Source organism: Oryctolagus cuniculus, chromosome 4, assembly GCF_051225735.1.
Source record: "Oryctolagus cuniculus isolate XC-2025 breed Fujian yellow rabbit chromosome 4, ASM5122573v1, whole genome shotgun sequence".
Classification (NCBI taxonomy): Eukaryota; Metazoa; Chordata; class Mammalia; order Lagomorpha; family Leporidae; genus Oryctolagus; species Oryctolagus cuniculus.
In genome coordinates this window covers 92,168,673-92,311,059 of record NC_142870.1, presented here as the reverse complement: position 1 = coordinate 92,311,059, position 142,387 = coordinate 92,168,673, and the positions used below count along the sequence as shown (strand labels likewise).

General features: G+C 48.8%; 2 protein-coding genes and 1 long non-coding RNA gene across 7 annotated transcripts; 2 read left to right on the top strand and 1 right to left on the bottom strand.

The window, feature by feature from the left end:
* Positions 1–3,717: 3,717 nt before the first annotated feature.
* RTP1 (receptor transporter protein 1) lies at positions 3,718–6,523 on the top strand. Its single transcript, XM_002716498.5, has 2 exons — positions 3,718–3,989; positions 5,991–6,523. Exons 1-2 carry the CDS (start codon positions 3,718–3,720, stop codon positions 6,508–6,510), a joined length of 792 nt encoding a protein of 263 aa, XP_002716544.4. The 3' UTR covers positions 6,511–6,523.
* A 16,844-nt stretch (positions 6,524–23,367) lies between these two features.
* On the bottom strand, positions 23,368–97,093 carry MASP1 (MBL associated serine protease 1). 4 transcript variants are annotated; one of them, XM_070073181.2, is made up of 16 exons: positions 96,743–96,878; positions 90,679–90,910; positions 67,132–67,309; positions 65,428–65,559; positions 62,204–62,400; positions 56,247–56,394; positions 55,154–55,272; positions 54,219–54,297; positions 48,040–48,177; positions 46,546–46,620; positions 34,523–34,660; positions 31,265–31,378; positions 30,063–30,248; positions 28,241–28,308; positions 26,289–26,388; positions 23,368–25,912 (listed from the first exon to the last, which is right to left on the bottom strand). In XM_070073181.2, the coding sequence occupies exons 1-16, from the start codon at positions 96,745–96,747 to the stop codon at positions 25,722–25,724; spliced, it is 2,100 nt and encodes a 699-aa protein (XP_069929282.2). In that variant the 5' UTR covers positions 96,748–96,878; the 3' UTR covers positions 23,368–25,721. The 4 variants fall into 4 exon arrangements, with proteins under 4 accessions (XP_069929282.2, XP_008264860.4, XP_008264859.3 ...); XM_008266638.5 differs by lacking the exon at positions 96,743–96,878 and having other exon boundaries at positions 90,679–90,921; XM_008266637.5 differs by lacking the exons at positions 23,368–25,912; positions 26,289–26,388; positions 28,241–28,308; ... (1 more) ...; positions 31,265–31,378; positions 34,523–34,660 and adding an exon at positions 39,915–42,309.
* Positions 96,925–125,991, top strand: LOC138849495 (uncharacterized). Of its 2 annotated transcripts, XR_016232524.1 has the most exons (3): positions 96,971–97,115; positions 99,041–99,170; positions 100,902–101,456. It is a non-coding gene; the product is annotated as an uncharacterized LOC138849495 (long non-coding RNA). The 2 variants fall into 2 exon arrangements; XR_016232523.1 differs by lacking the exons at positions 99,041–99,170; positions 100,902–101,456 and adding an exon at positions 125,193–125,991 and having other exon boundaries at positions 96,925–97,115.
* The last annotated feature ends 16,396 nt before the right edge of the window (positions 125,992–142,387 follow it).

The window sequence follows — 142,387 nt, the reverse complement described above, 5'->3', positions numbered from 1 at the left end:
TTTCTTTCTTTCTTTCTTTTAGAAGAGGGACATAGAAGTTCTAATCAGTTTGAGAGATGTTCCAGGATAGATTCTTTCACAAGGGAGCCCCCAGGGTATCTGGCTTGCCCTGGACCAGCCCTGGATTCTCACTCGGCAGGCCCAGGCACAGCTCCTGCTGGTGGCAGACCTAGGTGTCGCCCATGTGCTGCTGGCTTTGCCAGCATGCAGAAAACACAATAGTTATGGGGACATGGCAAGTCATCCAGATTTCAAAGGAAAGCCTGGGAGGCCAGGCTGAGTGGTGCTACAGAGCTGGAGGTCCTGAGTGAAGCGACACACAGCTAGTGAAGCTGTGAAAGTGGAGCTGCAGAGGAAACCCCCAGTAGGAGAGGAGAGGGACCAGTGACATAAAACACTAGGCAAGGAAAACTACCAGCAGTGTGACAGCTAGCCTGGGAAAGTTGAAGGCATCAGTGTGCAGCCTCAGAAAGCTGCCGTGGGTGCAAAGACCAGCAGGGCAATGGAGATATGAAGGATTCCACCTAGATTACATCTTGAGAAACATGAGCTGTGAGGGCAAAGCCATCGGGACAGGACTGCCCAAACCTTTGGAAGCCTAGCCCCTAATACAGAGTGTCCAGGATGACAGACATAAAACCATAGACATGGATAATGTTTGTCTTGCAGGTTTTAAGTCTTGCTTTGATCCAATTAATCTTCTCTGTTTCCTTGACTCCCCTGTTTGGAATGGAAAAATACTTGTTTTTGATTATACAGGTTCACAGCTAAGAGTCTGCCTTGAATCTCCAAGAAGACAATGGGCTTTTGAGTTAGTGTTGGACTGAGTTAAGACTGAGATTTTTTGGGAGTGGAGTTGATTGTGTGTTGTATTAGAGAATGATGTGGATTTTTTCTTTAATACTAAAGGTTGATGTATTGAGAGTGGAGGTTTTATATGCCTGTGGCGTTTGAGAGGTGGGTCTGGTTGGAGGAGCTTAGGTTGTTTGGGGCATATCTCCAGAGGGTAGTTCTCAAGAGAGAGCTGATTATCATTTGAGTTCAAGTTCTGTCTAGCTCGCCTCTCTGCACTCGGGCTCATCATGTGTCTGTTCTTCTGCATCTGTCATGACCAGGAGGCCACCCAGTCCTGAACTATAGCCTGCAAACTGTAAGCTGGAATTATCTTAAATAAATGAAAAATGTACTAACACACCAGAATGAAAAGATACAACTTAAGTGGGTTAGAATGATGACCCATGAGGAAATAAGCAATTTAAAAAAAGAGTGATTCTAGAGCCTCTGCTTTTACTCACTGCAGACGTTTCTCCTTATTGTCCTATGTATTGCCAACATGAGGAAACAGAGGCTCAAATTCTGTAAAACAGAACAAGCATTCAGGCAGAGGCAGAAGGAGCATTAGTAAGATGGTATCTGGTATCAGATGGGAGATTGGACTCTTCTTTTTCATTCCTAAGCTTTAAGATTTGCAGGCTATGTGTAATTCATGTCAGAAGAGCCTGCTTTATATTCTGCTCATCACACCATTCTTTTGCAGAAAGTAGAGGCAGGAGATGGACTTTCTGACTGCAGGAAACATTGTCTCCGATGTCTGCAATGCCATTGATAAGTTCTATGCAAATAGGTGGAAGAGTATAACTGAGGGAAATGGAAATAAAACATTAACGCTCCCAAATGCAGGACTGGCTAAATAAATTATGCCCATCCATAAAACAGAACACACATAAACAGTCTACAAGACATTCTCCTGAGCCAATGTTTCTTAATCTTTGTTCAGATACTTGTTGCCAAAGAGTTAAGAATTCAAAGTAGAGACATAAAACACTGTACTCAAGCGAGAGCAGGGTTTATTAAAAAGAGAAAGAGAGTGAATACACATTCATGCTTGAGTGTGGGCCATCCCACATGCAGATATACCCATCATGAGTGAGCCAGAGCATTGCCTATGAGGAAATAGAGTGGGAGGAGCCAGAGAAGGACATGTAAGCATGGTCCCAAAGCCCAGAGACAAAGAAGGGCCCCATTCCAAGTTGCCATCTCATTTATGAGATGGGGAGTAGTGCTGTAATTGAATATACAAATGAAGTGGAGTTTGCTGTGCCTGAAGTTTTCTGGGTGCTCTATGGTGTCCTCACGGAATTCAACTTCCACATGGCCATGATGATGCCTTCTCCTTCCTGGTCCCAGTGAGACACAGGTGCTGAAGGGAAAAGCAGGTGTACTAGACTGGCAAGTAAGGGGACAGAGTCACAATGCAGGGCTGCCAGAAATTCCAGCTCTGGGTCTGCATTGTGGCACAGTAGGTTAAGTCACCACGTGTGATGCCAGCATCCCATATGGGCACTAACTAGTGCATGCCCCAGCTGTTCCACTTCCAAGCCAGCTCCCTGCTAATATGCCTGGGAAGGCAGCAGAAAATGGCCCAAGTGCTTGGGACCCTGCCACCCACATTGGAGACCTGAAAGAAACTACTGGTTTTAGCCTGGTTCAGCCCTAGCCATTAAGGCCATCTGGGGAATGAACAAGTTTCTGAAAGATTTCTCTCTCTTTTTCTCTCCTTCTTGCTCTGTAACTCTTTATTCAAATAAATAAATTAATCTTTTTAAAGGAATTCCAGCTCACTTATTCCTATCTAACTTCCTCCTAGTTCCTGCATATCAATATTACTATGAAATATTAATGACCTAGAAAAATATTCATGCTATATTGTTATTTAAAATATGTCACAGATATAGTATGTACATCATAATATCAATAGCACTCATCTTTAGCATGAGTATTATGGAAGAATCTGACTTTTGTTTTATCTGTTTGTTGTAAGTTTCCTATGAATAAACCTACTGAAGGGCAAATAATTTATTTAAACAATAACCTGAGAGGCATCTGCAGTAAAGGCTGTTTTGCATGTGGCCAGTGCTCCTTTTCTGCTCTTCTGTAATCAATTTGGAAATCATCCTGTCTACCATCGCCTGGCTGATGCAATGGCTCCCATCTTTGCATACAAGTGCCTGCTCTTGTTCATGGCCATTACAGAAGAGATCCCACGGCATTATGCTCACTGGGTACATGCCCAGTTACAAGTCCCTGGCACGGAGCCTGACCCATGGATATGATTGAAATGAGTGAATGAATGGATTGGTATGGGGTCAACAGGTTGGATTTGGATATGAGCTTTGCTTTCTGTAGTCTAGATAAGTCTCGAACTCCTGATCTGTACAGCGGCAACAAGTAATTGTGGTTTAAGATATCTCCAACTGTGTTTAGAACATGGCAAAGGCCTGGTCAAAAGACAGGAGGGTGCAGAGGGAGAGTCTATTATTTTTGCTGTCTACTAACGAGTCTACATCTCTCCACCCCTTATTTCTCCTTGACTCCCTAAGGCATCATGGTTTCCATAGTAGCCAGATGTTGATGATGTCTCCAGAGGGATGCAAGGTGAAATTGAGCCTGCTCCCAAGTCCTCACTTCTCCGTGCCCTTTGTAGACCTGGGTGAGATGGTCAGAAGCTCAGTCTCTCATCAGATTCCCTACTCTATCTCGGATCAGCCAGACCCAGAAACCTGCCTCCATCACCAGAGTTCAAGGCCCTGAGATACCCCTTTGGAGACTCCCTCCTCCCCAAGCTCGGTCTCCTGGCACCTCGCCTGGTTGCCGTGGAAACAGGTTCCACTGCGGACAAAGGAGGGAGCTGGGTCCTGCTTCCTCCTAGTCCTGTCGATGAGGATTTTTAGACCGTGGAGACTGCGCTGCCCTGCCCTGCACCTGCCCTCTTTCTCTGTGCTCTCGCTAAGGTGCAGCTTGCCCTCCCTCACCCCCGACGAGACCATGTGTAAAAGTGTGACCACAGGTGAATGGAAGAAAGTGTTCTATGAGAAGATGGAGGAAGCGAAGCCAGCAGACAGCTGGGACCTCATCATAGACCCCAACCTCAAGCACAACGTGCTTGCTCCTGGCTGGAAGCAGTACTTGGAATTGCATGCCTCCGGCAGGTGAGTAGCCAGAAAGTGGGGGCCCTGCAGACAGCCCCTGGGTACCTAGCTGTAGGCACCTCCCAAGGACAGATGGAGATATGGAGAACCCGGGTGCTTATCTTTGTCCTCGCTGTTAGGGGAGCGCAGACCGGGAGGCAGAGGATGGGTCCCTAAGTGGGGCTGGGACACCTCAGCTTAATTCTGCTCTCTCACTGATCATCTGTGTAACTTTTTCTCTTTGAGCCTCAGTTTCCCCCCGGGAAGCAAAGAGGTAGGATATGTTAATCCTTAGCGCAGACATTTTACATAGTTTCAGATTTTAAAATCTCTTAGAACGTAATTGAAAATAGAGAGGCAAGAGGCTTGAGGTGCTTGGGGCCAAAGGATCTGTGTTCCAGTTCTGGGATAATTCAGTTTAAACCTATTTCGCGACCTTTAGTCAAACACACTGAACACAAGAGGTGTGCCAGAAACTGGCACTACCCTTAGCTCCATGGCCCTTGAGTGATTCAGTTTCTTTCTTGGAACCCTCTTTCTCCGTTTGCAAAATGAGGAGTTAGCCTACACCTTTGCCTTGTGGTTCATGGAGTGGCAGAATTAGCACCACCTGCACCTTGCAACAGAGGCAGAATCTTGGGTGCCACTCTAGGCCTGAATTCAAACCTGCTTTTTACCAGGACTCCTAGGTGATTTGTACTCATATGTACAGTAACATCTGAGATGACCTTCCAGCATCCTTGTCCAGGGGATTCTGCTGTAAAGACTTGACCCGGGGACATCAGTCCCTCGTCCTTGTCTCAGACTGGAAGCAGTAGGGAGTTGCAGCCAGCTGGAGGCTTAGTGTTGCAGCCTGGGCGCCAGAAGCAAGGTGGCTGGTTCCTCTCAGCCTGTTCAATGCAATTCCATTGGAGAAACATCACTGGGCACCTGTGAAGTGCTGGGCACTGGCCCTGCCTCTAACTAGCTGTGTGCACGAGGGTGACTCTCTTATGCTCTACTTCTCAGAGTGAAACGAAAGACGAATTGGGTGATTTCCAAGGTCCCTCTGGTTCTGACAGTTTTCAATCCATTTTGTAATCTACTCTGAGAGCTGGAAGCAGTTCCTAAAGGATGTGAGTAAACAAAAAGATGAGAGGCGCGAAACATGAAAGTCCTGAATCAGCTGACAGCAGTGCTGACCTGGCGAAAGAGCTTAGTGACGGCCCGAAAGGCTGAGGGGTTGAGTGGGAAGGGCATGCGGCTCCCGCAGACCTGGCTGGCTCCAGTCAGGCCTGGGCAACTGTGGCCTTCTTCCAGGTTTTAGGCGGCACTGTCTGGCACTGGCCGGGGGCAGATCCAGGGGTCATTTCCTCCTGGGCTGGATGCAGCTGGGTCACGGTCACTGTTGACATGCAGGCCCAGCGGTGTTTTCTCCCGGGTGCTATCAGACTCACAGGAAGGATTCCTCTAGAGCACCGTGACCACTTAAAGATGAGGAATGATGCCCAGAGAGACGGACCCCGGGCAAGGCCCTAAGGCGGGGGGAGGAGGGAGCAGAGGCCTCTGGGAAGCAGGAAGGGAGCGGAGCGAGGCTGGTTCCCGGCTCCAGTCTCAAGGGCACTCACATCGGGGCGGGCCAGGCGGCCTCCCAGGGAAAGCTAATGAACCCAGGGGGCTGTCAACACACCGCCTCCACCTCCAAGCTCTGTGCACTCCCTGTCTGAGGACCCCAGACCGGAAGTGGCCCTGGGCACTATCCAGGTGCGGCCCTGAGTGCATCTGGCTTGCGGGGAACTGAGCCTGGGAGGGCTGCAGGAGGCCCGCTCCGGGCACTGCTGGGTGCCAGGTGGCTCCACTGCTGGGCTCTTGAGGAGACTGCTGGGGTCCCAGGGGTGCTCGCCAGGAGGAGGCCGGAGCTAACGCACCCACAGGGCAGTAAACACTCCGCCTCCACTTCCAGGCCTCGCCTCTGTGGCCTCCCCAGGGAGGACTGTCGCTGGGAGGCGACACCTCCCCCACCCCTCCTTCCCCTGCCCGCAGGTTCCACTGCTCCTGGTGCTGGCACACCTGGCAGTCGCCCCACGTGGTCATCCTCTTCCACATGCACCTGGACCGCGCCCAGCGGGCGGGCTCGGTGCGCATGCGTGTCTTCAAGCAGCTGTGCTATGAGTGCGGCACGGCGCGGCTGGACGAGTCGAGCATGCTGGAGGAGAACATCGAGGGCCTGGTGGACAACCTCATCACCAGCCTGCGCGAGCAGTGCTACGGCGAGCGGGGCGGCCAATACCGCATCCACGTGGCCAGCCGCCAGGACAACCGGCGGCACCGCGGCGAGTTCTGCGAGGCCTGCCAGGAGGGCATCGTGCACTGGAAGCCCAGCGAGAAGCTGCTGGAGGAGGAGGCCACCACCTACACCTTCTCCCGGGCGCCCAGTCCCACCAAACCACAGTCCGAGGGAGGCTCGGGATGCAACTTCTGCTCCATCCCCTGGTGCTTGTTTTGGGCCACGGTTCTGCTGCTGATTATCTACCTGCAGTTCTCCTTCCGCAGCTCCGTCTAAGATTCCCCTGGTGTGCCTGACAGTGGGGGAGGGGGCGAGGAGAGACCTGGGGTGGGAGTGGGGTTGAGTGCCAGCATTGGCACCTCTGACTTACTGGGGATCCTGGAGTTACCCAGTTTTCCCATTCATAGCATTGACGGTTTGGGCTGGATCACTGACTTTTGCAAGTGAAACTCAGAACCTCAACGTTCTGGGTGGGTGTCCCAGGGACTTTTGGGTTTAGAAAGTAGACTAAGCCTGTTTCCAGCTCCTAGTCCAGCTGCCCACCCCTAACTCTTGCTTCCTCTCCCTTGGATCAGAGTAGTGCTACCTTAGATGGAGTTCCATTTAAGAATTTTATACCAAAAAAACAAAACAAACAAACAAACAAAAAAACAAACAAACCAAAACCCACAATCCAACTGCTTTTAAAAAGTTTTAAAACTATGGGTCTAAGTGACCTCAAAAGGCCTTGTTAGAGCAATGAGCTCGACCCTGCTCTCTTGTTAAACCCCTACCCTACCTCATATTATCTCTGCATCCTGTAGTTGTAGCCTTAAATTAACCTCTATGCCTTCTCTGTTAGCTTCACCTGCAGCTCTGCCTCCATGCACACAGCAGGGGTTTTCCTTGAAGGGAGACGGATGGTGGCACCAGGCTGTCCCTTGCTTCTGGGTCCACAGGGGCCCTGGTTTCTATTTTCCAGGTTCCCAGATTCTGTCTTCCCTGCACGTGCGACAACAGATTCTGGGGTCTACATGCTGGAAGACTGGGGGTTGGGTTGGAGTCCTGTAGCGCTAGGTTTTCCACTGCATGTGAACTGGCAGAACGTTTATGTGAGGTTTAGAAGACAGCTTTAGTAATAGCACAATAGGCTGGGGGAAGCAAATACAATGGCCCTCCATTTTTAATGATGGGTCTCCAGAATTCAGGGGCCAAGTGTCACAGATTCTCAGCAGTGCTGATGGTCTCTGCAGGGGCGTGGCTTGGCCTCCTGAGTTCTTTGTGGAAGCTAGAGGTGAGTGGCTTTTCCCCTTTGGCCATGCATGTGCCCTCTTGCCAGCGAGAGGTGTGCAGCTACATGGGAGAATCTTACATCACTTTAAAATGTGATTGACAGGTGGGCATTTGGGGCAGTGGGTAAGATGCCACTTGGGACACCTGCATCCCACACTGGAGTGCCTGGGTTTGAGTCCTGGTTCCACTTGGGATTCTAACTTCCTGTTAATATGCACCCTGGCAGGCAGTAGTGATGGCTCAGACTGTTGGATCTTTGTGACTCATGTGGGAGACCTGGATTGAATTCCAGGTTCCTGGCTTCCACATGGTCTAGCCCTGGCTGTATTTCTGTCTCTCTCTATGCCTTTCAACTAACATGAAAATAAAAAAAAAAAACTTTTAAAAATGGGGTGCAGTATGGTTTGGTGTAGGAGGAAAGATTTTCTGGTAAGTTTGTGGAATGGGGTTGGTGGGAAGGCAGAAGGAGAAGGTGGGATGGATGCCGCCTTGTGCTCACACATCCCACATCTGTGAGTAACCAGCTCCCCCTCCTCTTTCCCCCCGCCCTCCTCTTCAATAGAAAGTGGTTAACAGAAAGTGGTGGACAAGAGATCTTCAATCAGGCTCATTCCTGTTTGAGATTCCCCACACTGACCCTGGATTGTGATGGGCTGTTGGGCAGCTCTTCCCACTGTGGGGGCACCCACAGGCTCCAGTTCTGGGCCAGTGCTGTCCATAGTTGGGAAAAACGCAAGTCAGTCATTCAGGAAATCAGCTCAAAGTCGGTCGCACTCCTGCCCTTGCTCTGATTGGGTAGGCAGCTGTGACTTCCTGCCCTCCATTTGATCAGTATGCATTTCCTTGCCGCGCATCCTGAGCACCAACCTCCAAGTCCTGATTTGGGTTCTGAGATACAGTGGACAATACAGGGCCAATCTTTCCAAGGTCCCTGCTTACTGCCGAGGCCTTAGCCCTGGTGGCACATTGTAAATCCCAAGGAGCTCTTTTACAAAATGCCAGTGCTCAGCCTCCACCCTGGACTAGCGGGTTCAGAATTTCTGGGGATGGAGCCTGAGTTCTATCCAAAGTAGAATAAAACTCCCAGGTGATCCACCTGTGCTGCTTGGTGTACTGGCTTCTAACTGAGAAAGACTTATTTTGGTGTCTGGCTTTATAAACACTGGGCTCTAAGGTTTCCTCAATGACATGTCCCGGGCAGTCTAGGACTGGAGCTCTGTTTTCCTGTCTTCAGTTGCCCTTGCACTCCCCACCGTATGTCCTGCAGACCTGACCTGCCCCTTCCTCCAGTCCACCTGCTCCTCCTGGTTTGCTGCTGCTCTGAGGATCTCCATGACTCAGCTCCACCACTCCATGACTCAGCTCCACACTCACCAAACTTTGTTACAATTGCTTGGGTATGCCAGAGTGGAAGCCTCAAGAAACCCAGACATCATGTACTTTTTCACCTCTACTGTTGAGTAAAGATCTGTTAAATAAAGGGATCAATGAGCTGGGCCATCTCTTGCAGAACTCACCTCCCTAGCCCATCCATTGTGTCTGTGACAATATCTTAAGTCTCCCCCTCACTCCACCGTGCATTCTTCCTGGATCCTGAATTCACAGATCTTAAATTAGTTTAAGTCAAGTGCTTGTGGCAGGGCAGAGTGCTTTTCGTTCTTTTAAAGATGGTAGTGTGAGGTCATGTAAGGGTTCTGAACCTGAGTTGGGAATTTAGGTCCTAGTTTCTCTTTGGATTTTCAGGTGACCACTAGTCTCTCTGGGTCTCGGGAACTCTCTGGCCTCCCTCAGGCTTTGCTCATGGCTCATCTTCTCACTTAGTTCTCCTGTGACACTCCGACATGCCCCATCCCACTGTCACTCCTGATCCCCCTGCGTTGCCTGTGTTCCCAGAAAGCAGAAGTTGAGGTTGAGTGTTACCCATTACTGAGAAGTGTGGCTCCAGGAAGCAGCAGTGAGGCAGGAGGGCAAGGCAGGGCAGGAGGGAACGCCCACTGAGAGGGGTCTTACCCTGCTGGGCACCTCAGCTGTTGCTTGGATGCTCAGGTGCACTGGCTCATCTGCGCTGAGAAAAAGCATCCAGGATCATTCAGGGTGCGGATAGAGGGAGTTTACCCACTGGGTTTTGTCCTCCAGTGGCTGAGGGTGTGCCCCATGGGATGGTAGTGCCCCTGTACTGTGGACTGTGAGTACAGGAACTGCTTCAGTATATGAATGAATAACTGAAAACAAGATCTGTGTCCTTGCCCTGAATTCCCAGGGTGACAGCTCCAGGTTCTGACTCTGCAGCTGTGCTCCAGCTGTGCTTCCTTCTCGGGACTCAGCACCCACTTCACATCTTTTCAGTCAAAGCACTCTTGGGGCCAGAGCTGTGGCTCAGCGGGTAAAGCCTCTGCCTGCAATGCTGCCATCCCATATGGGTTCTGGTTCAATTCCCAGCTGTTCCACTTCTGATCCAGATCCCTGATAATGGCCTGGGAAGGCAGCGAAAGATGATCCAGGTTCTTAGGCCCCTGCATCCACAAGGGGGACCCGGAAGAAGCTCCTGGCTCCTGGCTTTGGCGTGGTCTAGCTCTAGCTATTGATGCATTTAGGGAGCGAACCAGTGGATGGAAGATTCTCTCTCTCTCTGTCTCTGTATCTCCTTCTCTCTGTAACTGCCTTTCAAATAAATGAATGAATGAATAAATAAATCTTTTAAAAGTACTCTGACTTACTTCTCCAGGAATCACCTTCCCTCTGGAATATAGCCTGGGGGATTATCAAGGAACTGTGCACCTCCACCTGGTACCAACCAGGGGCACATGGCTCAGGAGAGATTGACTAGGATTTCAGTGATGAGTAGAGGGACAAAAACACTGAAAACAGATGGAGTGCAATTAGTTCCAGTGGTCCTCAGCCCCGATGGCATGATTGTGAAATAGTTCATGCTATTTGTATTTCAGCATGACCAAATTTTATTCTTTACAGAGACTTATTCTTCAATATTTTCATTAAAACAATTCTGTGAAACCCCCCTCCCCTGCCATCAATTTTCAATGCATTACCTTTTATGTTAACTCAGCTGCTCTCTCTGGGTGTTTCAACCGGAGGACTCCCCAGCTCTGGACACCCTCCACCTGGTCCTCCCTGAGATGGGAGCCCGGGTTTGAGCACTACCTGCTGTCTCCCTGGATCCATGTTCCCCGTCCTCCAGGTGTAAGCTGCTGCCTCCACCCCATGTACCCCTCCAGCTCCCACATTTTCTCTTCTTACTCACCATAAAATGTTTCAAAGATTGTCAATATTCTCTGTCTCCGTATCTTCATTTCCCATTAATTATGCAGGCTGCTTAAGGCATTCAGATCTGACTGAAAAGCCCATGAGAGCATTTCAGGCTTGGAAAGCCAAGACACTGTGGCAAAAAATGTTGTACATGAAGTATCTCTGTGAATGAGACGCCAGTGGAAAAAGGAGGCCATCAAAGAAGGAGGTACTTTTCTCTGAAGGGAGGAGAGCTTCCACTTTGATTATGGCCTTGTCTATATACTGATGGAGTCTGTGAACTCAAAAGGCTTCCATAGGCTTGGCAGCTCATGTCAAGAGCCTCGGGTGATTACTGATGTCGTAAATAAGAGTGTCAATTGTCAAATCAACAACAGGAGTCACTGTGCACTTGCTCCCCATGTAGGACCTTTGTCTTTAATGAGTTATACTATGAGAACTAACTGCAAAACTTGTTTTCAAACAGTACTTTATACTTTGTGTGTCTGTGTGGGTGCAAACTGTCAAAATGTTTACTTAGTATAGAGTTGGTCTTCAGTATATAAAGATAATTAAAAATGAATCTTGATGAAGTATGGGATGGAAGAGGGAGGAAGCGGGGTGGAAGGGTGGGAATATGGGTAAGAACCACTATATTCTCAAAGCTGTACCTATGAAATTTGTATTCATTAAATAAAAGCTTTCTAAAAAAAAATTCTACAGACTGGCCTCTACCCACAGAGGTCACCTGCAGACATCTTGTGGTTATATGTAATGCACACTTTCTATTGTTATTATTGTTATTAGAGAGGCAGGGAGAGAGAAAGGGAACTCTCATCTACTGGTTTACTCCCTGAATGTCCACAAATGTCGGGACTGGGCTGGGCTAAAGCCGGGAGAAGAGAACTCAGTCCAGGTCTCCCACAGGCATGGCAGAAGCCCAGTTCCTTGAGCCATCACTGCTGCCTCCCAGGAGCCCCAGTAGCTGGAGGCTGGAATCAGGAGCCAGAGCCCCGGAACTCCAGCACGGGATGCAGGCATCCTAACCGCTTGCCCCTGAATCTCCTTTCTCTACCTCTCAAAGGAGTTCAGTGCTATTGACCACTCTTTACTGGGTCCCAGGGACACCTGCCCACTGCTGTACTTCGGCTTTTCACTTCATTCTTTCCATCTTCTTTGTAGGTTGCTGCCTTTGCCCATCGCCTGCTTGCGGTGTTCTTGAGGGCCCTGTCCCAAGTCTTCTGTTCTCACCCAACTCCTTTGTCCTCATCCCCCAAGTGACCTAATCGCTCTTGAGATTTCCATTTGATATCTGTATGCTGATGAATGGAACCAACAGCTTTAGGCCAGAAGTCTCTTTGGGCTTCTAACACTTTGGACTCCCTGCAATTGACAGCTCCATTTGGCTCTCTCACAGGCACTTCAGAGCTGACATGACCAAACTGGTGCTGGAACCTGCTCTCTCCCTTGGTGTTCCTTAAAGTTCGCCTTTTTGGTCATTCTTAGCTGTCCACTTTAGTGGCACCGAGCATGTTCTTATTGTGCAGTCAGTCCTCTCTAGAAATTTTTAATCAACCCAAACTCGAAGTCTGGACCCATCACCACCTACTCCTCATTCACCTTCCCTGGGCCCATAGCAACCTCCATTCAACTTTCTATCTCTATGAAATTAAAAATTTGAGCTGGTTTATTTTAGCATATGTAGATCACTTCTTTTATCCCCTCATGTTTATTTCACTTTTTTAGGGCCATGTTAGCCATACTATTTGTTCTTCTGTGTCATTATTTTTCTTAGCATAATGTTCCAAAGGTTTATCCTTATAGTAGTGCATATCAGAACTTCCTTCCTTTTTGAGACTTGACGGTACCCCATTGTCTGTGTGTGCCATGTTTCGTGTATCCATTCATCCATTGAGGAACATTGAGTTGCTTCTACTTTCTGCTATCGTGAATAAAGCTGCTATGAACATTGATATACACATATGTGCTTGAATCCCTGTTTTCAATTTGTTTGGGGATTTCTTTTTGTTTTCCATGGAATGTTTGGGGAAATAGCTACCTCTCCCAGGCTGACTTTGTTCCAGAGAAGTCCTTCACTAATTAGCTGAGTATGCCTTGGGCCTAGCAGTCAATGAGAGATGAGAGTTCAAAGTCTCCTTGGGTCTTGCCTGCGACTGTTTTTTTTTTTTTTTTTATAATTCCCTGGAACATGGAGCTGCTGTTGAATGTCTTCACTCCCCAAAGTTTCACTGCAGCCTCTCCAATGGGTCTTAGAAGGTCTATTGCACATTTCTGCCTATAGGGCTTCCCCAGCTATCTGTTGGTCTGCTATCTCCCCACTGATGTCCAGAGCGGAGATCTCTGTGTGACTCTGCAGGCTGAAGAGACAAGTCCTTCAGGTGGTCCCAGACAAATAAGATCTGTACTTGTACAAACAAGTACTGTTTGTACTGTACCTGTACAAACAAGGTTTGCTTTTTCTGAGGGCAAAAATTTGGAGCTGGGCTGCTGCGTTTTCCAGAACAGGACTGCGCTGCACCAAGGAAGGGTGAATTAATGCTGAATAAAAGCATCTTGAAATTTCTCACTATTTTTCATGCAGCTTTTTCTTGATTGGGCATTTGCTTGGTTGTTGTGGGCCTTTGACTACTTTCCATGCTCCTATGAGATTATTCAAACCAGTTTCTGCTTTTGTTTTCTTTCCCCGATGTCTCCATGGGGAAACATGAGCTGGAGACTTCCTATTCTGCCATTTTGTTGTAGTGGCCTTAACTGCTCTCCCTGTTCTTACATTTGTTCCTATAGCTCAACCTCCACATGCGGCCACAGTGATTCTTCCTCACACATGCTGTTCCATGTATTCCTCCTTGCAAGGCGAATTCGTGCTCATTCTTCAGTTTCCAGACTACACTATTTCCTCTGCATTTCATCCATGCAAGAGTAGAATTGAACCATTCACTGAGAACTTGTATAATCCCCTCTGCTTCCCCTTTCATACTCTCCTTCCAACTGTAAGGCTTTCTAATTCTTCACACACACACACACACACACACACAGTGCTCCTCAAATGATGCCACTGGCCAGGGTTGGGCCAAGGCTAAAGCTAGGAGCCAGGAACTCAATGAGAATCTCCTGTGTGAGTGGCAGTAACCCAACTATTTGAGCCATAACTGCTGCTTCTCATGGTCTTCATTAGTAGGAACACTCTGGCATGGGACATGGACATTTCAACTGCTGATTCAGACACCTCCTGCAGGTTTATAATCCTGAAAGGCTATTTAGGGAAACAAATATTTGCCGAGTCGTGGGATGTTAATGTTAGAAAAAACATTAGAGACCCAATCACTTGATTTCACAAGGGACAAAATATCGTCAGAGCATGGAATGACTTTTTCTAAGACCCACTCTAACGTGGTGAGAGAGCAAGGAATCCAACTCTCACCTAGTTTTAATCAAGAACTCTCTCTGCTCACTTGGACAGTATCTGCAACCTAAAGAGACCTCTTCTGCAGCCCCTTTTACAGCCCAATTATAGACTTGTTTATGGACTTAGCCCCTGTCTTGCAAAGACTTCTCTGGAATTATTCTTGCACACATTGCCACATGCCACATGATGAACTTGTTAGATGTACCCTGGATGTCATAAATAAACTCCTCAGGGACATTCCAGGATACATGGCCTCTCTCATTGGAGCTTCTGTGCACTGGTCTTGATGTTCAAAGCAGGAGGGGACTTACAGGCACTGAATTGTGGGTTCAGAGGCCAGAATCCTTAGTGTAGGGTCAGCAAGATGTGCTGGCTTGATACTTCCCTCAAATCCCATAGGATGGGACCAGCTCAACAAGAGAGCCCTTCCTTGGAGGTAAGAGTCCTGTGAACTGACAAGACCACCAACCTAGGAAAATTCCCAACATACCGAGTCCATGAGCTGTATGACAAATTAGAGATGCTTGGATCTGGGGCCTTATTTTATGCATGAAGAACTAAAGACAGAGAACTTAAGAAACTGTCCAGCAGTGTACTGTGGTTAAGAGATTATGAAATTCAGGGTCAGGAAACACTTAAAACCTGGCTTTATTTAACAATTTTCTGACTGTGGCAGGTTCCTCAAGTTCTTTGAGCCTCATTTTGCTCCTCTTCATAGTGGGAACACTGTTCTCTGCCTTGGAGGGCTGTTGTGCGGAGTGACAGACAGTGCTGCTGGGGACAGCGCCTGCTCTGGAGCACACACTCACGGCAGGCTCACGCTCTTCCCTCTCCCTCTTTCCCTTTTAATTGGCAGCTTCCCCTTTGAGACCTGCAGGGCTTTCTCTCTCCATGATTTCAATTAAGTTCTGGGTAAATATTTTAGGGGGAAAAAATGGGAGGCAAGAATTCACTTCCAGCCCAACATTGAGAACTGGTTTATTTTAATATGTGAAGGGTCATTCCTTTTCTTCCTCTCGTCTTTATTTCAAAGCAATGACTTCATTTTTCCAGAAGTATGGTGGCCACTCATCCTTCTTCAAAGATAGCTATTTTAAAAGTCTCCTCAAACAGAAAACACCAGTGATTTCTGGGCTGCATTCCCATTGGATGGAATACCTCACAAGGAATTTAGTTCTTTTCCAAGCCCCACGCTGGTTCTCTGCGGGACTCCTTGCTAAAGAATTTCCTTTGGAGTCATTTTTGGCATTGCCTGGGTACTGCCACATGTACCAGGGAAATGAGACTTGCCTGCTGTGTGTCTATTTTGTGGCAGGGCCTCGTGCGGGAGGGCGGACTCGTGGTTGTGGTGTAGACGGCACACTGGCCTGAAGACAAGCAGCCTGCATTTCAGCGCTGTTGCTGTTGGTGGCTTGGTCTTCCCCTCCTCTGGGCTTCAGCTTCTGCATTCTTAAAGTAAAGAGGAATGTGATTTGAAAGGCACCTCTCAGCTTGGACCTTGCTCACAAAAGCCTCTGAGCCCATATGGGCCATAGGGTATTTGGGCTGGTACCTTGACTTTGGTCCTCCCAACACACATCCAGTTGTCAGCCCAGGGCTTCCGTCTGCCTCTATTGCTTTCGAGGCTAACTCTCTTATATAAGACATCCCTAACAACGTTCTTGTCTTTCCCATCTGGAATCAACTTTCATGCATCTTATTCTTTGACGTTTCTCTAAAGCCATTTGAGTTTTTAAAGGCAGTCACCTTGAAAGGTGTTGCCTTATACAAGGACTTGTATGGCAGTGTTGGAATTTCAGTCTCTGTCTTATCGTCTTGCTTCTAAAGCAAGCCCATTAATTCTTCACTCTGTCTTAAAAGGGTCATAGTGATATTTTGAGAATGTAGTAAGACATTGCCTATTTTCAAGAGTCATTTGTTCAATGCGTATTTTTTGAGTGTATGCTATGTGCCACGCGTTGGTCCAGGCATTGGGGATATGGCAGAGATAGCACAAAAATTGCTGTTACTGTAGGTATAGAGGAACTAGACATGAAAAAATATGTATGGCATATTGGTGCTGAATACTAAGGAGAGGAAAAAAGTGGATGGAGTGATGATTCAGGTTGGGTGTCTAGGGAAGTTTTCACAAAGAAGATGGCAATTGAAAAAAGATGAAGCAGCTGAGTGAGGGGAATGGCATGGGCAAAGGCCCTGAGGTAGGAGCACTCTGGAATGCTCAACAACTGTGGGGAGTCCAATGTATCTGGGGCCACAGTGGTAATGAGGATTAGAACATATAAACCATAGCTCATCATTAAGGGCATCGGTTTTAATCTGAATTAAGACAGAAAACCACTGGAGGGGCTTAGTTATCCAACTTACTATTGCCACATTAATAACAGATGATAGAGGGAAAACAACCAAAGAGGAAGTGGGTGTTTAGTGCAACAGTTAAGATGCTGTTGGGGTGCTCACATCCCATACTGGGGTGCCTGGCGCGAGCCCCAGCTCTGCTCCTGACTCCAGCTTCTTGTTACACACACCCTAGGAGACACCAGGGAGGGCTCTAGTGCTTGCGTCTCTGACACCCATGTGCGAGACCCACATTGAGTTCCGAGATCTTGGCTCAGCTTCGCCCAGCCCTGGTTGTTACAGGCATTTGGGGAGTGAACCAGCGGATGAATGATCTCTCTTTGTCTGTCTGCTTCAGTTTGCCTCTGTCTCTCTGTCTTTCATACATACATAGCTGTGTGTGTGTGTATGTGTGTGTACATATATATCATATATATATATATACTTTTTTTTTTTACTTGACAGGTAGAGTTATAGACAGTGAGAGAGAGAGAGAGAGACAGAGAAAAAGGTCTTCCTTCCTTTTGTTCACTCCCCAAATGGCCGCTACGGCCGGCGCTGCGCTGATCTGAAGCCAGGAGCCAGGTGCTTTTTCCAGGTCTCTCATGCGTGTGCAGAGGCCCAAGCACTTGGGTCATCCTTCACTGCCCTCCTAGCAGAGAGCTGGACCGGAAGAAGAGCTACCAGGACTAGAACCTGGCTCCCATATGGGATGCCGGTGTCGCAGGTAGAGGATTAACCAAGTGAGCCATGGCACTGGCCCCGCCCCTATATATATACTTTTTTAATGGCAGAGGGAAGACTGGCTGTGTGGCTCCTACGTCGACCCAGTCAAGAAGCAATAGTGGCCTGCTGCAGGGTGGTGACAGCTGGAGCTGAATCTGGTTATATTGCAAAGGTTGAGCTGAGAGGATTTGCTGATGACTCAGATGTGCAGGAGGAGAGAAAGGAATCCAAGAGGTATCATTTCTTTCTTTTTTTTCTTTTTCTTTTTTTTTTTTTTTTTTGTTCTGGATAACTGGGAAAATGGACTTTTTACTTTCTGACACGAGGAAGATTGTGTGAAGAAGGAACACATTTGGGGCAATATCAGGAGCTTGATTCGTGACATGTCAAGTCTGGAATACTTTTTTGATGTTCTATTAGACGTTAAATCTGGAAACTACTGAGGTGACAAATGGGTATTTGTATTTGTGCCTGGAGTCTGGAGAACAGCCCCAAGCTAGAGATGGGATTGTAGAGTCTTCAGCATTCAGGTGACGGGAAATTTCATGTGACTGGGTGAAATTATTCAGGAAGTAAGGGGTAGGTTGTGGTGGAATGAGAAGGCCATGCCAAGATGGCCGCTGGCAGGCGAGTGTCAGTTACTCAGGAATGGCTTTGAAATCCACCTGGCAGCGGAGCCTGCCTGGCAACAGGCTGTGATTGGTTAGGGCATAAACCGCCCCTTGACCGGATTGGCTACTTTGGCTATATAAGCTGTTGTACCAAATGAAATAAACGAGTCTGCTGGCTGCTCGCCTCTGGCCTGCTTTCTCCCGACTCCCGAGGTCTGTGTGGTGACTCCGCGCCTCTTGCCCCCACCATGCTCCTCCTCTCAGAACGAATCCACTGCAATAGTAGGTAGAAAAGAAAAGAAGCCTAAGACCTGAGTTCTGGAAGGCTCCATTCATGGAGCTTGGACAGACAAAGAGAAACCAGCAAGGAGGCTGGGGAAACTGAGGCACAGAAAGTACATTAGCTTCAGTTCGCTGAGCCTAAGCAGCAGAGCAAGGACTGGAAACCAGGTCTTCAGAGCCAGCTTCCCAGTGCTTTCCAGTGACTCCAGTGCTTTCCATCTTCTTTCTCATGGAACCAACTCCTTGGGGATCCTGTTGATGCGCCCTTGCAAAGGACACATTGTGTCATCAAGTCTGAGTAGGACAGACTTTGATCTTTATTTTTCTCAGGGTGTTTGAAGTGTTTCACAATTTTAAAATGCACTTGAAGTCTTAGTGGGAGGCCTGGACTGCCATCATGGACTTGGGCCTTGGCCATGCAAACCCAGACCATAGGGAGATGTCAGAGTTGTTTAAAGGAAGGATTTGGTTGTCTTGGATCCCACGGGCAGGCCTGAACTGTGTGTGAATGCTTAAGGGGTAGATATTAAATAAGCCACAGGGTCCCAGGAGATGGTGGAGTAATGTCGCAGGACAAATGGCCCAAGGGGAGATGAGAATCCTTTTTCAAAATAGGCCATCGTCGCTGAGACCACGGGCCTAGAGGGCCCACTGTACCCCTTGTGTTGCTAGGGCTGGTTCAGCCTGCTGCAGGCCTGTTGGTAGGGGTTAGGTATCACAACCTCTGACTTTGCAGAAGTACCTCCTGGGACTGGCAGACATTGGTGGGGGAGACATGCTCCCGCCTGCACCAGTCTGTTCATGGTTCAGCCACTTGCACTGGGCACCACCTGTCCCTCGTTCTAACACCTCATTCCTTGGCAGGGGGCGGGTGGGCACTCTCTGGGAGCCTTTGTGATCTGCCTCAATGTTGAAATGGTTCTGGTCTTTTTCCTGGGATCAGAAGCTCAGTGTTGGGAATTGAGCCTGTTTCTTTTTTTTCAACCAAATGACATTTGCTTTATCTTTTTGAAAAAAAAAAAAAAAGGCCAATGCATTCCAGATGCAGGAAATTGTTTCAGAGGCCCTGCTTGTCTGCTTCTCTCAAGCTCAGACAATCTGTGGATTCCTTTCCAGGTACAGGTTCTGGTGCCAACAGCACACAGAGAGACCAGGGACCTGGAAGACGAGGCTGCTTTGGGGTTAGGTCTGTGCCCTGTTTCCTCTCTACTCTTCTCTTACTTCTCTCCGAAGTGTTAGCAGAGGCAGGGGCTGCTGAGGGACTCTCCTGCAAGTGGCTCCCCAGCCCCGAGTTCTCAGAGCCCTTAGAAGCAGAGCCCTCTCCCCATCTCCCCATGGACCAGCCCACGTCCAGGTCCATCTGTTCTCTGGGCTGACTTGTAGCCATCTCGGGTCTTCTCTAGTTCATTCTCTGTATTACAGCCTCTTTAAAAAGAGAAAGCTGATACATCTCTCCTTGGTTCAAAAGCTTCAGCTAGGGCCCTATTCACCCAACCAGCTCAGCAGCCAAGGCTTTTCATGACCCTGCAGTTACAGATCTCCCCACATAGTGCGATGCTCTTTTCCTTAGCCTGTCTGTCTGCAGGCATCAGGTTAGTCAGTTTCCCCTGGATACCCAGTGTCCTTCCATATGCTCTCCATCAGTGCCTGGAGTACTTCTTATTTTGCTACTGGAAACTGTTCTTTCTAGGAAACCACTAACCAGAAATGCCCTAGCAATGGTGATGCTAAGAGTCACAAGAACATTCTGGATCATGGGCCACAACACCAGGATGTCTGCCTCCTCTCTGTCTCATACCAGATGAATGACCAAAGCCAAAGACCCAAGCGTGACAAACAGAGGGCTCCCAACATTCCTCAGGGGTTCTGTATCAGCAGGAGAACCTAGGCAGTGGTGCTCCAACTGGAGGCCCATTAGAATCACTGGAGAATGGAACAGGCGCCAGTGAAGCGGATAAGATGCCACTTGTGATGCCATAGCACATACTGGAGCACCTGGGTTTGAGTCCTCGCACTGCTCCTGATTCTAGCTTCCTGTCAGTGCACACCCTGGAAGCCAACAAGTGATGGCTAAAATAATTTTGTCCCTGCCACCAATGTGGGATACCTGGATCGAGTTCCTGGCTCCTGGCTTCATTCTAGCCCAGCCCTGTTGATTATGGTACTTGAGGAGTGAATCAGTAGATGGAAGCACTCTCTCTCTCTCTCTCTCTCTCCCCCTCTCTCTTTTTCTCTCCAATCCAAATAAATGAAAACAAAACAAAAAAACCCCCAGATAATTTAGAATCACCTGTGGATCTTTTGAATACACTCAGGCCATACTCAAGACCCATTATATTGGAATTTCTTGGGTGTGGGAAGCAGCCATTGATATTTGTTTAACGTCCCCAGCTGATTTTTAAAAAGACACTTTATTTTTTAAAAGACACTTTATTTTTACGCTCATTTTAGATTTACAGAAAAGTTGTGAAGATTGTAGGGCAAGTTCCAATATGCCCTACAACCGTTTCTTCTTTTATTAACATCCTACTATATGTAGTAGGGCACATGTGTCACACCTGATGAACTGCTATTGACTGACACCTTATTATGAAGCAATGTCTGCGCTTCATTCAGGTTTCCTTGGTTTTTACCTAAGTCCTGTTTTTCTATTCTGGGGCTCCATCCAGGACACTGCGCTGCACTTGGTGGTCACACCTCCTATCTTGGTGCCCTGTGACTGTTACAAAGCACAGAAAACGGCATGGCTTACAGATACCAGAATTCCTTGCACAGCTCTGGAGGTCGGGAGTGGGCAGGCAAGGGACTGCCCGTGACGCATGTGCTGGAGCGGGCTCCCTAGCCTGTGTCCAGCTTCTGCTGGTTGCTGGACACCCCTGGCATCCCTGGGCCACAGCTGCAGGACTTCAGGCTCTGCCTCCATCGCTACATGCAGTTCTCCTTTAGTGTGTCCTTGCTTCTGTGTCTTTTTGTAAGGACCCTGGTCCTAGTGCATTAGAGACCTGCCTCCTCCGCACACACACACACACACCACACCACACCACACCACACACACTCTCCTTTGGCCTCTTCTGAACTATGACACATCTACAATGGCACAGTTTGCAAGCAAGGTCACGTGAGGGGGGTTCTGGGGTTAGAATTTCAACACACCTTTTTTTCGAGGACACAGCCAAACCCATTCTAGCCTCTCTTGGCCATGACCTCTTGTTAGCATCATCCTGCTCTTGATGACCTCAGCAGTTTTGAGGAGTTTTGATCCAGGACACTGTAGACTGTCCCCCAAGCTGGGACTTGTCTGATGTGGTTCTCATGATTAGACTGTGGTTAAGGGATGTGGGGAGGAAAAACGCCTTTCCATCATAGCACATCAAGGACCCAAACCGTGAGCACGACTTCTCACTGTTAATTGTGACCTGGTTCCCCGGCTGAGTCATTATCAGGACCTCTGACTGTCAAGTTCTTGGTTTTCCCTTCCTTCCATCACTGTACTTTTTTGAAGGAAGTCCCTCTGTGCTGCCAACATTTAAAAGACAGAATTATGTTCCACCTCCTTGAAGGCAGTGCATTTAAATAAATTATTTGCCATTTTTCTTCATGGGAGATTTGTCTCCTCTCTCAGTTTTTTTTATTTATTCAATCATTTATTCATAGACATATATACCCCTAGTATCTATTGTATGCTTTTGGGTTATTATCCAGTACTATTTTGTGTGCTTTCTTGCTCAAATCATCCTAACTTTGGCCATGGAACTCTTCTAGTTGGCTCTTGTGTCTCCTGGACATAGCTCCAACGCTTGGAGGTTCTTGGGGTACCCTCTTACTTCTTCCTGGTACTGTAAGATTCTCCAGGCTCATCTTGTAAATTTCTTGCCCTAGCCCCAGAAGCAGCCACTTCCTCAAGCAGTCCTTGTTATTTTTATTGGAGAATGACATTAGATACTACTATGGTTTGAATATGGGCTAAGTGTGTTCCCTGGAGGTCTGTGTGTTGGAAGCTTGTCCCGCCTCTCCCTGTGTGGCAACATTCAGAGGTGGAGGACCTGTAAGAGGCAGAGCCTAGTGGGAGACTGTTAGGCCACTGGGGGCTGTGCTCTCGGCATGGATTAAGGTGGCTTTCAGGGGGCCCCAGATACTCTGGCTTCCTGTACCTCCTGATTTCTCCTTCACACATATGACCCTGCCGTAAGCTCATTTGCCACTATGTCCTCACCAAAGGCAAGCCAGTGCCGGTGTCATGCCCTTGAACCTCAAGAGCTATGAGTTAAACAAACAGCTTTTCCTTACAAGGCATGCAGCATGGGGCATTTTGTTATAGTAACATAAAGCAGACTAATGCCTGAGCTAAGATCTGGGAGCTGGGTGTGCTCGTGGCTGCTGCTGTGTTGCTGCTTCTAGGCTGGGTCACATTTTTAATCTCACTGTGCTTCAATTTTTCACCTGTAAAGTGGAAGCTGTACTAGTCCTTTTATTATGGGCTGCTGTGAGGGTAATATCAAAAGAACAGGTGTAAGAGCTTAGTGCAGTCTCACCCAGACAGTAAGCGCTCAAAATCGCAGGGACTGTTATTTCTGATGGAACTTCTTATATTTGAGCTACGTTTACAGTGTCAGAGGTGTTTGTCCCATCTGCTAATTCATCTGATTCAATGACTTCAGATGGGAGTAGGACAAATGTTACTCTGCCAGTTTATAGATCGAAAAAAATAAATGAACAAAGGAGTGAACCTATGCTGCACCAGGGCCGTCTAGATTTCCCCCTCTGACTCTTGCCTACCTTTTACCTGAAAGACTGGAGTTCCTCTGATTCCTGGCCCCCTGTCCTCAGTGAATAGGATTAGCTCATGGCACAAAGAAAGTAGAGGCTCCAACCCAGAGCAGGCCACCCATAGGCAAGGGGCTGTTAGCTCCTGAGTCAAATATTGGATATACGTGGGTATAAAAACTATATATGTGTGTGTGTGTGTGTGTGCTATTCAGAATGTGTTTGGCAATGAAGAAATGAAATTTGGGTGCTAAAACATTGGCATTCTAGAATATTTTGGTAACTTATAGGAACAGTAAGATGGGGTGTTCAAACACAACTGATCTGAAAAAGCTAAAACATGCCTTAAATTCATCTTCCCATCATAGTCTCTCTTTCTGTTCATGGTACAATGATCCTGATCAAATAGGGCCAATGTTAAAAAATGAAAACAACTCACCAGTGTATGAGAAACACAGAGGCCAAACGAGGCACTTTGACTCAATGCAGATGTTTATTGGAACAAATGTGTACTTTCCCATAAGCACAACTTCTGTTGCTAATGAGATCCGGGCATGAGCATTACTGCTAACAACACCATTCATGGTCAGAAACCATCACTTTTGTTATACAGGGAGGTCGATTTGGGTTGCAGAGAAGAGAGAACCTTTTTGGAGGCAGGTCTTTTAAAATTGGAATGGGCTACATGTGGAGGTAGTGAGTTTCTCATTCCCAGGAATATTCAAGAATGAGGCCCTGGAGTTAGAGAAGGCAGTTGTAGTGGGCACTCTGGCCCTCTGCTTCTCCGATGCTGGGAGAGATTTGGGTGTCCTGGACCTTAACAGCAGTAGAAGAGTTGGGACCTGTACCACGTGGCTTTGGATCAAGGGGAAACAGGTTCCAAAGCCATATAGAGTTTTTTTCAGAATCGGGATGGAGTTGCAGGTGGGGGAATCAGCAGGGTGAACCAGGCCAGCCAGAGGTCAGTGTCTGCACTCACAGCCTGAGAAGGTTCCAAGTCCTGTTTGGTGATCTGGCCCTAAGATGAGAGACTGTTGCAGGTATGCGCTCTGGTCCGCAGGGTCTACTCCACTCTGTGGGCAGAGATGGTAGGTTCTGAGGACAGCTTGAGTGGACGCTGATTCCTGTTCTCTCCCCATCTGGACAGCTCTTCTCCATCCTAGCTCTGGAAATGCCCCTCCTCCTCTAGGCTCTGCTCCTGCACCATCTCCTCCAGGAAGCCTTCCTGGTTATCCCACCTCCAGCACCTCCATACCAGAACGGCCTTCCTTCTCCCTCCATAGCAGTCAGTGGGGGCTCATCCTCTTAGCAGGTAGTCACATAGGTATGTGTCACACCCCCCACAAGGAGCTGCTGGGGGCGTGTGATGCATGCTCTCCCCATGTTCATGGTCCCTGAGGTCATCAGCACAGCCTGGAGCATGCAGGGCACCCAAGCCTAGCAGCTGAATGGGAAGCTGTGGTGTCTTGGGATGCTTCAGGCAAGTGGGAAACTTTGCATCCCAATTCTTTGGCATTGAACAAAGAGCTCCAGCTTGCACGGTGAGTGTCTGTTGAAGCTGAGTCACATCGTCATCTTTGCTTTACAGAATAGGCAGCAGAGCACAGAGAGGTAGACGGACTGGATCAGGGAACTACAGGCACGCGCTGAATCACCTGAGTGTCCAGCCTAGGGCTTACTACGCCCATAGGCTCTCTTCCCCCAGAGCCTTCCTCTTTCCATAGGAGACTCCAGCAGCTGCAGTCGGAACAAGCCCTCAAGTCTTCCATGCAGATGGGCACTGGGGCTTCTGCTCCTTTAACACCTTCTAGCTTGGAGCTCTGGAGGGGATGGGTTCCCTAGAAGCTTCCTGAGAGAGGAGGTGACTCTTGGATGGGAGAGGCATTCTGTGTGTGTGTGTGGGGGGGGCATTCACGGCCTCACATGGCTAGGGGGTGCAGGGTATTGGCTGCCTGGGGCTAGCTATGGATGTGAGGAGGGAGGCTGTGCCTGAGGTCCACCCCCACTCCCCGGCCAGGGCCCACCTGTGCAGGGAGGGAAAGAAGGCTGGGTCCCAGAGCGGACACTCTGCTTAGGAACAAGGAGGGATCCCTTGGCCAGCACATTTCCTGGCTATGTCCCTGGGAGCCAGGCATGGGGTGGGTGCCGCATTTTGTCTGCATCAAATCTCCTTGAACCTAGTGGAATTTTTGCCTTGTGCTTACTTCTCACTAGAGAGAAGATGGTCTCATTGTGTCCTAGATAATCAGAGCTGGGAGGGCCCTTGGAGCTGGGATAGGGCAGGGGAAAGGATTTGCATAGGGTCACCCAGGGAAATGGGGGCACAGCTGATTCCAGAACCACATGTCTGACTTCCCAAGTCACCCTCCCACTCTCCCTCCTCCCCTGCTTCTGCGCACCCACAATTTCATCTCTAGTTCATGTCCATTACTGCGCTGCCATGAGACACGGCAGGAGACTCTGCACCGTGTCTCCTTTGCTTCCTTAGAGGGAAGGGCAGGGATTGGGCTTAGGAAAATTGCATGGTGGCCAGGAAGCCCAGAGCATCCAGGGTCAGACGAAGGCAGCGGGCGAGGCTGAGGGGGAGGATGTGTCGCTACTTGCCCTAAGGACCAGCCAGGGGTTTATAGGGGAATTTTGTCTGCGGAGACGCATTTACAGAGCTCTCAGTTTATGCCAGGCACTGCGGGAGCGCTCTGAGCATATTAATTAATGTAGTTCTCAGCAGGCATCCGGGAGGTAGGTAAAGGGTGATATTCCCCTTACAGATGAAGAAACATGCGGGGAAGCCACCCGGGGAGCTGTGCAGAGCGGGCAGGTGCCGGAGCTCAGTTCTTCACTCCAGTGACCCTCTGGATCCAGTCCTTGTTGTGGTAGATGTCGGAATACACCCCATAGCGCTCCTTCTTCCCGCAGTCCTCGCCCCAGGACACCGTGCCCACCAGGTACCACTGGCCTCTTTCTCTATCCAGGGTCACCATGGGGCCTCCAGAGTCGCCTGCACAGGCATCCTTCCCCCCTGGATAAAAAAGGGATGCAGATCAAAGTGAAATGCCCCCTTTTTGCGGACCCCATTACAAAGGTCTCATTCCGCTAACTTGTAGTACAGGGATTTGGGCACTAGAGGGCGCAGCAGACCATTTGACCCAACTCTGGGCTCCTCAGCTGTCAAGGAGACTTGAGAAGGCTCCGGGTCTGAGTCAGTCTCCTTTTAGAGGAGATAGATCAGGCCTCCGAAGGAGATGACGGAGGAAATTCCTTAGCAGCCCTCCCCCACGACCTTCCTCCGTTTCCCTCCCCTCTCCCAGGCCGACCAGATCAACCAAGGCTGGTGGCGGTGTCCACACAACGCCCTCCCCACCCCCCGCCCCGTGTGTCCCATGCCAGCCTCTCACCTTCCTTCTCTCCTGCACAGATCATGTCCTTGGTCACATTCTTCTGTATCTGGGCGTAGGCCTCCTGGCAGGTGTGGTGATTGACAATGGGGATTTCAATCTGGAACACAAAGCTGTTATCATCCCTGCCCCTGGCTGAGGCTCCCGGCTGCTCCTTCCCCACCCCCACACTCAGATGGATACAGTAACTGGGAGAACCAGGAGATCAATGTTCTGACACAGTCTCCACTGTGAACCTTCTGTGTGGCCCGGGGCAAGTAACTTGTCCTTGGGGGGGCCTCCATTTTTGCATCTCTAAAATGGAGGTGACCATACTTACCTAGCACATGCATTCTTTTGAATATGACAATGTATAGGAAGTCTCTGGTCAACCTTGGTGACCCCCCTCCCATTGTTGAGGCCTGGGGCCATGGGATCTGGGTTTGTGGCTCGGTCACCATTTCTCAGACCTCTAAGGTTGTTTCTTTGTGTGAAAAATGGCAGTCACACAATATGACATTGTAACCATGTGGAGCTGTGCCCAGAGGAAGTGAATGAACAAGTGATGTCAACGAACAAGTGATGTCCAACACTGGACAGTGCTGGGTCCCCAGGGGCTCTTGCTGGTTGCTCTGCAGTCAACTCTCACTTTGCGTCCCCCTTCGCTACAGTATGACCAGACACTGGCCCTCGGGCTTGTCCATTTCCGTCTTATTTTGTTTGCAGCATAGGAGATACTCAGGGAATTTTTTAAATTGTGGCAATGAATTGTTCTGTGAAAGTAAGGTTTTGGAATTGTTAGTGGCCCTGAGGCTGGAGAAGCCGTCTGGAATAAAAAGAGGGAGCATACGAGTCTCGTTCAACCCAAGCAAGAACGAAAGGGACCTGGTGCCCAGATGTACAACTTCTGCCGGCCCTTGCTGACGGGGAACCAGAGGCCATCCCGGCCCTTCCCTCGGGGAGTGTGGAGAGGAAGCCGGGCCCGGTTGGGCATGAGGTGACGTCTCTGGAACCAACCTCTTGCATTGCTCAGGTATCATGGGGGCATCACCTCCTCTGGGGAGCTCGCCAGAACCTCCTAGGCAAGGTCAAGTTCTGAGCACCCCATGCTTCTCCTTCAGCACCCTGTTACACCCAGCACTCATTCCCATCTGTCCCAAGTCCAGGGACCAAAGACCCGGTCAATCCTTCTACCCTCAGCATACCCAGTAGCCAAAACAGTGTCTGGTACCTGAGACACCTGGTAAACACCTGGGAGTTAAGGACGGAAGGGGCGAGTGGTTGTGGCAGGTGCGGAATTTGGGAGTATATTAAGATAATACGTGTTGAAGGATTTTGAAACCACAGCGCCAGTCAGAGAACCAGGTGCTGGCCGAGCCAGCCGGCTCTTACAGGCTATTGAATATTGTCTCTGACTTTGCACCTTGAGATCACATGCCGTGGTCTAGAAAGGCAGACTGACTTGTCTCAGGTCGCCCAGTAAATTGGTAGGGGCCAGGACATGGGGCCATGACTCTTTATGCCTAGGTCAGAATTCTTTTCTAAAATAATAGGACTGTGGACTTCCAAAGCGATAGTCAGGTTCATTGCTGCAGGGACGGCGGTCGGCAAGCATCTCGGCTAATTTGGTCTGTAGTCCTCATGGTGGACACAAGAATAGGAGCCTTTGGCATATCCAGACCTGCTCTTTCTCGGGAGAATGTCCATGAATGTAGACTTTCATAAGCTACGGAGCACATTGAGCAGTGTTTTGGAATTAGAGCCTGTGATATGTAGAAAAAGCAAGATCAAGCTTTCTGGGGTTCAGAACCCAGGTGAACTATGAAGGTGAGTCTAAGCCCCAGTGTCTCCCTGTCACACACACCCCCACGGCTTTGGCCACGCCTCTGATTCCTTGAGTGGGCAATCTGGAGCAGCGAGGTCCAATGTCAGGCTAAAGTGCCACTGTCTACAGGCTACTAATTGAACTTCACCTCCATCAGCGTCTCCGGGAATCTGTGCAAGAACTGCTTTCCCCAGCCGCTGACGATGACCATGGCTCCTGGAGGACAGAAGACATTGTGAGAGCGGGGAGGCCATCTGGGGGGTTTTCAGAAGCTGGCACCTTGCAGCCCCTCCATCCTTGGTCTGCGGCAGGAGTGCTGGGTTTCCTCTTAGAGAAAGGCAGCAAGGTGGGGAGGAAGGTGGGAGAGCCTGCTGGACTGGAAGCAACCTGGAGCAGAGGGGAGGGGCCTTGTTTCTGTGCCCTGTGGCCTGGGTTGTTGACTGGGTGCTCTGTTCTCTCCCGCACACGGGTAGCATGGCATCTGGCTCCATACGAGCAGGGAACGCGTTGTCTGCTCACTGCTGCATGACAGGTTTCAGTGAATGCTTGTAAATCAATGGAGAAGCCCAGGCAAGTCAACAACGTGCTACGTCGTCTTAAGCCAGCCTTGTCCCCTCTCTGCCAGCTTGAAAGCCTCAGGTTCCCTATCTACAAAGATAAAGAGATTGGTCTTGAGGTTCTCTAAGGCCCCTTCCAGTTCTGACCTCCAGAAGTCTATGAAGTTGGCAAATCTAGGGACAGTGTGGAAATGGGTTGAACATAGGTAGAGCAATTATTTTCTTATTTGAAAACAACACTGGGCTCCAAGTCAGAAAACTTGGACTCTAGCCCTAGATCTGGTTCTTATAAGCTTTATCTTGGGTGAGCCACTTAACTTTGCCTAGCCTCAGTTTGCTCAGCTGTAAAATGGGGCTGCAGTGTCACCTTGCAAGGCTTTAATGAGTAGCACATCAGTTAATGAATGGGATGCACATGGCGCCCAATGACTCAGAGCAGTTCTACCTCGGCCTCGCCCATTGGCTCACTTTTCCTAAAAGCTTCTCAGATTCCATCCTAACCAATGTTCCCTTTTTGAAAAATACATATCTCTGAGCAAAGGAAGTGACCTATGAATTTAGAATGAAAAGGAAGCCAACTCCTATGGGTTGGGCTCTTTTTGTTGGACACATTTAAATGTACGAGGGCAATGCCAAAACATCAGGGATCAAAAGGAATGAAGAGAAGAGATTTCCCATGGACTTTCGGAGGACCCCTTGCATCATCTCATGTAACTCTCACGTGGGCTAACAACCCCATAGGGTATTCCCTCCAGCCGAGAGGGAAGGGGATCGAGGCATAATGACGTCAGATGACTCCCTCACTGTCACCCAACTAGGAAATGGCAGCACTGAGACTTGAACCTGTACTGCTTGTCAGGCTATTGGCTCTCAGCCCAGCCTTCCCCTTCTGCTCTGCTTTGGGGCCTGGGGGCTAAGACTGGGAGCTGGAAGGCCTGCTTTGCTTGCTAGTTTCCTGAAAACAGGACACCCAAAGACCTACTGCTACCGTTGACAGCGCGCTTGCTCGGGCAGCTGGCTCCAGCTGTCTTTGTTAATATATCAACCTCTTTGTAGAAACCCAAGTTCTGGCTCCACTGGGCCTTTTGTTCTATTACCCCGGCCTCTTCCCTTTGCTCCCTCCTGTAGGTGCTGTCTCCATATCTCAGCTTTCTCCTTCAACTTGTCCACCCTGCCAGTACCCTCCGCGAGATGCTCTGAGCTGCTAACCAGCCTGATTGTTGCTTTCCTATGTGCGCTCTTAGGCCTGCCTGGTTTCCTACCTGGGAACCAGTTCTGGCCTAGCTGTTGAAAGGAGGCGGCTGGGGAATCCCGCAGACGCGATCGACCCAGTTATATCAGTGCTGCAGCAGACTGCCTGCCGGTGCACCTGCGGCTCTGCAGAGGCCGGCTCAGGGACGGGGGGGTGGGTACCTTCTGCTGGGGGCTCCTCGGGCAGGCAGATGGGCATCACGAAGTGGTTCAGCGTCGGGCCTGCCAGCAGCTCCAGCAGAGCCACATCGTTCTCAAAGGTGCTGGGTTTGTACTGGGGGTGGGGGATGACGCGCTTGACGCGGAGCCGCTGTTCATTTTCATCTGACCGGAGCCTCCAGTGCTTGCCTGGCGGGGAGAAGGCGCACGGGGTGTCAGGTCCTACTCTGTTCCTTGTCAGTCCCCAGTCCCCTGAGCCCATGCACCCTGCCTTAGTCCTTCCACGTGTCCCAGCCATCCCACCTGACCTGCAGCTCCCCATGGTCTCCTGGCTTCCCAGCTGCTGTTCTCCATGAGCCGAACCCGTCATCTTAGAAGGATCCTTCTCGGGGCTGTGGCCATATGTAGCATCCATACGGCGCTGGAGCAGGCACTGGCTCTTCCATAAAGAAGAGCCAATGAAGCCTTGCCCTGGGCACTTTGACTCTCTCTCCCTCTCTCTCTCTCTCTCCCCCCTCCCTCCCTCTCTCTTTCCCTCCCTCCCTCCCTCCTTCCTCTATAAAAGATTATTTATTTGAGGCAGAGAGGGAGAGAGAGAGAGGAAGAGATCTTCCAACCACTGCTTCAGTCCTCAAGTGACCACATGGCCAGGCCTAAGCCAGGCACAAGCCAGGAGCTCCCACGTGGGTGGCAGGGGATCAAGGTCTTGGGCCACCTTCCTCTGCCTTCCCTTGCCTGTCCCTCTTACAGCCTGCCTGCTTCCTGCTTTGCAGTAGAAATCTACGTGCTTATGTCTCCTTCCTTTGTCACACTGCAAGCTCCTGGAGGGCAGGGGCTAGGTCTTTGCTGCACTGCGCCCTGAGATCCAGGCTCGGTGGCAGTGGCTAAACAAGTGAGGAACTGACCTGAATCAGCTGTGGCCTTGACTTTGTACAGGAGAGGGAAGGTCTGAGCCGTATCTGTGTGAGACGTTCAGAGCCATGGGCTCATCGAGGCCTGAAGTGTCCATGGAAGTGACCTAGACCGGACTCTTTATTTCATCCTTGTGGAAACTGAAGCCTAGACCTCTGTGGCCTGCCCATGGCCACACCGCCAGAGCCTGGGACCTGGCTGAGGCCCTTGACCTTCGCCCCAGGCATCCTGCCCTGGCAAGAGAGAGTGCGGCCATGTGTCTTTCCCAGGGAATCGGCTTGCCCTTCACTCACCCACGATGACTTTGAAGTCAGAGGGGTTGATCAGGTCTTCGTGGCGCAGGGTGGAGTCCTTGGGATCCAGCGACTGGTGGAGGCAGTGAGCGGCGGTCACGACCCAGCGGGAGCCTGTGGAAGAGAGTGTGGGCACGCACGCTGCTCTGCCCAGCCCTGCCCCATCCTGCCCCTCAATGTCTCCAGCTGAGGATCCTTCAACTGCCCTGGGGTGTCCCCGAGACCTGTGAGTGCCACACCTTTCTCCACTGCTCTTACATGATTCTAACCTGAAGACACAGTAGAAGACACAGGTGTCAAACTGTGACTACAACTCCCTATTTGAACTGGGGCCAGCATTGAGGGTTTGAAAGACAGTTTCAGGGCTCCCTGGAGCCCAGGGAGTTGGTAAGGAGCAGACGGACCAGGGGAGGCCCACAGACCTGCTGTGTGGTTCTGGCTGCCTCTCAGGCCCGGCTCTGTGAAGTGTGGTCCCTGGGCCAGCGCAGCACCCTGCACAGGAGCTTCTCAGAGAGGCAGGCTCTCAGGATGCACTTCACCCCACGAGATCAGAATCCACTCTCAAATTCAAAGTCCCCCACACAGTCCCCGTGCCCGTGCCCGGCAGCGGCCAAGAAGCTCTGAGCGGAACGGTGAGTGGTGAGCAGCACTGGCTGCGCCCTCGCATGCACGGGGGGGATGGAAAGAAGAAATCGGAGAGTGGGCAGGGCAGGCAGGCGGGTCTGGAACATTCCCCCAGGCGATTCTGCTGCCACCCGTGTTGGGAGTCACCGCGTAGTGATTAACGTGAACCCCGAGGCCTGGAGGAAAGCAGAGCAGCCAGGGGTCCCCGGTAGGTTACAGGCGGGGTGAGGGCAGGCCTCCCGGCAGTCAGCCCAGCGCACACCGTGTCTCTGCTGTCTTCTGCCCCTGGCTGGGCACTCCCTGCCTTTCGCTGTAATACAAGGGCAGGCTTCTTGGTCACCCTTCAGGAGAGCAGAGGGCAAGCCTGTAAGCAGAGGAACCCATAGGTATCCCCAAGACGAGCCTGGGGAAAGACTGACGTGGGAGGTGGCAGTGCAGGCTCTCAGGTCGCATTCAGAGTTAAGGGCAGAGGTGCTTTGCTGGAGCAGGTTGCGGGCTTCCTTGGCTCTCTCAGGAGGGGCTATGCAGAGTTCCATGTAGGCCACATCCTTTCCCACGCTGGCATTTTGACCCCCACCAGGTCTGGGGTCTCTCGGCAAGATGTTTCCAGGTGGATCGGGGGGCTGAGGTACCCGGGTTAGGAACGCCTGGCTCAGAGCAGGGCTCCGGGCTGTTCAGATGAACCCCGGGGTTCGCTGCCCAGCTCTGTCCAGCCTCTGTCCCTCGGCCTCCCTCCTGGATCCTCCACCCTCCTCTGAGCCACAGGGAAGGAAAGAGGCTGCAGGCCAGGAGAAGTGTTGGGGAGGGCCGGGGCGAGGCAGCTTTTAGCTTGGCTGAGAGCAGAGAAGTGAACTTCAAGCATCGTTCAAACCTAAGTCACAGAGAACGAGCAGGCGACAGACACCAATGCATGCAGAACCTTTTTGAACCTAACAAACACAAGGTTAAGAAAAGGAATAGCATTCTTGCACCAGTGGGCACGGAATCCCTCTGTTTTACATGGCGTCTGACAGCGTGGGAAAGCGTCTGAGGAAGCAGCGCCCCCTGCGGTTGGCTCCACCTCACTGCGCTGCCTCTCTGCTTCCCTCAGGCGCGGTGCTGCATCCGGCTCCAGCGCCCCCTCCTGTCTTTCCTCGTTCTCCTCTCTCTAGGGTGTCTCCTGCCTGACCCTAAGTGTCACTATTCTGTTTTCTTTTTCTCTCTCCAGTGAGACAGAAGCCTGTCTCATGTCCTGGGTCTGTCCTCTGCCGTCTGTCTGTGCCTTCCTCTGTTGAGCTCCCTCCCCTTTTCTTTCCCAGTCCTCTACCCGCCATGTGCCCCCTGGACCACCCTCGGCTCATCGGCCTACCCTAGCTCTCTTTCACAGCCCTTGCTGCCACTGCTGCTTTTTGTAAGACTTATTTAAAAAAAATATTTCAAAGAGAGGAGGAGAGAGAGAGAGAGAGAGAGATCTTCCATCCACTAGTTCACTCTCCAAATGGCCGCAACAGCCAGGGCTAGACCAGGCTGAAGCCAGGAGCTTCTTCCACGTCTCCCACGTGGGTGCAGGGGCCCAAGAACTTGGACCACCTTCCACTGCTTTCCCAGGTGCATTAGCAGGGAGCTGGATGGGAAGTGGAGCAGCCAGGTCTTGAACTGGTGCCCATATGGGAGGCCAGCGTTGCAGGCAAAGGCTTAACCCACTGTGCCACTGCATCGGGCCCCAGCCCTTGCTGCTTTGGGAGGCCCTATCAAGTGAGAGCATGCATCGTTGTGCTTGTGGGAGTATCAAGATCAGCTCCTCAGAGGCTGTTTTCACTTATCCCTGTTGCGCTTTCTCATATCCCCGGTGGCTGCCTCTCCGAGGAGCTGTCCACGCCGTCTGTGATCTGGAAGGGGTGAGACTGAGTGCATGGCTGCAGCCTAGGGGCTCCCACATGGAGGAGGAGCCACCAAGGCCTTCCTCTGAGATGGGATCAGGCCTGGGACTCCACACTGCAACAGACCTTAGGTCACCCAAACCGGACGTCCACTGCCGTACCCTTGCTCCCATCCCAGCAAGAAGCAGTGCATCACAGAGTTGAAATCGTTCTCTCCCTGTGCCTCCTCATTTCCATCGCTCATGCCCTCTTCTCACTGTGTGGCTCTTACAGGCACCACCTCACTGAGTCACTCCTTAAATCGGCGCTGCCTCTGGGGGGACTTCCCAGTATGCGCTCATAAACCTGCACTGCATGCAGGAGGAGACCCACGTTGCTAAGATGCCACTCAAGGCCTTGTGAATCTGCCTTTCCTGACTTCCCAGCAGTGGGTTTCCTGGTTCTTGATCTTATGGCACTGGCCCACCCTGCTCTGGGGCCATGGGCCCATGCCCTGTGCTGTAATTCAGGTTGGAGAGGCAGCCTCCCCAACTCAGTGCTTCCTGGTGCTGACACCCACCAGGACAGAGGGTGTTCATTGCGGGAACAGGACCACGTGTCTCCTGGTTCCAGCTAAGGGCTCTTTGTACCTCACGGGACTTCCAGTCCAGGATCCTGCGATGGACAGGAATTCTCAGTGGAAAACCCTGGGTCAGTCCCCAGGAAGAGTGCTGTGTCCCCTAGCTTCTACCTTAGCCTCAACCTGGGTCCCCAAGCCCCTCCACCGTCTGCTTACCTAGAAGGGAGCCCCCACAGAAGGGTTGCTCATTCAGGTGGGACAGCATGGCGATCCAGGGAGCCGTGCCAGTCTGCACTGGGCGTCCATTGAAGATCCTGGCCATCAGCGTGCGGGAGAACTTGGGGAGACCACACTCTGCAGCCAAGGGAGGACGGGAGAGGTCACACCTGGCTCCCACTGCTGGGCTGCCAGTTCATCATCCATCACCCTGTTAGGAGCATCTGTGATATTTGATCTCCCAGCATTCCTTGCCCTTTCTAATAAGTGTTATGGTGTGAATAGGCAGGCAGCTAGGCAGGCCTAGGTGATCTGGATTTCTTGCCGGCCTTGCAGTCTAATGTTATTTGTTTGCCATCAGTCTAAAACATCCACTTCCCAGGACCCGGAGAGAGACGCCATGATGGCCACATGGGCATTAAACTCCACATGGAGGTGCCGTAAAAATCCCAGATGACTTCAGGCTTCCAAGACCCCACCTGCTTGCTTACTCATTTAAGGCAGCACCCCTACTTCATAAAAGAGTGGGGGGGTCTGGATTTTCCCTCTGACCGTGGTTGGGGTGGTAGTCAGGCTTTTTGTTCTCTCTGTCTTTAAACAGCTCTCTGGCCACTCATGAGGGGTAGTTCTTTGTGTGGGACAGTGCACTCTGACGTGTGAATGCACCTTCACTCTCACACTTTTGAATACATCCTGTTCTCACTTGTGCACCATGTGTATGTATGTATGTCTGCTTCCACTTGGAATTCTTGTCTTTGTAGGGGCAAGAACCTGGATTGAAAATTAAGGTCCCAGGCCCACATCAACAGCACCCTGATTTGCTTTGGGGTCTGCACACCCCACCCCCCAGCCCTGCCCCATTCCTTTAGTCTGTGCAGGCAGAGTTGCTCTGACCTCACCTCTGGGCTCAGGGATAGGAGTGCACTTCTTCTGGTCACAGCACTTGCTCAGAGTTGGGCATGTGACCTTGGCTAGGCTGGTGAGATCTTAGGAACATTGGAAAAAGGGAAAATCATTCTCTGCTGGGTTGCTGTACTGTTGACTGTAAGCTCAGCTCTCACAATGAGTAGTTTACAGACAGTCTGCTGAGAATGGTGCTACAAACACAAAGAAAGTGCCAAGAGATGGTGGTGGTGGTGGGGAGTGAGAGACCGTGTGCCCTGGTATTTGAGTCCTTTAATGTAGCGCACCAGAAGCCTTTTGGTATGGCCTTTTCAGTTCCCAGAAACTATAAACTCTATGTCTCTGCTTTGCTCCTCGAGCTGTCTTGCTGGGTTTCTGTACTTTACAAATGAAAGAGTCCTGACCGATGAGGTGTCCTCGTTCTCTACCCTTAGGGATCTCTTCTCTGTAGAGAAACCCTTCTCAGGGTCTGTGGAGTTGAAGACCCCCACAGGGGTCTACCTGCTGCAGTCCCCTGTTTCCTGCTGGCTGGGAGTCCCAGAGACATGCACATCACAGCTGAAGTCCATGCAAACCGTCCCATCTACCCTTCTCATCACATGGAGGAAGGAACTGAGACCTACAGAAGAGACCTGACTGACTTGTTGGAATTTATCCCATGAGTCAGTGGCAAGAATGTCAGCCGGCGTCTCCTGATTCCCAGCTCTGGGTTTTTCCTACCCTGGCAAGCACCACTGACTCTTAATGATACGGCTTCCTGGAGCACTGATGCTCCCAGCCCATGGATCCAGGCAGTCACCTACCACCCTTGTAGGTCTCATCAGACTGCAGCGAATCAGAGATAAAAGTGCTGCAACCTTGGGGACTTCTCAGTGTCTCCTAGCACCTTAACACTTGTCCCTGGCCAGCTGCCCCAAGCTAACGTCCTACCTCCATTCCCAGTAGATGCTGAGTCCATTGGGTGGAAATTTGCCCAGCTACTCTGCTCCCTGTCTTCCCCTGCTGTGTGCATTCTTTTCTTTAAGAATCCATTATGTGCTCTGGATCCCCTCCCTTCTAAACCCCTGGCCTTGGAGTTTCCTATCCCTCTGCTGTGTTTGCCTTCTGTGCCTCTAACACGTGGTCGAGACTTCTTGTCCTAAACATCAGTTTCCACTGCCCTGCCTCCCACTCAATCTACAATCTCTCCTCCAAAGAGGAGTTGACTGTGAGTCTTCATATTCTTCCCTCTCCTTTGGAGATGAAGATTTGGAAGAAGAAAGTGCCACAAAATGCACAAAGTTGGAAATAAAGCAAGCATCTGAATATTTAATAAACCTACACTTCCGGGGGTGATAGAATGGCTCTGGGACCATATGTGGAACTGTAACAGTGATGTTTACATATACAGGTAGATGCTATTTTTGAAGCTTTATCTGAAGCATTTTTTCATCAGTCAGGAATGTTCTTTGTCCTTGGGGTCTTCAACCATTGAAGCTGGAGCTTCTATTGTTTTAGGTGAGCAAAAGGCAGGTTTTGACTTTTGAAAGAGCAAAGCAGAGACCAAGGTCTGGAAATTCAGATTCTCATTTGAAGAGCTGGGCATTGTGGTAAGAATAAAAGGTTTGTAGGTTTCAAGGAACCAAAATCTGGAGACTTGAGCATATGACTTTTTTATTATAAACCATAGAGGAAAAAAAAGGATGCACGGACAGTTTCTTGCCTCTCAGGAAAGGTTAAAAACCATTCTCAGGCAGAGGGAAAGGGGAGGAGGGTAACGAGAGAGAGAGAGAGAGAGAGAGAGAGAGAGAGAGAGAGAAGGGAGAGTGTGCTCACATGCGCTGTTTCACTCCCCCAAGTGCCCACAACACAACAGCCAGGACTGGACCAGGCCAAAGCTGGGAGTTGGGAACAGAATCTGGGTTCCCCATGTAGGTAGTAGGGACCCAATACCTGAGCCTTCACCCACTGCCTTCCAGCATATGAAATAGCAGGAAGCTGGAATCAGGAGTTGAGCCGGCACTCAAACCCAAGCACTCTGATAAGGGATGTGTTTGTCCCAAGTGGCATCTCATTCTCCAGGCCAAACACCCAACTCCTACAGACTTTTATCTTTTTAACAAATACATAAAGGTTGTATATATTTATAGGGAACTATGTGGGTGTTTGCTACATGTATACATTGCATAATCTCTCATCAGGGAAAAATAATTCTATTTTCTCAAACACTGAATATTTATAGTAAAAATCATGTAAAGTCCTACCTTCTAATTTCTTCTTCATTTGTAGAGAAATATACAGAACTGAAGTCACCCCACTGTACACAAGAACCCCAGGACTTCTTCCTTGGTACTCATCAGTAAGCCTTTCCCCACCCCCCTCCCTGCCTCCCTTCCCTGTGTCACTACGCTTCGAACTTCTATAGATCAACGTTTTAAAGACTGTGCATGAGTGACATGTTCTGACACTCCTGTCTGTGCTTCGCTTATTGAACCTAACACAGTGGCCTCCAGTTCTGTCTATGTTGTTGCTAGATTTCACCCTTTCGAAAGGTTGAACAGCATCCCTGTGTTCCCGTGCCACACTTTCTCTATGCACTTAGTGATGGTTGTATCTTGGCTGCTGTGAGCAGTGCTGTGATAAAATGGGAGTGCAGTTGTCTCTTCCACAGACTGATGTCGTCTCCCTTGGATAGATCTCAGTGGTGGGATTGCTGGATCATCCGGGAAGTCTAGCTTTAGATTTTGGAGGAACTTCTGTACTGTTTCTGCAATAGCTGTACGAATTACATTCTTGTGGGCAGTTTGCAAGGGCTCCCTTTTACGCACATCTTCACCAACACTTGCTATTTCTTGTTTTTTTTTTTTTTTTTTTTTTTTTTTTTGGTATATTTTCTTGTTTTTTAATGTAACTGGGGTGAAGTGGTATCTCATTATAATTTTCACTTGCATTTCCCTGATGACTAGTGATTTTGAGCACTGTTTTCTGTACCTGTTGGACATTTCTAAGTTTCCCTTTGGGAAATATGTTTAGATCTACGGCCCAGTTTTTAAGTTGGATTTTTCTTTTTTGTATTCAGTTGTTGGAGTCGCTTATACTTTCTGGACTTGATCCCCTTGGCAGATATGTAGCTTATGACTATTTTCTCCCATTCTGTAGGCTATCAGTTTACTCTATTGATAGTTTCCTTTATGGTTCAGAAGCTCTTTGGTTTGATGAAATCCCACTTGTCTATTTTTGCTTTTGTTTCCTGTTCTTTCGGGGTCAGATAAAAAAAAATCCTTGAATTGTCTCCCCTGTGTTTTCTTCTGGTAGTTTCAAATTTGTGTCTTACACTGAGGTCTTCAATCCATTTTGCAGTGACTTCATAGATGCTGAGAGGTAGGGGTGTTTCATTCTTCTGCATGTGGAGATCCGATTTTCCCAGCACCATGTATTGCAAAGACTGTCCTTTTTCCAATTCATGATATTAGCGCTTTTGTCAAAGACTAGCAGGCTGGAGATGCATGGACTTACTTCTAGGGTCTCCATTATGCTCCACTGGCCTATGTATCTGCATTTATGCCTGGCCCAAGTTGCTTTATTTACCATACTTTGTAATAAATTTTAAAATCAGGTACTGTAACACCTCCTGCTTTATTCTTTTAGCTCAAGATTGTTTTGATTACTTGGATTCTTTTGTGAATCCATACAAATTTTAATAGTGTCTTTTTCTAGTTCTGTGAAGAATGGCATTGGTATTTCTCTGGGGATTGCATTACTCTGTAAATCTCTCTGGGAGGGTGCACATTTTAACGATATTGAGTCTTTTAGTCTATGAAACATGGATGTTTTTCTTTGTCACTGGGGCCTCTTCAGTATCTTTCAACAGTGATTTACAGTTTTCCCTAGAAGCTTCAAACACCAGCAGGCGGCCGCTCCGTGGGCACTGCCCCAGAGATGACGGTAGCGCTTTGTCCCTGTCTCGGGGCGCTTCCACTCTGGAGTCATTCCCTGGACTCTGGAGCAGCGCCGAGTGCCGTGGACTCCGGCATCCTCTTGCCAGCTTCCCTTCCCCGGCTCCGGAAGCACGTTGCCTCTGTGTCTCTGCGATCCCTTTCTGCGGTCTGCTTCTTCCTCGGGGCTTCTCTTCTCTCCATGCCTTCCAGCCAGTGTGTCCCTTGTGAATCCCTTGGCTCCCTTTGCCTTTCTGTAAATTCCTTACCCCGACCAATCTGCCCCATGCCATTGTACCATCTCTAGCCCAGTGGATTTCAAACCAGCATCCAACTCTGTTCTCGCCTCTGAATTGCACTGCTCCTTAGTGCCTGCCTAAATTCCAGCTGCCTTGCTCATAAACTCTTCAACCACAGCCAAACCAAGCCCTGGTCCCCACCCTTCTCAAGCCTTTGCTGTCAGTCCAGATGTCTATTAACGTCTGCGTCACCCACAGCCTTGTCGCCTGCCTTTTCTTCAACCCGCACGGTCAGTTGCTAAGCTGGTGGCAAATCACTAGGAGACCCAGAGAAGCTGCTGGTTATCCACAGAGGGTTTATTTCCACTTTAGACCCCTGACAGGAGAAACAGAGTGCAGAGGCCCCGTACAGAGTAGCGAAGCATGTGATACAACAGCTATGGAATATAACATCGTCTACATGCGCCATAGACATAGGAGTGTGCCGTGTTCTGATGAACCAATTGGAGTGGTGGACGCTTGCTGAGTATTCCCTTGGAAGCCCACTCAGGAGTTTCTCTGGTTGCCTTCCTCTGAGTCCCAGGGGAGAAGCAACACCATCAGCTGTCAGAGCCAGGGAGGGGCTTCTGGCCACCAGGGATGCACTCAGCTGGAGGATTTTGAGAGGGTTGAATGCTTTCCTGTTGTAGATGGGGAAACTGAGGCTCTGGGAGGGAAAATAGTTTGTAAGCAATTCTGCAGCCAGTTGGGGCAGACCTGGGCAGACCTGGGACTCCACCTCTTCCCAGTGCCTGCAGCAGTGGAGCTTGGCTTTTCTTGACTGCTGGCCCTGGAACGCAGGGTGTGGATCCCTTTGAACGTGCTGCCAGGTGGACTCTCCGGGGGTGCTGGAGAACTCTTAGTGGCCCGGGCCCACCCTTTCTTTCATGTTCCTGCCCAGAGCACAGCAGATGCAGTGCCGGGCTTCTCTTGTTCCAAGTGATCAACGGGGTTTGGGGCTCAGGTTGCCTTCACAGGTGACACATGTCAAGGCTGGGGGGGGAGGCTTCATGCTTGTCCCAAGCGGCAGGTGTGAGACCCCTGTGGTGTCAGCTGACATTTGATAGAGGCGGATGGACAGAATTCACCTGTTCTTAATCAACAGTAGGAATTTAGGGGGTTGGGCAGCCCTCAGCTGCCATTCTCTTCCCCAAGTTACCATAAATCTTTGAGCTTTCTCTTTGCCCTTTGAAATTCCTTTAATGACCTAAGGGGCTGTAAGATGCTTCTGGGAGGGAAATTCCAGGGACAAAACTGTCCCCAAGGAATTAGCCTAGGAGAGAAGGGCCACCAGGATGTGATCCCTGCCTCCTCAATCCCACATGGTATTTTTCTAGACGAGGGGCTGGAACTGTTTCCCCAGAGGGAAGAACTGGGAGCGTTTGGTTCAAAGGAATCCTTGCTGTTAGCCAGACCCGAGCTCGGTTGCACCAATGGGTTTGGTAAGTGATTAGGGGTGAACCAAGACCCCTGGAGCAAAGCCCGGCTTGGAGAGGAGTGCTGACATTGGCCCGGAGGCCCTCTGGTCTGGCTCCCTCCTTGCACTGCTGGGGAGAGCAAGGCGCCGGGAGGAGAAGGGATTTGGCTGAGGTCACAGACTCAGGTCTCTTGCCCAGAGCCTTTTTCTCTTACCACATCGTTGCCTCTCAGGGTCCCAGGGGCTGTCTCGGGAAGAGGGGCTCCCCACTAGATCAGTGTGTGCCATTCCCTTTGGTCTGGTCAATATCTGGAGTGTGTTTTTGGAAGTGTGTGGTGCAGCCTCACTCGGGCTGGGGCAGGGTAGACGGGCCCTGAGGATGTGAGCCAGCTCACCGCTCCACTTGCAGCTCCCCCAGGCCCTGGGGTGAGCCCATCTGCTCCCACACCCAGTCCACGTAGTTGGAGACCTTGGTGTAGACACCATAGACTTGCTTGCTGCCACATTCTTCAGGGCCCCCCCAGGACACCAGGCCTTGGGCCACCCAGCGCCGGCTCAAGTCATCAAGGATGACAAAGGCTCCGCCGCTGTCCCCAAGGCACGTGTCCTTGCCGCCCTCGTAGTAGCCAGCACAGAACATGTTCTCCGTGACACTGTAGTTGCCCGAGCGGGACTCATAGCTGGTTTTGCACTCAGCGTGCGGCACCACAGGCAACTTGACATACTGTAGGATATCTGACAGGGTTCGGGTGCCACTGCTGATGATCTCATCCACTGTCACATTGGGATTGGAAATGCCCCAGCCGGCCACCAGGCCCAGCATGTAGGGGGCTGGGCCTTCAGGCTCCGGCCTGGGCAGGCAGATGGGCATGACGTGGGGCCCCAGGGGCACGGGCTCCTGCAGCTGCACCAGAGCTATGTCGTGGTTGTAGTTCTGGATGTTGAAGTCCGGGTGCAGCAGCACTCTGGCAGCCGAGCTGTTGACGGCCCCCGATTTGTCCCGCACGTCGTGCAGGCCCAGGTAGACAGTGACGTGCTCCCTGGAGACTGGGATCACCGTGTTGTCTCTGCGCTGGGAGCGCAGCACGTGAGCTGCCGTGAGGATCCAGGACTCAGAGAGCAGGGCGCCACTCCCAAACCACTTGTCGTTGGGCACCCTCGAGGTGTCCTCCACCACTATGAGGGCCTGCCACGGGAAGAGGCCAGGCTCGGCATTGCGGCCCCCGATGATCCGCTTGATCAGGCTGGGCAGGGAGCGGGAGGGCTGGCCACACACTGTGAGGAGAAAGAGGGAGTGGGAACAAGAGACGGACACTGGTCAGGCCAGCGGGATGAGAAGAGCCCTGAGGAATGCACAGCTCATCCACTGTAGATTACGCCACTGTGGTACCCTGAGCTGCCTATGTTAGGCTAGCCTGGGGCTGCTCTGCCCAGGTCATGTGGGGATCTAAGCCTTTCCGGGCTGGCCTTCCTTCCATCTAGTCCTTTCCTTGCTGGGACCTGCTCTGGACTAGACCATTTCACATTTGGGCTTTCTCCATCCCGAGCCACTTCTGTCTCACTCAGACCAGTTTGGGCTCAGATCGTCTTTAGCCAGGCCTATCTCTAGCAGTGGTCACTTGTCCCCGTTTTTCCCAAAAAGCATTTCATACCCTTATGTAGGCCCATGCTGTGGGTACTTCCACCTCCATGGGCAGGGCAAGACTAGCCAGCAGGCCACAGCAGATGCTGCACTGGGAATGGAGACTCCTGGAGAAGACCTGGCCTTTCTATTGCTGATGCGACTCCAAGCCACTACGAGATTTCAGCTTTTGATATGCCAAATGAAGCAGTTAGCCAAGATGATCTCACATTCCAAATTCCTTTGAATTTTGTTTCAGTTTTCCCCTGGTCACCCACATTTTATAAGTTGGTAGAACTCTTCAGAGGTTAAAGATTAACCCAAGGTGACAACTATCAACTTGAGACGTTCACTAGAGCCTATGACAGCTGTCTCGTCCTCCATACCACGCTGCCTCATTACATATAAGCCCATGGGCATGAGTTTTGCAGACTCCTTCTCTGTTCTAAAGGACTCATGGGTTGGTAGCCATGGATTCAAGGCCCGGGTATTCAAGGTCAGGGAAATGTGGCATAATCTACAAGCAATGATGCATGGGTCCTGCTGTAGGCCACCCATCATTGCACTCAGGACCTCCGCAGGCCCTGTAGGGGGAGGAGAAAAGTCTGAGTCACTTCGTTCCACTGGGTTGCACCTTCAGAGTGCACACACATCACCAGCCTCCAGCCACGAGCTTCTGGCCCATGAGCAGAGGGTCTTCAGGACCAGCCCCCTGCTGGATAATAACAAGGTTGCTTGGACCTTTTCCAGGCAGTGTGCTTGGGCCTGGGAGGTAAGCCGGGCATGCGTGTGGGCCTCCTCCAGGTTGCAAATGGCTAGGCTACACTCCTTGACTCTAGGTGCCTCCAGTAGGCCTTCAGAGACCATGGAACATTTGAGTTTTGTTGGCAACCTCGGGATGGCAGCCTTTCAGCAGGCTAATGTTTTTCAGATGCTCTTCTTTCTGATGCCAAATGCTTCTTGCATGATCCTGGGGAATCCTGTCATTCATTTGCCCAGGCCAGATGTGAACGGGTGTTTGCAACTCTCTGTGGTCTGCTCCTTCAAAGTTGAGGGTCAGGCTCCCGGTTACAAGCAGCAGACAACAAGGTGACATCTCAAGACAGGTTTGGGACTTGCCCTGGGTAACAATTCATCCAGTACTGAAAGGCCTCATTTGGTGAGGAACACATCGTTTGGCTCAATCAACAGCCACAACAAAGCCAGTGCTGAACAGTGACACAGAAGGTCAGGGCTGCAGGCACCTCAGAGAAGAGCTGATTTACAGACAGAGAAACGGAGTTTCCAGGAAGGCAATTGACTCGCTCAGAGCTATTAGTGGCAGGGAAAGAGGGGGAATGCATGTCTCCAATGACTCTACTTCATTTTCCACTAAACTGTTTCTCTGTTTGACGTGCCCTTCTCCTTTCGAGGTTGAATAATGCAACGAGCCTTTGGCAATGTTCACTGAAACAGGGTCATTCATGCTGGCTGCTGCCGATCCCTACTCTGTCTTTCCTGGGACAAAGAAACCTTGAAATCTTACAGCTGTAGCTGTGTAGAGCCATGCGCTCTAGAAGACAGTGCATACTGAGATAGAGTCCTTAAGACAAACACGTGATGCTCCTGGAGTCTAGGTTACTGAGGATGGCACGAAACATGACCAGAGTCAGAGAATGGCTCAGTGTTGCTTGTGTTGACATCAGAAGCCTTGGATTCACCTTCCAGCTCTTCCCCTGACTCTGGAGGTATACTTGAACAAGTTGCTGCAACATCCTCATCTTTAATTTTCTTGTCTTTGAAGTAAGGGGCAAATAACGTTTGCACTCTTCCTCGAAGGGTAGACATCATGATGCTGGACAAAATGGCTGCTTCCATCCTCACTTGCATCCTGTTTTAATCCCAGTTTTTTAGAATGAGAGAATTTAGCAACTTCTGGCCTGGTTCAGTAATATATCATGATTCTGCTCGACACTGGGTATTAGAATAGTATCATGACTTGTTGTGTCCAAGATGCTTTGTACGAACAAAGGGTGATGACTGTTAAGAGTCACTGAATGTCATGGATCACTTGGTCCTGCTCCAGTACTTCTAACGTATGGAATAATAGCCCAACAGAGGGGGGAGGGGTGACTTACCAGGGTAACCTTAGGTTACAGGTACAAAGCAGCATAACCAGAATCGGGATCCAATTCTGATTCCCAGTTCAGTGCACCTGTTCCTTCCAGAAGTTACAACATGGCTTCCCAGGATAGAATCCATTGTGAGTTTTCTTTGGCTCACATGATCTTTTGGCAAAATGGGGATTTGCACCTCCAGTTTGGCACAGATCTACCATTCTCTTCTTCTTTGGGGCTTTACCACCTAGAGCCCTTGGTTTGCTCCTGACCAAGCCTAATTGAAGTGAGTGGGATGTCCTTTCCCTTCTTTCCACTCCTCATAAATTCTTCAGTAGACATAAAGACCTCTGGTGTGGAGTCTCCCTCCTGGTCCTCACTCATCCTAGACAATCATGTGAAGCTATATCCCACGTCTCAAGGATACCACAGCACCCATGATAGCCAGAACTGACCCCTAAATGCTAACGTTCTCTTCACTTGTTAAGGATTGATAGTAAACAACCCCATAGCCTTTTCAATGTAATAACTAATCTGACAACTGGAAGCCTACTGAATCACTAATGAGGGCTACTAAAATGTACCATTCATATAATACAGTATCTCAGCTTATCCAACAGTATAGCTTAGTAAAATACAGATGCCACCCAATACTTAACCATATTGCAAAGCTCCTACTGTTCGCACAAGCTTGCAATTGGAATCAGGGAAGACGTTCAATTTTCATTTTTGATCAATGGTATCTTTACTGGTTGTATTATTTATTTACTGGTATTCTTGCTTTCAAAAATGTTAATCACTATAAATATTAAGTTTATGCTTTCCTAGGTTATTGGTCTCACCCTACTGTGTGTATTTTGGGGCTGTAATTTTCTAAGTCAATTTGAATATATAGGCATTGTGATTGTAATGTAAATTATCCATACTGGTAATTACAATGCCAAAGCAAATATCCCCAGATTCTGTATGCACAGTGACATCATAAAATTCTGTTCCCATTTTTTTGAAATAAAAGAGGTAGAGGCAGAGGCAGAGAGAAATTGAGAGCTTCCACCTGCTGGGTCACTCCCCAAATGGCCACAATGGCCAGGGCTAGGCCAGGGTGAAGCCAGGAGCCAGTAGCTTCATTCAGTCTTCCATGTGTGTGCATGGCCCCAAGGACTTAGGCCATTAACCATTGTTTTCCCAGGCACGTTAGCAGGAGCTGGATTGGAAGTGGAGCAGCCAGGACTTGAACTGGTGCCCTTAAGGGATGCCAGCACTGTAGGTGGCAGCTTTACCTGCTACACCACAGTGCCGTGCTCCTCCCCACTATTTTTAAGTGAGGACAGTAGGTAAATCATGGGGAAGTCAGCAATCAAAAAGACTTGAGCACACTGCTGTTTGGAAGAAGCTATTATTCTGTCCTGAGGTTATTTGTTATTTGTCTTGTCATCCTCTCCTTCATAGCATAATGGAGCTCAAGGACAGGATGATCACTTTCTTGATTTCCCTGAAGAAACAGCAGGTGCACACACAGATTGCTCTGGATGAAAAAGCTGGTTTGAAAGGAGCAGAACTGGACAGAGAGGAGACAAGAGAGCTCTTGATATAACAGAGTAGGCTGAATTTATAGTTTGGATGGTTTGAGAAAGTGTGAGGCTGTGTCACTCTGACCTTTAACCTTCTGAAGACATCTCTTAAGAAACCATCAAAGCATCATGCCTGCCAACTCCCTGTGAGCAGCCAGAGCAGCTGGGGCCCTAGGGCCTTGGATGGGAGACCTTGAGGCCTAGGATTTGGAGGGTGAGGTACCTGGAATGCAGGTGGGCAGGCTTCTCCCCAGGACTTCATTTGTCCAGATGCCTTGGGCAGAGCAGGTATACACACCTGTGTGAGTGAAAAAGGAGGGCGGGAATAGGTTGATTTGCAACCTGTGGAAAATAGATCTGGGTTCTTATTCCTCTACTGTGGATCACAGCGAAAGTTTTTCAAATGGTCTTCCGGTGCCATTTCCTCTGAGCCATTCCCCTTTGTGACCTGAAGGGTCAGACCATGTCCCTCTTCAGCCCCACATCACCACTGGCTCCTCTTTGTCCTCATAAATGACCACAGCTCTCTTCAGCACACCAGCCAGGGCTCTGACACTGCCTGCTGCCTGTCAGAGGGCTGCTCCCCTCCCTGCCCCACACTGCCCAGCCCTGGACAGCGCCTCCTCCTCATGAGTCATAGAGACCTTGGTTCACACAGTCCTCTGCACATGCCCTTCCCTCCCTCCCTTCTCCACTTGGCCGCCATCTCATTTGAGCCCATGATAACCCTGTGAGCTGTGTCCTGCTCCCTTTTTGCAGACTGAGGACCGGGAGACTTAGAGAAATTAGGAAAATTTTTTCATGGCTTGTGTGCGACAGAGGCAGAGCTGATGTCTCCCCCTCCCCAATCTCCTGAGGGCTCCTTTTCTGCTGGGGACTGAGCATAGAGGGAGGGTGTTGGGGTGCCAGAGCCTCACTCTTGGGGTGTGGGCCTGAGAGACAGGGAGAGGTGGGGCAGGTGCCCAAGTGTTTTGCTTCCCAATTCCTTGTACACCTCCACTGGGGCCAATGGGCTGGCCACTGCTGTCCTTTGCCCTTGGCCTGTGTGCTGTGCCCAGTTCCTGGGGCAGCAAGGACTCCTCCTGTCTGGTGGCATGGATGTGGCCTGGATGCAGACAGCTGCAGCTGGGCTTGAGTCATAATCAGAAATTGTGCTGGGCCTTGGGTGAGGCAGCCAGATCTGCTCCTCACTCCACTCCTTCCCACACCCAGACCCTGTGCATACAAGGGGACAGGTCTTTGAAGGAAGGACTCCCGCCAGGCCCATTGAATGGGGCTGGTCAGGTCAAAGGTACTCACAGCCAGAAGCTAAAGCAGAGACTGGCCAAAGCAGCAACCCTGGCCATTCTCTGCAAACCCTGGGCAGTACGAAGGAGAATGAGGGTTCTTTTAGGCTCTCCTTTCTCTTAGTTGTGCCAGCCCATGGCCCTTTTGTGCTCCCACCAACAAGAGCTACGCTCATTAGCAAAATCAGTGCTAGATTTAAATATGGGAGAAAAAAATGCCCGAGTTTTGGTCCCGAGACTCAGTTTCTGCGTCTAAGTGGGGACAACCCCGAGAGCTCCTGGGATTGGGTGAACGGGCTGAGGGGAAATGGGGGAGGTGCTCTTTGCATTAGGAGGGGCCACAGGTGAGGAGCAGTTATTCCTTTCCGAGCCTAACCCCGAGGCCCACGTGTGCAGGGTGAGACAGGGATGGGGTGGTACAGAGAGCTCACCTGAGACATTGTGCAGCAGCCTGTAATAGGGCTGCTGGCAGGAGTACGTGACCTCAGACGCGTACGTGGTGAGGTTGCTCCTGGAGGAGAAGGTGAGAAGCCCGTGCTCCAGCTCTGCTGGGACTCCACAGTCTACCACTGGAAGAGAAAACGTCAGACGCCTCAACTACCTTTTGCTCTTCCTGTTGGGCCTATCTAATGAGCTGGCCTCAAATAGATGTGCAGGGTACACGACTGCAGAAAGCGATGTTATAATCTACCTGAACAGTGCCCCCGGATTCCACAGTGTTTCACTTCCAACAGCCCCACCTTTGGGTTTTCTCCCATCCATTACAGTACTACTGGGTGGTCAACTCACCTGATCTGGTGTCCATTACAGGGTGGGCCAGGTCTGCTGATACAAGCAGACCCCAACTCTGCCCTGCCATGGGCCCTTTCTTGACGTCTGGTTCTGCCGTGCAGTATTCTGCCTCTTCTGCCTAAGCACGAAGCCCCGTGGTTCAATGAGAAAATTTTGGCAGACATGAACCAATGAACCAAAGAATCTTCCATTCCTCCAGTCCCAACCACGGGCTGAGTAAGAGTGATTAATGTGCTCACATTGGAGCTTATCACCAAAAAACCAAAGCCAGAGAAACAAAAGCCCAGTTGCTGCCTGAGTACCCAGCCCCACCTTGCTGGTTCTCTCCAGGCAGCACGCTTGGTGCGGAAGGCAGGAGGTGGATTGGGATGAGTCAGTTTTTAGTCTTTGCTTATTCATTTTCTCCAGTTATTGGTAGCTGGTCACTGGGGTTGGTTGTAGTCCAGTACAGGACATGACCAAAAATGCCTGCTTCTCAGAGGGGGTCTTTGGAGGAGCTTCCATTCCAGCCATGTCTTCCAGGAGTTGCTAGCACTGATGGTGTCCAGTGTGGGTTAGCCCATATTCACGGCTACATCAGAGATGGAGGACCCAATCCAGGGCCCTCCTCCAGAGGGGGATGCTCATGTCATTTTAGGTTTGACAGCCTACGACAGAGCCCAAGAACCATAGAGGGATCCTCCAATTTCATGGCCGGAAACCAACCCAAGGGTGGGCAATCTAGCAAATGCTCCGTATTTCAGAGATGAGGCCACCCAGTAGACTTGACTAGTTGAGGTCACTCAGATACTGACGTTCAGAGTGAGAACTAGATCTGACCTTACACCCAGTGCTCTTGTAGTAAGTGGAGCCGACCGTTCTTAAGGGTCTGCTTTCCAGTTACGTGGCCTCTAGCAGATGCTAGCTGGCTACTATGGATGTTAGTTGTCACCAGGTATTTCCCAAGTTTCACCTCCTCCTGAATTTCACTTGCATCCCATGGGAAACAGCGAGGGGTAATAATTTACCCTGAGTATTACTCAGACATTGTGATTTTAATCTTAGGTTTCCAAATTCACCTTGGACTAGAGCATCATCTATCTTAAAATGTAGGTGGTTCCAGGGCCCTCTGGGTTGAAGGAAAGGTGAAGAAGGGAGTAAGTGTGGATTCCCCTTATCCACAAGGAAGGCAAACACCGAGAAAACTGGCTTTGTCCTGCCCTCCAGCTCCCCTGGACAAGCCACCCACATTTGTTGTGATCACCCCAAACAAATACTTTGCAAGGTAAAACGTGTGCAAGCCAGCAGTAGGATAAGAGAGGTAAGCATAGTTATTATTAAAGCTAGAATGAGTTTTAAATTTGTTTTTCTGCTGAGATGAGGGCAGGCTTTTCCTCCTCTTTCAGGAAACATGGTGGTGCTTAGATATTGGGGTCACTCTTGCCCCCCGCAACTTTGATTGGGTAGTTTGTTAGGAAAATGGCACAGTCTTTATCTATGGCGCGATCTACACCCTGACACCATCCTAGGCCCTAGCCCCTACCGCCATTGCTGGAAGCCAGGTGGCCACATGGCCCAACCACCGATGTCAAGCTCCACCCCCATCCTAATGGGATTTGTTGCTCCTTCTTCCCTGTTCACCCTCTCCCCCCAACCCTGGCAAAGTTTTAAAAGGACCTGTTCCTGAACATGTGGCTCTGATAACAACCAGACAGAGGCAGAAATGAACAGTGGAAACTAAGGGCTCACGTCAGCTTCCTTATGGTGAGCAGGGAAAGGGTGCACTGTCCCGAGTCCACGTGACAGACAGCCCGAGAATCACTGGGACCTGGAGGCTACTTCCCGTTGTGAGTGCCCCAGGGCACAGCCAGCACACAGCAGGCCCCGCCCCCTCAGCCCATCCATCTTCTTCTCTTGACACAGAGTTTGTCCTTTTCTCTAAGGCTCTCTGTAGTCCTTTCCACAAACCAGAATCAAAATGTCCTTCTCCTTCCCACCCCTTGGCCTCCTTCCCCCCAACTCCAACCCCGCGCCCTGTTCCACGGTCATCTCCTGCTGCCATTCTCCTTCACGCACACCTCCCTCGGCCTGCCGTTCTGAGCACGCTGTATGACAATCCAGGGCCTTCCTAGAGAACTACACACAGTCAGCTCCCCTGGTGCTCAGCCCCAGCCACCCTCCCAGCCTCATCCTTACCACCCTAGGGACACCCACTCCAACACCAGCAGAGCCTTCTGTGAGCCACAGCCCCTCTGCTGCCTCCCGCTTCCAGCAGAGTTCCTGCCAACCTGCTGCCTGGGAAACACTGCCCCCATGCTCTGGCTACCCTTGAAGCCTTTGTCAAACACAGCTTCCTCCTGCTAGCCTTTCCTAACTCTTCTAACTGGACAGGACGGCTTCCTTGTTCTAGAACCCCTTATGCATGTCCCACTGATGCCATGTGGCATCCCCGTGTTGCCTGGCATTGCAATTATTTGGACACATATAAAACGTTCCTCTTGAATTATGGTTCCCCAAATCACATTGAGTACAGTGTCTGTTCATACGTCTTGGGTTTAACATGATTTATTCAACAGCTGCTTGTCATTAGTAGCCAGTCCATCACCTCCCTTGGTGATACCACTACCTCAGGCTGTATCTCAGCTTGCATGCTGCTCTCATCATGCGGCCGTTTAATCGCCAGATAGATTGGGCAATCACAATTGAAGTCCAGGGTTCTCTGACGTGGCTATGCAGAGTTTGCAGCATCTTCACCGCTGTTTATAAGCCAGTGATGCTCCACAGCACCAGAGCCGAGGACCACTGCTTTCAATTGTGATGACCGTCGTTTTGAACCCTTTCATCCATGAAATTTAAGGAACACAAAACTTGTAAGCCCCAGAGGAAAGACCCTCTAGGGATGGAATTTCAGCCCCTTGGCAGGTCCGAGTGGAAGGGGTGATTTGTGAATGAGAAGATGTTCACAGTCTCAGGAGTCTCCAAAGCCACAGCACATGGACAATTGTTTGTTTTACCTACTGCTGGCTGTTCATAAAGCAGCAACTGGTAACAATTCTGAAGGCAGAAAGTCACAGGTATTCTGGCTCATTTAAGTGTGAAGTGTGGACCAGATTAGAAACGAGGGTCCACTTTAACTTTGCCAGCCCAAGGCCATGTGATTGTACATTGAATCCTGTGTCTCTGGGATGGAAGGCATTTTTCCATTGAGAAAAGCACAAAGCACTTAGGGGTGCTTAACAAAAAGAATAAACCAATGTCTGTTCATTGTTTGCCAGAGTCGTGTTTGAATGATGGGTGAACCCTCAAAATGGAGACTTTTTGTTTTCATACGTGCAGCAGCTTCCGCTGCTGTGGCGGTCGCCTTGTCCAGCGTCCAGCCTAATCTTCAGGGGAATGCGCAGGGCAGTGTTGGTGGGTGGGGAGGGGTGGAGGAGCTCTAGCCCCAGGGGGTCTTGTGAGTGTTCCAGTCCTGGATGTCTGCACTGGGTGGGGTCCCGTCATTCATTCTGCCAATTGCTCTGACTCGGAATCCATTTCGCTTTCTGCCACCATGGTGAAGATCCAAGAGGGATCAGGAGACGCAGAGAAAGCAAGCCGAGAAAGGAAAAGAGAGAAAAGAAAAAGAGAAAAATTAGCAAGCAAAGCAGGAGCAGTTCATGCAGGAAATGCAGAAATCACTCCACCAGAATTATCAGGAATGCACAGCGCGGGTAGAGCCAGCGGGAAGGACAGTTATGACTGTGGAATCTGTGCCGTGCTGAGAAGCTGCCCAGCCGTGCACCCTGCCTCAGGGGGGGGTCATCAACTTCTGCCCCTGGAGGGAGCTTTGCATTCAGCTGGTTCAAACCCTCATTTGACAGAGAGCACTCAGGGTAGAGCAGGATTTGTCACCAGAGCAAGGGGAGGAGGCAGGGCCAGGACAGCGACCCCAATCCCCACTTCTGATTCCAGAGCACACTTTTTTGTCTCTTCCCAGCCCCTCGCCCACATCCCTGCCTTTCCATCCTCCCTAGGAACCAGTACAGTGCCTGGTACAGATGCTCGATATTACTGAGTGAGCATGGTTGCCAGGCATGTCTGAAAGGGAATTTTCATGGTCTTAATTCATCCAAAAATAGAGTCGTAGTAGGAAGGAAAAACTTCCTCCTTTCTTTAGTAGGAAATGACAGGGAACTCTGTTGTATGCCAAGTCCTGTAAAATAGTTCTCTCCCATAGAATAGTAACTTCTCAATCAATGCTTCTGTTACAAGAAAAAGTGCTTCATCATGGGAAAAGATTAGGGATAGTACTTCCTACTTTCACCAGCTGTGATGAGAGAAACTCCATCTAGGAAGTGAGGAGATCAGGCTGGGGAGTGGGAGAAGCAAGCTTTTATTGTGTCTTTACTTTTTCCAGGTGCTGCACATGTGTGACAGGTGTGCTAACCTGTTGAGACCTCAGGAAACAGAGGTCAAATGAGCCAGAGTCAGTTGCTTAGGGACACTCGCAGGAGAGAGTTCAAATCTGGAACTTCCTGACTGCAAAGTCAGCTCTGTCCTGAACACTCCGTAGCCTCCTTTCCACTCACCTTGTGCTGTAGGGCCTGTGGCCCAGAACTCAGCCACAGAACCACACACTGAGCCACGGGTTAGAGTTGCGTGTGTGGACTTATCTTTTTCCTCTGCATTCCTACAGAACTCTGCCCAGGCATCCAGGGAAGGCGTGCTGAAGCCATGATAAGCCCCTCCTCTTCCACAGTGGGCCCTGAGCCACATCATCATATTAAAAAGAAAAACCGAGAACACAGTCCTGCTCAGAGTTCTGTCTGGGATTTGCCTCAAGGGAGCACCATGGCCTGAGGGTATCCCCGTGGGCCCCTGGGCAATTCTCTGCCTAGGAGAAAGGGAAAAGGTCAGCACTGCCAAATCTTCAGGAAAAGTCAGAGAACGGGGGCGGGGCAGCCAGCCCTAATTCCTGACTCCTCACCTCAAGGTTTTGAAGTCACCCCCACCCCTTCCTTCCTTCCCTGGTTCCTGTCACCCTGCCTCCTGCATCACTGCTGCCATAAGCAAGATTCTAAAACTATGGTCCTGGGTGGGTGGGTGGGTGGGGGTGTTTAGAAATTTCTAGATTTAGATGGGTTATATTATTGTAGAGCCACTAGCATATAGGAAGAGTCTTCAAAACTTCATTAAAATACTTGTTATAAAAAAAGAATGGATTTCAAATATTTCTTGTACCCAAATAAATGCATTCTTCCACACCCTTTTTGAAGGACTACTAAAACTAGTCCAAACCCCTTCATGTTGTCGTTGAGGCGATGGATCCTGTCCATGGTCAGCATGGATGAGGAGCAGAGGGAGGGCAAGAACCACGGGTCCCAAGGGCCAGGGGGAGCCACATCCCCTGTGCCACCCTCACAGCCCTGAGACAGGAACTGCCCCAGAAGACTCGGAGGAAAGGGCTGCTGGTCACGCAGAGAGCAGCAGGGTCCCTCGGTGCTGGGTACCAGAACCTAACTTATGTCCTCAACTAACAACTGGCAGAGCTGAGTCCACAGCTGCAGATGCGCTGTCCCTCCAGCTAGTGAGGCGACCTGCGTGCAGGCTGAGCTAACATCGGAATCTGGAAAGCGGATTGGGGCCCACGAGAAGTGTCTTTCGGGATTCTAGAGTGCTATTGTATACTTTTTTTGTCCTGTGCTCAAGTGTCCCTAAGCCCTGCCCCCACCCCTCTTAGGGTGCTCTTGGCAAGCTTTCACCCTTGTGCTCTTTGTGCTCAGATCCCCCCAGTGAGTGGGGAGGCCGGGGGAAGGGAGAGGGCACGTTATCCTTGTAATCAACCACTTGGTTTCCTTACTTTTGCAGGTAGGAATCTTGTTACTCCAAGTCCCATCCTTCAGACACTCAATCTGGAAGGTGTCCATCTCCACATCATCCTAGAAAGAAGCAGGAAGAAGGGAGTGGGGGAAAGGAGGTTGGGGGAGGGGGATGGTCAGTGGTCATTTATCAGCCAAGCGCACTGAAACTTTCAAACTTGACTTCCCACCCCTGGGCCTCCAAGGACAAGCTTGAAGGTCAGGGAAACAGAATGCTGGATGCATCTTCCCCACTTGTACAGAGGCAACAAAAAGGCGTTTGGACAACTGATTCCTAAGGGAAGACTGCAACCTTGACTCCTTCTCTGGAGTTGAAACCGACTGCTGGGCCTTGCCCCCAGAGCGTCTGACTCAGTGGGTCTGGCTTGCCCAAGACCTGGCATTTCTAGCGAGTTCCAGGTGCTGCTGCTGCTGCTGTCCAGGGAGCCCTCTGAGAACCATTCTAGAGGGTAGCGGTCCTCTAGTTTGGCTACACATGGCACTCAGCCAGAGAGCATCAAAGAAAAGCCTGTCCCTGTCCCCAGCCCCAAAAATTCTGCTTTAATTGACCTCAGGTGAGATGATATCTTACACTCATCAAGTGATTCCTGGGGAACCATTATGTCAGAGCACCGGAGTCTAGGAGCGCCCATCTGCCGGATTTCCCTTTCCAGGGGTCACCCCCTAAGGCTGTTGACCTTACAGGGCTGGATGACTCCTATTTCATGAAATTCAAGCAAACTCATGTTCTCATAACAGTTTTTTTTTTTTTTTTTTTTTTTTTTTTGACTACTTCTGGAAGCAACAGACAGTCTGGGATGCGTCCTTTGGAATTCGTGGAGCATTCGGGAGGAAATCCTGTGCTGGGACTTGTGATAAGCTCTGGCCCGTCTGCCCTCTGGCTTGGCCGCTCCCCTCCCCAAACAGGGCCCTGCACCTTCAGCACTTTGTAGCCTGTGTCACAGCTGACGAGCACTTGGTCTTTGAAGAAATACTTGGCCTGCAAAGGTTCAATTTTCCCCTGGTCGGGAGGCTGCAGCTCTGAGCACTCGTTTCCTGGTGGGCAGCAAATGAAAGGACAGCAGATGAGAAACCAGACAGAGTCTGGCTGCAAAGGAGCAGCCCCCTGGACCCGAGTCCTGATGGGACCGTGATTTTCTCGTCAATGACATCCACCCTCTTGTTACTTGAGCTACTGCAGACTCTTGGGCCAAATGGTTCTACTGCTTTAGGGCCAGGACTGGCTGTCTTGAGAAAGAGAGGAGCAAGAGCTGTGGCTTTGCCATCTAGGGGCCCAGGAGGAGGCAAACATTCAAAGGAGAATGAAACATTCTGGGCTTCCGGGCCACACCCAATTCCAGTCCCTGACTTACAGGAGGCTGGAAGTAGAAGAACCCGCTCCAGGACTCAGGAGTCAGCAGGTGCAGGGAGGGAGTCAGGGAACGAGAGAATCTCCCCAACATGATGCTGCAACGCAGCAGGTTCTAAGAATTATTAGTCTAGTCCCAAACCCACATCATGGCTGCCCTGGTCCGCATTTTATAGATGGAGAAAGGCACGAACCTTGGTCCCAAACTCCACAGCTAGTGAGTCCCTGATGTGCACTCCTTCAGACAACACCCACCCCTGTGAGTGTGGAGCACAGCCACTCAGTGTGCAATGTGTATGTGTGTGTGTGTGTGTGTGTTTGGGGGCGGGGTTACCTGCAGCTCTGTATGGGAGCCTCCAGCCCTGGTTTGTGCAGTGTGTGTGTGTGTGTGTGTGTGTGTTTGGGGGCGGGGTTACATGCAGCTCTGTACGGGAGCCTCCAGCCCTGGTTTGTGCAGTGTGTGTGTGTGTGTGTGTGTGTAGGAGGCGAGGTTACCTGCAGCTCTGTATGAGAGCTTCCAGCCCTGGTTTGTGCAGTGTGTGTGTGTGTGTGTGTGTGTGTTTGGGGGCGGGGTTACCTGCAGCTCTGTATGAGAGCCTCCAGCCCTGGTTTGTGCAGTGTGTGTGTGTGTGTGTGTGTGTGTGTTTGGGGGCGGGGTTACCTGCAGCTCTGTATGAGAGCCTCCAGCCCCGGTTCTCTCCCGAGTTGTCGCTGCGGAACAGGATCTGGACACTGTGGCTCTGGGTACTGATGGCTTCTGGGGCTTTCTCTCCACAGTAGGGTCCCCAGACATTTTCACCCACTTTAATCTGAGAGAAGCGAGATAGAGAAGAGTCACATCTGAGCAGCTGCGGTGACTGATGTAGGCAACTCCTCTACGCTGCACTCTGGGGTTTTCTGGAAACCTGGAAGTGAATCCATCACATTCACCCACAGTTTTGGTGGCTCTTGCCATTTGCCAAGTGGTTCCTTCTCCACTCTCTGATTTACAGTTTACAATGGCCTTGGAATTGGTCAAGGCAGGTTAATATTCTGCTGCCTAAAAATGAACACACTGTGGCTCAGAGAAGGGCACAGCCCTGCCCAGTGCACAAAATAGTCAAGGTCTCTGTCCTCAAAGACTGAGGTGCAGTTGAAAGGGAACAACAATAAGTAATAGAAAAGTAACCATAGGCTGTCACAGGGTAACAATAGATAAGCACAGTGATATTCACATATTACAGAGATGCATGCCATATGTTTGTATTTTATATACTAAAACCTAATGCAACCTCTTTTATAAATCCATTACATATCATCTAATATAAATCATTATTCATATAGTGGTAATTGAGTAACAGATACTAACTTTAAATTAGTGGTCAAGGTTATGAGGAGGTGACATTGGATCTGACGTTAGGATGAGGAGAAGCCTCTGGTTTGAAGAAGAGGGAAGTGCAGTTTTCATGCAGAGAAAACAACATACACGAAGACCAAGGCCAAAGGTAGGGAAGAGCTTGGTGAGGGCTGAACAGGACGGGAGCCAGTGTGGCTGCATGGAGGGCGTGCTACGGCAGGTGGCTGGGAGGGGAGGCAAGGTCTGCAGCTTAGCTCCCAGTCCAGTGCCATGTTGATCTAATCTACCTCCGTAATGCTCCGGCTGGATGCCATGGGGCTAAAACAGAGTGGGTGGGAAAGGACAGAAGCAGGAAAAGCAGTGGGGATGCTTTACAGTTGAGCGGGAGAGAGGGGCTGGCATGCGGATGAGGATGGCAGTGGAAGAGGAGACGACACTCTTAATTGATGGAGTCGTCACCTCCCAGTCCTGCATCCCTCCTGTGCCTTTAACCTCTTTTCGTCCATCTCTGAGGACCAAGCTCCTTAACAATGGTGACTTCTACAGTACTGGGTGACATCTTCACATCTGCACCTTGTCACCCTTAATTATGGAGAGAGGAACAAAAGTGAAGTCCCAAGAGGTTCGTTAATTGCCTGCATGAGGCTTCCACGCATAGCTCCTGGGAAACTGTGGGGTAAGCAGGGTTCTAAGATGGTCCCGGTGACCTTCATGGCTGGTGTTGGTGATTATGAAATGTTTCATGGCAAAAGGGATTTCACAGATGTCATTGCTCCTTTGTTGACATAAAGATAGGGAGATTGTCCAGGCAGGCCTCATTCAATCACGTGAGCCCTGTCAAAGCAGAGTTCTGCAGAGGTCGTGGTGATTTGTAGAATGAGGGGAATTTGATGCAGGGAATTATCTGTGTTGCTGGGAGGAGAGGCACAAGGAAGGATGTGAGAGCAGCTCCTAGATGCTGAGGGCCAGCATCCCATAGAAGAGTTCCTATTTGACTCTTGGCAGCTCTGCTTTTGACCCAGCTCCCTGCTAATGTGCCTGGTAAAGCAACAGAGGCTGGCCCAGAGGATGACCCAACCACCTGCCCCTGCGACCAACACGGAGACCTGGATGGAGTTCCAGGCTCCAAGCTTCAGCATGGTCCAGTCCCTGCTGCTATAGCCAGTTGAAGAGTGAACCAGTAGATGGAAAATCAATCTCTCCCTCTTTCACTGTCTCTCCCTCTCTGTGTAACTCTGTCTTTCAAATAAATAAGTACATCTTTAAAAATCAATAAATGGGTGTTCTAGAAAGATATCACATGTTCTTTCTCATATGTGAAAGCTAAACTGTGGGGAGCAATCCGGACTAGACTGAGTTAACTGGAATTAGGACTTATTCTATGCATCTGCTCTCCCACAATATGGCGCTGGGAGAGAAGTAAACAGCTTCCACACAGCTGCCTCCAGTTCAACTAATAAACTGTAGGACTTGCTCCTGATTGGAGGAGAGCAGCGTACTCGGCGTGTGGGCAGCCGAGTTAGGATTGGCGGAGGAGGACTATGAGGGAGGAGAGAGACGGCATGCACCAGGAACATCTATGGGGAACATCTAAGGGAACCCGTGCAGCCCCCGAGAGAACCGGCCGGCGGTGTGCCGCTCCCCTGCGGAAGTGGGGAATGCGGCCAGGGGGAACTGCCCTTCCACGGAGGTGGAAGGGATAGTAGCCAACCCGGGAAGAACCAACAGCAAACCCGGGGAGGGCCGAGCAGACGAAAGAACAGCGCAGGGTCCTGTGTCGTTCCTCCACGAAGAGGGGGAGCGACATAATGGTGCCGTGACTCGGATAGAAAACCTAGGACGGATAGGAAACCTAGCTCGGATAGGAAACCTAGGACGGATATGAAACTTAGGAGGGAAGAAACGGGAAGAACTGGGAAAATATCGGAGAGAGAAACTAGCAAACAGCCTAGGGAAAATATCGGAGAGAGAGACTAGCAAACAGCCTAGGGAAAAGCCGGACGAAAGAGGTGCCGGAGGAAGCTGTTGAAAGCCTAGGCATAGATTCAGATACGGACTACGGGGGGAAGCTGGGAGAAATCTCTAAGGTCGAAAGCGAAAGTGAAAGCTAGAACAAACAGACTCGGATGCGGACTGTGGGGAGAGGCCAGGAGAAATGAGGGAGGAATATTGTTGGAAGAAAACTTAGGGAAACATACCGGGTAGAGAAAAATGTTAGGGAAATTGAAGCCGCGGGGGGCAGGCCAAGGCGGACACGAAAGCCACTTTGGGATTCTCAAGTTAGCCCGGGAATAGGGGGCGAAAAGTTGAAACCAGAAGCTGAAACGTAAGCCAGATTGGGATCCGTCTGATTAGCCCGGGGAGCAAAGGACGGGAAGCCAAACCGTGGGGCGGAGACGTATGCTGGGTTGAATTCGCCAGGCTAGCCCGGGGAACTTAGATTGAATGCTAGTGGCGGACACGTAAGCTACGCTGTGTTACTCGCGGAAGCCGCCGCGTGCAGAGAGAGCACGGGGCGTGAATAGATAGGGAACGGGGCTGGCGCGAGGCCGTGGTGCAGACGCGAAGGGCGTGGAGACCGCAGCGCGCGAAGCCAAGCCGCGCAAAGCCGGGAAGCCGCGCAGATGAGAGAGACGCTGGCTGAAGTGGCTCAGAGCCGGCGAGGCGCGGAGAAGCAGCCTCGGGGCGGAGCCCACTGGCGGGGCGAGGCGCCGGGAAGCTGCAGGGATAAGAGAAATAGAAGTTTAGAAGTAAAGTGAGAGAAATGGGAATGCTGGAAGATAGAAGTAAAATGGGAGAAATAGGAATGCCCGGAGATAGAGAAATAGAGAAATAGAAAGGCCTCCCTACAACACTGCAATGTGAGAGCTTGGATTCGGTCTGCCTGATTAAGTGAGGCGATGAGCACGATGAGCACCTGCGGCGGCTAGCAGCTTATGCGCCGCAGGTCACCGAAGACAGGCACGAATTAACATCAGTAAGGCTTCCCCACAATACAACAATGAGAAAGCTTGGATTCGGTCTGCCTAATTAAGGCGGTAAGCACCAGCAAGCAGCTCGACCAGAGTATGAGCTGCAGGTCACCGAAGATAGGCACGAACCAACACTAATAAGTCTCCCCCACAATACGGCAATGAGAAGGCTTGGATTCGGTTTGCCTGATAGGGCTTGTAAGCCCCTGCAGGCTCGACCAGAGCATGCGCTGCAGGGCACCGAACACAGGCACGCATCAGCACCTAAAAACCTCCTCACAACATGGCGAAGAGAGGACCCGGATTCGGTTTTCCTGATTGATAGGACTTGTAAGAACCTGTGGCAACTCTAGCAAGTAGAGCAGAGTGTGTGCCATGGGGCACCGAAGACAGGCGCGTATCAACGCCAAAAATAAAAAGAAAGGGGGATCTGTGGGGAGCAATCCGGACTAGACTGAGTTAACTGGAATTAGGACTTATTCTATGCATCTGCTCTCCCACAATATGGCGCTGGGAGAGAAGTAAACAGCTTCCGCACAGCTGCCTCCAGTTCAACTAATAAACTGTAGGACTTGCTCCTGATTGGAGGAGAGCAGCGTACTCGGCGTGTGGGCAGCCGAGTTAGGATTGGCGGAGGAGGACTATGAGGGAGGAGAGAGACGGCATGCACCAGGAACATCTATGGGGAACATCTAAGGGAACCCGTGCAGCCCCCGAGAGAACCGGCCGGCGGTGTGCCGCTCCCCTGCGGAAGTGGGGAATGCGGCCAGGGGGAACTGCCCTTCCACGGAGGTGGAAGGGACGGTAGCCAACCCGGGAAGAACCAACAGCAAACCCGGGGAGGGCCGAGCAGACGAAAGAACAGCGCAGGGTCCTGTGTCGTTCCTCCACGAAGAGGGGGAGCGACACTAAACAAAGTTGATTTCATAGAAATGGAGACCATAATAGAAGCCACTAGATGTGGGGAAGTGGAAGGGAGTAGAGGGTCAGAAGGAGGTTGGGTAATGAGTACCAAAATGCGGTTAGGTAGAGGGAACAAATCCTAGTGTTCTACAGAACAGCAGAGTGACTGTAGCTTTTAACAATTTATTACATGTTTCATAGAGAGCTAGATGAGAAGAATCTGAAGGTTCCCAACACAAAAGAGGGAGGTGCATTTGAGGATATGGAGACACCAGTCCTCCTGCTTTGATACCACACATTGTGTCCACACATGTGTCAACTGATCATGCGCTCCTCCATAAGTATACACAGTTAAAGACTACTTAGAGTGAGAAAAAAAGAAATGGGTATTGTTGTGAGCTGTTGTGTTTGTGGGAAATTGCTCCACAGCAATGGAAACTCCACGCCTTATGCTTCCTGTTGTCCCACCTGCAGCCAGGCTGGCTCTCAGCCTCTGGATCCAAGGAGGAGGTCAGCTAGGCTCAGAGCTATGGAGTCTCCTTTCATGGACTCTATGGTTTCTCCTCCTGCTCGTGACAGCTCTCCCCTTGGCAGTTTCATTTTCTGCCTCTCTCCAATCTCATGTTTGGACTATACCTCTTCTCTCCAGCTCTTTGAATTTATTGTATCTTAGCTTCCACCTTGCTTTCTCTCTAGAACATCCCACCATTTCCGTGGGTTAAACCAGTGCCTATCTGCGTACTTGATAGCACCTTCTTCCAGCTCAGCACCTCTCCTGAGGTCTGAGCCAGCTCCATTTGAATGCTTCAGTTGATCATTCTCCAAGTATTTCTGATTTTACTTCCTATGTCCCTCAAAAGCATCTCCCTCCACAATCTCAGCCATGGCTCCAATGCAGGCTGCCTTTGCATCTCGCCTCTATGGTTGGTATAACCACAAACTGAGAGGCAATTTTCCTGTGACATCCTTCCCTCTTTATTTGCCTTTCACAGAGTTCCTTCCCCCTGGCAGGGCCAGCTGCATAATATGCATCCCTCGTTCAACTCTATTAAGAAGGTCAAGACGGCAATGGCAGGTGACATTAGGCCAAGCATAAAACTTTGTGTGACCATACAGATTGCATGCCATGAAGCTACGCCTGCTTCCAAGGGACCTTTCTAAGATGCATATTTGACTTCGTGACCCTTCCTCAAACCACCTGGGCAGCCAGGGCACTGGTTTTGCATTGGGGAAGACCTTTCAGCTGGACCTGAGTAAGCTAGTAGATGCTATTTCACATAATGACTTTTGGGGAAGCTGGCGGCTCAGCTGCATTGTGACAGAAGGTGAAGGGTCCAGAGTATCAACTTTCCCATGTTCACCAAGAGTCTCCATCATCCCCAGGATAAGCGTCCATCGCAGGCTCACCTTGATATAGTCATAGGGGCAGGGCACCTCAGGGTGGTCCTCAATGTCGAAAATGTCTTCAAACTGCAGGCTGATCATGAAACCCTCCTCTAGCTCGATGGTGTAGAAGCATTCAGAGCTCTTGGGATAAGGGTTGGGATAATCGGGGCTGGTGATCACGCCGGTCCGCTGGGTAAACAGGTTGTCACTGCACTCCACTGTGGGAAACATAGCAGAGAAAGTGGTATCCTGAAGCCATGGCCACGGTGGCCCTTTGCCCCTCTATTGCTATATGACTTTCCCAGTGGTGGAAGGTAAGGGATCAGAAGCCCCATTTTACAGGGGAGACTGAAGCTCATTGAGGGGAATTGATTGACTCAAGATCACAGCTAGGTATTTGCAGCACTTTCAAGGTCAAACCTAGACTTTCCAATTTTCTATTCAGATCTATTTGCCCTGTGGGATAATTCTTGTCAGATTCTCTGGTATTGGTGGGGAGTACATAGAGGGGTGGGGATGGGAGAGTTTGAGAGGGGTATTAAGGGGTGTCTGCACATCTTTGGTCCTACTTGCCCCTCTACCTAGAACTTCATCTAGGTCTCTGTTCAAAACCTTCCTGGATCCTCATCCAATATGAGCACACATTGGAAAGTTTGTGGAGCATGGAGTTAAAAGATACATTTATTTAAGTGCAAAAGTCTGAAATCCACGCATCATTTCTTATAACAAGCATTTGCATGAACTTTCTGAAGACCTCATATGCATAGATTTAAAAGCATTTTGGTACCGAAGCAAAGTTATCTTTCATAAGTTTCCCATGACTTTTTGGCTACCCTCATCCAGGCTCTTCGCACACCCCACACCTCTTCACCCTGCCTGTACTCTGTTGTCTTCACAGTGCTGTCCCCCTGCTGACGTTATGTCCTTATGCAGTCGCTGTGTTTCTTGTCTCGCTGGACTGCGAGTTCTGTGAGCTCAAGGGCTCTGCCTTGTTCTCACTGCCTTACTTAGCTCAAGAGCCAGCATGCTGGGATCTGGCCATAACTTAGCCCTGCTGAGGCCCCTTTAGAGCCATTGCGTCTTTGCCCTTGGACTGACCTAAGAGGTGGGACATCAATGCTTTCCAAGTCCTTGTTCCTCCTGCTCATTTGCAAATGAGAAACTCTAGGATGGAAATGCAGGCAGGCTGCTGAGCAAGGTTTAGACTGAGGTCTTGGGAAGCCCCATCTGTTTCTGTTTTCTATCCCATGCATTCTCATGGATGTGCTGTCCTAAAGGAGGAGAAGGTCTTACTTTCCTTACACATGAGACAGACAGACATACTGTATATACACAAATATATAACATATCTGTGGTATAGGAAAAAGGCTCCTAGGAGCAGGGCTAGAAGTGACATAAAAAAAGATTGAAAATCTTGCTCTACCCTGTGCATTTTTAGCACCTGCTACACTCAGCACATAGTGGATACTCAATAAGTATTAAATGGAAACAATAAAAATATACCCTCAGGGTGGGCATTGTGGTGCAGAGAGTTAAGTTGCTGTTTGGAATGCCCACATCCCATATCTGAGTGCTAGGTCAAGTTCTTTTTTATAAAAAAAGTATTTGTATGAAAGGCAGAGTGACAAAAAGGGAGAGAAGCAGAGAGGAAGGGAGGGAGAGAGAGAGAGAGAGAGAGAGAAAGAGAGAAAGAGAGAAAGAGAGACAGAAAGAGACAGAGAGAGACAGAGAGAGATTGAGATATGGAGATCTTGCCTCTGCTGGTTCACTCCCCAAATGTCTGCAATGGCCAGGGCTGGGTCAGGTCAAAGCCAAAAGCCTGGAACTCCATCTGGATCTTTCATGTAAATGGGAAGTCCTAAGCACTTGGGCCATCATCTGCGGCTTCCCCAGGTGCATTAGCAGGGAGCTGGATCAGAAGTGGAGCAGCCAGGAGTCAAACTGGTACTCATATGGGATGCCGGCATTGCAGGTAGTAACTTAACCTGCTGTGTCACAACACTGGCTCCTGGCTTTTGATACAGCTTCCTGTTAATACACCTGGGAGGCAGCAAATGACGGCCCAAGTACTTGCTTCCTACCACCCATGCGGGAGACCTGGATTGACTTTCTGGTTCCTGATTTTGGCCTGGCCCAGCCCTGGCTGTTACAAGTATTTGGAGAAGGAAACAGCAGATAGAAGATTCCCTCTCTGTCTCCTTTCTCTCTCTCTCTCTCTCTCTCTCTCTCTCTCTCTCTCTCTCTCTCTCTTTTTGTCACTTTGCCTTTCAAATAAATGACTCTTGTTTGTTTGCCTTTTTTTTTTTTTAAAAAGAAAATATAGCACTTTCTGAGCCAACCCCGGGGGGCGGGAAGTTTTGTTTTCTGCCATGTTGTATTGATGCGTCCTGCAGGGTTGGCTCAGATTCTAGCAGCCGTTTTTGAAGGAGGAAGGGGAGGACTCTGCTCTCCAGCCCTGTGTTCCTCCCTCAGCTTTACAAGTGGGAGCCCAGAGCGGATCCTTCCTCCAGATCACACTCACACTGGCAGCTCCTCAGACACACCCCCGGCCTGCCCTGCTGCGCCTTCCTCTGACATTCCTGACAAGGGTCACCATCTCCGCCAAGCTTCTGCTCACGTCTCCAGGCTGACTTAAGCCTGAGTGTGCTGTGTCCACGTTTCCATCATGTAAGTGTGGCGGATGGAGCCTCTGCAGCCTCCCACTGTTTGCTTAGGTGGCTGTCACCACAGGAGCCCGGGATCTCCTCCGGGGAGTGGCTCAAGCCCTCCCTCCCTCCTTCCCTGCCCAGCCTGCAGACTGCCCCACAGGAGGTTTGTTGATGAGAGAGGAACACAGAGGGAAGGAAGGGGATCCTTTCTTATTGGCTCTGCCTTTCCCTCTCTCCTCTCTCTATCTTTTGGACTGAGGTTCTCCCTGGTGCTGAAGAACATATGGGCCACGGAAGAGAAGAGAGAACTGCTGGGGAGGCGTAGTCAATGGCCCAGAGAGGAAGGATGGGGACCCCAGATTTTCCCCTAACTCAGCCAGGCCACGCACCCATGGCAGCAGAGGAGACAGGGACCTCTGCCCAGGAACAAGCACCTGGGCTTCTAGTCTGGGTGGGCATTTCAGCATCTCCCGCCATACGGTGTCTCAAGTGCACTTTGGACTTTGTTTTAAACTCTCCCTACCGCAATCTGTCTTTCTTCTGAGCCTCCTCCAGTCTTCCTGGAACGTTCATGGAGAGAAGCCCCCCAGGCCCTACCTCGGCAGGTTCTGTTGTCTGTGTGGAGGATGTAGCCGAAGCGGCAGGAGCAGTAGTAGCCGCCAATGTAGTTGTGGCAGTAGTGGTCACAGGACAGCTCCTCGTCCTCCCTCTCCTTGCATTCGTCCACATCTGCAGAGTGGGTACAGCCTCTCAGTCAATCAGTGCATGAGTGATAAGGAAGACAACAGCCCACACTCACAGAGCACTTAGCATGGGCCACTCACTGTGTTGGCAGGGGGGTGGTTCATGCATTCTCTCATTTAATCTCTGCATTAAAACCACATATAGCCACCACCTTCATTTTACAAATGAGAAAACTTGAAATCAGAGAGGTTAGGCAACTTATTCCAGACTAGACAGTCAGGTTGCAACCCATGCCACCAGATTTCAGCTGGGACCATTGTCCTATTAGAGTTGTGATAATAGCTGTGTGCCAGCCAACAATCATAGGAAGCAGAACTGTTATGGCCCACACTCTATAGGTGATGAAGCTGAGACAGGGAGTCATTAAAGAACCCAAGGCCAGGTAGACAGTATGGCAGACTCAGGATTCAAGTCCCGAGGAGTTGACTTCAACACACACTCTACTCTGCACTGCCTCCTAAGCCTATCATGTGATCAAGCCCTAGCCTGAGCATTTGAACATACAGTTATCCTAAAGAGATGTATGAAAGCCATGAGCACATGAAAGGGTGCTCACCATCCCTAGTCATCAGGGAAATGTAACTTAAACTATAATGCGGTACCACTACACACCCACCTCAGTGCACAAAGGCTTTTAAATTGACAAGTAATGTCGGTGAAGAGGTGGCACAGTAGAGTCCTCATACACTGCTGGACATTCATAAAACAGGATAATTGCCTTAGAAAAGGTCTGGCAATTTCTTATGAAACCAAATATACATCTACCCTATGAAACAGCAATTCCCAGTTGATCCAATAGAAGTAAAAGCACATATTCATTAAAAGACTAGTGCAAAAAGGCTCTTAGCAGCTTTATTACTGAGAGACAAAAAGTGAGGAGAGCCCAGGAGTCAACCACCAGACTGTCTGGTAGATTCACACAATGGAATAGTACCCTGCCAGGAAAAGGAGCACATGGCTGATACATGCAAGAGCATGAATGGATCCCAAAGATGTTTGGCTAAGTAGGAGAATCATCACGCTCACAATGAGTTTTTTCTTTGTGTTCATTTATATGAAGTTTTAGAAGAGGCGAAAAAAAAACCCTGAAGAGTATGGCTGAAAATGATCAGACAATTACGTTCTTGAATGGAGATGAGGGCAGCGATTAACTGGACATGAGCTTGAAGGAATTCTCTGGGCTGATGTAAAGTTCGATGTTTTGTTAAATACAACTTTTTCAAAATCAACAAATGTGCACTAAGATTTGTGCATTTCGCTGCATGTAAGTTTCACACAGAAAGAGCCAACTGAATGCTAGCAAAATGATTAGCATGTTCAAGTATTTAGGAAGAAGTGTACGGATGTTTGCTGTCTACTTTGAAATGCATCAAAAGAGGTGAACTGATGGATGGACAGAGGACGTCTAGACAGACAGGTGTGTGATGGAACGAGGAAAGTGAGATGACACAGGTGGGTGTATGTGGTGAGAATACAGATTAGCCTGAAGCCCAGGCAGTGCTGTCTTTATAGAGAAAAGGAAGCCAGCGGGATGAGCCGCTCAGTTCTCCAACTTACCCACAGCCATGTAGTGGGCGTCAAAGCCCGTGAATCGTTCCTCATTGGAGAAATCTGACCGGAAAGTGATGGACATGAAGGAGCCAGGGGAAAGGACCACTTCCTGGCCAGGGGTCTGCTCTGTGTCTGTGGTCTCTCTGCCACAGAATGTTGCCAGCACCTGATCTTCAGTTTCTACCTTTGAGGTTAAAGAGAAAGGGAACAAGATGAGCAGCTTCCCATTTGGCTTCTTTTAGGATCTCCAGGAAGAAAGAGAAAGGGGCTGTCCACAAGTAAACCGGGCAGCCTGGGAAACCCAAAGAAAATAGGGGTTGAGGATTCTGGGATCTAAGGAAGGACACACTGCAGGTTAAGTCAACATGGCCATTGGATCAATTTCATTCATTTCACTGAATTCCCCCAGAAGTCGTTTGCCATTCAGCATCCCTGTTGACAACCCATGGGGCTTTATTTACTGAAAATAACTCAATGTTATAATTCAAAGTGTGTTTGGCAATTGCACAGATGGAGCCTACATCCAACGGGAACTTACCACATTTCCAAAGAAGGGAAACTTTCCACACCACATAGATTACTTATGGAGGATCCTGTGTGCCTACTACTGAGCAAATCATGAGATGGAAGCGATGAGAGATGAGGAAGACAGGGTGCTGTGCACAGGCTCAGGAGAGCTGACACAGAGAGAGCTATTGTGCAGTGTGGCCCATGCTCCAACAGCAGGGTGAACACTGAGTACGCCCTGGGAAGGAGGTAGAAGTTCTCCATTAGAATGTGAGGTTTAGGCGAGCAGGGCGTTGCTTTCTTTGTAGACGTGCATCCAGTGCATGGCATGTGACCTAGCACATAGTATTTATCCAACAAATTCTTGCTCACAAGAGCTGAAAATGTGAGACCATTCTGAGAACATTAAGGGGAGTCTGCGAGGATTATAGGAGATGTACTTGGATGGACAAATGGAAAGTAGATTATGAATGACCTTGCATGCCACTATGTGAGTAAGTGCAGGACATTGGAAACATTTGGACAGGAAAGTCACGTAAACAGAATTACATTTGCTAGGTACTCTTGAAAGCTCAGAGACTATTTATTTATTAAAATTATCCAGAAACTGTGTGTTTATGTGTGTGTGTGTGTGTTAAAACCTACATGAGGAAAATTACCCAGTTGCTGAAAGAATTTCGTACTTTGGAAGATCCAGTGACTCTGTGCCAGTTCAGAGACCAAAGCAGAAATCCATAACCGTTCTTCTAAGCTGATTGTATCTGAGTGCTTTGGGAAGCAAAGCCAGGCAGCTGGTTGGTATGTTTGTCGGACTAGGACTGTCTGACCTATCCAGCACCCTGTTATCTTACACCTAACCTGATTCTTCTAGGCGCAAACTCGTGTTTGCATCCTCTAGCCCGACATAGTGGTCAAGATGCGTGAGAACAGCTGTCCCAAGAATGACTTCTGATGCTTTTCAGAGTCGTTAAAGGAAAGTTCTCAAAGTCTGCCTATCTCTGGTAGCTTCTAATGAGTTCATTGTTTTGTTCATTAGCTTCATATTGGCAGAACTATCTTGACATTTGACACTTCTGTTTGGAAACTAATGGTTTATTTATTTAAAATAAGAGGGAGTTTTAAAAGAAAACAATTTTCCCTGGCAACAAAACACGAGGACAATTAATCACTAACTTTGGGAATTGAAGTGTATACAGAAGATGAGATCATGACTTTGCTATTTGTTCCTCTCCTCTGCAGATACCGGTGAACTCACACCAGCCTTCTACTGTCGAATGTGCCTTTCTTCACACAACTGAACGTCGCTTCTTGCAGTGTTATTTTGGTCTAGGAAGTTTTCCAGATAGCTGAAGGTTTACATAACTATAATTTAAAAAAGTCTTCCAGGTGTAATTTGTTTAATCGCTTTATTCAAATCCCTACTTCCTTAAGTTAAACACACTAATTCTTTCCTGGTGATCCAGGGGCACCGCTGTGGATGTTGATGGTCACACCACCACATTCAAGTGAGACCCCTGGCGTTCTGGAGTGCACAGCGTGGCTTGCCTGCCTGGAACGTTGCCAGACCAGATGCTTTTGTAATTCTTAGGTCTTCTTTCTGGTACTTTCTTTCCTGCCCCTCTCCCCTTTTTTAATCAGTCTATTAGCTGTACTTTTCTGTTTGCGTATGTTTAATATGTTGTGAATTAGAAACCAGTGAAACTGCTCTTGCTGGAACTAGGTAGTAAGAAGACTAAATAGATTTGGAGTGAGGGCCTGGAAAGGGAATCTCCTTGAGTAAGTGCATGAGCCGGAGGGCCCTATCTTGGTGATTTCTGCTTCGGAGTAATGTGAAGTGTAGGAGCCCAGTAGGGGGAGGTCCCGGGTCCTATTCCATTCCTCCTCTACCTCTTAGTTAGTCCCCTGTAAAACAGAAATTGAAACCAACTGAGCCCTAGATTTCTTGTTAAGTGACACACTAGTATTCTAACAAGTCATCATAGCAGTTGTTTAAAGAAACCAAGTAGAAGATAGCAATAGTTTCCATCACAGATTGCTGCAGGTAGCAATAAACTTGAACTTGTTTGTGGCTTATTCCATGTCATCAAAAATCAATTGACAGAGAGCCGGCGCCGTGGCTCAATAGGCTAATCCTCCACCTTGCGGCGCCGGCACACCGGGTTCGAGTCCCGGTTGGGGCGCCGGATTCTGTCCCGGTTGCCCCTCTTCCAGGCCAGCTCTCTGCTATGGCCAGGGAGTGCAGTGGAGGATGGCCCAGGTGCTTGGGCCCTGCACCCCATGGGAGACCAGGAAAAGCACCTGGCTCCTGGCTCCTGCCAGGATCAGCGCGGTGCGCCGGCTGCAGCGGCGGCCATTGGAGGGTGAACCAACGGCAAAAAGGAAGACCTTTCTCTCTCTGTCTCTCTCTCTCACTGTCCACTCTGCCTGTCAAAAAAAAAAAAAAATCAATTGACAGAATAGTTTGCCTTACATGTTAACAGTTCCAGCAATATTCTTCATGAAACTTGCCACCCCCAACCCCTCCCTCTTGAGTTCTGTATTGGCTGAAGTAAGATACTTTCAAATGAAACCAACCAAAGGCCATTTGGATTCAGGAAAGACATTCTGATAGCCTGTGATAAAAATCCTCCTCCTTGGATAATTTATGGGTTTAAGGACCTTTTCTTGATGACAGATAAACAGTCACCAACAGCAGAGCCTCAGTATTTCAGAGAATAGGGAAGCATGCCCCAGCTGAGACCCATGGGAAAATCTGAGTCATGTATACACTTTTAGGAGCAGAGAAAAGAAGTCCAGTAGCAGAGAGCCCTGGGAATTCAGCCCCAGAATAGAGTCTTGGAATATCAGAGCTTGGAGGGACCCCAAGAGCTCTTTCTATCTCCCTCCTTCAAGAGGAAATTGAGATCCAGAGAGGGGAGTGACTTGCCCAAGGGTAGAGAGATAACATAAGCATTTTCTGATATCAATTTTACTTTTGGAACTATTCTGAGACTGGGGAAAGGAATCAGCAAACCAGAGAGTACATGCCAGAAGACACAGACACTTGGCTAAACAATTTTCCTGGCTCAAGGGCCTCTTGAAACCTTATCTTGGGTGCATGGATTGTCTCTCAGAGAGGATGTGGCCCAGTGACAGCTCTAGCCATAACCTAAACAGAGGGCTGACTGGTCCTGCTTAACATTTGCCTCCCCTGCTGTGGATTATAAAGTTCTACAAAGACCATTCACTTTGGAGTGTAGGCAAGGAGTGAGCCCTGACTTCTGTTGGCACTGACCCATCTTTGGGACCATCATATCAACCTGATAGAGGAAATTTATCAAGTGAAGGCACAAAATTTATAATAAAGATCCATGTGGCTAAGGATTGTAGACTCTTTATTTTTCCATTTCTTATTGTGGGCAACAATGTCGTTACAGACTATTGTTATTTAGGGCACCAACATGTGGTTGCATGTATTCAATTCATTTTCTTTTAACTCAATTCAACAAATATTTATGTACCAAGTTCTGTCTGGACTATGGTGTGGAGGATGCCAAAAGTTACTTATTTGTTGCATGAGCTTAATAAGCAAGTTCCCTGCCTCTGGGAATGTGACATTTAGTAAAAGAATACGATAAGTATGTGTATGTGTTGGGCATTGTCATAGTATGGTAATGCAATGAGAGATGGACATCCCCAGGGATTGAAAGGGGAAAAAAATTGCATCCAGCTGAGGAAAAACAGAAACATCTAGGAAGGGGAGAAGGGTTTTGGAGCTGAGAACTGAAAGGTGAGTAGGATTTAAGCAGCTAGAAACAGTGGGTGGAGGGAGGGGGAACAGTAGTGAGAGCATCCAGGCAGAGGGCCTAGGGAGGGCCTGGGATATTCAGAGTCTTAACCCTGTTTCAACCCCAGACCCCCAACCAGCCACCTAGGGTAGAAAAGGGGCTGTGTTGTGGACACAGAACTGGGAAAGCAGATCTAATGAAGAGAGGCCAGAGTCTTCATTTTCCTTGGGTTACTGCTGAGCTCCACGTCCGGCACAAATCTAGGCAAAAATAAGGCAGGGCTACAAGAAATTGGCCAAATTTTTGTGGGAGGACAGCAAAGACTGCTGTTCACATGTCTGCAAAAGTCTCATGACACCAGTTTACCAAAAGCATTGGCAGATACCCATTGGCTTCTTAAAACAATGTATGGAGAAAATAGTCATGGAGTGATTGCTCTCATTCTACAGAGAAGGGCACTGAAGCCCAGATCATTTCAACCAACTGGGCCAGGTGAGTGGTGAATCCTCTAGTGGAGAATGAATCTAGGGAATGGTGAACTCAGGCCCACTATTGCAACATCCGGATTCCCTAATCAGTGCTCAAGACATTGGGCAAACAAGGGTGTCCTACAGTCTGAATGCCTCAGTGTTCCCAAGCTATATCCTGGAAAATTTCTGAAATCTATGCTATACCCTTAAAGAGCATTTCAGATTTAATATAGGCAGACAATCATGGAGTGTGATCATCAGCTTTATTGTCAGTTAGTTAATCTTTGAAACCTATTCCCTGGAATCTTCCCTGTATAGTTCCAGGTTAGAGTTGGCCAAGAAACACACAAGGTAATGGTGAGCACCCCTGAAGGTTGTTTTGTGATAAGATACAAAAATGGACTGATGTAGAAGTGCTTCATAGGTTCTGATTTGTCCTCATACTCCTCTACTCTGCACTCAGATTTCTTTCCCACTGGTGGCTCTGATGAAGAGCAGAGGTCCATGCTGACACCCAGATGCTTACCCATGGACTCTCCGAGGTGGTAGCTGCTTGCAGCCAACAGCTTCTTAGAGACCTCTTCCCTGTCCTACTTGGCAGGGAAGTCCATCCTAAGATGGACTTACCCTGTTGAATTCCCATGCATACGCCAACATTTCCAGGGCTCTAGGAAATGCTGGTGACCCCCTCTGTGGCCTTTGAACTCCCCAGCCCCAACTCTTATTCACTCAGCTCCTGCCAATGCCCAGACATGCTCATCATTTCATCCTATTCTGCTTTCCTGACTGAGCTCTGACTGACACATTTCTGGGTACCAGAAGTGGGATAGTGCAGTAGCAAAAAAAGAGAACAGGTGACCTCAGTGTGGGGATTGGCCAGTAGGTGGTGAGGCAACTGTTACAGGAGTCCTGAAAGCAAAAAGACCACTGAATGACGTGAGGGTAAAAAACATTAGCACGACTTGTTTATGCAACTTGGAAAGGAGAAAAATGTGTGTGTAACGAACTTGTGAATTTGGCTAAGGAGCTGTTAGGTAGCATGAGAGAAGGGGCTGCGCGCACTTCTCACTGTGTGTGGCCAGGCACTGCAGAAGAAAGTGAGGCTTCCTGAAGTATGCAAACAGAGCTTACAGAAAACATAGAAGGCCCAGGACTATTTGGGCTGAAAAAGAATCTCCCTACTAGCAAATGACTTTAAAGGGGAAAATAGCTTTAGGATAAATATGAAGTAAAAAAATGTGGCTGTAAGAAAAGATTGTGGGGGCCAGCGAGGTGGTGTAGTGGGTAAAGCAGCCACCTGCAGTGCCGGCATCTTCTTAGGTGCCGGTTGGAATCCTGGCAGCTCCATTTCCTATCCAGCTCTCTGCTATGGCCTGGGAAAGCAATAGAAGATGGCTCAAGTCCTTGGGCCCCTGCACTGAGTGGGAGACCCAGAAGAAGCTCCTGGTTCCTGGCTTCGGATTGGTGCAGCTCTGGCCATTGCGACCATCTAGGGAGTGAACCAGCAGATGGAAGACCTCTCTCTTTTTCTCTTTGCCTCTGTCTCTCTCTAACTCTGCCTTTCAAATAAATAAATAAATAAATAAATCTATCTTTTTTTTTTGACAGGCAGAGTGGACAGTGAGAGAGAGAGAGACAGAGAAGAAAGGTCTTCCTTTGCCGTTGGTTCCAAAGGCAGGAGCCAGGTGCTTCTCCTGGTCTCCCATGGGGTACAGGGCCCAAGCACTTGGGCCATCCTCCACTGCACTCCCGGGCCACAGCAGAGAGCTGGCCTGGAAGAGGGGCAACCGGGACAGAATCCAGTGCCCTGGCCGGGACTAGAACCCAGTGTGCTGGCGCTGCAAGGCGGAGGATTAGCCTATTGAGCCATGGCGCCAGCCTAAATCTTTTGAAAAAAAGGAAAGCTTTGTGAACATCTAGAACATTTAAGGCTGTGCCAAGTATTCCCTATCAGCCAGACAAAAGGCATCCGAGAATCTTAAGGGCGTTGTTCCACAGCACCTTGATAGGCCTTTCAAAGCAGAGCTGCCTACTTAGAAAAGAACCGTGCTTTATATTTGTTAGTGGAGTGGACTATATCTTGAATACAGGAGATTCAAAAAAGATTTTAAGGCAGTATCAGCCTGAACTAAAAATAACTTAGACAAATTGAAGAGGCCTCTAGATCCTAGATTTCTATGTGCAGAAAGCAGGTTAAGGGGCCAATGTTGTGGCACAGTGGGTTAAGCCACCACTTGTGACACTGGCATCCCATTTCAGAGTGCTAGTTCAAGTTCAGGCTGCTCTGCTTCTGATCCAGCTCCCTGCTAAAGCGCCTGGGTAGGCAGTAGATGATGACTCAAGTGCTTAGGCCCCTGCCACCCATAAGGGAGACCTGGATGGAGTTCCTGGCTCCTGGCTGTGGCCTGACCTCAACCTGGCTGTTGTAGCATTTGGAGAGTGAACCAGAAGGTGGTAAATCTCTTTCTCCCACTATGTCTCTCTGTCTCTCCCCATCTCTCTGTTGCTCCCCATTTCAAATAAATAAATAAATCTTTAAGAAAGAAAGCAAGCAAACAAGCAGGCTGAAAGGACCCCTCAGCTGCAAACATGGGCCATTTCTTATAGAAATGGAAGAGTGAGTCAGAAGGTAAAACTAAGAACCCAGATGCAGAGCCACAGGCAGCATCAAGAGTCACAGAGAGCAATGGACTGGAGCAATGCCCGGGAAGCAAAACTGGGCCTGCAGAGGAAGACTCTTGGCATCTGGAGTAGCCAACCTGTGCCTGGCTGGATTTCAAGGTTACCATGGAGCTTCAATTGCTATATGCCTCCATTCTTCCCCCATTTCATTGGCAGCTCTAAGGTGCTGATTTGCTTGTTCTTATCATTAACATAAGGAGATATTGTGTGTGTGTTGTGTGTGTGTGAAAAGAAAATCACTTTCTAAGGGAGTTCAGAGATCTTTGGAACAAAAGGGGCTGCACCTGTAGACACTACACCCTTGGTGTCTCCACCTCTAGACCTAGCTCATATCATGACTCATGACGTTGTGGACTTTAGGTCTGATTAGCTAATGGGATGAACCTTCCAGAAGAGGGAATATCAATGTATTTTCCATGAGAGAATTATATGTATTATTTTATCCAGAAGGTAGACTGTGGTATATTGTTTGCAAAAGATATCAACAATAATCCCTTCCATGCCTAGACACAGACCCTGTTGCAATGATGCTGTGGCTCATGGTTGTCTCAGTGACCCACCCACTTTGACTGAAGCCCAATGATGTGTTAGAAGTGACATGCTGCTTCCTAACCTAGCCTTGAGTGGCCTTGGAGTTCTGCTCAAAGAATCTGTGCTTGGCCAAACTTTAGTTAAGCTTCTAAAACCTCACCTAGGCCTGTCTGTGCACTTGTAGAGGGCAGTTTCAGCAAAGAAGCCAGATCAATCAGTTTAGCAAGAACCACCCACCCCTGACATTGCTCTAAAAATCCGACTAGAGTCCTCACCCTCCGCTGTCTCCCACATGATGTCTGACTACCCCGATCTGACTTTGGTAAGAATCCTATTAGGGTTGTTAATCCCGAATCTCCTTCTACCAAGATGGGCCATCCACTGACCTCCTGATCTTTCACTCTAAATCCCCACCTGCTCAATCCTGTATTTGAAATCAACCCCAATTTTACTCCCCCACTGCAAAATCCCATGCCTATTGAAATGGTCTTAAAGTCTACCTTGCTGCGTGGCTTCTCCGTATCCTTGAATAACTGTTTCCTTAATGCTCTCTCACACATAGAATATGGCCCTGGGGCCACCAGATGAAAGAAGACTTGTGAGTGTGAGGGCTCTGGGGAATCAACAGCCACATAAAGCAGAGAGGAGCCTCCATCTGAGATCTCCAGAGTAACGAGCTGGCGATCCCTGCCAGCCACCACCGCGGGTGAGAACCTGGAGCTTCTGTCAAGCCTCTACGACTGCAGCTGCACGCATGACCCAAAGTAAGTGCAGCCAGAGGACCATCCCTCTGAGCCCAGCCCAAATTCCTGACCACCGCATCAGGAGAGCACACAATGGCTGTTTCAGTTACTAAGTTTCGAGTGGCTTATTACACAGTGATAGATAATTTGTATGGGGAATAGGGAAGTGACTTGGGGCAACTAGTAAGACTGACATCTTTAAACTAAAATTCGGAGGATAACAATTCAGGTTCTGGGGGCCCTTGAAAATCACCTAATCTCACCTATAATCTTCTGTAAAAATTACTTATTTGAAAGGTAGAGTGACAGTGGGGTGGGAGGGGGGAGGTGGAGACATAGAGAGACTGGGAGACATCTTCATCTACTGGGTTTTTTTTGTTTTTGTTTTTGTTTTTTTTTCCAAATGGCCACAATGGCTGGGAAAAGGCCAGCTGAAGCCAGGAGCCAGGAACTCCATCTGAGTCCTCCATGTGGGTAACAGGGCTCCAAGCACTTGAGCCATCATCCTCTGCTTTCCCAGGCACATTAGCAGGGAGCTGGATGGGAAGGGGAGCAGCCAGAATTCACAATGGCACTCTGATATGGGAAGCTGGTGTCACAAGCCGTGTCCCAACCCACTGCCTTGCAGTAATGGTTGCAATAAACTATAATCTTTTTACCATAACTTTACCAAAAAAAGCATGCCACACTTTTGCTATCAGCTGCAGAGACAAGAAACTCAACACCTTCTAAGCTAGATCTGAATATTTTGGATTATATTCTTTACTTGGAAAGTTACCCCTGGTCTTATAGCTATAGATATAATCTAGGGGAAATATTCCAAATGTGGAAAACCTTATGAACAAAGATGCTCACAGAAGTCATGTATAATAATAGAAAATTAGAGGGGCTAGCAGTCAAGCTGCCATTTGCATTGCTGGCATCCTATGTCAGAGTGTGTGTTTGAGTCCTGGCTGCTCCACTTCTAATCCACCTTCCTGTTAATGCACCTGGGAAGTCAGAGGATGATGTCCCCAGGGACTGGGCTCCTGCCACCCATGTACAAGACCCAGATGGTGTTACTGGCTCTTGGCTATGGCCTGGTCCAGACTCCTCTAATGCAACCGTTTGGGGGAATGAATCAGCAGATGGATGCTCTCTCTCTATCTCCATCCCTCTTTCTCTCTCTGATGCTCTGCCTTTCAAATAAACAAACTGAAAGGAAAAAAGGAAGAATAAGAAAAAGTTCGAAACACTGTAGGAGTGAGCATTTGGTTGTATTCCCCCAAAACCTTTGCTCAAATCCTAACCTCTGGTATGAATGTGATAATACATGGAAAGAAATTTTGGCAGCTGTATTCAAGATGGCCCTGTATTGGATGCAAGAGGACTCTAATCCATTGACTGGTGTCCTTCTATAACGAAGAAAAGTTGAATGCAAATGTATACACAGAGGGCAGACGGACGTGTGAAGACAGAGGCAGAGACTGGGGTGACACTGCCTGAGCCAAGGAATGCCAAGATTCTGCCTGCAACCTTCAGAAGCTAGATGAGGCTTCTCCCCTCGAGTCTTCAGAGGGGCCATGATTCTGCCAACACCCTGATTTCAAACTTCTAGCCCGGCCGGCGCCTCTGCTCACTTGGCTAATCCTCCGCCTGTGGCACTGGCACACTGGGTTCTAGTCCTGGTTAGGGCACAGGATTCTGTCCAGGTTGCTCCTCTTTCAGTCCAGCTCTCTGCTGTGGACTGGAAAGGCAGTGGAGGATGGCCCAAGTACTTGGGCCCTGCACCCGCATAGGAGACCAGGCTTCGGATCGGTGCAGCGCGCCAGCCGTAGTGGCCATTTGGGGGGTGAACCAATGGAAGGAATACCTTTCTCTCTGTCTCTCTCTCTCTCTGCTCTCCCTCTCTGTCTAACTCTGTCTGTCCAAATAAATAAATAAATAAATAAAACAACTTCTAGCCCGGAACTGTGTGCCAACAAATTCCTATTGTTTTAAGCCACCTAATTGGTAGTAATTTTCTGTAGTAGCCCTAGGAAGCTAATGTCCTCTGCATACAGGTTTTCTTGTATGTAAAATCATGAAAGTGATAGCATTGACATCATTTCCGCAAGACTCTAGTGACTATGACATAAGTTAATATATGTAAAAGACTTAGAAAGGTGCGTGGAATATAGTGAGAACTCAGTGAAGAAAACAGGATGCTGAAGTCCAGGCAACCAAGACGGCAACTTTCTGGGCTCCCAGCTGGATGAGACGTAGAGAAATTCACGTATCTGAAGCAGTGTCACAGGTGGAAACTGTCCCTGGGTACCCTCTGTTGTCTAGACCTCACTCCTTCATTTCTAATCTCCCAGATGCCATTAGCAGAGGCTTCCTTTTTTATAAGGAGCCCAGATGTTGGGCAGATAAAGCTGGAGGGAACTTGCAGAGCCCTCTCAGTCCAAGCTCCTCATCTGACAAATGCTTTGTTAGGCCTGTTTGATGCTTTGGACTTCACAATGTTCCCCAACAATCCTGGGGTGCAGGGGTGATGGGAAAGATATCAAGCTTACTTTATAACCCAAGAACAAAGTGATGTACAAAGGGGTCTCTAAAGATTTCCAGCCACAAGAGTACCAAGTTCAGGAATCTCTCTGTTTACTTGCCTGTACTTCAAAGGATCTTTCTAGGTGTGTCAGTGTAGACCAGTGATTCAGCGGCAGCCCCATACGCCTGCCTGCATTTGAGTGCACTGTGCCTCTGAGTGTAACCTCACTGCAAGCCCATTACCTCCACTGGCTGGGCCAGAGGTCAATGGCCCAGTTTCACTACTTTCTCAGGGGTCTCAGATTCCAGTTTAAGATCATGGGCAGAACCATGTTAAAGGTATTAGACAACAAACAAGAATCTGGGCCTAGGACAGAAGAAGTCACCTGAAGTGTGTGTGTCTGTGTGTGTGTGCTTGTGCATGTGTGTGTGTGTGTGTATGTGAGTGTGCTGTGTTTCAGAAGCCTTGGAAAGCCAGCATAGCAACACAGGGCTAAGAGTCCATGGGCCTTGGTTGACAAGTGCTGAAGGCCAGTGCTCTAGACTGGGTTAGGCCATAATAATAAGATTAACAATCCTTCTACCCATGTAAATCTTCCTTCTGTCCCTAATTTATTTTCACCTAACTGCAGTTGGGTAAGGAGGCAGATTTCATAATTCTGAGTCCAGAGAGGTGATGTGACTTGCCAAAGGCCTCGTGGCTTAAGATGAGCAGACCCAAGACAATACGCAGATGCCCTGGCTTCCAGATTTGCTCAATAACTGGAATCCGGCAGCTCTAGAAGAAAGGTCAGAGCTGGGTAGGGCATCTGAGGACCTCCTGTCCTTTCCTCTGGAGAAGCTAAGACTTGTTCAGAGTCACAAGGCCAGTCAACGGCAGAGACAGGGCTGAGGCGCCAGGTGTACTTCCCTGCCCAGGACAACGGTCATTAATCAGAGTAAAGCCCACCCAGCGTCGCTGGGTGCATCCCTGAGAAGGAATTGTGTGCATGCAAATGTGAGGAACCATAGAGCAGAGGGGGCCTGAGAGAGCTGGCAGTTCCTAAGTATGCAAGAATCCCACTGCTTCCAGGAGGGGCTGCCCATTCTCAGGGCGGGTACTGAACAGAAAAGGGGCAACCAGAGCAGGGGCAGAAGAAAGAGCTGGCAGTGGAAGCAGGCGTCCTGCAGGTGGGAAATGGGCAGTGCCCACCGTCTCAGCAGGAGTGGGCGGGAGGCGTCTGGGAACTGTGGCAGGGGAGGAGTCTGGGAGCACAGATGCCGCCTTTGGCGGGTGAACGGCTTCCTCTCCTCCACCTCACCCACTCTGGGACTTTGGAGCTAGCTCATTCATATGCAAATCCCTTCGGCAACTGGAAGCCAGGCCTCCGACAGTTCATCGCAGGAGCACTGGGAAACAAAGGGTGGCTGTGTTCTGCGGCAGGTTGCCTGGCTTTAGGTATGTCACTGTCAGGACCATGGTGACTGGGCCAGGGTGAGGGACGGAGCAGCCGCCTCCAGCCCCTGTCCAGGGCTGCATTTACAGGCACGTCTACTGCTGTCCAGGACCCTGCCCTACCCCAGCCCCAATTCACATCCTCAAATCTTTGCCCAGAAATCTTTCCGGAGTGCTGGGCTAGGAACCGAGCGATCGAGCGATCGGGATCTACTCGCAGGTCCTGTGTCGCTCTAACCTCCTCAGCGGCAGCATGCTGGAGTCTGCAGCTCACACCAGCTTACAGGCGCCAATCGTTAGCTTTTCAGAGATTTCGCTACCCTGTTGTTAGACACAGCATCACTAAAAGTGAAGTTTCATAACCTTACAATGAAATAAATTATATTAGAAATAAGCCAATTATGTGAAAACTCATCACTTTCTAATGCCTTTAGCATTTTCTATTCTCTGCACTCCTAGGTTGTTAGCGTCCATTGTCACTGAGCGGTGACACTGCAGGCTCTTCCCCCTCGCTGCCACCCACCCGCCAAGTCTGGTCCTTAATCATTTACAGGCACCTATACCACACTCTGCAGGCCTCAGGTTTCCCACAGGCACAACTCATGCTGCCCTGCAGGCGTCATGTGGTCAAAGGAGACGTGGGTATGAAAGCAGCTTGTAAGATCTGCTGTTGCTGTGGCCTGGCACTGTGGCATAGCGGGTAAAGCCGCTGCCTGTAATACTTACATCCAAACCGGCACCGGTTCAAGTCTTGGCTGCTCCACTTCCGGTCCAGCTCCCTGCTAACGTGCCTGAGAAAGCAGTGGATGGTGGCCCAAATATCTGGGCCCCTGCTGGGGACCCAGATGAAGCTCCTGGCCCCGGCTCCTGGCTTTGGTCCAGTCTAGTGCTGGCTTTTGCAGCCATCTGGGGAGTGAACCAGCAGGCTCTCTCTGCCTCTCCCTCTCTCTGTAATTCTGACTTTCAAAATAAATAAATACTTAAAAAGAAATCTGCTGTTACCTGGAAGCCTTTAGTCACAGCCTTATTTCCCAGTTTCCCTCGTGCTCCGCACCTGGACCCGTGGGCTTCCTCCCCCATTCCCGTTCCTGTCCTTCCTCCTTCCTTGTTGTTCTTCACGTGTACACTCCACACTTTCCCACCTGGCAGCCTCTGCACTGCCCGTTCCTCGTGGCTGCAATGCCTTTCCCCAGGGAAAAGCAGCGGCTCACTTCCTCATCTTCAAGTCTTTATGCAGATGCCGCCTTCTCAATGAGGTCTGCTCTAAAGGGGGACATTTAAATCATGACCTGGACCTGAACTCTTGCAGCTGCCCTTGACCCTGTTCTCTTGTGTTTCTTTGCCTACCAGCTTCCTACTGCAGCCAGTCTCATCCTTGGTGGCCTCTGATGTCCTTTGACCCCCTGCAGGTTGTTCTATAGCAGGACTCCCTACAGGATGGACATGCGGTCTCTGTTTGGTGTTGTCTGCCCCACCCCCCTGCAGTGTAAGCACCAGGCTGGCAGGGATTTCTGTCTGCTCTGATGATTGCTGTCTTCCAAGCAGGCGCTTGAAGATGATAAGAATATGCTCGCCCAAACATTGCCCCGTGGCAGAGGCAGGCAGGTCATGCTCACCTTGCCCTCACTCGATGTAGGCCACACCAGAGAGACCCTCCCCAGACTCAGAGGAAAGGACACCCTTATCTCTGCAGAGGCTGGGATACAGAGCGGATTCTGAACAAACAGGCTGGCTAAGCTGTCCCCAGTTTGTTACCATGACGTCATAGCCTTGTGTCCTCCCATCAATCATCTCTCTCCAGTACTGTTCTCTCTTCATCAACCTAAGTGTGAAATATGCACAGCTTTCCATTTCTTTGAGTCTTCACTTAGGCCACGCAAACCTTACACGACATAGATTTATGTCGCTCTGTCTTTTGTTGTAAGTGTCTCAGCCATGATCCTAGCTAGCCACAGGGAAGGATGATTTCTTTAAACAAGGGCTATTTGTAGGATAAATGAATACTCTGTCTGCTTCCTACTTTTCCTTCTACAAGCCCCCCAGAGAAAACTCAAGCTCTACTTTTCTATGAAACTGCTTCCTATGTTCGCAGATGCTCAGAGATGTGCACCCCGCCCCGTACCTGCCCCTGTCACAAGCCCCCCTCACACTCACCCCCACACCCCCACATCCTCTGCCCCAGCACCAGGAGCGTCCTTTGGCTCCCTATCACCCCGAGCCTGAACTGTTTGCAGTTCTGCATAAAAGGAGCTATTGTCACACTTTCCTGAGGCTTATTTGCACTTCCTGTTTCTTCAGTTAGGATTGGTGTTTGGAACCTGGTGTCTCAGGAGGGAAGAATCTCTCACTGGGGACTGCGGAATTGACATTCATGAGAAACAGTTATCACTTTCTCATTTCCTCCTGGGACCAAGGCCTCCTGTCCCTTCTCAGAGAATTAGCAGAGCTGCTGCAGGAGCTGGGGTCAGCGCAGCCTGCGGGCAGAGGGCATGTTCTAAGTAAACACTGAGTGCTGCATGGAAGTTAGAGCTCTGGGATTGGAGGATTTCTCTCTCAATTACACAGCAAGATGCAGCCCGACCCAGCTGGGTCTGGGGCAGGGATAGACTCGGAGTCGCAGGCCATCAGAACTGGGAGAGTTGGCAGAGAGCAGCAAGTCCAGTTCCCTTGCTGGGAGGATGTAAAAGCGAGACCCTGACGGGAGCAGTGACTGGCCCAAGGTCTCAGCAGGATCCGTGGCTGATTTCTAGACCAGAGCCCTTCCCTTTAAGCTCACTGCCAGGAGAGGTGGGCCTGTTCCTGCTCTGCCCAAGCACTGTACTCGCTACTGGAGAATACACAGACACAGGCCCTGAACTCATGGGGCTGACAGTCTAGTGGGAATGACCTTGAGCTCACCATTAGAACTTGTGCACCACAAGCAGATAAACTGAGCACTTTCCCATCCTTTGTAGCTCAGATCCCATTTCCTGTTATTTTTGTAAGATATTTTCCCCTCAAAGCTGGATAAAGAAGAAAGTTCTTTAATATGGTCTAGACAACCTCAAGGTCCTTTATTTTACTAAATGACCATGACTGACAGGCTAAGTGATGCTTTAGGAATAATGCCTGCCCAGGAAGCTTATCAGGGCTCCTTTCAGGATGTAACTGGTCTGAGAAGGACCCCATGAAGGATAGAGCCATGACTTGGGACTAAGGAGACCAGGATCGGAACCTGGCATTTCTGTAGTGATTCGGGCAAATCCATTTGTGCCTCAGTTCCCTTTTCTGTAAGTTGGGTATAATAATCTCTGCTCTTCCTATCCTATAAGAATCAAATGTACTCATAGGTTAGAAACTGGTATAAAATTTATGTTGCTGCAAGAAACAAACATAGGAGAAATTAAAAAAAAAAAAAACTCCTTCATTCTAACATTCCTTTCAAAGCCCTTTCCTACCTATTGTCTGAAAAAACTGTGTGATGGAGCATGGTTGTGGAAAGCTGGGTAGAGGTAAAACCAGAGGTGAGAAAGCTGACATTCGCTGGGAATATGGTGGTGGCTGGCAGGCACTTGATTGGCCACACCATTGTCATCCTTGCTGCTGTCATCATATTTATTGAACTAATTACGTATGTGTTGGATTCAGGTCATTAAAGCATTCTCCTCATTTGGCATCCATAATAAACCCAAGAAATAGCAATTACTGTTATGCCCCTTTTACAGATGGAGAAAGAGAATCATACCAAGTTCAAGCAGCTGCTCTAGAAAGAGCTAGGGACAAGACCTGACCCCTGGTCTGACTGGCCCTAAATCCTGACTCCAAACTGCTCAGCGCAACTATATTGTGCTATACTGATTCCACTTAACAGCCATCATTTCATTTAGGTCCGTCTACAGACCATGATGAAGATACTATATCCATTATGAGCAGGACAAAACCAGTGCTTAGGTGGTCAGAAGTCAGAAAGCATGGCTGCGGTGCCTCATTCAGGAGTGGCAGAGATGGGACTTTAGCCTTATGGTATTTTAAGTCCTGTCTCAAAATCTAGATCAGCATTTTAACTGTTTTCCAGACTCCGTGCACCTCAACTCAGTCTACGTCTTTCTGACCTTGATCTTCATCTTCCTGCTTTCCATCTCCAGGACATTAGCTACCATGCTGTCATAAACTTGGCCTAGGACCTCTGCTTCCTCCCTCTCCTTTTTGCAAGCACGGCCGTCTCCATTATCCCCACCTGGGCTTCACAGCTCTCCTAGAAGCCTGTGGGCTCCCTGGGAACATGTACTACATTCAACACAGCCGTGGGCAATCTATGCAATACAACCACCTATGCAACCTTGTTCAGTGATGCCAGGTTCTTTTGCCTTTACCTGTGCTCAACCACCCTTTCCTTCCTCAAGAATACCCCTGACTGTGTTACCTCCCCATACTCCGTATCCCCATGTCACTGCATAGCTTCTAACTGGAGATTTTAGGCTGAACTGCCAAAAGATGCCAGGTGGGGTTGGTGCTGTGGCAGAGCAGGTAAGGCCATCACTTGTGATGCTGGCATCCCATACGGGCACCAGTTCAAGTCCTTGTTGATCCTCTTGTGATCCAGCTTCCTGCTGATGTGCCTGAGAAAGCAGCAGAAGGTGGTGCAAGTGCTTGGGCCCCTATACCCACGTGAGAAACCCAGAGGAAGCTCCTGGCTCCTGGTTTCAGTCTGGTTCAGCCTTGGTTGTTGTGGCCATTTGGGGAGTGAACCAACATATGGAAGATGTGGCTAAGGGATGAAGGTGGTGCAGTAGAGTACTGTTGGTAAGCCTGCATTCTGTGTTGAAGTGCCTGCTCCAAGTTGCAATTTCTCTACTTCTGACCCAGCTTCCTGCTAATGTGCACCTTGGGAAGCAGCAGGTGATGATTCAAGCATTGGGGTTCCCTGTCACTCACACAGGAGACCCCTAAGAAGTTCTCGGCTCCCGTCTGTGGCCTAACCTGGCCTTGGCTGCTGTAGACATTTGGGGAGTGAATCAGCTAATGGAAGATCTCTCTGTGGTCTCTCTCTCTGTCTCTCTCTCATTTTCTCTGTTTCTACCTTTCAAATAAAATGAGAGTAGATAAAAGGAAATAATGTCAATAAATAAAAGATACCAGATGGGATGCAAAGCAGAGTGAAATAAGCTGCTTTGTATTCTATAGATAAAAACATGATTTGCACATTAAACACACAGGGATATTCTTGACTCTGCAAAGAAATGCTTTCACTGATTCCTCCAGAAATACGTGTCTTTCCCAGGTCCTTTCAGCTTTACTATTTTTGGTGGAGACACTAAAGCGAATGTTTCACTTTCTTTACTGTAAGAGAAGCAATAGTGAAAACAAGATGTGAGAAAGAATTAGCCTAGAGGGAACCACAGGAGTGGTGGGGACCCCGTGTCCAGGACCCCCTCCACCTGTTTGAGCTGATTGCTGGCACACAGAAAGCTGCAAGAGTCACCAGATTTTCTGAAAGAATTTGGAAATGTAGACTTTTGTGTGAGGTCAGAAACTCTATGTTGATGAGAATTCATATTTGCTTTTATTAAAAACGCAGATTGAGACAATAGTATTTTCTTGGCTGGCTAAGAAAACGCATCTGCAGAATTAGTTCAACCTTTTGAGCACTTGTTTGTGACATTGGGTACACATGCTTAAACCCAAATTTACCAAGGATTTTCTCTGTCTGCCCTCAGATGGCCTTCCTAGGCTTTTCTCTTGCATCTCCCTGAAATGTGCCAACCCTGTCTAGTCTCTGTTCTGCATTATCCTGGCCTGCCTTACCTCCATGCCTTTAGGGAGCTGGGCTGGGACATCTGCTTAGGGAACTGCACTGTGGAATTCCTGTTTACCCTTCAAAAGACCTGTCTCCTACCTCAACTATTTCCACAGGCTTTCCTGATTACCCAGGAACGACCACTCCCACACTCAGCTCTCTGTCTCACACCCTTTGTGTTAGTTTGTCCTGCTTGTTCATTAGATAGCTGTCTCATTACATACTGTGAACCTGCGAATTCCTCCAGGCTGGAAACCATCTAATTCACCTTTGAGGGCCTGTTCCTTGGAGGCGGCCGCCTTATCACAGACTTTCAACAGAATTCTTAGACTTCATCTCATAGAAAATGAGCAGCTGCTGGAAGATTTTCAGCACGACACAATCAAAGCAATGTTCCAAGAGAATATTTGGGTATACGTAAGTGGGTGGACTAAGGGAGAAGGATTGGTATCACGTAGACATCGAGGAGGCCATGGCAATGGACTGGATGAGAGGAACAAGAAGCCAAACTAAGGAAAAGAGTGGAGGAAACGTTGAATAATAAGCCAAAGATACAGGGTTCGCAGGAGGACAGTGGCATTGTGTTATCCCAATATCCAACAGACACCGATTGGCCTTTTATGCACATGAGAAAAAGAACAAAAACAGCAGCAGGCCAATCTTTTCAAATGAGCAGATGCCATGAAATGAACTTGAAAATGAGGTGTGTTCATGCTCCATTATTTTGGTGGTTCTGGTTTCTAAGTAACTCTACCTCTTTCAGTAACTATATCTCTTTTCTAAGTACTAGTTGCTCACTCCATCTGGTGCTCAACCAAAAGTACTGAAATTTGCTGCATTTCTGGAAGCCAAAAGGCTCTTCTGGACATACTAAAACACAGTACTCTATTATATTTAAGGAATTTTCAAGAGCAGGTTTGACTGTAGGCAACATTTGCCTTATCTTACAACTTAAAAATCTATGCGTTCTTAAGATGAGATTCCACTGTTGGTTATTTAAATAGAGAAGAGACTGTGAGCCTTGAGATAAATTCTGCTTCCAGCATGACCTTGAATTCTTTCTTCTTGGGACTTCAGAGATGATTATGGAGGTAGACTGTGATTGCTAAGGTTTTAGATATGTAGATATTCAGAGTTAAGTTAGCCAGAGACACCATCTGGTTCAACTCTCTGCATTTGACAAAGCGAGAGTCCCTTCTAGAAAGAGTCACGTGCCCAAGGTTAGTTAGGATAGTACGGCCACCGGCACCTAGGTCTCCCACCTCCCTGGCCAGCACCTGTGTTCTGCCTCTAGCCTGTGCCATTCACCAGCCGTGGTTGGGATTCTTCAATCGTGCCCTGCAGGAATCCACAATGGCAGCCATATTACAAGAAAGCAGATGCTGCTGTGCACATCTGCCGTGTGCACATCCCTCAAGAACCAAGGGCTGTGGGAAATCAGGCTAGAGAGGAATTTTCATAAATGAGCATCCGGCCCACGGGCTTGGAGTCCTGCTGTTCTTCAGATTACTGATGTGCACTGTCAGCAGTTCCATCACGGCCACCCTGATGGGCTGGGTGGGAAGGGCGGTTTGTGGGCATGGGCTGGGCTGGAAACGGTTCTCATGGGCTGGAAAGTCCTTTACACTCACTCCTTAACCTGCCAAGGGAATTGAGTCATGGAGTAAAAACCTTTCAAAACAGAGGACATTCTCACTTCCAAGGAAAATCCGTGATATTGCAATCTGCTTGGCAAAGAACAGAGGTGGTCTGGCAGGTGTACAAGTTCCGCTCCAACAATTTGCCACTGCAGTGACCCACTCAGCAGAGGGTGGGCTGGGATCATGTGCTTTTGGCCCCAGAGCTTGGAGAGGTAGGTATTATAACCATGGCCTCACCATTTTCTGAGAGTATCCTGACTATGATAATGACGATTTGGCGGGGTCATCAGAAAAATTCTGGGAGGGAGAATTGGGATTAGGATATTCTGGAACTTAAGGTGCCTTAGGGATCCTCTCATCCAGTCTCTCAATGAACAGATGAAGACACAGACTGTTGGAGAGGAGTGCTGACGGATTTGGCAGTCACATGGCACACTCGTGCTTTGATTCAGATCGAAAGTGAAGAGCTCGCCTCTCATTCTTAGCCAGAAACAGCACATGTTCCTGGGCCAGGGGCTGGGGTGGCAGTTAGAAAAAGTGAACAGGGCTTCAACCATGCGCATGAAGCTTCTGGGAATGGGACTTCAGAGGCAGTGGAGTCTAGCGCTGCCCCTGCACTCCAACCTCCAGTCTCCGCTCTGTCGAGGGGGAACTTGGGCAGAGCGGCAACCTTCAAGCTGTTCTGCCTCCAGGTGCTTCAGCGTGATCACATCAGATGGGCAGGAGCGTGACCGTTAGCCTGCACAGCTCCACTCCTGTTGATTTTCCGTATGGAGCCTACTTCAAGGTGATTAGAGGGAAATGTTCCCGAGGGAGGAAATATTCTAAAAGCAATAAAAACAACAACAATCGGGGGCGAGATGAGTTTCTGGAGGGCGCTGTACCCTGCCATCCTGTGAGATCTTGACCATCGGAGGGAAGCACTGCCGGGCATGTGTGGACGAGGGCATAGGGCCCCGATCCAGGTGAATGCGGGTTGTTGGCTGATGAGGGTGCAGCGTGTGCCCCGGCTGCTGGGACCCCTGCAGGGAGTCAGGAGTCCAATGCCAGGACTGCCTTCTGGAAGCATGCACATGTGCATCTGTGGCTCCTTCCCCACCATGCTCACTCCTTGCAACTTGGAGCACCGTGTTTGATTTGGAGCTGTAAGGATTGCAAGCCATCAAGCCTAGGTAGCCAGTCCCTGAGCAGATTGCTTCTTTGTCATTGCCAGAGGTTGTGTTTTCTAGGCTATGTCTCTCTGACATAGCCAGATCTTTTGTTTCACAATAGTCTCATCATTCCTACCAAAGGGCACCCCCTCCTGCCATGGTCTGGGACACCGGAAACATCTGGAGATAGTTTTTTGGTTGTCAAGACTGGAGGGGAGCGGCTGCTGGGGTTTAATGAGTAGAAGCAAGAGATGCTACTAAAAGTCCTACAATGCTCAAGACAACTTTTCTCACACAGGAATCCAGTTTCAAAATATAGAAGAGGATGAGACTGAGACACCCTGACGTGGAGCACCATGGGATACTTCATGCAAAACCAACATATTCAGTAGCAACACCCTACATAGAAAACGTGCTGAAGGCATGCGGATCCGGCTGAAAAGCCCATGAGAGTATTTCAGGCATGGAAAGCCAAGACACTCTGGGGAAAAAAAAAAAAAAAAACTAAATGAAAGATCTCTGCGAGTGAGATCCCAGTGGAAAGAACGGGTCATCAAAGAAGGAGGTACCTTTCTCTGAAGGGAGGAGAGAACTTCCACTTTGACTATGACCTTGTCTAAATATGATCAGAGTCGGTGAACTCAGGGGGCTTCCATAGCCTTGGCAGCCCATGACAAGAGCCTAGGGTGATTACTGATGCCATAAACAAGAGTGTCAATTTGTTAAGTCAACAACAGGAGTCACTGTGCACGTACTCCTCATGTAGGATCTTTGTCCTTAGTGTGCTGTACATTGAGATTTAATGCTATAACTAGTACTCAAACAGTATTTTTCACTTTATGTTTCTGTGTGGAGCAAACTGTTGAAATCTTTACTTAATGTATGCTGAACTGATCTTCTGTATATAAAGAGAATCGAAAATGAATCTTGATGTGAATGGAAGGGGAGAGGGAGTGGGAAAGGGGAGGGTTGCGGGTGGGAGGGACGTTATGGGGAGGAAGCCATTGTAATCCATAAACTGTACTTTGGAAATTTATATTCATTAAATAAAAGTTAAAAAAAATCTAAAAAAAAATTTAACTGAAAAAAAAAGCAACAACAAAAAAACGTGCTGAAACATAGGAGCGGCTCCAGTTCCTCTGACCAGGCTTCTTTCCCCTTTGTAAATCCCTGCAGTATCTGAGGCTCAGGGGAGCACAACTGGTCAGTCCTTTGGTGGCCAAAAGAGCCTGGAGTCAAAGTCACAAGACTTGAGTTTGCAACCTTGACCTACCACCTACCAGCTGCAGAGCCTTGGGTGAGTTGCTTGACCTTCCTGAGTTTGTTTCTTTACCTATGAAATAGACTAGAAGTTCCTGTCTCCTAGGATTGTTTTAGAGTTTGAATGACACTAGAAAGCACCTTGAAAACTCACAACTTTGCTGGTGATCAAGTACTGTGGTTAATACAAGGTTAACTCCTATTGAACAACTGGATAAGAAAAAAATCTGACCACAACAATACTAAAAATACACAAAGCCAACTCCAGAGTTGTTGGAAGAGAATCCTTCTGGGAAGTCAGAGAGAGCTTAGAAAGTAGGTCCTTAGCTGTCCACATCTTTTTGAACTAGAGGCAACTTTAATAAACTTGATCTTTCTGAAACTCTCTGATCTCAGCCCCACCTTAAACCAAAAACAACTTCCCGCTCATGGCAATTTTTGTGGGTTCTTTCTAAATTCTAGGGCATGTTGTTTTTATGTTGTACTCCTCCGCTGCTCCTCCCTGTGTGTTTCTGTATCCTCTTCTCACAGTGAACCCCCCGCTCCCTGCCTTTGCGGATGACATACAAAGCCCTTAGCATGGCAATCAAGGCCTTTCAGAAAGAACCATGGTCTAACCCACCTTTTCGCCTGCACCTCTGACTGTGTGCTTCTGCAAAGCCTACATTTTCCAAACATTTGGTTATCATTTCTGGAATTGAGCAATGCTTTCTAATAGCTCAACTTTGGACATAATTATGACTTTGTTTCTGATTACTGCTTACTCTGAAGACTCTGTGCTTTTCTGACCCAGACTGTGGAGCAGAAGGCAATGGAAACATTAAAGACTTGAGAACAGAAAGAAGCCAAGGATGCTGTGGTCGACTGAGTCACACCCTACCTGCCTCAGTTTCCCTGGGGTCCTTTCTCATTCTAGCATTCAGCTTCCACTTTAGCGCTTCACCCCGACCTTCCTTCATCACATCGAGACCTTCTAGATGCCACCCTAGGAGGGTATAAGGACAGTGTCTCGTCTGTGCTTCCTAACTCCCAGTGGAACTCTGGGCCCAGGTGAGAAACACTGATGGAGGGGTGTCTTACCTTCACATAGTCATATTCACAAAGATAGGAGGATTCCAAGTTGAAGTGCATGAAGTAAAGCTTGATACGAAAGCCTTCCGGGACAGTGATATTCCAAGTCACCTCCGAGTCACTCGGATAGGAGTCTGGATAGCCGGGTGACTGGATCTGGCCAAACATATCATTTAGCTCCACAGTGTGAGCCGAGGCCTTCAACAGGGAGAAGCACAGAGCATGACAGAGAAGGAGCCACCTGGAAGACATGAATGGACATGTACTTACCTTCATGGACCAAGGTCCTCAGCGTTTAACTAACCAGCAGCCGGCAGACGGAGTCCTGTGCCTTCCTCTGCTTTGGTCCAGCCGGAGTGGTTTTCCCCCTTTGGACCTTGCTTACCCAGGCTGAAACATGGGAAGATGGGATCTAGATGGCTTCTGAGGTTTCTTCCAGTTTTGCTCTTTGGGAGAATTGACAATCTTATGAGTACTGAGCTTGTCCACAAAGCTCCATAGCTGGGACTCAGACACACATCATTTTACTGTTGACAACATAACTTACAAAAGTAGGCATGAATTGGTATTTTTTTTCAGTTTTGCTTCCATTAAGAATCATATATTCTGGCCAGCGCTGCGGCTCACTAGGCTAATCCTCCACCTTGCGGCACTGGCACACCAGGTTCTAGTCCCCGTCGGGGCGCCAGATTCTGTCCGGGTTGCCCCTCTTCCAGGCCAGCTCTCTGCTGTGGCCCGGGGAAGGCAGTGGAGGATGGCCCAAGTGCTTGGGCCCTGCACCCCATGGGAGACCAGGATAAGTACCTGGCTCCTGCCATTGGATCAGCGCGCTGTGCCTGCCGCAGCGCGCTGGCCGCGGCGGCCATTGGAGGGCGAACCAACGGCAAAGGAAGACCTTTCTGTCTCTCTCTCTCTCACTGTCCAATCTGCCTGTCAAAAAAAAAAATAAAATAAAAATAAAAAAAGAATCATACATTCCTTATTCATTTTTCTAAAAGGTATTAATAACTTACTTTTTCTACTGTTGGTATGAGAAATATTCAGTAACAGAATCCTTAGGAGTTTAAACAGATTTAATGAAATATTTCACCACAAAAATCAAATGATGCAAAATTTTGAATAAAGATAGGATGGACAAAATAATTTTTCTTCCTCTTGGTAAGTATTCTAATGAATGATCCAAACCATAAAATGTATGAGGGTACTTCAAAAATTTCAGGGAAATTGTGTATTGTGGGGGAAAAATACTATTCATGGATTTCAATTCTTTTTTGCATTAAGATAAGCTTACCTTTTTATTCCACTTTTCCATGAGACTTTGAAAGTGCCCTCATATTTCTGTGGTAATCAGAGATAAAGGGCCATTAAAAGAGCTACAAAAAGGGGCAAGGAAATGGAACTTATAGAACACAACAAGAGCGGCTGATGCAATAATGAGGCAAACTGACCAAGGCCGAGCAAAGCCCTAGGGGTCAGTGTGCACGCCGGGCACCTGATCTAGTAGATCAGTCCTCATCAGCACCCAGGGACCTTGAACTCAAACATCCCGTATTTGGCTCACCAACTTCCTTCCTAATTAGTTCCTGCTCTCATTTTGCTTTTCTTTGAGTGGTATCCCATTACCCAGTTTCCTAAGCCTGAATTTCCCCTTTCCTGTTGTACCACGTGTATGGTCAACACGCCCTATTTCTTTTGCTTGCTGTTTTCTGGAAACCCATCTCTCCACTCCAGTCTGTTACCTGCTTTAAACCCTGTGATCCAAACTAGTGCTGAAGCTTCCCGACCAACCTTCCTGCCCTCTCCTTTATATCATTCAGCAACTTTCTGCCAAAGTTGTTTTCCTAAAACACAGCTGTGATGGTACTGCTCTGCAGTGCCTGCAGGTGCAGCGTCTGTTCCCAGCGTAGCTGCTGAGGCCCTCTTGGACGTGGTGCTGAGATGCCTGCTCAGCCTCATATCCACAGCCACCGCGTGTGCCTTCTGTCATCCTGGAAGCCCGCCGTACCCTTCCACGCCTCGGCCACGTGGCAGGTGCCACACGGGTTGTGGGTGTCGTGTTTGTCCGCCACCACTCAACTCAAAATCTCCTGGGCTATTGCACTTTCCTCGGTCCATCCAGATTCCATGGCTCCCGAATATGGTTCTGTGGGGGCAGCCACCACACTCCCGATACAGCCTTTGAAGCTAAGTGTACTTGGGTTCAAATATCAATTTTTCTGCTTACTGGCTGTGAAAACTCAAGAGACTAGTCTCTCTGAGCCCCAGTTTCCTTATATATTCAATGAGTGTTATAAACTCTAATTTCCGGGGCTTATCTGAATATTAGAGGTACTGTATGGAGACGACCTAGGATATAGTCTGGTGTATAACTGATTATGAATGAATGAATGTGCAGCCAGAGTCTTAGACTGCTTAAAAAGTCAATGCTGGGAAATTATACCAGCATCTCTGGATTAGCAGCTGTCTATTTGCTGATCAGGAAGTTGTCTCAACCCAACATCTCTCCACTCCCACATACTCAGGTGCGAGGATGTGTCTATACACACACATGCATTTTTGAATGTGCACACACAGCAAGACAGCCGCATACATAGATTCAATTATCTAGCTGTCTCATGGAACATGCAAGTTAAGTAGCTAAGTACAAAAAAAGTGCTAACAGTCATGGTCTGTGAAATGGAAATATCAATGTTTTTAGTACAAGATCCTTCTAGACCAATAAGAACATTTTATATACATAAAATGATTGTTTTTTGATTAAAAAAACGAAGTCATTAAAATGTTTCTGAGGCTCCTTCCATTAGTAACATGTGTGATGCTGTTAAGAAAGTGAAATATTTTAATGCAACAACCGGTGTCAATGTTTTAAAAACCCAGCCTGGAGAGAAGGCCTCAGAGGCAGAGAAAAGGTAGGGCCTACGTCCAACTTATCCAGTGAATTACTAGGAAAGCAGAGGCCAGGAAGCCTGAGCTGCGGGTCCCAGGCCTCCCATTTTCCAGTGTTAATGGGTCTGGGAGTTCAGGTTCAGTCACGCCAAGAAGGGGAGAGCAGACTCGCTTTATTTATCCCCGCCTTAGGGAAGGCATGGCAGGTTTTTGGTTCCTCATCCTTGAAGTGGTCATAGGAATGACTTCCCACAGGGCTGCTATCCGAGGGTGGGTTGGAAAGTACTTTGTTAAGTGTCCAGCCCCAGGCAGACTTTAGCTATGATTACCCCATCACGCTGCTTCCCGAAAAGCAGCCTTGGCTCCCTACGCGGACTTCTCTTCAACAGCGACACCCAGATTATGCAAGGCTGAAAGGGCAACTTTCTCCGTGCCGGCCTTTTCCAGACCACAAAGAGCAGACTCCGAGCCCCAGAAGGCCAGTGCTGTCCAGGCTGGCCGCTGAGCCCCATCGAGCCCGGAGGCTCAGTGCCATGTGCGGCAGGCAACCGGTCAGCGGGGGAGGAAGCCTTGTGAAGCTTTTTGTTCCCCTCTGTTTGCATCTCAAAACAGTTTCACACATATGAAGCAAATATCTCCTTGCATGTAATGGGATTGAGCATATGCTTGCTTGCTTGCTTGCTTGAGGGGCTGTGAATCAAAGAATCTAAGTGGCAGCTTTCATTCCTCATCACACTCTCTGTTCTTGGCTTCTTCTACACCAGGCGCCGGCTGTACAATTTCTGACACCTGTTATCTATCCTCCAGCTATTCAAAAAAAAAGTTTAGCTACATGTGTTGGAAATGTCAAAAGTAATATATAGAGCTCGGATTTCATAGGCTGTACTGTGGGAACAGGCTATCGGGGCTGCGTGAAGATGCCTGCCGGCATCTATGACTGTAGGCTGAGTGACAGTTTCTGTCTGCTCCATTCAGTTTCCTCATTCCAACCTCACAACACCAAGACTCCCTTTCTGAGATTAAGAGTTGGGAGGGGACTACATCTCTCCCTTTCACAGCACCTTTTTTTTTTTTTTGAGTGAATAATGAAAAGGATACCCCAAGCGATGTCATATCCTACCCAACACCATCTGGTGAGTTAACTTCAACAGAAGAAGGGACTAACAAAGACCACCAGAAGAAGCTGGGGCCAGGCCCATAGCATGCCCAGGCATTTGGCCAAAGCAATTAATCCTGTGAAAGATAGTTTAAAAGCCCATGGCTTTATGTGGAAATTAAAAAAAAAAATACGAATGCCAGAGCCACTTCTCAAGACAGATTCTGGCTTAATTGGCCCAGGGTGAGGTCTGGGCACGAGCATTTTTGAAAGCGCTGCAGGTCATTCTGGTGCACGGCCAGCATTGAGAGCTGTGGGTGTAGAATAATAACCTGGTGGAGAGTCCAGTGGAACATAGTAGAAAAACCCTTGGACCCAAGGTTGAGTCTGGGACTTTTCCAGACCACCAGTGGAACTTCGGCCAAGTTGCTTAACTGCTTTTATCCTCATTTAACCATGAATCCCTTCCTCACCCCAAATCTGAAAACTTCACGAGACAGAGCCCAGGAAAGCGCTTTGCCATCTCTGACATGCTATGTCCCAGGGAGCCAAGACCCTTTCGAGACTTCCAGTGGAGAACTTTTCTAGAAGTTCCTTTGCTCTTCAACTGAGTTCGTTGCAACCATTAGTTAACGTATGCCCAGCAAACAACAGACATTTTGTCCAAAGACAAAGAAATAGATCACGGACCATGTATGGGAGGTGGACATTTGGACAAGGAACTATTACAAGGACAGTAACAGGTGCAGTTCCAGCCCTACCCTGGTGAGATGGTAGTCAGGGGAAGAGGAAGTGAGTTTTGAGCCAGTCAGGTCTTCTAGGTGGAAAGTAGGGGGGATGGTTGTTCCAAGGTGAGGGTTGCACACATGTAGAGATACACAGCTGTCACTCAGCCCTGAAGTTGGGCACAGCTGGGGCATTGTGGGGTAGGGTGGGATTTAGATTCCTGACAGGTAAATCAGAATATCACCCCATGCGAATGGGCATATATTTCATTTTCTCAGGAGAAGGGAAAATGTAGTTTTACTGTAGGTTTAAAATTACAATGGGCTGGTAAAATGGAGCTACTGGATACCCTGAAGGTTTGATTATGGCTTTGACAGCAGGTAATTGGCCCCGATGCAGAGAAGTTGCTAGGTGATTTTGAGAATGGAGATAAATAGAAAGACTTCTCTATTAAAAGAAAATTAGTGGGACAAGAGGCATTTAGGGACTTAACACATCAACAGTTTTTTTTTTTTTTACTTTTTTGTGTTTTTAGCGGCATTAATATTTATAAGGAATATAAATAGTACAACGAGCTGGGTTTTAAGATTTGCAGAAAAGAAAAAGAAACTTGTATGGAATACCTGGAAAGATGAAGACCAAGGAAGGCAGAAGAGCTTAAAAGCAGGTAGAATTTAAAGTCCTAGGTTCCAGAACACCAAAAGATCCTTTTGTTAAGAAACGTTGCAGTATCCCTTTAAGAGTCATTTGGTGCCGGGATTCATAGACTGATTCATGCCACCAGCTGCCTCTGATTTCAGTGAGAAACGCAGAAATGTCTAAACTGTAAAATGGGGACAGGTTTCTAGTGTGTGTTTTTTTTTTTTTTTTTTTAATGGAGCTTTAACTGGCAAACTTTCGGAGAGCCTAGCGGTGGGAAACGGGGTCTTTTCCGGTCGGAACAAATAAACACAGAAACGCAAACCTAACCCTGAAAGTGTCTGCAAGGCCACATCAAGGCTGTTTGCAGGGGAGAACAATGAAAAGGCAGCCTTGTGGGCCACGGGAGGAGAGCCTGGTGGCCGGCAGACAGCGCCCTGCGCCTGCGGAGGGGGGGACCGTGCCGCCGCGGTGCTGGTGCTGGAGCCGGCTTTGCACAAAGTCTCCGATTTCAACTTGCTGGGCTCAGCAGCCAGGGGAAAGCGCCTCGCGCGTCTGCGCCTCCCTTTACAGAACCCTAAGGGCTGTTGAGAGACCCCTCCCCTACCCTCCACTCAGAGGACCCGCAGGTGAGCCTGCTCGGGGCCAAGGTCAGCCGCTCTCGCCGGCTGCTTGACACCTGGCCCCCCGAAAGGGCGCAGTGCCCTCTCCTGCCCTGGTACTCACCTCATTTTCCTGCCTTGCGCCCTCCTGGCCTCCTGGTCTTGGTCCCCCCTGGGCCGACTTGTCTGCGCGCTCGTCCCCGGTGCGGTGTCAGCGATGCCTTATCTTTGTTCTGAGGTCCCTGTGTGTCTCTGGAATTGGCTGGCATTCTCCATTCAGGTCACGCCTTCCCCTGCCTGCAACAGATCCCCTCTCCCCCCCTCTCCCCCTGGCTGTTCCTCTCTCCTCGCCGGCTCTTGACTGCTCTTGCACACACGCAGAGGGGCCTGACACAACAGTCTGTCTTCAGCCTTCCGAGATCGGCTCCTCCACGTCCCTCCCTTCTGCTACAGCCGATTTCAGTCCTGGAGAGAAAGTGACTGGGAGGCTCCCAAAGGTATTTGTACCACCAAGTGTGTGTGTGTGTGTGTGTGTGTGTGTGTGTGTGGAGACAGTGCAGGGGATGAAGTCTAGTGTCTGTCTTCACTGTCCCTTGCCTCTTGGCTGTAATTTTCTGCTTGTCTTCAGGACACCAGCAAAAGAACCCCAATTAAACCGAAACAGCCACAAAGGCGATTCTAGCATTCACACCAGGAGGAAGAAAAGAGCTGAAGCCCAGAGCCTCGGTCTGTGTGCAGATGGGAGCAGGTTTTCTGGGAACAGAGCTGCCAGCCTGGAAAGTGCAGGAGCACCAAGGCCGGCAGCACGGGCTGTCACTTTCCAGGCGCAGGTGACACTTGTTGGCACTGTGCTGCAGCTCAGGGCAGAGGCCCGAGCCAGCCCAGGGAGGGCCCATCCCAGCAAGAAATCCTGGTGCCCCCGGGGTGTCTGAAAGCCCTGGGCCTGGGTGCACCATCTCTGTACCCGCGGTGTGTGCAGACGTGCGACACTGGGGCTGCGGGAGCTGAACAGGAGGAGAGAACTTTGTCGCCTGGACAGTTGTATGGAGGGAGGTGTGTCTGGGCGTAAACCATGGACAGGTTTTGCTGAGGACTTTTTCTTTGTTGGACACAGGCTGGGCACGAATGTCTTTGCAGGTGCTCTCCCAGACCTGGGAGCATTCCACTATTCCATTCATTTTAAAATGAGCAAACTGAGGCTCTGAGATTAGACAGCTTGCTAAGATCAACCAGTTCTTCCTGAACCCCCAATGCGACCACCACGTAGAGCTGAGAGTCATTGAGCGCCAAGTGTCAGCCACTGTTAGAAGCATCTAGCGCATCCATTCTCTTCAATGATCTCTCTGTCTCTTCTAGGCGGGCTGTGATGTTATACCCATTTTCCAGATGAGAGAATTGCCCAGAGAGGTCAAGTGACTTGCCCTAGATCACACAGCTAGGAAGTGGTAGGGGCAGAATTTGATCTCTTGGCCACTATGTTACACTGCCTCTTACTAATATATTAGCATGTAGGTGGAATTTCAAGCATGCACACAAAGCACAGAGCAATTCAATTTGGGTCATTTTGAAAGGCACACGGGACTCAAAATCAGAGTTTGGCTGTCGTCTTTCCTTTGCATCCAAGCTGGCTGTGCACGGTGGGTGTGGTCCTTACCCTCTCGGATCCTGTTTACTCAGGTGGAAAACGGAGGTTGCTAGGAGGCCCGAGGGAGACTGTGCTTGTGCGAGTGCATGACAGCAGTCAGGGGGAGAGAGAGCGAGCGAGCGAGCGAGCTTCCTGCTACTCCCTGCTACTCCCACGGTGGCAGTGGAGGCTACGCTCACACTCCCCACCTCCAGCGAGTACTCCCGCAGCACATTCTGGGAAGCCCGGGCTTGCCTCGCACTAGAATTCTTGTTCCGTTTTAACCCTTTAGAATATCAGCCTTGTGAAGCGTGGCATGATTAAGAGGCCAAGGTTCCTGATGCAGGTGCAAGCTTAGGAGAAGAGACAATATGATTGAACTCAGGCACTGTTGGAGAAAAACATTGTTTTCTGTTTCAGGCAGGGTAAGGAAAAAAATGCCTTTAAAATTCTCATTAAAAAGACTCTCCGGCTCTCCAGACATCAAATAATTCTCACAAAACAGCATGTTAATAATTTCAGTGCAAATGAATCAGAAACACATGGGCTCCATTTCTGCTGGAATACACAGGGTTTGAAAACCGAAGGAGAAAGAACTTGGCAAGAAGCACACTGTGCCGTGCAGAGGGTCCTGCTAGTACGGGCATTCTCTCCGTGTCTGCTGTGGCTGAGCAGACTCTCACTTGTTCTGGACATAGAGGGAAGGACTTGGGAGGGACAGCCATCAGCTTTCTCCTTGTAAAGTGTCACAGAACAATTAGGCCTCCTGCAATAATTTCCTGGCCCTGTTTTTACAAGCCTGCCAATGGTCAATGGGAGGCGTTTGAAGTCTGCTCTAGGCCAGAGTTCTACCAGTCGCCAGCAGATCTGAAAGGTGTGCTGCATCCCTGGGAGCCAGCCAAGGTACAGAGGAACTCGGCATGCAAACGTGAGTGGTGCGGCCCCCTGAAGGATCTGGGTGCAGGAGATTCGGGTGGGATGACATTTGCGCTATTGTCCCTGAGTGGTCACAGATCCCCGTGGCTGGGAGGAATGGAAGGGATGTTAACCTGGGAGTTGGAGTTTGGAGAACAGGGTGCGACAGCCGTAGGCTAACTCCAACGTGGTTTTGGGTCAGCTGCCTACTTTCTGGGCGCGGGGTGGGGGGGACATCTGTTTGCCCGACTGTGAAGTCAGCGGCTTGGACTCAGTTTCTCGTGGAGCCCGTCAGTGTGTGAATCTGATGGGACGGAGCCGGTTCCCCAGATGGCTGGACCCGTGGAGGGAGCTCGGGTTCAGAGCAGCCCTCAGGGTCACTGGCCTTTCTGTGGTTCTGTTACCATTACTCAGACGTTCAGAAAAGGAGTCAACTAATTTTAGAAAAGTTGGGACAACAAGCGTTGAAGCAAGCACCAAAGGCCTGGGAGCGTGTCATTTAGAGCCCTGGAAGTGCGGGGTGGCGGAGGCGGCCTCGCCAGCCCCGGGCTGTGGGCAGGGGAAGGGGCAGAGCTCCCGAGACAGTAAACCAGCAGCATTCCTACCCGTTCCTGGTTTACACGTTCTACCAAAGTATTTATTTTATGCCGCTTCTGAGGGAGAGTTTCTGGAATTCCCTGAATGTGTTAGAAAATGTTAAGAATTTGGGCCATGGTTTTCTACTGGCAAATCCCAAGATCCAGGCTTTCTATAGGGAACCTAAAAAACCAAGAAATAGCTCCAAAGAGAGCGCGACTCTGAATTAGATTTGGGGCTGCACAGGACACTGCCTCCCAGGCTGCTGACAGCCGGGGCTTCTGAGCCTACTGGATCTCCACAATAACGTAAAAAAAACTTTAAAACCCCACCCCGTGACCTGCAGATGGAACGGAATGGGTAGGGCGCCTGAGCCTGAAACTTCTTCCTTACGTAATGTTGCCATTTTGGGCACATTAACCTAATGGTACATCTTTCAACTGATGGCATCTTCGATTTGATGACATGCACTCACCATACACCAAACACATCCACACTCCTTATGGCTTGTGATAGTCACTTGTTCTGAGAAGGCTCTGAGGTTCAGAGAAACTAAGTGTGGCCGTTGTGCGTGACCGGTGATCCTGACCCTGAACTCAGAGCTCTCCCCTCATCTGTGGATCTTCATGCTCCTTGTGGACACTGAGCACCCATCAACCGTGCTGTCATGTGAGTGCCAGACCTCAGAGAAGGGAATACGGCTTCTGCTTAAAAAAGAAGCAACGAGGCTCTGCTACTGTCTGAATTGTGCCCCCTCAACCCCCTAGTCATACGTGGAAGATCTAACTCTCAGTATCTCAGAATGTGCTTGTATTTGCAGAAAGGGCTTTTCTTTGAACGTGAAGCGTGAACTCTGGCTCCAAATGCCTGTGTTTTTGGAAGAGGAAATTAGACCACAGGCACACCCAGAGGGAAGGACCCGTGAAGGCACGGGGAGGAGAGGCCTCAGAGCAAACTGACCTTGCCAGCACTTTGAACTTGGACTTCTCACCACCAGACCTCTGGGAAAATAAGTTTCTGTTGTTTAAGTTACTGAGTCTGCAGTATTTTGTGAAGGCAACCCTGGCAAATCCATGTCCCGTGCACATCTCCGTCACCTCTTCTCACCCAATTCCACTGTATACCAATTATAGTTCTATCCGCTCACATTATCCCCCCTTTCCCACAGGTTCCCTAGACGAAGCAGAGCCAAGCCAGGACAGGAGAAGAGAGGCTGTGGCCATGGAAGCCAGCAGGCAGCAGGCAGATCCCGGGAAGTCAGGGTCCTCACCTCGCTAACTCCCCACTGGTGTCTCTCCACCGCTGCCTCACTTTCCCACCCTCCTTCCAAACTCCCTCACTCGTCTCTCCTTCTGTTGCCACCTTCATTCCTTTCATTAAGAACAGAGGCATATGGCACAGGGCTTACCACTCTTCCCCACCCCTGCCCGTACCCTGGGGGCCACTGGCCTCTCAGACTGCAAGGATCTACCAAGCCCCAAGTGAGCACACACTCAGACTCCTTGTAGTGATGTTTTGGCATATCTAGCAGAAAAAATTAAATTCTTAAAAATTTCCAGAGAGAAAAAGGTCAATTACCTACAAGCAAATAAATTTCTTACCACTACTTAGAAATAAGAGGAATACAGACCATATCTTAATGTGCAAGAGAAAAGTGCCTTGAAACTTATAATTGTACACAAGCTGAATTTTTACGTTACAATAAAGTGGAAATAAAGATAAATTCAGATTCTGGGAGTTTACCACTTGCAGACCTTTACAGCGAGAATTACTGGAGGATGTTCTCTAAGAGGAGAAAAAGTGTTAGTGTTGGTAATACTTTAGGGAAATGGGTATACTTAAAGAATGAATGTGAGAACAGCAACCTAAAGGGCAACCTCAGGATAAAAGTAGCATTAAAAATGTTCTTACTGGGCTGGCATCATGACGAAACAGCTTGAGCTGCCACCTGCAATGCTGGCATCCCCTATAGGGGTTGTTTGAGTTCCGGGTGCTTCACTTATGATCCAGCTCCCTGCTAATGTACCTGAGAAAGCAGCAGAGGATAGCCCAAGTGCTTGGGCCCCTGCACCCATGTGGGAGACCTGGATGAAGCTCCTGGCTCCTGGCTTTGGCCTGGCCCAGTCCTGGCCATTGCAGCATGGCCGTTGCAGCCATTTGTGGAATGAACGAGTGGATGAAAGATCTTTCTCTCTCTCTCTGCCTCTCCCCACCCCCAACAACTCTGCCTTTCAAATAAACAAAATACTTATTTTTTAAAACGTATTTATCTTGTCAGTCAACAATTTCACTTCAAGATATTTATCTTCAAGAGAAACACTCTCATATGTGCAAGCATTTTCATTGTTGTATTATTTGTCATTGTGAATAATGGGCCTTGATCAAGTAGTGGCTAATGATGACATTTTCCTACTATGGAATATTGAGCACTAGTTAGAAAGAATGAGAGATATCTTTATGAAACATGATAGATTTGGCTACAAATATTGTTAAGTGTGAAGGGTAAATTGGAGAATGATCCAAATATTAGGATACGATTACTTTAATGAGAAAAATCAAAGGACTTATCAAACAACATGTATTTTGTACATATCACAGAAATTTTGTAGGCTATACTTTGGATGTTTATTTGTCTTCTGAATGCCCATCGAGGCACATATGTTAAAGGCTTGGCCCCCAAAGCATTAATTAGTGGTACTAAGATCATTACCAGGAAAACTGATCCAGTGTTGGTATCTGAAGGTGAGGCTTTTGGGAGGTGATTGGGTTGGATCAGGTTGTTAGAGTAGAGCCTCCATGATTGACTGCTGGGGGCTTTCTGTGGAGAGACACAGACAGGTGGTGCACTCCCTTTTGTCATGGAGGGCTCTGTGTTGCCTCAAGACTGTGAGAAGAAACATCATGGCCAGCTGCTGAACCAGCAGGGCTGCCCAATGGTGGACTGCATATCTCCAGAACCACAAGCAGAAATAAACCCCCTTCCTTCATAGTTAACTTGTCTTATGTATCTCATGGTTGTAATGAAAAACTAATATACACACTGTGTATATTTTATACATATCATAGAAAAAAGTGTGGACAGAGGTACAGCAAAATTAACCAGTTACATGTGTGGAGGTTATGGTTTCAAGACTATTTTTATCTACAATCCTTCAAGTTTTTAGTGCCAGTCATTATAGGACGTGGACAGGATTTTGCTTGGATTCTCAGTACAAAAGGAAATCACTGATACCCTTTTTTTTTTAAAAAAAAAGAAACATATTTATTTGCAAGAGAGAGAGAGAGAAGGAGAGGGAGGGAGGGAGAGATCTCCATCCACTGGTTCACTCCCCAAATGTCTTCAACAGCCTGGGTTATGCCAAGCTCAAGCCTGGAGACTGGAACTCAATCTGGATCTCCCACATGGGTGACAGGGACCCGACTACTTGAGCCACCACCTGCTCCCGGGCTGCATAGCACCAGAAAGCTGAAACAGAGCAGGACTGGGGCTCCAATCTGAGTACTCTAATAGCAGATACAGGTGTCTCAAGCAGCTGCTTAACCTGCTGTGCCAAATGCTGGCCTCCACTCATGCGTTTTAAGGAAGGATATGGCACAGTGGAACTTACACTTACAAAAGGTCTCTCTGGGTATTAAGAGGAGAATAGATTTGGACATGGGAGACAGGGAGACCAGTTAGGAGGCTGTGGCAATAGTTGGCACCTGGACCCATTTTTGTATTAGTTACAGAGGGCACAGAGCCCAAGTTTCAAGAAAATGTTTTAATTTGAATATCTTTTAAAATCAGAATAAAAATAATACTGAATCCAACTTGAATTATATTTGCCTTTATACTGACACAGTACAAAATACAGATTTGAATAATTTTTTTATGGATGAAGAAAGCAACTCTGGGTAGCAGGGAGAATGCTCAGATAGTTTGGAGTGGTGACAGCAGGCCTGGGGCTGAGAGGACTAAGGCAAAAGAAAGATAGATTCTGTAAGAAAAAGAAAAGATGCACGGGTCTGGCCTTCAGCTGGGAATGAAGAATGAAAGAGAAGGAGAAAGCAAAAACAGACCCCAGAGTTCCCACCTAGGGTGCTGTTGGTCCCATCTACTGAGATGGGAGACAGGAGTGAGAAGAAGGTCAGGGTCAGGGTGGTAAGCGCACTGCATGCCAGGCTGCTGTTGAAGTTTGCCACATGGGTCAGATTCTCAAGGCTGTCTGGATGTCATAAATTCACACTTCTGTCATAGCCTCCGGCCCACCAGACCCAGACTCTTCAAAGTGGGCCAGGATTCAGGATCACTGCATTTTCTGAGACACAAAAGTCTTTTAAAAATAGAGAACAGCATGACCAGATGGTGCTTTAATAAGTTCGCGTGTGTGCTAGGTGCATGGGACATGCATGAATCTGATGTCCCATCAGCATTCTCTGGCTGAACCACAGGGCAAATTAAACACTTTGGTTGTTACAACACAGAAAATCTGAAAGACAATGACTTTTTTTCTTTTAAAAAATAGGACTTTCATAATAAAAATACATCTTCACAAAAAAGGCATCTCAGGAAAACGGATGGTTTCTCGGGCAATCATATGTGTGTCTTTTCCAGGTTTATGCACTTTATTTTTTAATTGACTAAAATTTCAGTTGACAAATAAGGACTGGGTATATTGATGGCACATAGCGTGTATTTTGAAATACGGATGCATGGTGGAATGGCTAAATTGAGCTAATTTTCATATGCACTATCTCACGTTTGTACCTGTGGTGAGTACACTTAAAAATCTGCTCATCAGGATGTCATTAACTGTGTTCTAAATTGCACAGCAGATCCCGATGAATGATTCTTTTCTGTGTGATAGAGATTTTGCATCCTTTGAACAATGTCTCCCCACGCCCTGTCTCTTTAAGCCCTGGGAACCTCCACTCTGCTCTCTGCTTCTGTAACTTCCAGTACTCCACATGTAAGAGAGATGCTACAGTATTTGTCTTCCTTTCCCCCACTTATTCTGCTTAGCATGTCCTTTAGGTTCATCAGTGTGGTCACGAATGGCAAGAAGTCCTTCTCATTTAAGGCTGAATACTATTTCATCGTGTCTTCATCCACTCATTTGTCCAAAGACACTTAGGTGTTCTCTGTACCTTGGCTATTATGAATAACACTGCAATGAACCTCGGTGTGCAGAGATCTCCTAGAGAGATCAACGTCAGTTTCTTGAATGTATATCCAGGAGTGGGATTGCCCAGATCCTGTAATAGTTCTGTCTTGAGAACTCTATGCTATTTTCAATAGTGGTTGTACTAATTTACATTCCCAACAGTTGTGAATAAGGGTTCCTTTTTTTCATATCTTCACCAAAACTTGCCTTGTCTTGTCTTTTTGACAATAGCAGGTTTGAGATAATAACTCACTTGGTTAGCATTGCATTGTCTTAGATACATTGGTCATTTGTGTGTCTTTGGAAAAATGGTTGCGTTCTTTAACTACGTTTTAATCTAGTGATATGTTTGTTTTTGCTACTGAGTTGTATGATTTCCTTATATTTTGCATATTAATCCCTTACCAGATACATGGTTTGCAAATATTTTCTCCCATTTTATTGAACCACCTGTGAGTATCCTAGAGATAAATCTCACTTCATTAGGGTGGGTGATCATTTTAATGTGTTGTTGAATTTGATTTGCTAGTATTTCATTGAAATTTTTTGCATGTGTGACCATCAAGGATATTGGTTTGTAATTTTCCATTCTTGCAGTGTTCTTTCCTGACTTTTCTGTGAGAGTAGTGCTGGCCTCATAAAATGAGCTTGGAAGTTTGCACTCCTCTTCAGTTTTGGGGAACAATTTGCAAGGATTAGTGTTCTTCTTTGAATGCTTGGTGGAATTCAACTATGAAACCATCTGTTCTTGGACTTTTCTTTTTGGGGCATTTTTTGATTCCTGATTAAATCTGCTTACTCATTCTCTGTTCAGTTTTTCTTTTTCTTCATTATTCAGGTTATTTATCCACTTATTCCAGGTTATCCGATTTGTTGGTATAAAATTATTTACAACAGTCTCTATGGTCCTTCCATTTTTGTGATCTCAGCTGTAAAGTCTTCTCTTTCATTTATAATTTTATTTATCTGCATTCTCTTTTTTATTGAATAGTCTAGTTCAGGGCTTGTTAAAATTGTTTACCACTTCAAAAATGAACTCTTAGGTTTATTGATCTTTTGTGTCATCTTTCTAGTTTCTATTTCATTTGTTCTACTATAAATTTCATGATTTATTTTGATTTATTTTCTTCTATCAATTTTTTGCTTAATCTTTTCCTAGTTCCTTGAAGTTAGGTTGTTAGTTTGCAATCTTTCTTTCTCTTTCTTTATTTCCTTATTTTATCCCTTCTTTCCTTCTTTCATCCTTCCTTCTTTTTCTTTCTTTCTTTCTTTGATTTATGTATTTGTTTGAAAGGCAGGGTTACAGAGAGAAAGGGAGAAATAAAGAGAGAGAGAGAAAGAGAGAGAGAGAGGAGAGAGATCTTCTATGAACTGGCTCACTCCCCAAATGGCTGCAACAGGCAGGGCTGGGCCAGGCTAAAGCCAGGATCCAGGATCCAGGAGCTTCTTTCCAGGTCTTCCACATGGGTGCAGGGGCCCAAGCATCCTTTGCTGCCCTCCATGCACATTAGTAGGAAGCTGGATCAGAAGTGGAGCAGCCAGGACTTGAACTGGCACCCATATAGAATGCTGGCATCACAGATGGTGGATTTACCTGCTATGCCACAACACCTGGCCCTTTTTTTCTTAGTATAGGCCTTTGTATCTACAAACTTCCCTCTTAGAAGTGCTTTTGCTGCACCCCATAAATGTTGTTATGCTGTGTCTTCACTTTGTTTTGCTCAAGATACTTTTTGGTTTCCTTTTCAATGTCTTTCTTTTTAATTTTTGAGATAACGCATTTTCATTTCATGTGATAGTCTGAGGCTTAAGGCTCCACTAAGTAGAGTTCAACAAGGAGCAAAAAGACCACAATTCAGCTTTTTCATGGACTCATTTGTTGTTCAGCAATATGTTGTTTAATTTCTAAATATGTGTGAATTTTCCAAAATCCCTCCTCTTGTTGATTTTTAGTTTCACGCTGCTGTGATTGGAAACGGATGATAAGGTTTCAAACTTCTTGAAGTTGTGAAGACTTGTTTTGTGGCTACATACACGTGTATGTATCCTGGAGAATGCTCCATGTGCACTTGAGAAGAATCGTATTCTGCTGCTATTAGATGGACAGTTCTGTGTGTGTCTGGTGGGTCTGCTTGGTCTATAATTTATATCTTTAGAGGAAATCAATCAAAAGCTTTCATGCTTGCTCACAGCACTGGGCAGGGCCAGGTGATTCCCACCCAAGGTGTCCCGAAGAGCAAGAAGGCACTGGCCCCTGTTCCTAAATTGCCTCATATCTCCTCCCTGAGCCAACTGGGTGCAGACCTAAACAGAGGTGACAGAAGTGGCAGCAACTGCACCCTGTCAGGCCCTGGTAAGCATCAGGGATCACTGACTCAGCTTCAGTCATGTCAGAGGCTGGAGGAGCTGATGATCATGGCAGGGGACCTTTGCACTGACCAGAGCCACAACTGGACAAGCGTCAGCCTTCTTCAAGGCTGGCAGGACCAGTGAAGTCTCACTTCCCGCCTGTCCCCTCACCAGTGCTACAGCAAGCTGCAGATCCCAGCCACTCCTCTCCCACCAGGCACTGTGCATCCCTGGAGCATCTCTTGCTCTCTTGGTCCTCTCTTGAATGATTTTTCAAACATCCGCCATGCCTGGGGCATGTGGGTGAGCTTGCCCACCCCAGTTCCTCCGTCCCTCCTCACAAGACTGGCTGAAACAGGTAAGAGGCAACTGCTTCCCACCCTTCCAAACACACAGAAACTCAAGATGGGGCACTGCAGTGCGTGCTGAGCTCTTGGGAGATTTCATGCTTCACAAAGTCAGATGTGTAAAAAAGGTATCCTTTAACTCATCTAGGAAGTTGCAATGTTTTCATATACACTCATAACGCTTACATATAAAGCAATGTTGTGATAATGCACTTTTGGAAAGTTAAATTTACAAACCAAATTAGATTTCTCTAAAAGTTATATGCCTCCAGTATTGACATGATGTAAAGATTAAATACGTAACAGTGAATTGTGAAAAAGAATGCTGACAATATAAAGTAATGGGATAAAGTCCAAAAAAGAAAGGTTGGTGTTGTAGCATAATGGGTAAAGCTGTTACCTGTGATGTTGGCATTCCATTTGGGTGCTGGTTCATGTCCCGGTGGCTTCACTTCTGAACCAGCTCCTTGCTAATGCCCCTGGGAAAGCAGCGGAGGATGATCCAAGGGCTTGGGTCTCTGCACACATACGGGAGACTCGGAAGAAGTTCCTAGCTCCTGGTTTCAACACTGCCCAGTCCTGGTTGTTGCAGCTATTTGGGGAGTGAACCAGCAGATAGAAGACTCCTTCTCCCTCTCCTTATATCTCCCTTCTCTCTGTAACTCTTTAAAATACAAAAATAAATTTTAAAAGCAAAACTAAAAAAAAAAAAAACCTACATGCTCCAAACTCCAAAAGATTAAAAGGAGTATTTGACAAATGAAGAAGTGTATTCCACACTTTTCCTCTAGATGCTAGGTGAATGCATGGAGGTAGCTAATAATGTCTGGTGGACTTTCACGATGGTGAATTGTATTTTGAAGTCTTGCATTGTAATGAATAGCTGCTTCTTATCTTTTTAAATTTTCGAACATTATTCTCCTTGGAGAATATATTCGTATTCATTTTCTGTGTGGCATGATGCTTTTTGAAATTCTTCTGAGATTTGGTGTGTATCAACATGAGCATCCCTGTTCTTGCCATACTTAAGCTCTCCGTCTTCCGTGGTGTGCATCTGTGTGGTAGGTATGTGGAATTCCATTCTGCACGCACTCCTAAACAGACCACAAGTCTAGCAGAAACAGTCTTGGGGAATAAAACAACAACGCTGTTGCAGAAATGACTCCTTATCCTACTGTCCACATAATTATTTTCAAACCATTTGGTCACTTTGTTGGCTTCTTCAGGCAAATGTGGCTTTATTTCATTAACAGCTTCTGCAATTTCATCAACAGAAAGAAATGCCATTGCAGACAAATGACGCATTTTGAAACTGAAGTTTTCGTTGTTGTCCTATCATGTGGCCAGTCCATTCATCTGGATTTTCCACCAAATGAATTGAGTGAATGGAAAAAAAATCAAATGTTATTGGTAATGCCTTGAAATTCACTTTTAGAAGCCTCGATCACACCTAGTTCCAGATTTGTTATTCCGGTTTGGGTTTCAGCTAAAATCCGTTTTCTTCTCCAAAGTTCACTAAATTTTTAAATAGATACCTGCAAAGTACTTTATTTTTCCGATCATTCATACATAAATGAGTGGATAAGTTCTGGAACTTTTGGATCCGGTAGTGGCACAAATCAGATGAAAGCCATGAAGACAGTTTTGAAAGTGCCATCCTTTAGCCAAAATGAAGCAAGTGTTAATGTTTCCTGTGTTGCATTTGATGGTAAACAGAAGCAATTTATCTTCTTTGACAGTCACATTCTTCACCAAGAATAGTTTGTCACTGGATGTATTTTGTAACACGGGAGGAAACTCCAAAGGCCTTTGGTTCAGAAAGTCCCTGAGCTTGTTGAATTTCTGTTCTATAATAAAGTGCATCTTTTAGGGTAAGCATGGTGCTATGAGTGAAGAGACAGAAGCAGTGCATGATTGAATAACTTGGCAATTGTTTTGCATAAAACCAAAAATGCACTAATCCTCTACTTAATTCATCTTTCTATTTTTCCTATATAGGCTCTTTTTTTGGGGGGGGGAATCAATTTTGGGGGATTTCAGCTTTCAGGATTTCAACATTTGGAGTTTTAATATTTTGGGAGTGTGATTTTTGAGAATTTAGTTTTTAAGAATTTTAGACTTTGGGCCGGTGCTGTGGCACAGCAGGTTAAAGCCCTGGCCTGAAGCGCCGGCATCACATATGGGCACTGGTTCTAGTCCTGGATGCTCCTCTTCTGATCCAGCTCTCTGCTATGGCCTGGGAAAGCAGTAGAAGATGGCCCAAGTCCTTGGCCCCTGCACCTATGTGGGAGATCTGGCTCCTGGCTTTGGATCTGCCCAGCTCTGGCCATTGCAGCCATTTGGGGAGTGAACCAGTGGATGGAAGACCTCTCTTTCTGTCTCTACCTCTCTCTCTGTAACTCTGACTTTCAAATAAATAAAATAAATCTGAAAAAGAAGAATTTTAGACTTAAAAGATTTTGAACTTTTGGGTTTTCAACATTTGGGAATTTGGCATTTAAGGTTGTCTTTCAGGATTATGATCAGTTTAATTTCTCAGTGAACTTTATACCTTCATATCTTTTTATGTTGTTACTAGTGTTCTTTCATTTCAATTCAAATAAATTCTGTTAGTAAAATGGCGCAGTCTTGTCTGTGGTGTGATTTACATCCTGGACACCATCCTAAGCTCTAACCTCTACCACCATTGCTGGAAGCCAGGTGACCAGTTGGCCCAACCACAGGTGTCAGCTCCACCCCCACCCTAGTGGGATTGGATTCTCCTACTTCCCTGTCCCTCCAGCAAAGGAATAATAGGACCTGATTCCTAAACACATGCTCTCTCTCCAGATCTTTCTTTCTTCTTCACCCTCTCTCTCTCTCCTGATCTCCCTCTCTCAACCTCTCCCTCTTTCTCTCTTCTTCACTCCTTCCCACCCATCTGTCAGATTTTCCTCCATCAATAAACCTTTTCCCTTAACTTGGGTGTTTGTTGTGTTTTGTGATGGCCTTACATGGGTGTTGTGACTTGGATCCAGGCTCTCCCATCGACCTTGCTTTCCCCTTGGGGATCTGAGCTGCTTTGGGGTCCTGGATTTCTGCTGGTCACAAAACACACCCCTGGACCTCCTTCCATGCCACTGAATGCTCCATGATCTCCATCTACACATTGGCCTTTCAAATTCCTGAGGTAGGATGGGGTGGGCAGAGGATCCTCTCAGTGAGACTCTATGGGTTGTGGTTCTACTCGACTTCCCCCCTAAGTCCTGGTACCAGGCACCGCAACTCCTATGGCCTCGAGCCTCTCCAGACTCTGTCCGGGCAACAGTGGGTGTGGGTGATGACTGAACCCCATGTTTCCCTTCTACAGGCTAAGCCCTGGGCTCCAGTGGGTGCATGGGTGATGACCCCCACTCTCTGTTCCCATATCCTCCTGTCAGGTGGCGGTGGTCTTGGGGATGCCTGATATCTGCCAATCCGACTCTATGGGTCACCATGGGAGCTTCTCTTCCTATCAGATTCTCCAGTCCATGTTTGACCCTGACACTATTCAATATCTTTATCACTTCTGTGAGTTTTTGGGAAAGTGGAAAAAATTTTCCTGTGTCTAAGCTTTCTTCTATCTCAGCTCTAAACTTTCTCCAGCTCAAGTTCTCTTGACTTCCAAAGCTCTCACTAAAAAAGCCAAAACCCCTTTCTTCTATGTTAGCTGCTCCAGCTCTCACTGTCTTGCTGTATCTCCCTCTCCTGCCCCGGAATTCCAACGTTATGTCAGAACTAGCTCTGTCCAAAGGCTACTCCCCTGCCTTACCTATGATCCTCTTTAACACCCTACTCCCGGGCAAGCAAAGGCAAGTTTGGGAATGGACCCTGTCTCTCTGCCTCCACTCTCCAGCCCTCATCCTCCAACTGGTCTTTGCCTCTCCATTCCTGTTCCAATTTTACCATAAGAATACCAAGGGAGTGGTGATTCCATCAGTCTGAGCTCCCAGTTTACTGCAAAACAAATTAGGTATCCTACCCTTTTGATGGCTCTTTTGTTTTATCATGAGCAAGCCAGACAGGATAATCAGGTCTTTTGATGGGTTTTGTCCCTGTCTTGTAACTCAATGTCAAGCTGTCCTCACCAGGTTCCCTCATTTCCTACAAACTTGATTTCCTGGTGAACATTTCCTGGACTGGCCCTTCAAACCAGCCAGCTCACCAGGTTTATTACTATTTCCAGACATATCTCCTTTTCCCTAATGCCCCTTACTCTGCCACCTGTCAGATTCTCCTCCTTAGGAATCTCTGGAGGGTGCCCACCTGCTCTGGAGGATGCCCTCTCCCATTAAACCTAACATAATGGTGAACAATTGCCAGTGGACTTTTTGTCCCTGGCACATCGACCTTTAGCCTGCAGTCATCTTTGGGACCTGTGTGGCAGCTGCCTGAACATTTTGTTTCAGAGGCAGTTCCAAGTAGCTGACTGCTGACCAGGCATCATTGGCTTAAGGTGTTCTTTGGGTAAAAAGAAAAGTAGACTCAAATTCAATTAGAATGTAAAAAGATGGCTTTGGTAAATAAAAATTTTGCACATGAAAATTTGGTTCAGCTGTAGCTGGACGTTGGGTTTAAAGGCCTTTCTCTCTTTGAATCTAGGAAGATCACTGCTTTTTAAAATATTGCTTTGTAACTTGCCAAACTTATTTTGCAATTTGTTTTAGCAGGTTTCCGATGAAACAGCAATGGGTAATCAGTACTCATTATAGCCCCTGAGGTAGATGTTGCAATCTCTGGTTTAATGTCATTGATTTATAACTAGAGTTTTATAAAGGGATAGAATACCACGTGAATGCAATTTTGATCTTAATTCAGATAGAGGTATGATATAATACCACCATCCTCAGTCATCCAGGTGTAATTGCTAAATGTAAATTGGGTAAAGGCAAATGATATCAATGTGCTTAAACGTAAATGCTTGTACTCTTAGCACTTTATATTCTGTAGAAAAACTATTGGGTTTGATAATGCTTTTGTAAATTGTCCATAAAAAATAGTTTAATGCTGCTTAAAAGTAACTAAGGTTAAAATTCAATGTGTTATCTTATTTTGAAAATACTGTCTTAATTTGGAGCATTCTAAAGGGTGATTTAGTAATGTAAATCAAGGAAATCAGCAGATGGAAAACAAAAGTTATTAGTCTATGTGACATAGAACTAGAATCTGATCCTCTATTAAAGCAATGAGATTTTTGCAGCACATATGTTAGTAAATATTTTGAAATAGTCTTTTAAAATCTGTTTAAAAACAGCAGCATCTCCTTTTAATAGTTTTGTTTAGTTGGTGACTCTCTGTTGTCAGTTTTCCAGCCAGTCCCAGTAAGCTATTTTCGCTCCCCTACTTCCAACTCTGTTAAAACTGTTCCAGGTTATGGGATATGATTTCATGCACTAGCTCTTAAATTTGAGGTTTTATTTCCAATTTTTGAATTAACCAAAGAGACACCGATTTTGTGTTCTGCTAAAGTAATCTATTAGATTATCTTAATGTCTCTATTAAGTTCTGATTGTTTAAAACATCCAAATTTCTATTAAGAGTTACAGTTTGTTTAAATATATGCTTATTCTAAAACATCTGAATAATCACCTTGTAACAGTGATCAAATCTGGTCTATATTATGTCATGATGTTAAGGAATCTTATTTCAACCCGGTATTTTAAGCCTTCTTGGCATCTTTGACAGGCATTCAAAAAAATCGAAGTTCCAAATTCTTCAGACTTTGATATTTCCAGTTGGGCCCCTGGAAATATCAAAGGATATTTGTCGCTCCCTGTCTTCGCGGAGGAACGACACAGGACCCTGCGCTGTTCTTTTGTCTGCTTGGCCCTCCCCGGGTTTGCTGCTGGTTCTTCCCGGGTTGGCTACCGTCCCTTCCACCTCCGTGGAAGGGCGGTTCCCCCTGCCACTTTCCCCACTTTCGCGGGGGAGTGGCACACCGCCAGCCGGCTCTCTCGGGGGCTGCTCAGGTGTTCCTCAGGTGTTCCTCTTAGATGTTCCTGGTGCATGTTGTTTCTCTCCTCCTTTATAGTCCTCTTCCACCAATCCCAACTCTGCTACCCACACGCCGAGTACGCTGCTCTCCTCCAATCAGGAGCAGCTCCTGCTGTTTATTGGTTGAACTGGAGGCAGCTGTGTAGAAGCTATTTCCTCCTCTCCCAGCGCCATATTGTGGGAGAGCAGATGCATAGAATAAGTCTTAATTCCAGTAACTTAGTCTAGTCCGAGTTGCTCCCAGTTGCTCCCCACAGATATTTGTCTCTCATCTTGTAGAGACACCAACTAATCAGGCTATTTGGATTATATTACAGGTACTGTCAAGATGTGAAGTGGTGCTAAATTTTAAGTTATGATAACGTAAAAAGCTACTGATAAAAAGTTAAAAAGTCTAATGATCTTGTGTTACCAGATGTGATGGTTATCTTAATGGGAAGTGCCCGGAGGCCTAAAAGGGTTAAATGTTTTATAAAACCCTACAGGTGCTTTCAAAAATATTGCATGGAGTAAGCAAGTGCCTCTTCTTGTTGGCTAATGAGTTTATATTTTTAAAACATGACTATTTAAAGTCTTTTGTCAACCACAGTTTGTGTTCTCCAAATACTAAAATCAGATTTGCTGCTCATAAAACTAAAATGTTGGCTTTTTTTTTTTAAAAAAAAGATTTATTTATTTATTTATTTGAAAGTCAAGAGTTACACAGAGAGGAGAGGCAGAGAGAGAGAGAGAGAGAGAGAGAGAGAGGTGTCTTCCATCTGCTGGCTCACTCCCCAATTTGCCGCAACAGCCGGAGCTGTGCTGATCCAAAGCCAGGAGCCAGGAGCTTCCTTCCAGTCTCCCTTATGGGTGCAGCAGTCTAAGGACTTGGGCCATTTTCTACTGCTTTCCCAGGCCATAGCAGAGAGCTGGAATGAAAGAGAAGCAGCTGGGACTCGAACCTGCACCCATAAGGGATGCTGGCACCATAGGCGATAGCTTCACCACTATGCTTCAGTGTTGGCCCCTAAAACATTGTAGGTTCTGTGTTTAGCTGTGTCCTCCTAAAGATTCTGATGGACCTTTTCTAGCAACTTCTTGTATTCAGTACGCTGGGCTCTGTAAGCAGCTGCAGCCAATAACGCACTACAGGTTCCAACTGAGAGAAAGTATGGTTAATCAAGGTTACTAAGAGTAGAAAGTAATTTGAATCAATTGGTAATTTAGAAAACCGTTAAATATTTTAATAATTTACTACTGAAACTGCCTTCTTGTTCTGTCTTGTAGGTTATGTTACACGTGTGCACATACTGTATGTCTACATGGAAAAATTTATTAAGAACTCTGTTTTAATTGGCTTATTAATAAAAAAAATTGCTCATAAATTTAAACTGCTAAGTTAATTGAAGATACATGTTGGTTCATGTGGCTCGAGTTTTATAAAAGGAGTAGAATTCCATTTGAATCTCTTTGTGAAATCCATATTTCCATTGGTATCATTGTGCTTCTTTCTGAAGGACTTCCTTGAAAATTTTTTGACCTGGATTTGCTGGTTGGTTTTTTTTTTTTTTTAAAAAAACTTTGCATATCTGAGTAGTTATAATTTTCCCCTTGTTCTTAAAAGATATTTTCACCAGCAGTAGAGGAATCAATGTTATTCCAAGGGTAACAACAGTTCACATATAACAGGCACTTAGCATATCCCAACAACCTTCAGAGATAAGCATTGATGGTTTTCCTTATACAGACTTGGAGACTGAGGCTCAGATAGTCTATGTAAGTCATTCAATGTCATACACCCAAAAAGTGGTAGCATTTATGCTGTGCTAGAGTCTGTAATATTTTATTTTTAAAGAATTACTCATTTATTTGAGAAACAGAGTTACAGAGAGAGGGAGAGACTGAGAGAGAGGTCTTCCATCCGCTGGTTCACTCCCCAGATGGCTGCAACGCCCGGAGTTGGGCTGATTCAAAGCCAGGAGCCAGGAGCTTCATCTGGGTCTCTCATATGCGTACAGGGGCCCAAGCACTTGGGCCATCTTCCGTCTCTTTTCCAGGCCATAAGCAAAATGCTGGATAGGAAGAGGAGTAGCTGGGACTTGAACTGATGTCCATATGGGATGCTGGAAATGTAGGCTGAGACGTAACCTACCACGCCACAGTGCCGACCCTGAGTTTGTAATCCTTTAACCACAATGTCCCATTGCTTATCAAGAGAGTCAGAGGGCACACGGGTAGACACTTCAGGAAATATCTCATGCCTGTGTTTCTGTGAAAATAAAAAAAGTCATGTCATTTCAGACTCCTCATGACAATGATCTCAACAGGAAACTCCTGGAGCCATGCAATCTATACAGCTCCCCAGAGATACAGACATAGTGTGACACCAAGGCTCCACAAAGAGCAGCCTGAAGTCCTTTCCAGGCGCCAAGGAATGACTCTACAGAACCAGCTCTTTCCGGGATAGCAGAGAGACGCGTGCCGTGTAAATGAGACCTCCCAAACATCCCCGGGGACACGGCCAGACCAGTAACAGGACGGGGCGCAGATGGGCAGGGCTTTAGTCCTGTCTTCATCACTTTCTCACCTTGGCGACTTTGACAAACACGTTCACCTGGCTGTGCCTCAGTCCCCTTCTCTGTAATGGAGGGTAAAATATCATTGCGACTCTCCCCTTCAGCTTCCCTGGCAAGCCGGGGGATACGGACGACCGTTCTTGAAAAGCCCCTGTTGCTGTTTGCCCTCTCCTTCAGGAAGCCTTTCTGACTCCGTTCTCTCTTGTGTTTCTCCAGCCACAAGTGTCCTCTCTGAACCCTCTGAGCTATTTTACATTTCTTTCTTTTTATTTTTTTTTTTGACAGGCAGAGTGGACAGAGAGAGAGAGACAGAGAGAAAGGTCTTCCTTTGCCATTGGTTCACCCCCCAATGGCCGCTGTGGCCAGCGCACCGCGCTGATCCAACGGCAGGAGCCAGGTACTTATCCTGGTCTCCCATGGGGTGCAGGGCCCAAGAACTTGGGCCATCCTCCACTGCACTCCCTGGCCACAGCAGAGAGCTGGCCTGGAAGAGGGGCAACCGAGACAGAATCCGGCGCCCCGACCCGGTGTGCCAGCGCCGCAAGGCGGAGGATTAGCCTAGTGAGCCGCGGCGCTGGCCTATTTTACATTTCTTTTAAAAAATTTATTCAAACTTGTCTTCTGTTTCTATTTTGAGAGTTAATATTGATTTTTTATTCCTTATTCAATCTTTGTGTTTCATTTCTTTTCAATCTTTCTGTTTCTTTCCCTACTTTTGTCTTTAAAAGATTTGTTTATTAACCTGAAAGGCAGAGGGAGGGAAGGAAGGAGGAAGGGAGAGAGAGAGAGAGAGAGAGAGATCTTCCATTCACTTAATCACTCCTCAAATGACTGCAAGATCAGAGGCTGGGCCAGGCCAAAGCCAGGATCCCGGAACTCTGTCCAGGTCTACCACAACAGTAGCAGATCCAAGTACTTGGACCATCTGCTTTCCCAAGCACATTATCAGGAAGCTGGATTGGAAGTGGAGAAGCTGGGATTTTAACCACTGCCTCAGGCTGTGGTTTAACCAGCTGCCCTACAACACCAGTTCCTCTACATTTCTTTAAATTATTAAATGTTGTTTGCCTTACATTAGAGTCATTTGTGTGTGTACCTTGTACTTCCGATCACAGTTATCCCTTTGAAGAATATACCTATAACTACATTGCTGAAATCCCACAGTGACTTGCACAGTGCTTCATGCATTTAACAGCGTGTCACATTCCATAAGCATATGTTGAATCAGTAGAAGACTGCATGAATGGTATTAGAAATAATATTGGCCTGGACATTTCAGAAAGCCCATGTGAAGATCTCTATGAGAATGTCCTTTAATGGGTAGATGTTGTTTTTATCCTCATTGGTTTGGAACATTTACAAATACTGAGGCAAGTTTGTTGGTGAAGCACCAGTTCAAACCTGTGTCTGAAATGTACTCCAAGTCTGTTCTATTACACTCCAAGATCGGTCAGGACACTCTGGACCATTCCACGCACGGCTGATAACTCTGTGAAACAAATGCTGGGAACCAAAAGGAGCCTCTGTGGGTCTCAAGGGGTCTCCCCCAGTTTATCACGAACGCACACCCACATAAAAAGAGAGGTGTTTTAGTTGGGGTGGAGTAAGTTGATGGGAGGGCCGGAACGTAGGTTCTTTTCTCAAATGTTCTGTGACAGCAGCACGGACGAGACAAAACCCTGGGTCTACACCCAAGCTACCCAATGGATGGACACAGCGCTGGTTCTGCCTGAGCCTCCCAGTTAAGTTCCTGGGGCCCAATTCCTCACCTACAATGAGGGCCTCACATTCCTGCTCGCCTGCCACCTGCCCCTGGAGAGCTGGGAGGAATCGCTTTGTGACTTTTCTGAACACTGCAGGCTTCTACGCCACAGTGAAAACGTTGCATGCCACACACTGAACACTGAGACATACCAAAAAAACTGTGTGTACCACGTTAGCATTTGGATCAGAAATTATTTATAAAGCAGGCGTTAGCTACTGAAGATGTTTTGTCTTTCAATTAAATTCTTTTCAAACTCTGGCTCCATGGTGTAATGGTTCTGGAATTAGTAATAATAAAACATCGGTTACACTGGGAGTAAGGGCTTTATTTAAAACAGGGTGAAAATGTTAACCCTGTGGTGCCCAGAGCCAACTGTGAGATGGCTCTGTGGCTCCCTTGTCCTTGGAACCGTCAGAGGTGGTCATTGCAGGTGACAGCTGTCATCATGCGACAGCCTGCATTTTGCCTGGCAGCTTCACCTTCCTGCTGTCTTCAGCCTCAAAGCTCACCTTGAACTTGCCAGCATCTCTGTGAAGCTCAGATGCATTGTTTGCCGAAAGTCACATGGCTTTGGGGAGTCGCCAGAGCCTGGGTGCTTCTGAATCCGCGTAGCGGAGAGCGCAAGGGTTGGACGCCGGCCTCAGCAGGTTTGGGCAGGGGCTTGGTTTGAGTACCAGGTAACAGGCAGTTACCATGTGAGGACCAGGGGTGACTCGTATTTCACCGACCTTGAACGTGCAAAGTAGCAAGAGGCGCCTCTCGCGTGCGTGCGCAGTAACAGTCGCTGTTCCTCTGCCCTTTCCGTGACACCTTCCCCTGACCCACGAGGGTGTTGACAGACACGGCCACAGGCCACAGGCACCCTCCAGCTCTCGCCGGCCCCACTCCAGAGCAGCTCCCCCAGCAGCCAGGTGCGGCGTGTCAGGGGTGGGGGGTGGGTTCCACTCCTCCCCGCCCCTCCCTCTGCCCTTGCAGCCTGGGCCCCGGAGGAACCTCGTGCCCGGAGCCTCAGTGGTGTGGGCTGCGGCTGGGAGAGCGGCGCTTCATTAACGAGGACAAGTCGTTGCGGCGCCTCCATCTGTCCTTTCTCCTCCAGGGAAACCCTGCTCTGAGCTCCCAGACCCTGTGCCATCTGCCACTGCCCCCTGCCCCCCACCCCACCCCCCAACCAGGCTTAGAGCACTTGCTCCAGTGCCCGGGGGCCACACCCGCAGTCGGTTGCCCCGCCCCTGGAATCTCTGCAGCCCCCCACCGGGACCGTGGGAGGCCTCGAGGGTGGGGCGAGCAGTCTGTGTTCCCCAGCTGCATGGCCGATTCTGATATACTCTGAAGTCTGCAAGGAAGCAGAGCATTCCACTTTGTGCCTCTTGTCAAGCACAGGGATGGATTTTCAAGTCTCTGCCGAAGGTGTGAAGTTTCACCCCACACAGTCGGTGGGGAATCAGAAAGCTTAGATGGGGCGAGCAGGGGAGAGAAGAGGGTGAGAGTGGTGGAGCTGCAGGACCACTGATAGGGCTGCACGGAGTGGGACAGAACAGCATGCGGGAAGTGGGGAGAGGTTGACCTACTACCCATTTCTCAGATGGGGAAACTGAGGGCTGGGAAGGCGAAAGGACTTGCCCCAGGCCACACAGAAAATCAGCATCTGCTAATTCCTCATCCCAGTGCTCTGTGAGTCGCCTTATCACTGAGTACTTTTTACAGTTTTAAACATTTTTATTTTGCATTTATTATTTTTAAATTTTTAGGTATTTTTAATGTTTATTTTTATTTTGGATTGACAGTTGTAAAAATAACAGTTTCCTTTCCTTCTTTCTCTTCCCTTCCTGATAATATCTCACATATCCATAGTGCAATTAGCAAGAACTCTGGGAGGTGAGTCATTGTAGGATTACATTTTGTCCTAAGAAACAACACAGAGCTCCCTGGAGACTCACACAGGGGTCCCCAGTGCCAACATCTTATCCAGAAGTTTTACATTTGTTTATTTTATTTTGAAGGTTCCTCAGATCTCTCCTGAGGGAACAGAAAAGGAAGAAAATAGAAAGAGTAGAAGTGAGGGGCAGGTGTTCAGTTTGGACCTTTACATCCCAATGAGGCACGCGGGTTCTCATCCTGGATCCACTCCTGACTCCCACTTCCGGCTGATGTGCATCCCGGGAGGCAGCTGGGATGACTCAAGTGTTTGGTTCCTGCATTGAATTCCTGGCTCCTAGCTTTGGCTCATGGCTGTTCTGGGCATTTGGGGGAGTGAACCAGTGGATAGGAACTTTATCTGTCAAACCAAAATAATAATAATAATTAAAAAAAAGGGATAGTGAGAGGGGTTCTCACTTTTCCTGGACCCACGTTGCTTCTCCAGGGACCCCTGTGCCTTCCAACCAAACGCTGTGCACTAAACCCCTGCAGATGCCTTCCAGGGACAGCTGCACGGGCGGGAGGCAGGCAGGAGCAGGGGCAGTACCTCCAGGAACCGTGCACTCACAAGGCATCTTGGAGGTTAACCACCCAACCCTTCCTCTGCTGCTGAGTCTCAGTTGACCTTGGCTGACCACTTCCAGAGCTGGGAACATTCTCCATCCCAAAGCTTTGCTGAGGAGTACTACAAAGTTCTTCCGCTTAGACGTGAGGACAGGACTGCCATGTGCCTACCCCTTGCACAGTGCTCAACAAATAGTTGAAGAGAAGGACTGAATGGACCAGCTAATGAGCAGACGCCTGCAGCCCTGACGGACAGGCTGCATGCACAGTGTTCCTGGGAAGGGAGGCAAGGGCTCCTGGCGATGCCGAAATCGGGACTGGGGCCAGCCTGGAAGGGATGGAACCCCTGGCACGCAGAGACAGGGGAGTGGCCTGGGTGAGAAGCCCCTGGGGTTGGGTGGGGAGATGACAACACCATCCAGTGTTGGAGTGCCAGGTGAACGGCAGCCTTTCCCCATGGCGTTGACACGGGACTGGACCGCGTTCCAGGGCATGCAGAGGGAAATTCAATTCAGATGTCTTTGGGCTGGTGACACGGCTCCCAGCGAGATGCTGCCGTTGTGTAAGAGCCTTTTGACGTCGATGGGGCAGCTCCCATTTTTCCCTTCTCAGAAGAGTCCCTGAAGAGAAGCCAGGGCATCCATTCCCGGAGAAAATGGAGGTGGGAATACTGGGAAGAGCCAACCCGGGCCACAGCCGCCTGTGCCCTGCAGTGTCTGGGCAGGCCACGGAGAGGGGGGACAGAAGCAGCAGTGGGTGCTGCCCAGCGGGCGGCCCCAAAGTCTCAGCCAGCTACTGTCAGTGAGCCTGGCTGGAGAGGGAGGGGAGGGGGAGAGGGAGGAAGCAGCTCACCTGCTGCAGGTGAGCAGGGCAGGGCAAGAGGGGCTTCTGGCAGGCAGCTGCATTTGCTTCTGGCATAACTGGAAGGTGGCTTCCTTTCCAATGGCCTCGGCTTCCCAGTCTGCAAAGCATGAGGTCCCCTGGCCCACCATGGTCGTGCACTTCTGCAGCCTATTTATTCTAGGACACTTCCTGTGTCTTATCATGAATGTTAATGGGCATTGCCTCTACAACCATCTTTTAAAAATATTCTTAGCACAGTTCTCCATAAGAAAAGCATTTCTGGGGCCAGCATTGTGGCATAAGGGGTAAAGGGGCTGCCTGCAACCCTGGCATCCCATATAGATGCTAGTTTGTGTCCTAGCTGCTCCACTTCCCATCCACTCCCTGCTAATGCTCCTGGGGAAAGCAGTGGAAGATGACCTAATTGCTTGGGTCCCTGCACCCATGTGGGAGACCTGGAAGAATCTCCTGGTTCCTAGCTCCAGCCATTGCAGCCATTTGGGGGGAGTGAACCAGAGGATGGAAAACCTCTCTCTCTCTCTCTTTGTCTCTGTCTCTCTCTCTCTCTCCCCCTGTATGCAACTCAGCCTCTCAAATAAATAAATAAGTCTTCAAAAAATAAAATAGAGAAATGCATTTTTATACTGTATAAATCAATACTTAACCTTCCTATGGGGATAAATGTGTGGATCAATGGAACACAAGGCAGTCCAGAAATCAACCCACTCATTTACAGCCAGCCAATTGACTTCCAGCAAAGGTGGCAAGGCAATTAAACGGGGAAAGACAATCTTTGTAAATGTCATTGGGATCATTGGTTATCCATGTGCAAAAGTAGATAAACACGTACATATGCACATAAACTAGACCCTCACTTCAGTAATGCACTAAAGTTGATTTAAAATTGGATCAAAGACTGAAATGTAAGAGCTGAAAATGAGGAACGGATTTCTTGTAAAAAGGATGACAGCGATGACATTGTGCTGAGTGGAGGTGGCAAACACAAAAGACCAAATATATGTTAGTTCTTTTTATATGAAATTTCTAGAAGAGGCAAAACAATGGAGACAGAAAGCAGACAGAAAGCAGACTGAAGCTGTGGACTGCAAGTAGGACGGCACTTGGTGGAGCAATTGAAGTGTTCCAAAACTATGGTGATTTATGCAGTTGTGTGTGTTTACTGAAAATCATCCAACAATACACTTCAAGTTTTTAAATTCTCATTTTGTTTGAAAGGCAGAGAGACAGAGACAAAGGCACACACACACACACACACACACATAGATCGTCCATCTACTGATTTACTCCCCAAATGCCCACATCAGCAAGGGCTGGGCAAGACCAAAGCCAGGAACCTGGAACTCCATCCAGGTCTCCCACTTGGGTGGCAGGGATCCGAGTACTTGAGGCATCATCTGCTGCCTCCCAGCAGGAAGCTGGATCAGAAGTGGAGCAGCCAGGATTCGAATCATGCCCTCTGATATGGGATGCAGAGGTCCCGAGTAATGTCCTAACTGCTGCACCAAATGTCTGGATGAATCACAATGGATGAATTTTATGCTTGTAGATTACAACTCATGGAGGGGTGACAACTAAGATCAAACCTAGGATAAACATGACAGATGATTGCTTATTTGCACTGTGTCCTTTGGGCCTGAGGAGTTAGCTCAAATCACCACTTCCTACTATATTGGTCTCTCTTCATAACACCCAGACCATCAGCACACCTGAATGTCACTTGTAAATGGCCACTTGGGAACATTAAGGAAAGGATACATGTATACTGATGAACTTATTTTGAAAACTAAACTTTTTTTAAATATTTATTTATTTATTTGAATGTCAGAGTTACACATACACACACACACACACATACAGAGAGAGAGACAGAGAAAGAGAGAGAGAAAGAGGTTCTTGCATCTGCTGGTTCATTCCCCAGTTGGCCACAACACGTTCCGGTCAGATTTCTCCAATGAGGAACGATTCACGGGCTTTGACGCCCACTACATGGCTGTGGGTAAGTTGGAGAACTGAGCGGCTCATCCCGCTGGCTTCCTTTTCTCTATAAAGACAGCACTGCCTGGGCCCTCTCCCTTCAGGCAAATCTGCATTCTCACCACATACACCCACCTGTGTCATCTCACTTCCCTCGTTCCATCACACACCTGTCTGTCTAGACGTCCTCTGTCCATCCATAAGTTCACCTCTTTTGATGCATTTCAAAGTAGACAGCAAACATCTGTACACTTCTTCCTAAATACTTGAACATGCTAATCATTTTGCTAGCATTCAGTTGGCTCTTTCTGTGTGAAACTTACATGCAGCGAAATGCACAAATCTTAGTGCACATTTGTTGATTTTGAAAAAGTTGTATTTAACAAAACATCGCACTTTACATCAGCCCAGAGAATTCCTTCAAGCTCATGTCCAGTCAATCGCTGCCCTCATCTCCATTCAAGAACGTAATTGTCTGATTATTTTCAGCCATACTCTTCAGGGTTTTTTTTGCCTCTTCTAAAACTTTATATAAATGAACACAAAGAAAAAACTCATTGTGAGCGTGATGATTCTCCTACTTAGCCAAACATCTTTGGGATCCATTCATGCTCTTGCATGCATCAGCCATGTGCTCCTTTTCCTGGCAGGGTACTATTCCATTGTGTGAATCTACCAGACAGTCTGGTGGTTGACTCCTGGGCTCTCCTCACTTTTTGTCTCTCAGTAATAAAGCTGCTAAGAGCCTTTTTGCACTAGTCTTTTAATGAATATGTGCTTTTACTTCTATTGGGTCAACTGGGAATTGCTGTTTCATAGGGTAGATGTATGTTTGGTTTCATAAGAAATTGCCAGACCTTTTCTAAGGCAATTATCCTGTTTTATGAATGTCCACCAATGTATGAGGACTCTACTGTGCCATCTCTTCACCGACATTACTTGTCAATTTAAAAGCCTTTATGCACTGAGGTGGGTACGTAGTGGTACCCCATTATATATATATATTTAAAGATTTATTTATTTATTTGAAAGTCAGTGTTACACACAGAGAGAGAGGGAGAGGCAGAGAGAGAGAGAGAGAGAGAGAGAGAGAGAGGTCTTCCATCCGCTGGTTCACTCCACAATTGGCCACAACTTCTGGAACTGAACCAAATCGAAGCCAGGAGCCAGGAGTTTTTCCAGGTCTTCCATGTGGGTGCAGGGGCCCAAGGACTTGGGCCATCCTCCACTGCTTTCCCAGGCCATAGCAGAGAGCTGGCTCAGAAGTGGAGTAGCCAGGACTCGAACTGGTACCCATATGGGATGCTGGTACTGCAGGCAATGGCTTTACCTGCTACACCACAGTGCTGCCCTCACCCCTTTTAAGGAATTTATACATCTAAGGAATCATTCCTACAGTTTTGTTTGCAATATCAACAAGTGCTGGGGCCAGCACTGTAGTGTAGTGGGTAAAGCCATCGTCTGTCACGCCAGCATCCCATATGGGTGCCGATTCGAGTCCTGGCTGCTCCACTTCTGATCCAGCTCTCTACTATGGCCTGGGAAAGCAGTAGAAGATGACCCAAGTGCTTGGGCCCCTGCACCCATGTGGGAGACCTGGAAGAAGCTTCTGGCTCCCGGCTTCGGATAGGTGCAGCTCCAGAAGTTGTAGCCAACTGGGGAGTGAACCAGTGGATGGAAGACCTCTCTCTGACTCTGCCTCTCCTTTTCTCTGTGTGTAACTCTGACTTTCAAATAAATAAATAAATCTTAATACAAACAAACAAAAAAGATAAGTGCCATGGGTACACCATAATGAGCCACAGTTTTACGCACTCACAAGGTAATGGCCCTGGAACCCAGGAGGAAGGCTCTGTCTCTCCTTAGTGTTCTGGGACGGGAAGCAGCCTCCTCTAACCTAGTCCACTGTTGTCCTAATCGATTTCAGATCAACTCCTTGACCACTGCCCTGCTGTTCTGTTTCTCCAGGTGGTTGGAAAGGTTTACGAGCCTGCGCTGTGACTACGTCCTTTGGTGTGATCAATTTGAGGAAGATCACAAAGGATCTGATTTCCACCGTAGCTGAAACGCTGAGGGTTGCAAAGAGGCGACTTCTCAGAAGCGTTATAAAAAGAAGCAGAGACTGCGTTGTCTCAAGTGTCACGGCTCTCGCCTTCCTGGCCTTCGGAGTTTAGTAAGGAGTGGAGTACTGTTTGGTGCCAGAACTCTGCAAACTCCCTAGAACCTGCAGCGATAACTCCAATTCTTGACTTTCAAAAGCCTCATAATCCTTTTTTTTTTTTTTTTTTTGGACAGGCAGAGTGGACAGTGAGAGAGAGAGACAGAGAGAAAGGTCTTCCTTTGCCGTTGGTTCACCCTCCAATGGCCACCGTGGCCGGCGTGCTGTGCTGATCAGAAGCCAGGAGCCAGGTGCCTCTCCTGGTCTCCCCTGGGGTGCAGCACTTGGGCCATCCTCCACTGCACTCCCTGACCACAGCAGAGAGCTGGCCTGGAAGAGGGGCAACCGGGACAGAATCCGGCGCCCCGACCAGGACTAGAACCCGGTGTGCCGGTGCCGCTAGGTGGAGGATTAGCCTATTGAGCCGTGGCGCCGGCCATCCCTTCTTAGTCAATTGGGAAACATCAGCTGCTTAGTGGCTGCTATGGGGTCAACTCACCCTCTTATAGTTGCCAGCTAATTTTAAACCAACTACAGAATTTACATCCACCTGATAGAAGCCAATTTATAGCTCTTTAGACTCTCAATAAATGTATTTTCAACTCTTCATTGGGTCGTTCAAGACTGATTATCCTAGATTTATATTGGCTCAGGTTTTCTTATTTATGACATTTGTTTTAGTTTCTATTTTCTTGCCCTTTAAGGGAACTTGCAAACCCCTTCCTCTATGCACCTGCCCCGGGAAAGGACACTGTGGTTGCTTGAATCCAAACAATCCCCCCCTTTTAAAATTATTTTCATCTACTTGAAAGGTAGAGCGACAGAGAGAAGCGGCAAGGGAGCAATGGAGATTTCCATCTTCCGGTTCACTCTCCAGATGCTTGCCACAACTGGGGCTGGACCAGGCTGCAGGCAGGAACCTGGCACTCCTAGGTTTCCTGCATGGGTGGCAGGGACACGAGTATTTGGGCATTTTCTTCTGCCCTGCCAGAATGCATTACTGAGGAGCTGGGTCTGGAGTGGAGTAGCCAGGATTTGAACCAGGCACTCTGATATGGGCAGCCAGCATCCCAGATGGAGCTCAGCTTGCTACAATGCCCACCCTCAAACAATCCCCTTCTGCTCAGACCTAATTCACTCTCCTGTTGAGTTTGCCCTTGTGAACTCTCCCGCCCTTCTTAGGGAAATGTCTCGTTAGTCTTCCGGACACGGCTCCAGCCCCTTCCCTTCCCGCTCTTCTGACTGTTCCTTCTCAGCTCACATCAGGCGATGAGATGCTCTTTGATGTCCCATCCTTGCACGCTGCCTCTGTCTTCAGCTCTCTCCTCTCCCTCTTTTCCTGTGGTTCTTCAAGGGTACTCTGTGAACTATGGGCATCAGAAGCACCCAAAGGGCTTCGTGCTCACTGAAGGTACAAATTCCAAGGGCTCCAGTCTGGGGCTGTGGTAGTGGAGTTCACATGATAAACTGAATCTGCATGATGAACCCGCTCTCCTGCAGATCCTGCGGCCTCCTCCTGGACCCCTCTCTGATGTTCCCCAGCTCACCCTGCCCCGGCACTGCTGCTCCCAGCCTGTCTCATTGCTCTCCTCTTTGAGTCCTTCATGGGGCTCTCATTCCTTTGTGACTTGACCCCAGGCCGCCCACAATGTGCTGTATATTCCAGGTGTATCCTTGGCCTATTTGCTTGCTCACACCTCTGGGCCTGGCAGCCCCTGTTCTCACCCCAGTGCCTTCTCTCTATTGCAAAGGCGTAAAACTCTCCCACTGACTGACTTGCTGGTCCTCCGACCTGACCATGAACTTGGCACGATGGCAACCATGTCTTGTTCTCCCCAGGACCCCAGAAACACTGGGACTCCATAGCCTGCAAGAGGAAGGCAGGTGGTCATGGTGACCGGTGCAGCGAGGGGCTGCAGGCCCAGATGCCTGCTGCACTGCTTCCTCACTGATGGCTTTCACGTTCCGGGATGGGCCCCAGCGTGAAAACGCTGTCCATCCTCGGGGGTCCCTGGTTGAGGGAAGCACACCTGGTTGAGGTTAATGACAACCTGGGGTGGAAGATATTGTCACAGAGGGGACTGCAGGGACCTGTGGCAGAAAAGAGGAGGGACAGTCAGCCCAGAGCCTGGTTCAGATGGAGAATTCCACCTGTCCCAGGGAAGCAGCAAAGTTATAACAAAGATAACAAAGAATGTCCCAGCCCTGGTCTCGGCCCCGTCACTGACAGGTAATATGGCATAGTCACTGGACAATCCCTGGGCTCCCACTCACACGTAAGCAAAAAGAGGACTCGAAACTGATTGCCGCTTTGGATTCCTTGAAAAGACCAGAAATATAAATTAGATACATTATGTTGTGGAACATGCAGTAACAAATACTAGCCACCAGATGACACTATAGGATCTCTTTTAGCACAAATGTGGCCCTGTCTGTTACTTCAACCTCATCCTGGGGGTGAGCCATTACAATTTTGGGCTAATGGAAGCCACCAGCCCCACACCTACGTGTAAGGCTCTTCTGAGATATAGGGGCAGCTTATCCCATAAAAAAAACCCCTGTTTTGGAACACAATGAAATGAGTCATTAATTGTCTTCAAACACACAAGCTTGTTGCTGCATTTTGGAGGCTGTCCTCTGTCCTCCTTAACTCCCTGACCCCAGATGGGTTCAGATCCCATATACTGGACCCATGGAAGAATATGGGGTCCGGCACCTAGAGGGACTATCTGCTCCACACCCTCTCTCCCAGCATGCTCATGATATACCTGCCATTTCCGAAGCTCCTCTAGCCTTTGGCCCGGGGGCCCAGGCTGTGGCCCACCTACGATTCCTCATGGCTTGCATCTCCCGATAGCTCATGGTCGTGCTGCATGAGCAGCCACGCACATCAGCAGCTTCCTCACTGTGAAGACTGGGGGTGGTGGTGATGATACCCACCTAGGGAAGCACCCACTGCATCCGGGCTTCCCTTTATGCACTGTGGTCCATGGGCCCTGCGTTCTGAAGCTCTTCTCCAGGGAGACTGAAGAGCCAGGCATGTGTCCAGCCAGGGCCTGCCTGCTGGGTAGGTGCCCCGGCTGGCTGGGGAGGCATCCGCATCTCTGTCCTGAGTCTTCTCTCTAAATCTATGCCAGAGATTCTGCCCGCTTTTCTCTTCACCGTACAGCTGCTCCAACCCCTCACGCGGGTGGGGTTCTTTGTGTCCTGAAGTCAGTGTCCTGCGAGCCTCACAGGACAAAAGAACCAGCAATGACCTTGAGACTAGGCCTTCTGGTCTGGTCTTGGCCCTGCCATTTATTAACTGTGGGACTCTGAGTCTCAGATATAAGCTGGGGTAATGATCACCATTCTTGCTCTCATAGGATTCGTTTATTTAACAAATACGCATTGAGCTCCTGTTTCTGCCCCAAGCACTGTGGCTACAGCAACTGAGACAGACACAACTTCTGCCCCGATGAAGCTGAAGCTCACGGTCGCTTGACAATCCCATCCGAAAGCAATCTGAACCCCTTCTCTGAACTACCATGCGCTGGGCCGAGACGCCCTTCCTGCTGTTTGTTGCAACGATGTGACGGCCTATGCGGCAGCGAATACAGACTTGGGGCTGCCAACAGCACTAGTGCGGGGAAAGACGGCAGCAAGCGGAGCCACTGCAGCTCAGCCCTGGGCGAGGGGGCTGGCGTGGGGCTGGCCATTGCCTGTCCTCCCCCCCGCCCCAGTCCTTCTCCTGAAACGCGGTGGCGGGATTGGGACTTCTGTCATCAGACAGAACATAAAGCCCTCCGAGGAGATTTGGACAGAAGAGTGGGGTCTTCAGAGGAGGTACGCAGGATGGTGCTGATGCCCCAGCAGCCCAGGGCACCCGCGAGCTCACGTCCCTCAGGGGGCTCTCCCTCCTATCCCACTGTCCTCAACACTTCCATTTGCCGGTGGCAGCGGCATCACGTGACAGCCTCACCATTTATCTCCTCCTGTATCTCCTCCCCTCTTCTCTTTCCCCCTCCATTCCTTTCTCTTTGCTTCCTTTCTTTTTAAGATTTATTTATGCCAGCGCCGTGGCTCACTAGGCTAATCCTCCGCCTGTGGCGCCGGCACACTTGGTTCTAGTCCCGATCGGGGCGCCGGATTCTGTCCCGGTTGCCCCTCTTCTAGGCCAGCTCTCTGCTGTGGTCCGGGAGTGCAGTGGAGGATGGCCCAAGTACTTGGGCCCTGCACCCCAGGGGAGACCAGGAGAAGCACCTGTCTTCTGCCTTCGGATCAGCACGGTGCGCCGGCCGCAGCGCGCCAGCCGTGGTGGCCATTGGAGGGTGAACCAACGGCAAAGGAAGACCTTTCTCTCTGTCTCTCTCTCTCACTGTCCACTCTGCCTGTCCAAAAAAAAAAAAAAAAAAAAGATTTATTTATTTGATGGAGTTGGCATTGTGGTGTAGGTGGTAGAGCCGAGACCACGATGCGCGCATCCCATAAGGGCTGCTGGTTCCTGTCTCAGCTGCTCCACTTCCAATCCAGCTAATGGCCTGGGAAGAGCAGTGGAAGATGGCCCTAGTGCTTGGGCCCCTGCTATCTACATGGGAGACCCAGATGAAGCTCATGGCTTCTGGCTTTGACCTGGCCCATCTGCAGGATATACCCAGATGGAAGATCTCTCTCTCTCCCTCTCTCTCTCTCTCTCTCCCCCTCTCTCTCCCTCTCTCTCTCTCTCTCCCTCTTTCTGTAACTCTTTCAAACAAATAAATAATAAATCTTTTTTTAAGAAAGAATTTATTTATTAGAAAGGCAAAGTTACAGAGAGACAGAGGGAGAGAGGAGATCTTCTGTCTGCTGGTTCACTGCCCAAATGCCAGGGCTGGGCCAGTTCGAAGCCAGGAGCCAGGAACTCTAATCTGGGTCTCTCACCTGGGTGGTCTGGGCCCCAGTACGTGGACCATTGTTCACTGCTTTTCCAAGGGCATTAGCAGGGAACTGGACTGGAAGTGGAGCAGCAGGGACACAAACCAGTGCTCTGGTATGGGAGGTCAGAGTCGCCAACTGGCCGCTTAGTCTGCTGGGCCACCACGCCAGCCCTGTCTTTTGTTTCCTTTAGCATAATCGATTCACTGGGGCATTGAGAAGGAGCACTTTGCTAATTAATGAGGAGAAATAAAAAGGAAAATAATAAGCCACACAAAACGAGATGTGTTTTCAGTAAAAGCAGTGGGAAGCTCTGAATTCCCCTCTCCAGAAACAGCGTGCCCCGCACTCCCTCCCCTGGGGTCTCCAGCTGGCTTTGCCTCCTCCTCCCTGGCTCTGTGTGATGCAGGTGCCAGGTTCCATCTTACTTCCTGGTCCCTTGGGGTGGGGCCATCCAACCCTATGCAAGGACCAACTGCAGCTTGCCTGAAGCTAAGCCTTTCCTATTTTTTTTTCTTTTTGACAGGCAGAGTTAGACAGTGAGAGAGAGAGAGAAAGGTCTTCCTTCTGTTGGTTCAACCCCCCAAATGGCTGCTAAGGCCGGCGTTGTTGTGCCGATCTGAAGCCAGGAGCCAGGTGCTTCCTCCTGGTCTCCCATGTGGGTGCAGGGCCCAAGCACCTGGGCCATCCTCCACTGCCTTCCCAGGCCACAGCAGAGAGCTGGAATGGAAGAGGAGCAACCGGGACAGAATCTGGCACCCCAATCGGGACTAGAACCCGGTGTGCCGGCGCCACAGGTGGAGGTTTAGCCTAGTGAGCCGTGGCGCCGGCAGAAGCTAAGCCTTTCCTTTGCTCCAAGCCCTCCCAACTAGACCAAGGTTTGGAGCGGCGTTGGTATCACTGCTGATTTCAGGCCTTTCTGCTCCTGCCAACGGCTCCCTGGTCCGTCCGCTCTCCCGGGAGAGGAGCAATCGTGTTCGCGTGAGTGCCTCCCTCCCTGCATCCATGCCCTCTGCTCTTGTCTTTCACAGGGATTTGGGGCTTGGCTGGAGGCATGCAGTGGGCGATGTGACCGTGGCAATCCCCAGGCAAGCAGAGGTTTTACAGAATGCTTGGTTCCTCTCTGGGCTCTCTGCCGCTGCTGCTGTGAGACTGTGCTTGGCCTGGGCTGCCGGGGAAAGTTGATGGAGCTGTGAGGAGAGCTGACTGGCCAGAGAGACATAAGTGAGCCCATCTTGCCTGGGCCAGCCCAGCCCTGAGCAGCAGAACCATGCAGGTGGCATGTGGGCTTATGAGAAATGACAGGTGCAGCCTTCCTGCTGACTCAGCCTGCTGCTCCATCCCCTTCCCCCGCTTGTCTGGAGAGAGGCTGGGACCCTCACGTTCTGACGGGGTCCCCAGGCCAGGTCCTGTGACGGGCATCCTTTACCTTTTCAAAGGCTTCCCACATGGCCTCCGGGTGCATTTCCTGACACCCTCTGATGGGGCTGTGCCATGATTAGCAGCTGGGAGTCCACCAGAGACTGTAACACAACGCCTTTCCCAGCGCAGTGTCAGTACTGCCCTGAGCCCCCACGTGCGGAGGTGCTCTTGGGGCCCAGGGCGGAGCGCCCGGATCTCTCCCAGCCATCACCAAGTTCACGTGGGGCCCTGACCCCGGGGCACTGGCTGCAGTCTGGCTTTTCCCCCAGTGCCCTGAGCCCCCCAGAACTGATCCCCCAAACATAGCCACTTCATGGCTCCCACTTGCTCTGCCCGCTGCACATGGTGCAGCACTCCCTTGAGCACTGGTGGAATGATTACAGTAAACCAATATTAGTAATGGGGATCTGGGGACCCCTCGACTCCTGCTCCCAACTCTTACCTCCTTTTGATCCCCACCAAATCCCCTCCTCCGAGGGGGTGGGGAGGAGGAGCTGTCAGAGGCCTGCCTACAGCTGGGCAGCTTCCGGAAGTCCACCTGCCCAGGAGACTCCAGGGGACCGTCCGGGCCTCCCCATGCCCCAGGTGTTTGAAGATGTAAAATATCGTCCCCAGGCTCCCTCCTGCCACTCTGAGTCATTGAAACGCCCACCCCCTCCTACCCGTGGCTCTCAAGGGCCCTGGGATGCAGAGGGTCGGTCTGTGCTCCCTGGGGAGAGGCTGTAGGAGTGGAGGGCACGGTCTGCATCTTTGTTTAACAGCCTGTCAAACTCGAGCCCTGTTCTGCTCTGTGAGAATTACTCAGCAGCCGTGTTTGCCTGGGCAGAGTGAAAGGGCAGGGGGAGGCGGGACCGATGATTAGGGACTCAGGACGAATCCGCCTCTTGTATTTTGGAAAAAGAAACGGAAAAACAGGCATTGGTTCTGGTTCCAAGCAGACATTCGGGCAACGTTCACGTACAGCAGAGCTCCGTGCAGCCTGCAGCACCCCCCCCCCCCCATACTCTCAACCCCATCAGGGCACGGAGACGTTCTGATGGTTCCCCTTCCCCTGGCGAGGGGTGGCTCAGCGGAGGGAAGATCTCTCTCTGTCTCCCCCCACCCCACCCCATAACTCTGCCTTTCCAATAAATACATAAGTAAATCTTTTAAAAAATATATAAATCCACAGCACCTGTTTGCATTCTCCACTGACCCTCGCTGCAGTCTCTGGCTGCGCTTTGCTCTGCAGGGTTCACCATGACCAGCTCTTGGGCTTGGGCTGAATTCTCTTATTTACTCCCTGAGACGGAAAGATCCTGGAAAATGGGTTTTTTTCAGAGATAGGCTGAGATTTGGGGGACATCTTCAGTTTGGATTTCCTGACAACTAAATGGGGCCCCAGCTTCTCCTGAGAAGCTCAGAGCAGTGATGGCCGCAGAGCCCTGACAGCCAGGGGCCAAGGGAGCCATCCAGGGCGGGCAGCAGCCAGCGGCTGCAGGAAAGCGGAGCCAGGCAGAGTCAACAGGAAATCAGCGAGTCTGGGCACAAGCTCCCCTAAGCCGCCAGGGCTCCCTGCCTTCCCCACACGCACCATCTCTCCCACAAGGGTGCTCTGCCTGCCAAGTTCTGTAAACCCTGACCGGAAGAATGGGGCTGATAACACCCATGATAGTTCAGGATTATTGTTAACTTGGTACCGGATAGCATTTTAAATATTTAGAGTCATTCATTCTTCTATCTACACACATACACAAACACACACACACCCAAGAATGTGTATTGAGTGCTTATTATGTGTTTAAGCAAATAAGACAGAAAAACCAGGGCTTGCATTCTAGCAAAGGGAGACAGACAACAAATGATAACCATAGTGCATTTTATTCATTCAGGAGGTGATGGGGCAAAGGAAGGAGAGAGAGGTGTTTGAGAGCAGGGATTGGAATGTTAAATAGTTGGTCCCTGTGGACTTGCTGAGCAGAGGTGGGGGTGCTAAGAGGAATTTTCCAGAGATTGCAGGGGAAAAGTTGACCCTCTACACCCATGGGTTCCATGTCCTTTTTTCACCAACTGTGGATCAAAGTTCTTGGGAAAAATTTGCCTGTATATGGACATGTGCAGACATTATTTTTGGTCATCATTCCCCAAATACTATAGTGTAATGACTATTTACATAGCATTTACATTGTATTGGGTACAGCGAGTCATCTCAAGATGATTTCAAGTACACAGGAGGCTATGCAAAGGTTATATGCAAATACTATGCATTTTTATAATGGACCTGATGGGGCTGGCATTGTGACAGCCAGTGAAGCCAGGAGTCCTGGTTCCAGTCCTATCTGCTCTGCTTCTGATCCAGCTTCCTGTGAATGCACCTGGGGAGACAGTGTGGAGATGGTTCAAGTCCTTGGGCCCCTGACTCATGGGAGACCAGGATGGAATTCCCAGTCCTGTCTTGGGCCAGGGCAGGGCTGCAGCTGTCTGGGGAGTGAACCAGGGAATGGATGACCACTCCTCTCTCTCTCTCCCTCCCTTTCTTTCCTTTCTTCCTTCCTTGCTCTCTGCCCCCACCCCACCCTCTTTGCTCTGCCTGTCAAATAATTAAATAATATAAGGGACTGAGCAGCCACCTATTTGGGAATCAGTCCCCTGTGGATACTGAGGGTGGATGTAATTGACAATGCCCCTGGCTCTGTTCCTGAGACTGGTCTTAGCAGGCAGGGTCTCCACACCTGTAATAACAGTTCTGACTGCACTAATACTTTAAGACAGGCGAGGAAACAAATGATTTCTTCAGCTCGGAGGGGCTGTGAAATTCAGGAGACAGACGCCATCACTGGCTTGCCTGTGGACAGGGAAGAGGGCACGAGCAGGTGCAACTGAGGGCTCTTCCAGGCATCTTGTATGAGAAAATAACCCTGCCCAGCTTGTAGACAATCCTATGTTCTTCCAGTCTATAGAGAAAACTGAAACCATTCTGCTTGGGAGGGAAGGAGGCTTGCCCAACGACTGGTCGCTGGCCTCCCACTCTGCCTCCTGAGCTGCAGTTCGCAAACAGGGAGCCAATGTTGCTAACTGTGTCTGGTGAGCAGTTTGTGGGTGATGGTTTCTTTACGTTGTTTTACCTATTCTGTACTTCCCATATTTCCTACAATGTGAAGCTTTTAATTAACCTTATAGTATTAGTGTATTAACATAAAAATGTGAAACTGAGAGTTCATAAGTAAATAGCTTCTAAGACCTATTCCTACTCAAAATCTGATCTTAAAGAAAGAAAGAGAAGGGGCTGGCATTGTGGATAGCCACAATGTGATGCTTGTGATGCTGGCAGGCCATATACAGGCACTGGTTCGAGTCCTGGCTGTTCCACTTCCAATCCGGCTCCCTGCTAAATGCGCCTGGCAAAGCAGCAGAAGATGACTCAAGTCCTTGGGCCCAGGTACCCACATGGGAAACCTGGAATAAGCTCCTGCCTCCTGGTTCTGCCTGGCCCAGCCCCAGCCCCAGCCATTGTGGTCATTTGAGGAGTGAACCAGTGGATAGAAGACTTCTCTCTCTCTCTCTCTCTAACTCTGCCTTTCAAATAAGAACAAACAGTTTAAAAAAGAAAGAAGAGTGGAGAAAGAGGAAATAAGGGAAGAGTGCATGACGTTTGGTGACAGTCGTACATTGTGCTCAGTAACTCATCTATTGAGTGTCAGTCAGGTCGTTTGGAAAACGTGTTACATAAGTAGTTGACCATGCACGCTAAATTACTAGGGCGTACATATATTCACCCTGGAATAATGAGAGGCAGAATAATGAACTTTTTGAAAAAGATTTACTTATTTTATTTGAAATGCAGGGTGACAGAGAGTGAGAGAGGGAGAGACAGAGAGAGACTTTCCATTCACTGGCTCACTCCACAAATGACTGAAATAATTGGGTCTAACTAGATTGAAGCCAGGAGCTAGGAACTCCCACATAGGTGCAGGGGTCCAAACTCTTGAGTCGTCTTATTCCCAGGCTCCTGCTCAGAAGATTTTGATTAAATCTAGGATGAGGCCTAGTAAGGTGCATTTTTACAGATTTATTTATTTGAAAGGTAGAGTTAGTGAGAGAGGGAGACACAGAGATCTTCCATCCACTGGTTGGCCACAACAATCAGGGCTGTGTCAGGCTGAAGCCAGGAGCCTGGAACTCCATCTGGGTCTCCCACATGGGTGCAGGGTCCAAGCACTTGGACCATCTTTTGCTGCTTTGCCAGGCACATTAGTGGGGAGCTGGATCAGAAATGGAGCAGCCAGAATTTGAACTGGCACCCATATGCAATGCTGGCATCACAAGTGACATTTAACCTACTGTGCCACCAACATATGTCCCGGCCATGTGCATTTTCAAAGTATCTCCCAGTTTGAGTGCAATTTATTAGGTCTGGGGACCTGCAGCAGCCTTGGGGTTATTCCCTGGGAAGAGTTGTGCCTTTACCATCAGAACAACAGAAGGGCTGGCCCCTGGATCTCTCTGGTCCCTCTCTTTCCAGGAAGGCTGATGCGGCCAGTCCCTCTCCCTCACCCTGATGCTGCACGAAAACGTCTTCAGCTCACACCCATGAGGCCTGTACCCTGAACAAAGCAGCCAGTATCTTAGTAGCCGTGCACAGTCACAGAGTCCAACCTGGTGGCAGATTTGCATCTGGGCTCCCTTCTAAACTCCGGGAGCAGTTGAGGAAAATCAAGCCCTGGTCTATAGCTGGGCCCCTGTGAGCTCATTGCTATGTAATGTGATTGACAACCCCAGTCTGAGCAGTCTGCCTTTCAGTCTCCATCTTTCTCTAAATGAATATTGATGCTGTGTTTACCTTTAATTAATATTCATTGTGGTAAAAGCATTATGCTCATTCATTTTTAATTATCCCCTTCTTGCATAAACAGGCTTTTAGTAACAGATCTTCCGGGGGTGGAGAAAACAAGCTCTCTGCCCCCAGCCTTGTCTGGTGCCAGGAAAGCCACCTCTGCTGCTGACAGAGGGGCGTTCGGTTTGTACTTGGCACAGTGGAAGGAGCCAGGGGTGGAGAGCTAGCTCTTCGCGCTCACTCCCATGCTGCCAAAGCTGGTGCGGGCTCCTGGGCTGCTTCCTTTCCCTCCTGGGCCTCAGCCTTCAGAGCTGAGAAGCGGTGCTGGTCTCAGATGGATGATTCTCACCCACAGCTGCATGTTGGGATCAGCCAGAGGACTATGTACTAATACCCAGAGCCCAGGCCACCTTCCAGACCCATTAGGTAAAGACCTCTGTGGGTGCAGTCCAGGTGCCAGTACTTTTTAAATGACCTCCAGATGGAACACTGTTATTATTGAGACTTTTCAGGTTGATCAGTGCTGAAATGGGAACCATTCTCACAAGACGTGTGGTTGCTTTTGGCCTGCACTTGGGTTGTGGATCGCACAGGGCCCAGGAGGAAGAAGACTGGCATGGACCTCAAGCACCAGCCCGACTCTCCTCTATGCTCCACTATGCAGGGTGGTGGGTGGGTGGGGGTCCATCCACCAGGGTCCGCTTAGTGATGCACTCAGGGAGAAGAGGAGGGGATAACAAGGCAGGTCCCACTGTGTGTTAGGCATGGCCAACACGTCATCCACCTGTCATCACGATAAATCTATCTACTATGTGCCAGGGGGAGGAAGATCTAACAACACTGAGCAAGGTAGCTCCTGCCCTTACGGAACTTGTGATCAGGTAGGGGAGAAAGACCTCACACTGATAATGATCCACTACCCAAGTGCAAGGCTTTGCAGAGAAAAAGTACAGGTTGCTCTCAGAGTACAGGGCAGTGATGGGGGGTTATCGGTGGGGAAAGTCCTTAAGAAGAAACGTTTGAGGTATATGGCAGGATAGGAGGAGGAATGGGTTTAGTTCCTAGGTGAAGAAGAGCAGCAGAGCCAGATAATGCCACTACAGGCAGACGTCGGCACTCCTACTTTACAGGTGAGTAGGAAGAGACCCAGTGCTTTCCCCAAAGTCCAGCGCTAACTTGCTGCTTCAGCTGGGAGGGGTTAGAAACCCCTGAAATCTCATGGATCTCATGGTGTGGGCAGAACTGGCTCAAAATGATCCTGGGTTGCAGGAGGACAGGGTAGGACTGAGGTTGGAGTAGGGAAAGGAATAGAACCCTCAGCCCACAGGAGGCAGCCCGCGATGGGGGAGTGTGTGTCACCTGCTTGTAATACAACAGGCCTTGGGGAGGCCCCGGGGAAGAAGTTCAAGGACAGACTGGGAGGGGGTCCTTTGCAAGGCAGGGGACATGACAAAGGAGGGTGCTGTCCAGAGCAGAGCAACCTTTTAGTCAGTAGCACGTCTCTTCCCATCAGTCTGAGCTTCAAACTCTAAGAGAAGCAAGTAGGACTGGACATGGGCATGCGGCTCAAGCAAGGTGAACACCACATCTTTTTCTTTTTTTTTAAAAATTAATTTCACCTGGGTGCTGACACTGTGGCATAGCATAGCAGGTGAAGCCGCCGCCTGTGGTGCTGGCATCCCATGTGCATGCCTGTTCGAGTCCCAGCTGCTCCACTTCCGATCCAGCTCTCTGCTGTGGCTTGGGAAGGCAGTAGAGTATGGCCCAAGTCCTTGGGCCCTTGCACTCACGTGGGAGACCCAGAGAAGGCTCCTGGCTCCTTGCTTCGGATCGGTATAGCTCCAGCCATTGTGGCCAACTGGGGAGTGGACCAGCGGATGGAAGACCTTTCTCTCTCTCTCTCTCTCTCTCTCTCTCTGCCTTTCTGTAACTCTGCCTTTCTTCCATTGCTGTACCAGGCCATAGCAGAGAACTGGATCAGAAGTGGAGCAGCCAGGACTCAAACCAGAACCCATGTGGGATGCTGGGCACTGCAGGCGTTGGCTTCACCCACTACGCCACAGCAACGGCCCCGAGCATCGCATCTTGAAGACTGAGTGGGCTTCAGTGTGACACGGATGACACAAGAGGTCAGATGGGCAGTGGGGGCATCTGAAGTTGAGAACTTCTACCTGAGGTCACTTAGCCGGAGGCCCAGTGCGTGGGATTGTGGTCAGCCATATCCTTGGAGGGTGGGGCTTGAGTCATTCCAGCTGGTGGGGAGCAGGTGTGTGGACATGGGAGGTGAGCAGGGCCTGACCACCCACTCCAAGGGTTCTCACTGGCATGAGCGTCTACTTTTCCTGAGAACCTACCTCAACCCAGTTGGCATAGGACATGGGCATTTCCACCAAGTTCCACGGGTGATTCTGATGCCCTTTTCTCAATGGGAGCTACTGATGTGTGCCAGTCTTCACATTCCAGAGGAAGAAGCAGGCCGGGAGAGAAGAAATGCCTTATTCAGTGTCATACAGCTAGTAGTGGCAGCAATGGCACAGACGCTCTGTTGGTAATTCCCAGGCAACGCACCTCAGTGTTCATGTTAACACTGAACACAGCACAGTAGCAACTCCTCACACACATTCACTGCTCACTGCCATGCTTCTGATGTCGTCTCATCTTCACCATCAGGGGTAAGCAAACAGAAGTCCTGTGAAATGAAATGATTTGCTTGGTCAAGCTCATCCTGCTGGGCTGACACAAGAATTTGTTCCTCTTTCCAAACCCTGAGATTCCCGTCGTGCCTCAAGCACCAGGTTACAAAGCCAGAGCTTGGGCTTTTCTCCCAAGAGGCAAGACCTGACCTTTCCCCAGCCTAAATGGTCTAATAGCCTCCGATCCATTTCCTGTGCGTGTCGCCCACCAGTCCCTAATGGAGTGCAGCAATAAGGCTAAAGGGGAGCCTGGTAATTGGTGGCCCAGAGGCATAAGTGACGTTTGGACAACGGACCGGCTGGCTGCGGTGCTTTCGGCACCCCAAGGGCTCCAGAAACTGGAGCCAAAGTGCCAAGCACATCAAACTCAAGTGTCACTGAGGTCTGAGCTCAGCTGCTCCCTTAGCATTTGCAAAGTATCCTGCCCACTCTTTTCCCCTCACACTCTCCCCTGGCCATTTTCTGCAACAGAAGAGCTGAGGTTACAGGCAGCTGATCCCAGGCCCGCTGGCTAATTATCTTGGCCTGTAATTAGTGTTTCCTCTCCCTTGCTCCTTGCCAACTCCCCCGGTTAATGTATCATTTCTATCTCTGCAGAGACTCCTTTGGGAAACGTCAGAGGAGACTGCAGAATAAAAACTTCTGATGGTGGCAGCCTTTGGGGATTTTCCATCTGCTCAGTGTCTCATCTCTTCCAGCCAAAGCTCTGGGAATCACCCCCGATCCCTCTCGCCACCACCTCAAACTCCACAACAGCCACTGGGTCTTGCCAGGCTTCCCGCCTGAACGTTTCTTGAAAGGATCTTTGTCTCTCTGTCGTGCCCCCTGATTTACTCAGGCCCCAGCATCTCTCATTTGGGATCTTATGGTGTTTTCTTAATGGACTTTTCTGATCTGCAAATATTTCTTTTACAAAATAGGCAGAATAGTCTTTTTAAAGTCCAGGCTCTGTGCCATGCATCTACCTAAATCCCAACCACTTTAGTTGGTCATCAAATGCCCTCTGCAATGCAGCCTGCCTGCTTTCAACCACTTCTCCCAACTGGTTTTTTTTCAGAACTGTCAAAATTCCTCCTTTCCACCCGCCCATACACATCCTGACTTGTACATCCGTGTGCATATGAACATGCCCTCCCGGATACAGGCACACACACCATCCACCCATCCACGCTGCTCCATAACCATGAGAATAGAAGAGGGGGCAGGAAGGGAACCTGAATGCCTTCCGCGGGTACCCCAAGACCATCAGGGTGAAAGAGAAGTGAGCGGAGACTCCATTCATGGGACTTTCGGAGACAGGACTAGAAACCACAAGTCCATTTCAATTCAAAGAACAATTGAAGTTGTAGGAGCACAGGTGGCTGCCAGGGGAATCGGTGAGTGCCACCTGGAAGGTTCAGCAGAGCATGTCTGTTTGAGATGCTGCAGGTGCACTTCTAGCACTGGGCATTGTCTGGGAATTAGTGGTCCTCAAATGACAGTTTAATTCTAAGATTTTGTAGATTTCTTTTTTAAAAAAAGTTTATTTATTATTTGAAAGGAGGAGATATAGAGAGGGAGAGGCAGATACACACACACATCACACACACACACACACACACAGATCTTGCAGCCACTGGTTCACTCCCCAAATAGCCCCAACAGCCAGGGTTGGACCAGGCTGAAGCCAGGAGCCAAGAGCTTCTTCCGGGTCTCCCATGTGGGTGCAGGGGCCCAAGCACTTGGACCATGTTCTATTGCCTTCCCAGGTGTATTAAAAGGGAGCTTGATCAGAAGTGGAGCAGCTGGGACTTGAATCAGACCCACATGGATGTTTGCACTGCAGAAGGCAGTTTTATCTGCTATGCCTCAGCGCCGGCCTGTTTGTACATTTCTGATACAAAATGCAAATCAAGTTCTGCTATTTCCTCAAAGATTTTCCTGTTTGGGAAAATCTCCCTCCTGTCTGAAAATGTGTGCCCCTATGCCTTACATGAACACACATGTACACAGCCCCAACACAATCTCAGCCACACCCTGAGAACTTTGCCACACATGGTCCCATTGTTGCCAGTATTCAGGGGAGCCACATTTATACTCCTTTAGTTATCTGAACTTGAAGGAGAAGAAAGGCAGGGGAATCATTTGAATAATGAGAGGATGCCACCTGGCCTACTTGTGAAGCCAGGGCCCAGCCAGCCTGCGGGTGTGATGGAGGGAGAAAGCTGCCATTCCCTTGCTGTGCAGAACTCCCTGTGCCCGCAGAGCTGGAGGCATTCTGAGTCATGCGGCTGCTCACTGCAAGCCAGCTCCTGCTCTGAGGCATCAACAAAAGCCGAAATCATTTCCAGGTCTGGAGGGCTGACTGCTGGTGCCAGAATCACTGGGAAACACCGAGTCGGCCTCCACTGTGGGCCTCCCTGGGGGAGTGTAGAGGGCTGTTTGCTGCTGTAGGCTAGTCCCTCCCGGGCTGAGGCTGCCAAGGTCCTGCCCCACTGGAAAGTCTCTCGCCATTCCTGGTGCAGACCATAGGATGGGAAGGCATCAAGCTTCTGCTACTTCTGCCCCTGCAGCATCCTGGGAAAGCCTGGTGCTGGGCACCCAGTGTCTCTAGTATTAGTCATGCAGTAATTGCTCAGCATGCAAATTACTTTAGTCTTAAGGATTGGTGTGGAATAAGAAGTTAATTCAATGTTTGGGGACCTTGGTTAGGCTCCCTAACCAGTTCTATGATGTTTCTCTTCTCTCCTGGGTTCACAGTCTACCTGTGTATATGGGGTGTGGTGGTAGGGAGAGATGGCAGAAAGCAGGGCAGTGAGTGAATTAAATGATCAAATTTCTTTCTAAGTGAATGTGCTAGAATGTTTCCATTTCAGAGCTCAGTAAGCTTTCTCTGTAAAGGGCCAGATGTTTCAGGCCTTGGGAGCCATGTGGTCCTGAAGGCTGTCATCACTTGGTGAAAGCATCCATAGACAACAAGGAAATGAGTGAGTCTGGCTTTGTTCTGATAAAATTTTACTTACCAAGCAGGTGGCAAGTGCACTTGGCTTGCTGACCCTTGTTCTTGTCCACATGATAGGGTTCTCTTATCATATTGTACACATGATAGGATTTTCTTATCAAGTCTGAAGCAAGTGGTGGGGACTCCATTCTGGACCAGGGAGTCACACACCCTGAGACAAGGCTCTTACTCCAACTACAGTAA

What these genes read in the sequence shown, in the direction of transcription:
- MASP1 (XM_008266637.5), bottom strand. An exon ending in CGCCCACTACATGGCTGTGG is followed by an intron (nt 65,560 to 67,131) that starts GTAAGTTGGAGA and finishes CCCACTCTGCAG; the next exon opens with ATGTGGACGAATGCAAGGAG. An exon ending in AGACAACAGAACCTGCCGAG is followed by an intron (nt 62,401 to 65,427) that starts GTAGGGCCTGGG and finishes TGTTTCCCACAG; the next exon opens with TGGAGTGCAGTGACAACCTG.
- RTP1 (XM_002716498.5), top strand. Translation starts at nt 3,718, where the DNA reads ATGAGGATTTTTAGACCGTGGAGACTGCGCTGCCCTGCCCTGCACCTG. An exon ending in GAATTGCATGCCTCCGGCAG is followed by an intron (nt 3,990 to 5,990) that starts GTGAGTAGCCAG and finishes CCCTGCCCGCAG; the next exon opens with GTTCCACTGCTCCTGGTGCT.